This window comes from Nerophis lumbriciformis, linkage group LG20, assembly GCF_033978685.3.
Source record: "Nerophis lumbriciformis linkage group LG20, RoL_Nlum_v2.1, whole genome shotgun sequence".
Taxonomy (NCBI): domain Eukaryota; kingdom Metazoa; phylum Chordata; class Actinopteri; order Syngnathiformes; family Syngnathidae; genus Nerophis; species Nerophis lumbriciformis.
In genome coordinates this window covers 13645183-13789361 of record NC_084567.2, presented here as the reverse complement: position 1 = coordinate 13789361, position 144179 = coordinate 13645183, and the positions used below count along the sequence as shown (strand labels likewise).

Below are 144179 nucleotides of genomic sequence, written 5' to 3'. Positions count from 1 at the left end.
GTGCTGGTTTCTCTCAAATTCAATTCAATTCTCCTTCTCAACAAACTTCTCCATGATGTGATCCATTTTGCGATTCAGTTCAGAAATCGCCACAGCCTGTGTTCCCACAGCCCGGCCCAATCCTTCCATTGCGACGAACAGCCGTTGGGCTCCTTGAGTGGCTGCCATCGTCTTCCGAATTTGACGATACACCAGAGCAATGCCCAGCCCAATCAGCAGGTGCCCCGCGATCACGGTTCCAAATAAGTAGAAGTCTTTCACGTCCTCGATGGAAAGGACTGAGAGGCACATGATTCTCCATTTATCCCAGGAGTCTCTTACGTACCCCGCAGCAATGGTTCCGGCTGCCCCGAACCTCTTTTCCTTGTCGAAAAGACTTTGTCAATTGCGTCAAGAGTCCAGCTGATCATATCCATGTTTGATGTTTAGATTTGAGGACAGCGCAAAGAAGGAGGCTTCAAAAAAGTTCAGACAAGACAAAACAAAGAGAGCGAGCAGGGAAGGAGGGTGCGGAGAAAAATGCGACCGGCCTCATCAGAGGCAAGACAGAAAAGGAGTATTGCTTAAGACTTTACCCCACGGGTGCATCAGTTGGCACGAGTGGCAAGGAGATGATTGGAGCCAGACCAAAGTACTGCTGCGGGTCGTTGTGGAAAAAGTTGTGATGGACAAGTACTTACGATCACGACCGTATAAAACGAGAGGTCTTAGGTCACCTAAAATTTGTATCTGCTACAGGACGAGTGAAATCCTAAGCTCCTCCAGGAGGCCAGCTTTGGGGCCCAGCTATAACCAGCCCAGTGCACCGAAACAGTGGGGAATCACTCACAGGCTCAACCAAAACAGACAAACATCAATCATCAATCAAAGTTGACTTATATAGTCCTTAATCACTAGTGTCTCAAAGGGCTGCACAAGCCACAACCACATGCTTGGCTCAGATCCCACACCAGGGCAAGAAAAAAACTCAACTCAATGGGAACAACCAGAAACCTTAGAAGGAACCGCAGATGTGGGGACCTCCACCTCTGGGTGACCGGTGCAATGGATGCCGAGTGGATACAGTTAATAATGTGAGAGTCCAGTCCATTGAGAGACCAGCTGGGGATCATCTTGCATGTAGACACGTCGGGGCGCAGAGATGTCACGACTGATGCATAAGGAGTGGTTACCCGAGTGGTCCCGAAAAACAGGCTTGCATTCGGGCAACACCAGCATACAGAACCCATCGCTGTGGAGAGGTGGGCCATACCTCGTGGAATTGCAAGAACCACCGTCAGCCAACACCCACAGCGGAATCGACCGGTGGCCACATGTCTAATTTTGATGCCGTATCTGTCCCTTCGCTGTCAACAAGGCTAACAACGAACACCTACAGTACTTGACACTGGAAGTGCAAGAACCGTGGTGCAGGAGAACGTACTTAGGGTCCACTTTCAAGGATAGGTGGAAACTGTGCCTGTTATATTTGCGCATGGAAAGACTCTGCAGTGGCCTAGTGGTTAGAGTGTCCGCCCTGAGATCGGTAGGTTGTGAGTTCAAATCCCCGCAAAGTCATACCAAAGACTATAAAAATGGGACCCATTATCTCCCTGCTTGGCACTCAGCATCAAAGGTTGGAATTGGGGGTTAAATCACCAAAAATGATTCAAGAGGGTGGTCAAGGGTGATGGGTCAAATGCAGAGAATAATTTCGCCACACCTAGTGTGTGTGTGACTATCATTGGTACTTTAACTTTAGTATTCCACCACAGAGGTCCAAAGTAGGCGTGGTGAACACACTTCCTGTGCCTGTGCTAATAGACCGAGACCGTCCAGTTTTCTCGTTGCTGAGGAGAGAAAGCCAGGGACGGCCTCTTTGAGATTGCAAGTAAGGGGAAGCACAGTAGGTCTCCCACACCCACAGCTAATGTGTCTAAGCAGCAGAGGTGGGACCAAGTCATTGCTTTGCAAGTCACAAGTAAGTCTCAAGTCTTTGCCCTCAAGTCCGAGTCAAGTCCCGAGTCAAGACAGGCAAGCCCCGGGTCAAGTCCAAAGTCAAGACTGGAAAGTCTCAAGTCAAGTCCTAAGTCCTGCATTTTGAGTTTCGAGTCCTTTCAAGTCCTTTCAAGTCCTTTTAACCACAGACTAATATATTAACACAGATTGTGTATGCTTTTCAAACGCTGTATTTATTTATTAAAACAAGTGCATTTTAAATTGCAGGAAAGAAAATTGTGCTGACATTGCACTTTATAATAGCACTATTAACCAGTCATTTTAAACATTAACTCATTCCTTTACAGAACAAACACATTGAAAAATAAAGTGCAAATGTACTTATTTGTACAAAAGTGTTAACATTGAAAAAACATGACATATACGTGAACATAACAAAAAAGTTGTACTTTTTATATGTCAGGGCCCTGTGCTGCAATGCATTTGCAAAAGACCAAATTAGCCAAGAGTCTGTCAGTCATTTGTGCACGATGGGGGCGTAGTATGATGCCACCATGGCTGAAAACTCACTCCACTGGAGCACTGGAGGCAGGCACTGCCAAGACTCTCATGGCCACTCGGAACAGTGAAGGAAGAGTCTTCATGTTCAATGCCCAGAACAAAAGGGGGGGAGAGTTTTTTTTGGGTTGGTGCACTACTTGTAAGTGTATCTTGTGTTTTTTATGTTGATTTAATAAAAAAAAAATAAAAAAAATTATTTCTTGTGCGGCCCGATACCAATCGATCCACGGACCAGTACCGGGCCGCGGTCCGGTGGTTGGGGACCACTGAGGTAAACAACCAACAGTATGTCAGAAAGCTAGCTAAAACGGTACACATATTCATAATATAGTATACATTTTAACTGACCTTTATTTTACTATTTTTGTCTTTTTTTAGGTGGCTAAAATATGCGGTGCTGCTGACCGCCGTCTAACGTTACGTGTGATATATTGACTAACGTAACCCTGCTTAAAAAAATCACTGAACAAAAAGTATGAATAAGGTAGTGAACTGCAACAGATTCCCGTGTTTGCACTAACGTTATAACATTAGCAGTGAGTTTACAGCCTCACTGATTTAACTACACAGCAAATAAAAGTCACGTTACTTAGCCAATAAACGTTATCTTACATTCAAAACTTACCGTTCTTTGTGCAACTTCAAATGCCGGACGAAGTTGGAAGTTGTTGCCTCTCCATCAGTAATTTTCGAACCGCATGTGTTGCATACTGCAAACCATTTTGTGTTGACCACCTCGTAATTTTTATACCCAAACAAAATTATTTTAGGTATCATTTTTTGTTCACTGGCCTGTGGTTTGGACATGTCTTCTTCGTTGGTTGTCCTGCAATTTGATTGGATGAATGCTGTGTGATGAAAACAAAGTAGATCTAATTTGATTGGCTGTTGTACTGAGACCACACCAGCTGACACACGCAACGCTGATAGACAAGTACACAATGAAAAATACGGAGCGCTCCCGAATAACTTTTTCATCTTTGGGTTTTGGGGAAAGTAGCAAGTCATGTCAAGTCATGTCAATTCAAAAGGCTCAAGTCCAAGTGAAGTCACAAGTCATTGATGTTAAAGTCTAAGTCGAGTTGCAAGTCTTTTTACATTTTGTCAAGTCGAGTCTAAAGTCATCAAATTCATGACTCGAGTCTGACTCGAGTCCAAGTCATGTGACTCGAGTCCACACCTCTGCTAAGCAGTTTTCAAAACGTCGCTTTGAGGCACAAGCAGCGGCAAGTGCTGCAAGTGGCGACACCTCTCTCCCAGGGGACGCAGAGCCGGTACCAAACCCCCTGAAGGACTCTGAAGTTAAGGTGGTAGACCACCTCCTCTTAAAAGTCAGTACAGGGCGGCCCAGCTATGAGACCCGACTTTAGTTAATGCCTTAAAAAATGTCTAAGTGATGAAGAGAAGACTAGTGGGGTCCAGACTGAGGCTATTGTGTGCTCATGGTGCTGTTAGGAATGGCCAGCAGGATGGAGGCGAGGTAGAACTGTTGGTGTCGGCCTTACACTTTGCCTATTTATGTCAGGAACGCTTGTGTAAGACGGCAAAGGTTGTTGTGAGTACAAACTCCCAATGTGTGTGGAGCAGATGGCGTCCACAAAGTACGTTCGTACTTGACATCACCATGAAAATGGTCATGTCCTGACAAGGAATGGCATTTTAGACTCAACGTAAATAGTCTGAATTACCAACAGAAAACAAGAGAAGTGCGAAGGGAAACTCCAACAAAACAGGAAGAGCCATCAAAATAAAAGTACAGGACAGGAACCAAGGCACTAAAAACAGTAGAACACAAACTCAAACCAAGGCATGATCAGATGGGACAGACGGAGCCCATTTGGGGGTAGAAGAAGACGAGGAAAGGGGGCTCCTAAGTTTTCTCTGGCCTGGACTACATAAAAAAATAGAAAACGGCTGACTGCTCCAAAACCTTACGAGAAGAACCCGTTAATCCCACTTCCCATTATCCAGAAACCATTTGAAAGAAGTTCCAGGGGTGAATTTATGGTGGTTTTTACAGCATGGAAAATAGAAAATCAGTAGCGCAGTTTTTTTTACAGTAAAAAACTGGCAGCTGAGTTGCCAAAATTTTACTATTGTACGTATTGTGCCCAAACAGCTCAATTTTTGTTTCATCCGACCACAGAACTTTCCTCCAGAAGGTCTTATCTTTGTCCATGTGATGTCAGATTAAACAAAAATGGAGCTGTTTGGCCACAATACCCAGCAATATGTTTGGAGGAGAAAAGGTGAAGCCTTTAATCCCAGGAACACCACGCCCACCGTCAAGCATGGTGGTGGTAGGATTATGCTTGGGCCTGTTTTGCTGCCAATGGAACTGGTGCTTTAAATGGGACAATGAAAAAGGAGGATTACCTCCAAATTCTTCAGAACAACCTAAAATCATCAGCCCGGAGGTTGGGTCTTGGGCACAGTTGGGTGTTCCAACAAGACAATGACCCCAAACACTTGTCAAAAGTGGTAAAGGAATGGCTAAATCAGACTAGAATTAAGGTTTTAGAATGGCCATCCCAAAGTCCTGACTTAAACGTGTGGACAATGCTGAAGAAACAAGTCCATGTCAGAAAACCAACACATTTAGCTGAACTGCACCAATTTTGTCAAGAGGAGTGGTCAAAAATTCAACCAGAAGCTTGCCAGAAGCTTGTGGATGGCTACCAAAAGCGCCTTATTGCAGTGAAACTTGCCAAGGGACATGTAAGCAAATATTAACATTGCTGTATGTATACTTTTGACCCAGCAGATTTGCTCACATTTTCAGTAGACCCATAATAAATTCATAAAAGAACCAATCACTCTATCACAAAAAAATAAGAGTTGTAGAAATGATTGGAAACTCAAAACAGCCATGACATTATCTTCTTTACAAGTGTATGTAAACTTTTGATCGCGACTGTATATAGGTTGTGAAATTAGTTATTTACACAGAAATATTCTGTAAACGTTTATTTACATACCTTAATTGTTTCCAAACGGTGTCTGTAACACGGCAGTAAAACGGCTAATCAAACAAAACAGAAGTCATGGTCGTGGACTCACTAGCTGCGCAAGCTAGCTCTCCAATCAGCTAAACAGACTCAATAACTCTATGGTGACGTTTTGGGGAATTTACTGAGGAATTTGTGAAAGTGAAACAATACAAAAAGAACGCCATTGTAAGTTAATAATACTAACACAGACACTCGTGAACCTGTTAGCTTATTAGCTAATGCTAATGACGCTAGCTTGATTACAATACGATAGCACGTACTAATATGCACAAACACACTCCTACAGACGTCACACATAAGACGCTTTTGTAAGTAAGAATTGTTTTAGTCGTATTGTAAAACTTACAAACGTTGCTTGGAGTGATGAATATAGAATCCATACGAGTAGAATTGCTATGGACGGCTAGAAGACGGAACGGCACTTCTACTTCTGGTTAAAAGGATTAAATGGAAGGACACTGCAGACCAAGCGTATTTGCATGTTTTGGTTGGTTTTTGAAAACTGTTTATAGCCGTCAAAGAAGAAAAATCTATAAATTAGCCGCGCCGTTTTATTATCCACAGGCATCAAAGTGTATTAGCTCATTATTAGAGATGTCCGATAATATCGGACTGCCGATATTATGGGCCGATAAATGCTTTAAAATGTAATATCGGAAATTATCGGTATCAGTTTCAAAAAGTAAAATGTATGACTTTTTAAAACGCCGCTGTACGGAGTGGTACACGGACGTAGGGAGAAGTACAGAGCGCCAACAAACCTTAAAGGCACTGCCTTTGCATGCCGGCCCGATCACATAATATCTACGGCTTGGTCAACAGCCATACAGGTCACACTGAGGGTGGCCGTGTAAACAACTTTAACACTGTTACAAATATGCGCCACACTGTGAACCCACACCAAACAAGAACGACAAACACATTTCGGGAGAACATCCGCACTGTAACACAACATAAACACAACGGAACAAATACCCAGAACCCCTTGCAGCACTAACTCTTCCGGGACGCTACAATATACACCCCCCCACCCCCAACCCCGCCCACCTCAACCTCCTCATGCTCTCCCTGAGAGAGCATGTCCCAAATTCCAAGCTGCTGTTTTGAGGCATGTTAAAAAAAATAATGCACTTTGTGACTTCAATAATAAATATGGCAGTGCCATGTTGGCATTTTTTTTCCATAACTTGAGTTGATTTATTTTGGAAAACCTTGTTACATTGTTAAATGCATCCAGCGGGGCATCACAACAAAATTAGGCATAATAATGTGTTAATTCCACGACTGTACATATCGGTATCGGTTGATATTGGAATCGGTAATTAAGAGTTGGACAATATCGGAATATCGGCAAAAAAGCCATTATCGGACATCTCTACTCATTATTCATATCCAGGGACAAAGTGTGATGTTTTCCCGTCTACAGAAGAAAACGTATTCGTGACACAATCAGGATTTTACGCATGAGCACTCCAGCAAATCCAAACGTGACATGCTTGTGGTTGTGCCAGACAAAAGAGTGATTTTAATCCCCGTGATGTGGGTTAATGCACCAGCTGTCCGTCTCCATCCCCTGACCCACATGCTGGAGCACTTTGTGTCAGCGCTTTCTCGGCGTGACGAGGTGCTTTCCTTCCGCCGCCACTTTGTGTCCATCCGCACGTTTCTACATTCCACCAACGTTCACAACAGCCGACTCCGGCTGTAGCGTGCACTCCAAAAGAACATTTTTGGTCCAACTATCACAGATTCGACATTATTAATGTTTTGTGGTTCCATGCTAACTGTTAGCATGCTAGCATTATAACTTTGTTTTTTTGGTGGTTTTTTTTAGCAATTTTCGCAGGCGTACACCTGGCAAAACAACAAACGTGACATATGCTAACTGTTAACATGCTATCATTAGCAAGCTACATTTCTGATAGTTCCACAGGTGAACACCTTAAAGTCATTACACTTGGTATGTGACACATGCTAAATGCTGGCATGTCAGAGTTACATGAGTGACATGCAGGTAAGAGTAAGTCAGTTACATGAGTGCGGCTAAGAGTAAGTCAGAGATACATGAGTGACATGCAGGTAAGAGTAAGTCAGAGTTACATGAGTGACATGCAGGTAAGAGTAACTCAGAGATACCTGAGTGACATGCAGGTAAGAGTATGTCAGAGTTACCTGAGTGACATGCAGGTAAGAGTAAGTCAGAGTTACATGAGTGCAGGTAAGAGTAAGTCAGAGTTACATGAGTGACATGCAAGTAAGAGTAAGTCAGTTACATGAGTGCGGGTAAGAGTAAGTCAGTTACATGAGTGACATGCAGGTAAGAGTAAGTCAGAGTTACATGAGTGACATGCAGGTAAGAGTAAGTCAGAGTTACATGAGTGACATGCAGGTAAGAGTAAGTCAGTTACATGAGTGCAGGTAAGAGTAAGTCAGTTACATGAGTGACATGCAGGTAAGAGTAAGTCAGTTACATGAGTGACATGCAGGTAAGAGTAAGTCAGTTACATGAGTGACATGCAGGTAAGAGTATGTCAGTTACATGAGTGACATGCAGGTAAGAGCATGTCAGAGTTACCTGAGTGACATGCAGGTAAGAGTAAGTCAGAGTTACATGAGTGACATGCAGGTAAGAGAAAGTCAGAGTTACATGAGTGACATGCAGGTAAGAGTAAGTCAGTTACATAAGTGACATGCAGGTAAGAGTAAGTCAGTTACATGAGTGCGGGTAAGAGAAAGTCAGAGTTACATGAGTGACATGCAGGTAAGAGTAAGTCAGTTACATGAGTGACATGCAGGTGAGAGTAAGTCAGTTACATGAGTGACATGCTGGTAAGAGTAAGTCAGTTACATGAGTGACATGCAGGTAAGAGTAAGTCAGTAACATGAGTGCGGGTAAGAGTAAGTCAGAGTTACATGAGTGACATGCAGGTAAGAGTAAGTCTGAGTTACCTGAGTGACATGCAGGTAAGAGTAAGTCAATTACATGAGTGACATGCAGGTAAGGGTAAGTCAGAGTTACATGAGTGCGGGTAAGAGTAAGTCAGAGTTACATGAGTGACATGCAGGTAAGAGTAAGTCAGAGTTACATGAGTGACATGCAGGTAAGGGTAAGTCAGAGTTACATGAGTGCGGGTAAGAGTAAGTCAGAGTTACATGAGTGACATGCAGGTAAGAGTAAGTCAGAGTTACATGAGTGACATGCAGGTAAGGGTAAGTCAGAGTTACATGAGTGCGGGTAAGAGTAAGTCAGAGTTACATGAGTGACATGCAGGTAAGAGTACGTCAGAGTTACCTGAGTGACATGCAAGTAAGAGTAAGTCAGTTACATGAGTGACATGCAGGTAAGAGTAAGTCAGTTACATGAGTGACATGCAGGTAAGAGTAAGTCAGAGTTACATGAGTGACATGCAGGTAAGAGTAAGTCAGTTACATGAGTGACATACAGGTAAGAGTAAGTCAGAGTTACATGAGTGACATGCAGGTAAGAGTAAGTCAGAGTTACATGAGTGACATGCAGGTAAGAGTAAGTCAGTTACATGAGTGACATACAGGTAAGAGTAAGTCAGAGTTACATGAGTGACATGCAGGTAAGAGTAAGTCAGAGTTACATGAGTGACATGCAGGTAAGAGTAAGTCAGTTACATGAGTGACATGCAGGTAAGAGTAAGTCAGTTACATGAGTGACATGCAGGTAAGAGTAAGTCAGAGTTACCTGAGTGGAAAGTTTCCTGCAGAGAGTCAAGTCTTTCTCTTGTGTTGGTTGGCGATGACTTCTTGAGGGCAGGGTGGCGGTGCCTCCTCTCAGGCCGCCGTGAGGATGATGGCGGGCAGCTCCTGATGGACCCCAGTCGTCATGACGACCCACCACGTGCGTGCGCGCGAAGGCGAGCGTACTTTCCGCGCCCGGCTCCCCGCACTCACGCAGACACGCTGAGTCGGCGCCGTCTCTGTGGTGGCGGCTGCAGGGCGGGCGTGAAACCACACCCAACTTGCGCGTGCGTTTGCACGTCATGGGACTGTCGGCCCAGTCGCAGGAAGCCGGGCGCTGCGGCGGCTCGTCGCCAACTGGAACATCCGGGCGGCCATCGACGCCACGCGGAGGCGGGGGAGCTTTACGCTTGAATCGTCGCAGCAGGACAAGATAAATTTCACCTCCATTCCAGCACTGATCAGCCAGGTAACTGGAAAAAACACATTGAAAATACTAATACTACTTCAAAGTAGAAGTACTTGCTATATACAAACCCCGTTTCCATATGAGTTGGGAAATTGTGTTAGATGTAAATATAAACGGAATACAATGATTTGCAAATCATTTTCAACCCATATTCAGTTGAATATGCTTCAAAGACAACATATTTGATGTTCAAACTGATAAACTTTTTTTTTTGCAAATAATCATTAACTTTAGAATTTGATGCCAGCAACACGTGACAAAGAAGTTGGGAAAGGTGGCAATAAATACTGATAAAGTTGAGGAATGCTCATCAAACACTTATTTGGAACATCCCACAGGTGTGCAGGCTAATTGGGAACAGGTGGGTGCCATGATTGGGTATAAAAACAGCTTCCCAAAAAATGCTCAGTCTTTCACAAGAAAGGATGGGGCGAGGTACACCCCTTTGTCCACAACTGCATGAGCAAATAGTCAAACAGTTTAAGAACAACGTTTCTCAAAGTGCAATTGCAAGACATTTAGGGATTTCAACATCTACGGTCCATAATATCATCAAAAGGTTCAGAGAATCTGGAGAAATCACTGCATGTAAGCGGCATGGCCGGAAACCAACATTGAATGACCGTGACCTTCGATCCCTCAGACGGCACTGTATCAAAAACCGACATCAATCTCTAAAGGATATCACCACATGGGCTCAAGAACACTTCAGAAAACCACTGTCACTAAATACAGTTCGTCGCTACATCTGTAAGTGCAAGTTAAAGCTCTACTATGCAAAGCGAAAGCCATTTATCAACAACACCCAGAAACGCCGCCGGCTTCTCTGGGCCCGAGATCATCTAAGATGGACTGATGCAAAGTGGAAAAGTGTTCTGTGGTCTGACGAGTCCACATTTCAAATTGTTTTTGGAAATATTCGACATCGTGTCATCCGGACCAAAGGGGAAGCGAACCATCCAGACTGTTATCGACGCAAAGTTAAAAAGTCAGCATCTGTGATGGTATGGGGGTGCATTAGTGCCCAAGGTATGGGTAACTTACACATCTGTGAAGGCGCCATTAATGCTGAAAGTTACATACAGGTTTTGGAGCAACATATGCTGCCACCTAAGCGCCGTCTTTTTCATGGACGCCCCTGCTTATTTCAGCAAGACAATGCCAAGCCACATTCAGCACGTGTTACAACAGCGTGGCTTCGTAAAAAAAAGAGTGCGGGTACTTTCCTGGCCTGCCTGCAGTCCAGACCTGTCTCCCGTCGAAAATGTGTGGCGCATTATGAAGCGTAAAATTCGACAGCGGACACCCCGCACTGTTGAACAACTGAAGCTCTACATAAAACAAGAATGGGAAAGAATTCCACTTTCAAAGCTTCAACAATTAGTTTCCTCAGTTCCCAATCGTTTATTGAGTGTTGTTAAAAGAAAAGGTGATGTAACACAGTGGTGAACATGCCCTTTCCCAACTACTTTGGCACGTATTGCAGCCATGAAATTCTAAGTTAATTATTATTTGAAAAAAAAAATAAAGTTTATGAGTTTGAACATCAAATATCTTGTCTTTGTAGTGCATTCAATTGAATATGTGTTGAAAAGGATTTGCAAATCATTGTATTCCGTTTATATTTACATCTAGCACAATTTCGCAACTCATATGGAAACGGGGTTTGTACTACTTTCCCAACTTCAAAGTAGAAGTTCTTGCTATATACTACTTTCCCAACTTCAAAGTAGAAGTACTTGCTATATACTACTTTCCCAACTTCAAATTAGAAGTACTTGCCCAACTTCAACATGCTAATGTTGGCATGCTAGTTAAAATGCTTACTTGCTAACATTAGTATGCTTACAAGCTAATGTTGGCATGCTTACATGCTAATGTTAGCATGCTTACATGCTAATGTTGGCATGCTTACGTGCTTATGTTGGCATGCTTACATGCTGATGTTGGCATGCTTACGTGCTAATGTTGGCATGCTTACGTGCTAATGTTGGCATGCTTACGTGCTAATGTTGGCATGCTTACATGCTGATGTTGGCATGCTTACGTGCTAATGTTGGCATGCTTACATGCTAATGTTGGCATGCTTACATGCTAATATTAGCATGCTTACATGCTAATGTTGGCATGCTAATGTTAGCATGCTGATACGCTGATGTTCAATCAATCAATCAATCTTTATTTATATAGCCCTAAATCACAAGTGTCTCAAAGGGCTGCACAAGCCACAACGACATCCTCGGTACATGTTGACATGCTTATATGCTAATGTCGGCACGCTTACATGATTTCCCAACTTCAAAGTAGAAGTACTTGCCATATTCTACTTTCCCAACTTCAACATGCTAATGTTGGCATGCTTACGTTCTAATGTTGGAATGCTCGTTAAAATGCTTACTTGCTAACATTAGCATGCTTACAAGCTAATGCTAGCATGCTTACATGTCAATGTTATCATGCTTACATGCTAATGTTAGCGTGCAGGTTAGCATGCTTACATTGGCATGCTAGTTAAATGTTTACAAGCTAATGTTGGCATGCTTACATGCTAATGTTAGCATGCTAGTTAAATGTTTACATGCAAATTTTAGCATGCTTAAATGCTAATGTTGGCATGCTTACATGCTAATCTTGGCACCCTTACATTCTGATGTTGGTATGCTAATGTTAGCGTGCTTATATGCTGATGTCGACATGCTTACATGCTAATGTTGGCATACTTACATGCTGATGTTGGCATGCCTATTTTAGCATGCTTATATGCAAACTTAACGTGCTTACATGCTAATGTAGGTAGGCATGCTTACATTCTAAAGTTAGCATTTTAGCTTTTTTATTAACATTTTTGGATTGGATTTTTTTCTTTTTTTTTTAAAATCGTACCTATAAAAGATTATTGCCAGTATCCTTGTTTCAATTTAGCGGCATATTTCACAAGAGCGTGCCGACATCTCCGACCCGTCTGCGACAGCAGAATATACCCTGTCAGCCCTTTGCCCCTACTAGCTTAGACATGCTGTGGGCTTGTGGCTAATAGGGAGCGGAAGACATCTACCTACTAAGATAGTTAAGTTAAAGTACCAATGATTGTCACACACACCCTCGGTGTGGTGAAATTTGTCCTCTGCATTTGACCCACCCCCTTGTTCACCACCTGGGAGGTGAGGGGAGCAGTGAGCAGCAGCGGTGGCCGCGCCTGGGAATCATTTTTGGTGATTTAACCCCCAATTCCAACCCTTGATGCAGAGTGCCAAGCAGGGAGGTAATGGGTCCCATTTTTAGAGTCTTTGGTATGACTCGGCCGGGGTTTGAACTCACAACCTACCGATCTCAGCATAGCATAAGTTATTGAAAAGTAAACTATTACCGTATTTTTCGGAGTATAAGTCGCACCGGAGTATAAGTCGCACCTGCCGAAAATGCATAATAAAAAAGGAAAAAAACATATATAAGTCGCACTGGAGCACGGCCAAACTATGAAAAAAACTGCGACTTATAGTCCGAAAAATACGGTACATAGCACTCCATATTTATATATTTAGAATCGTAATTCAGAGATAAACGCATTTCTGTTTTTTGCTTTGGTTTCATTTTAAAATCGTCAAAGCAGTTTGCACACTTTTATGATTTGCATTTTGTTGATGTACTCAAAACAAACTATAGCCTTACTACCGAAGTACGGAACCATGACTGTGGCGTACAGCGACACCCCTGCTGTGGATAAATACTAATAATAGGCCATTAGCCATACCGTACCTGGCTCCGCTAACGTCCACTCCCACCATCAGTTGTCCATTCAGGGACAGCAACTCATCCCTCAGTTTGATTGTTCCACAGCAGGCGGCCGGGCTGCCCTTCCTCACCTCCGTCACCCAGATGCAGCCCACATGCATGATGGGACTTTGATCCCGTCTCCGCCTCGGCCCTCCCTTTTTTCTCCCGTCCGGGTCGCCGAAAATGGGGATGTTCCCAAAGCTGAGGCCGAAATCCGACGCCTCGCCTTGCTTTTTCCTGACGGAAATGGCATGAACTTCCACGTCCGATCCGTCATGGCAGGACGGCGAGTCGGCCGACGGAGCGCCGTCATCCTCCGTGAAATTGAAGTGGATGTACTCTACCAACTTGCGGATGGCGGAAAGACACGAGGAGACGCCCTCCGCCTGGACGCTACCGACATTGCTGCGAGTGTCCTCATCCTGCCAGCAGTCCTGCAAAAACAACAAGATAATCGCCATGTTTCCATGCACACAATATTCTTCTACCACAAGTAGGGGTGTAACGGTACACAAAAATTTCGGTTCGGTACGTACCTCGGTTTAGAGGTCACGGTTCGGTTAATTTTCGGTACAGTAAGAAAACAAAATATACATTTTTTGGTAATTTATTTGCCAAATTTGTAAACAATGGCTTTATCCTTTGAACATTGGGAACACTATAATAATTCTGCCCATGTTAATCAACATTAAACTGCCTCAAGTTGTTGCTCAGATACAATGACAAAACTTTTCTTCTACATATAAAAAGTGCAACATTAAACAGTTTCAAGTCAACTCATCATGCTTAATTTATTACAGCATTTGGGAAGCCTGTAGTTGATTTATTATGTAAATGTTATATTTGTATCAACATGTGATAGCAGGGACCCTGCCATTCAAAACGAGGCTGCTGCATTACTAATGATTAATGTAACTATATGTGCCATTTCTGTTTGTCATGTATAATTTTGTCTATTTTGTGTTTGTCCTTGAATAAACAGGTCAGTTTCTTGTTACCAACCATTGTGTATTATTCAAACTCCCCTAATTCAGCTGGCTAGTTGTTATCAAGAGTACTAAAACCCTTTTCAACATGATTGTGACAACTAAGTAGGCTAAATAACTTTAAACTTTAATACATGCTCGGATAGGCCAGTATCGGTATCGGTCAGTATCGGTATCGGATCGGAAATGCAAAAACAATATCGGTATCGGATCGGAAGTGCAAAAACCTGGATCGGGACATCCCTAATATATATATATATATATATATATATATATATATATATATATATATATATATATATATATACATATATATATATATATATATAAAATAATCTTCTATCCTTAAGTACAACTGTATATATTTTTCTGACAAGTATTAGGGTTTCTACAATGTTTTTATGCCTTTTACTGCCACTTGCACAAAATATAATGCTCAAAAAATATACATGTATATTTCAATATATCTACATATTAGAGATGCGCGGATAGGCAATTATTTCATCCGCAACCGCATCACAAAAGTCGTCATCCATCCGCCCGAACCAACATTTTATCAAAACCACACCCGCCCGCCACCCGCCCGTTGTTATACATCTAATATAGACGATGCAAGGCATTAGTGAGGTTAGAAAGTTTTTGCCTGTTAAAGAAAGGAGACTGATCCAATGCAGCAGAGACATTCAATGCTTGCCACGCATTAATATCTCTTGGCCACGCATTAGTGGCTAAGAGATATTAATGCGTGATAATATTATTTATCATTATTATAATATTATTGTCATTTCCATTAAGAAAGTGTTGACTATTGTTGCCAATGCCCTCAGATCAGGAGTGCGTTCCTCACACTTTGTGTGCGCAGTTGCAGAAAGCAGAACAAGGCTTTTAAGAAGTTAAAAAAATGTTTTAGAAAGACGAGGCCTATATCTTCGTTAGGTAAAAAAAAATGTTCTGAATTTATTTCAATGAATATTAACTTGTTAACGTTATAATGCTCAAATAGGGACGAGGGCGGGGTGCACAGTGAAGCAGTGAACAATTTCGCGACAAAGATGAACCTTTATTGATTGATCTGCAGCCATGACAAAATATCAGACAATCTCCATTGTCAACGACAGGCAGGAAAATAAAGATAAACACATAGCCTATGTTGTAGGCATAGGCATATAGGCTCATACGTTTTTAAGTTTAAATAAAAAAATAAATGACAAAATATCAGACAATCTCCATTGTCAACGACAGGCAGGAAAATAAAGATAAACACATAGCCTATGTTGTAGGCATAGGCATATAGGCTCATATGTTTTTAAGTTTAAATAAAAAAATAAATAAAAAATGTGCCTCATAAGCCTTAGGCTGTCAATCACGTGCACAAACTTAAATTATACAATAACATATGTATGTCATCTCTATCCATCCATTTTCTACCGCTTATTCCCTTTAGGGTCGCGGGGGGCGCTGGAGCCTATCTCAGCTACAATCGGGCAGAAGGCGGGGTACACCCTGGACAAGTCGCCACTTCATCGCAGGGCCAACACAGATAGACAGACAACATTCACACTCACATCCACACACTAGGGCCAATTTTTTTAGTGTTGCCAATCAACCTATCCCCAGGTGCATGTCTTTGGAGGTGGGAGGAAGCCGGAGTACCCGGAGGGAACCCACGCAGCCACGGGGAGAACATGCAAACTCCACACAGAAAGATCCCGAGGCAGGGATTGAACTCACGACTACTCAGGACCTTCGTATTGTGAGGCAGACGCACTAACCCTTCTGCCACCGTGCTGCCCTATGTCATCTCTATTTAAACAAAAATAAATTAAATAAATAATAATAATAAATGACCTGCAACTTATTGGCCAAGGCAAATAGCTGAAGGGGGGAAATCAAACCCATCAGACTGCACTTTATCATCAAACTTGAATTATAATGAAAATAGACGGTCGCGACAAACAAAGCAGGCTAAATATCCTTACATTGTCGCCAATCGGAGATGCACTTCACTTGAAAGCGAGGCCAAATAATTATTCACACATAGTAGTATATCTCCAATAGAAAAAAACACAATAAACAACGCAATTGCCTTAATTCCTTTGCATTGTAGTGCGCCCAAACAACACGTAACCATCAAAATTATTTAGCTGACCGAACTCAATATAGGTTAGACATGGGCTTATTTGGTATAGCCTAGGTAACGTAGACTAATTCGTTTAACATATCCAACCGTATGTCTACTTACTTTTTTTTTGTTAGCACTATGCAGGAATAACATGGCATCTACAGTGCCAGGATTCAGAAGAGAGCGCCTTGGCCTCTAAAATGCGCCCTGCTGCGCTGAAGGAGCGCTCACTTGCACCACTTGTTGCTGGGACGCGGTGCCATCTTTTTCTTTTTTTCTTCTTCTTCTGTTGTGTTGTGTTGTGTTGTGCTGCAGTGCCTGATGAATAATTGACTGTTTCAAAGAGTACTGCTCGTTTTTCGTATGTGGGTAACATTTAACTATGTATATATATTTCCGAATTGGTTCAACCGCAACCCGCCCGCATCTATTTAAAATCTATTTTTACCCGCCCGACCCGCGGTTTATCCGCGGACTCCGCGGTTGTGTCCACAAACCGCGCATCTCTACTACATATACATCTAAAAAATAACATACATTAAAAAAATATAAGTATATATATTTATATTACAAAAACATATATTTAGATCTGAACACGAGTACAGTCTCCAATAACACCAGAAACAGATGCTATAGATTTGTGATTAAAAGGAAAATCTCTACAAAAATTAAATTCTCAACATTGTACAATAAGCAGCAACAATTGAAAATAGAGCCAAACGATATCATGTAAAAAATATATGTTAATACTATAATTAATAACATATTTGTTTTAAATATATAGTCACATTTTTTTGCCTTTTTAGAGAAAATATACGCAATGCATCGTGGAGAAAATAATGTGATGACGTTATACTGACCACGCCCCCACCGACACAGGTATCTTTAATATTATCTAACATTGCAACAAATATTATTGTATCATACATTCCAAACAATAAGTTTTTGTGTTAAAATAAACCCCAAAAAATTACAGTACATTTACAAAACTCTACTCCTATTTCTTTTTGTAAAAGTCTGTCGACTGAGCTGCCAGTTTGGCGTAAAATGTGTGTTTTTTCGGTGTATTACTGTAAATGGCCAACACAGATAGACAGACAACATTCACACTCACATCCACACACTAGGGCCAATTTTTTTAGTGTTGCCAATCAACCTATCCCCAGGTGCATGTCTTTGGAGGTGGGAGGAAGCCGGAGTACCCGGAGGGAACCCACGCAGCCACGGGGAGAACATGCAAACTCCACACAGAAAGATCCCGAGGCAGGGATTGAACTCACGACTACTCAGGACCTTCGTATTGTGAGGCAGACGCACTAACCCTTCTGCCACCGTGCTGCCCTATGTCATCTCTATTTAAACAAAAATAAATTAAATAAATAATAATAATAAATGACCTGCAACTTATTGGCCAAGGCAAATAGCTGAAGGGGGGAAATCAAACCCATCAGACTGCACTTTATCATCAAACTTGAATTATAATGAAAATAGACGGTCGCGACAAACAAAGCAGGCTAAATATCCTTACATTGTCGCCAATCGGAGATGCACTTCACTTGAAAGCGAGGCCAAATAATTATTCACACATAGTAGTATATCTCCAATAGAAAAAAACACAATAAACAACGCAATTGCCTTAATTCCTTTGCATTGTAGTGCGCCCAAACAACACGTAACCATCAAAATTATTTAGCTGACCGAACTCAATATAGGTTAGACATGGGCTTATTTGGTATAGCCTAGGTAACGTAGACTAATTCGTTTAACATATCCAACCGTATGTCTACTTACTTTTTTTTTGTTAGCACTATGCAGGAATAACATGGCATCTACAGTGCCAGGATTCAGAAGAGAGCGCCTTGGCCTCTAAAATGCGCCCTGCTGCGCTGAAGGAGCGCTCACTTGCACCACTTGTTGCTGGGACGCGGTGCCATCTTTTTCTTTTTTTCTTCTTCTTCTGTTGTGTTGTGTTGTGTTGTGCTGCAGTGCCTGATGAATAATTGACTGTTTCAAAGAGTACTGCTCGTTTTTCGTATGTGGGTAACATTTAACTATGTATATATATTTCCGAATTGGTTCAACCGCAACCCGCCCGCATCTATTTAAAATCTATTTTTACCCGCCCGACCCGCGGTTTATCCGCGGACTCCGCGGTTGTGTCCACAAACCGCGCATCTCTACTACATATACATCTAAAAAATAACATACATTAAAAAAATATAAGTATATATATTTATATTACAAAAACATATATTTAGATCTGAACACGAGTACAGTCTCCAATAACACCAGAAACAGATGCTATAGATTTGTGATTAAAAGGAAAATCTCTACAAAAATTAAATTCTCAACATTGTACAATAAGCAGCAACAATTGAAAATAGAGCCAAACGATATCATGTAAAAAATATATGTTAATACTATAATTAATAACATATTTGTTTTAAATATATAGTCACATTTTTTTGCCTTTTTAGAGAAAATATACGCAATGCATCGTGGAGAAAATAATGTGATGACGTTATACTGACCACGCCCCCACCGACACAGGTATCTTTAATATTATCTAACATTGCAACAAATATTATTGTATCATACATTCCAAACAATAAGTTTTTGTGTTAAAATAAACCCCAAAAAATTACAGTACATTTACAAAACTCTACTCCTATTTCTTTTTGTAAAAGTCTGTCGACTGAGCTGCCAGTTTGGCGTAAAATGTGTGTTTTTTCGGTGTATTACTGTAAATGGCAAAACTGTACCACTTTTTTTACAGTAAATAAAACCGGTACTTTTTTTCCATTTACAGTAAGATTATACATTTTGCAGTAAAATTCAGGTTACTAAGATGCCAGTTGTTGTTTTACTGTGAAAGCTACAGATGTCTTTTAGAGAGTTCATAGACAATATATATCAAATGCTTGAAGAAGATGCCTCAATAGAGGAGGAGAAGTACCTTGCCGTGCTGTGACGTGTGGGCCTGAGCTCCAAGCCACCGCTCCAGGAGTGGAAGGATGCTGAGGGCGTTGTCCTGGGAGACGGGCATCCTGGCATCCTGGGCACACGGGGGCTCCCTCAGCAACAACAACGCTGCCAAATGTTCACACGGGCCATCAGAAAGACGTCACGTTGGCCAGGTAGATCCCAATGGAAGCCCCATTCAGAAGTTCCAAGTGCTTGTTGACCACGCTTGAAATCCCGTCAGGAAACTGCTCGGCTGGCGGCACCGTCAGATTAGTCGCTGACAAGGACGGAACGACGTTCACACTATGAACGCACAAAGACGAAGCAATTAGGATCAAGATCGGAACTTGTGAAACAGAGTTAATAACGTTTATTAACGCTCACATCCTGTCATTTGTAAAACATTTTTTGTGCATTTGATCACCTATCAGTTTAGTATCCGTCTCTGATCAGCTAAAGTGCAGAAATGACAGATTTTGCTCGGCTCCGCCCACTACGAGTAGACATGCAGTACACACACAAACACATACAGTATATACACACATACATATAGTATATACACACCAGTGACGTGCGGTCACTGGAGGCAGGTGAGGCGGGGCCTCACCTGCCATCATGGAAAGAAAACAAATGTAAAAAAAAAATAAAAATAAATTAAATTGTTATATGTATTCAGTGATTATACTATAAAGTTATTTTCCATTTAACTTCACCAGTTTTATATTTTTTTTATTCAAAATCGCTGAATTTTCATATTTGCCGTTCAAATACTGAGAAGAGACGGTGCGGTGATGTTGTGCCTCAACATGGATTGCGGACTCGGCTAACTGCTGGCCTGCTGTACAGTGAGACCGTATTGCTATATGAATTATATTATACATTTCCATAGTTTAGTTAGCTAAGGTATATAATGTACAGTGTATTTATGTCAACAACTCTATGTGTGTAACGTATTTCTTGTGCTGAGCAATCATAAAACTGCTGCAAAGACGCACTGGCTGAGGCTCGCAGTAATCCCGCCTCCTGGTGCCGGTTAATGCATCCCCGCCGCAGAATGCACCCCCCGACGGGAGCGCCACACCAACCAAAGCCCACACCCAAACCCTCCACGTGCAAGACCGAATCCACCCAAAAAAAGTCACTTAACAAGAAGCCAAAAAGTGTAAAAACAACAATGCTCGCGCCGGAGGAGCCGTGAACGACTGCAGGGACACAACATTAGGTACACCTGTAGACTGCAGCACGGATTTCATATGTCATTCATTCACAACTCCTTCAACACAAACACCACTGTTCCCGCACTTACCGGGTATAAGTAAAGGTAAGACCATAATAACGTTTTTTTAATTAAATGTGCTTTTTTGTGTGCTACAGTTTGTATGTGTAAAGTTAAAGTTTAGTTAAAGTACCAATGATTGTCACACACACACTAGGTGTGGTGAAATTTGTCCTCTGCATTTGACCCATCCCCTTGTTCACCCCCTGGGAGGTGAGGGGAGCAGTGGGCAGCAGCGGCGCCGCGCCCGGGAATAATTTTTGGTGATTTAACCCCCAATTCCAACCCTTGATGCCGAGTGCCATGCAGGGAAGAATGCTGGTATGAGCTTTTAAACATAACCCGTTAACTGCTGCCAAGCAAATGGTGAATAAGATACTCTTTAGGGTTCATCTGTTTGTAAATCTCACTGTGATGAAGTCAATGCCTCACCAGCCATCAACCTCACCGCACGTCACTGATACACACAGACATGTACATAAACATAAACATTCAGTACACACACATACATAGAGTATATAAACACATATACATACAGTATATAAACACATACATACAGTATAAGCACACACACATGAACATGCAGTATACACACTAGAGATGTGCGGTTTGCGGACACAACCGCGGAGTCCGCGGATTATCCGCGGGTCGGGCGGTTGAAATAAAAAAAAATTAGATTTTATCCGCGGGTCGGGTCTGGCGGTTGAAATTAAAAAAAATTTGATTTTAAATAGATTCAGGCGGGTGGCAGTTAAACCAATTCGGAAATATATATACATAGTTAAATGTTGTTACCCACATACGAAAAACGAGCAGGCACCTGCAGCATATGCCACAACAGAAGAAGAAAAAAAAAAGAGATGGACACTTTTACGGAGCGGAGAAGGGACGCCTCGCCGGTGTCCGGAACCGAGGCCCCTTCCCCCGAGAGGGCCCCACCGGGAGCCGTAGCTGAGGTGATCCGCGAGAAGGGCCCGACGCACGTCCAGGGTCACCACCGCGTCCACCGCACCGACACCCCGCCTCGTCTGCCTTCGCCGCGGCCGGCGTCACGCGCAGCAGGTAAACAGCTTACCTGCCCGACACCCCCGTGGCCGGGGGCTCGTAACAGGGGTCACTCCGCGCGCTCCGCCCGCGCAGCTTACCTGCCCGCCACCCCCGTTGCCGGGGGCGCGTAACAGGTGTCACTCCGCGCGCAGTGCGCTCACGAAAGGGGTGGGGCTCACCCTGGTGAGCCGAGTGGGCCACTTTTGGTAAGCAGAACTCGCACTGCAGGATGAACCGAACGCCGGGTTAAGGCGCCCGATGCCGACGCTCATCAAACCCCAGAAAAGGTGTTGGTTGATATAGACAGCAGGACGGTGGCCATGGAAGTCGGAACCCGCTAAGGAGTGTGTAACAACCCACCTGCCGAATCAACTAGCCCTGAAAATGGATGGCGCTGGAGCGTCGGGCCCATACCCGGCCGTCGCCGGCAGCGAGAGCCGCGAGGGCTAGGCCGTGACGAGTAGGATGGCCGCCGCGGTGCGTGCTGAAGCCTCGGGCGCGAGCCCGGGTGGAGCCGCCGCGGGTGCGAGGGACATCGCACGTCCATGCGCTTGGAGGTGCGCTCAGCGCGGCTCTCAGATGATTGCGCACTGGTGTGCGTCTGGGCCGTGACAGCGTGACACGCATTGAATGTCTCTGCTGCATTGGATCAGTCTCCTTTCTTTAACAGGCAAAAGCTTTATAACCTCACTAATGCCTTGCATCGTCTATATTAGATATATAACAACGGGCGGGTGCGGTTTTGATTAAATGTTAGTTCGGGTGGATGCGGATGGTTGACGACTTTTGTGATGCGGTTGCGGATGAAATAATTGCCTATCCGCGCATCTCTAATACACCCACACTGCATATGCTCCATGTTCAGTTTTCTGTGCTTACGATGCGGCGGTCCTTGAAGCCCAAACTCCGCCATCACTCCACACACACACACACACACACACACACACACACACACACACACACACACACACACACACACACACACACACACACACACAGTATATGCTCCATGTTCAGTTTTCTGTGCTTACGATGCTGCGGTCCTTGAAGCCCAAATGCCGCCATCACTCCACACACACACACACACACACACACATACATACCACACGCACACACACACACACACCACACCAGCAGGGACACGGCCGATAAAAGTTCCTTTTGCTTGTCAAAAGTTCCCCGAGCTTGCTCGCCACGAGTTTGGTGTTGCAAAGAAAGCTAAAGTCCGTGGTCAGTTTGCAAAATGGAGTGGTCCTAGCAAATCCCCGGTTCAGATGTCTTTCAGAGCGCTTTGTTGCAGCTCTGGTGCAGACACAATGACCATGTGGGCGTGTGCAGGACATTCAGCTGACAATTCAACTTTGCGTACGGCCAAAGAAAAGTGCTCCGTCGCTCAAATCGACACAGAGGATTCAACGAGGTGTTGAAGTGAAACATCACCTTCCAGCTACAAGACCCAAAAGCAGCGAAGTTGTCACGTTGTGTAAATGGTAAATAAAAAGAGAATACAATGATTTGCAAATCCTTTTCAACTTATATTCAATTGAATAGACTGCAAAGACAAGATATTTAATGTTCGAACTGGAAAACGTTGTTATTATTTGCAAATGTTAGCTCATTTGGAATTAGATGCCTGCAACATGTTTAAAAAAAGCTGGCACAAGTGGCAAAAAAGTCTGAGAAAGTTGAGGCATGCTCGTCAAACACTTATTTGGAACATCCCACAGGTGAACAGGCTAATGGGGAACAGGTGGGTGCCATGATTGAGCATTTCATGGAAGCTGCTTTTATACCCAGATTATTCACAAACAAGGATGGGGCGAGGGTCACCACTTTGTGAACAAATGCGTGAGTAAGTCGTCAAACAGTTTAAGGACAACATTTCTCAACGAGCTATTGCAAGGAATTGAGGTATTTCACCATCTACGCGTCGTAATATCATCAAAAGGTTCAGAGAATATGGAGAAATCACTGCACGTAAGCGATGATATTACGGACCTTCGATCCCTCAGGCGGCACTGCATCAAAAAACGACATCAGTGTGTAAAGGATATCACCACATGGGCTCAGGAACACTTCAGAAAACCACTGTCAGTAACTACAGTTGGTCGCTACATCTGTAAGTGCAAGTTAAAACTCTACTATGCAAAGCTAAAGCCATTTACCAACAACACCCAGAAACGCCGCTGGCTTAGCTGGGCCTGAGCTCATCTAGGATGGACTGATGCAAAGTGGAAAAGTGTTCTGTTGTCTGACGAGTCCACATTTCAAATTGTTTTTGGAAACTGTGGACGTCGTGTCCTCCGGAACAAAGAGGAAAAGAACCATCCGCATTGTTATAGGCGCAAAGTTGAAAAGCCAGCATCTGTGATGGTATGGGGGTGTATTAGTGCTCAAGGCATGGATAACTTACACATCTGTGAAGGCACCATTAATGCTGAAAGGTACATACAGGTTTTGGAGCAACATATGTTGCCATCCAAGCAACGTAATCATGGCCCCTGCTTATTTCAGCAAGGCAATGTCAAGCCACATGTTACAACAGCGTGGCTCCTTTAATAAAAGAGTGCAGGTACTCGACTGGCCTGCCTGTAGTCCAGACCTGTCTCCTATTGAAAATGTGTGGCGCAATATGAATCCTAAAATACCACAATGGAGACTGTTGAACAACTTGAGCTGTACATCAAGCGAGAATGGGAAAGAATTCCACCTGAAAAGCTTAAAAAATGTGTCTCCTCAGTTCCCAAACGTTTACTGAGTGTTGTTAAAAGGAAAGGCCATGTAACACAGTGGTGAACATGCCCCTGTTACAACTTGTTTGCAATGTGTTGCTGCCATTAAATTCTAAGTTAATGAATATTTGCAAAAATAAATTAAGTTTCTCAGTGTGAACATGAAATATCTTGTCTTTGCAGTCTATTCAATTGAATATAAGTTGAAAAGGATTTGCAAATCATTGTATTCTGTTTTTATTTACCATTTACACAGTGACGTGCAGTCAGGGGAGGCAGGTGAGGCAGGGCCTCACGTGCCATCATGGAAAGAAAAAAAATGTAAAAATAAAATAAAAAAAATTAATTGTTATATGTATCCAGTGATTATACTATAAAGTTATTTTCCATTTAACTTCACCAGTTTTAGATTATTTTTATTCAAAATCGCTGAATTTTCACATTTGCCGTTCAAATACTGAGAAGAGACTTGCGGTGAGTCAGCAGCCAGTTGAGCCTCACTATGGATTGCGCAATGACTCGGCTAACTGCTGGCCTGCTGTGCAGTGAGACCGTATTGCTATACAAATTATATTATACATTTCCATAGTTTAGTTAGCGGAGGTATATAATGTACAGTGTATTTTGTCAACAACTGTATGTGTGCAACGTATTTCTTGTGCTGAGCAATCATAAAACGGCTGCGAAGACGCACTGGGTGAGGCTCGCAGTAATCCCGCCTCATGGTGGTAGAGGGCGGTAGTGATCCCAGGGATCATTCTTGCGACTACTCGGCTGCAGAATAAGTGACAACAAGCTACAATTAGCAGCGATCGTTTATTTTTTCCTTTCGCCTGGACTTTTAACATGGAGGATTACATATCTAAAATAAAAGTTTTCTAAACTGGACTTTCAATCTAAGCAGGAGGTAATAATTAAAGGAAGATCTCCATCGAGACAGAGAGACCTTTAAAACTGAAGAAAGGAAGACTTCTATAAACAAGTTATCGATGCTTTTATTGAGAAGGAGCGGCGCATGGACTTCATTTATAAGTAAAGGTAAGACCATAATAAAGTTTTTTTTTTTTTATTAAATGTGCTTTTTTGTGTGCTACAGTTTGTATGTGTAAAGAATGCTGGTATGAGCTTTTAAACATAACCCGTTAACTGCTGCCAATCAAATGGTGAATAAGATACTCTTTAGGGTTCATATGTTTGTAAATCTGACTGTGATGAAGTCAGTGCCTCACCAGCCATCAACCTCACCGCACGTCACTGCATTTACACAACGTGTCAACTTCACTGGCTTTGGTTTTGTATATTTCTTTGATATTGTAATCACCATTATTAATTCATTTAATTTCCATTATTCTACCACCAAAACTCAACTTTAAATATAGTTCAACAACATATATAAATTAGTAACAAATAAGTAAAGTATTGATTTTCAAGGCAATAATGAAGAACTAATTCTACTCAGTCATATCGTTTCATCATGATGATTTTCACTTTTTCTTTTTTAATACAGAAGGAGATTTACATTGTTTTATTCCACTGTCAAGTTTGTTCCATAAACCAAACCTCTGATAGGAATACTTATTTCCATTGTCACCGTTCTAAATCTAGATTCATCAAATATCTCACTTCTTTTCACATTATAAATACTTTTTCTTTTTACAAATCTGTTTTGAATGTTGTATGGTAGAATTGTTTTGAACATATTATACTCTACTAGTTCTTTACATTGGTAAACTGTTTCAATAATACTGCATGCATTTCCAGCAATGATTCTCACGGCTCTTTTCTGCAGAAGGATTGTGTTTAAATCTGTTTTACTGGCACGAGCCCACACTTCAATACAGTATGTTAGACATGGAACAATCAGTGAGTTATACTAAATATACAAGGCTTTTTCATTGAGCCATTCCTTCACTTTGTAGATACTTTAGCCTTTGTATCATTTATAAATGTGATTTTCATGACAAGTGTTCGTTCATCAATCAAAACACCCAAAACTCTCAAGACTTGGTCCTTGGGTTTTGTTTTTCCGGAAAGCAACGGAAAGTTGGTTCGGGCGAGACGGGAATGTGAGTACATGATTTATTAAACACTATCAAAACAGAACAAACGAAAGGCGCACACAAGGGCGGAGGTAAAACACTTGGCTAATGAAAACAAAAGACTTGCACAAAGGCAAAAGACTATGAACAAAAAACAAAAACTTACTTGGCATGGAACTGTGAACATGGCATGAAGAAGAGTGATCATAAAGTGTGATGTCGCCAGGGAGACTTCCTGGCAACAATGGGTTTAAATAATAGTGACAGGAATAAAGACAGGTGCGTGAGTCGTGAGGGCAGGTGAAAACTAATGGGTTGCTATGGTAACAAACAAGAGTGCACAATGAGTCCAAACGTGGAACAGGTGAAACTAATGGGTAACCATGGAAACAAGACAAGGGAGTGAAAAGCAGGAACTAAAAAGAGTCCAAAACCAAGCAGAACATAACTTAAACAAAACATGATCACACAGACATGACAAAAACGTGTGTTCTTTGAATCTCAACTCCTTCCACATATAATGAGCCATCCACTTTTCCCACTACTGCAAAACATCATAAATGTAGTTTTACTAGTATCAGAATCAGAAATACTTTATTAATCCCCGGGGGAAATTAAAAATTCAAGGATAATCTATTTACATCAAACCATCTTTTAGTTTTGATGTTTTAGTTCCAACGCCTCCTTTATATTTTGCCCTGAATAAAATAAGGTTGTGTCGTCAGCAAATAAAATACGCTTAAACAGTTTGGTAACCGTGGTGGTATCATTGACATACATGAGAAACAGTATTGGTCCAAGGACTGACCCTTGTGGTACTCCACAACTAATATAATGTAAGGCAGACTTCCGGAAACTGTTTTCTGTCCTTCAGGTAACAATGTGACGTCATGTCCCTAAAAAGACGCAGTCTAGTACCTATTATAATTCATTAGTGTGTGTGTGTGTGTGTGTGTGTGTGTGTGTGTGTGTGTGTGTGTGTGTGTGTGTGTGTGTGTGTGTGTGTGTGTGTGTGGATGGATGGATGAATATATATATATATATATATATATATATATATATATATATATATATATATATATATATATATATATATATATATATATACATATATATATACATATATATATATATATATATACATATATATATATTTATATTTTATATATCTCAAGCGGTAGAAAATGGATGGATGGATATATATATATATATATATATATATACACACACACACACACACACATATACATATATATATATATATATATATATATCCATCCATCCATTTTCTACCGCTTGAGATATATAAAATATAAATATATATATATGTATATCCATCCATCCATTTTCTACCGCTTGAGATATATAAAATATAAATATATATATATGTATATATATATATATATATATATATATATATATATATATATATACATACAGTATATATATACACACACACTATATTGCCAAAAGTATTTGTCCACCCAATCAAATGATGAGAATCAGGTGTCCTAATCAGTTGGCCCGGCCACAGGTGTATAAAATCAAGCACTTAGGCATGGAGACTGTTTCTACAAACATTTGTGAAAGAATGGGCCGTTCTCAGTGACTTCCAGCGTGGAACTGTCATAGGATGCCACCTGTGCAACAAATCCAGGCGTGAAATTTCCTCGCTTCTAAATATTCCAAAGTCAACTGTCGGCTTTATTATAAGAAAATGGAAGAGTTAGGGAACAACAGCAATATATATATATATTTATATTTTATATATCTCAAGCGGTAGAAAATGGATGGATGGATATACATATATATATATTTATATTTTATATATCTCAAGCGGTAGAAAATGGATGGATGGATATATATATATATATATATATATATATATATATATATATATATATATATACACACACACACACACACACACATATACATATATATATATATATATATATATCCATCCATCCATTTTCTACCGCTTGAGATATATAAAATATAAATATATATATATGTATATCCATCCATCCATTTTCTACCGCTTGAGATATATATATATATATATATATATATATACATACAGTATATATATACACACACACTATATTGCCAAAAGTATTTGTCCACCCAATCAAATGATGAGAATCAGGTGTCCTAATCAGTTGGCCCGGCCACAGGTGTATAAAATCAAGCACTTAGGCATGGAGACTGTTTCTACAAACATTTGTGAAAGAATGGGCCGTTCTCAGTGACTTCCAGCGTGGAACTGTCATAGGATGCCACCTGTGCAACAAATCCAGGCGTGAAATTTCCTCGCTTCTAAATATTCCAAAGTCAACTGTCGGCTTTATTATAAGAAAATGGAAGAGTTAGGGAACAACAGCAATATATATATATATTTATATTTTATATATCTCAAGCGGTAGAAAATGGATGGATGGATATACATATATATATATTTATATTTTATATATCTCAAGCGGTAGAAAATGGATGGATGGATATATATATATATATATATATATATATATATATATATATATATATATATATATATATATATACATACACACACACACACACACACACATATACATATATATATATATATATATATATATATATATATCCATCCATCCATTTTCTACCGCTTGAGATATATAAAATATAAATATATATATATGTATATCCATCCATCCATTTTCTACCGCTTGAGATATATAAAATATAAATATATATATATATATATATATATATATATATATATATATATATATATATATATATATATATATATACATACAGTATATATATATACACACACACTATATTGCCAAAAGTATTTGTCCACCCAATCAAATGATGAGAATCAGGTGTCCTAATCAGTTGGCCCGGCCACAGGTGTATAAAATCAAGCACTTAGGCATGGAGACTGTTTCTACAAACATTTGTGAAAGAATGGGCCGTTCTCAGTGACTTCCAGCGTGGAACTGTCATAGGATGCCACCTGTGCAACAAATCCAGGCGTGAAATTTCCTCGCTTCTAAATATTCCAAAGTCAACTGTCGGCTTTATTATAAGAAAATGGAAGAGTTAGGGAACAACAGCAACTCAGCCACCAAGTGGTAGGCCCCATAAACTGACAAAGAGGTCAGCGGATGCTGAAGCGCATAGTGCAAAGACTTTCTGCACAGTCAGTTACTACAGAGCTCCAAACTTCATGTGACCTTCCAATTAGCCCACGTACAGTACGCAGAGAGCTTCATGGAATGGATTTCCATGGCCGAGCAGCTGCATCTAAGCCAGGGGTAGGGAACTCATGGCTCTCGAGCCAGATGTGGCTCTTTTGATGACTGCATCTGGCTCTCAGATAAATCTTAGCTGACATTGCTTAAAACAATAAGTAATGAATAACTCCCCTGGTAATCACAGTGTTGAAAATAACGTTCAAAATACAAAACATTCTCATGCATTTTAATCCATCCATCCGTTTTTCTACCGCACCTGTTCACGAAGTCGCATTAATGGTAAGAAGTATTTGATTTAATATCGGTTAGCTTCAGAATAACAATGTTATTAAAACGAATAAGAGACTTATTATACTCAAAAAATGTTGGTCTTACTTAGAAATGCACGCATTTAGTCGTATTCAGTGTTAAATAAATATTACATGGCTCTCACGGAAATACTTTTTTTTTTAAATTTGGCTTTCATGGCTCTCTCAGCCAAAAAGGTTCCCGACCCCTGATCTAAGCCATACATCACCAAGTCCAATGCAAAGCGTGGGATGCAGTGGTGTAAAGCATGTCCCCACTGGACTCTAGAGCAGTGGAGACGCCTTCTCTAGAGTGATGAATCACGCTTTTCCATCTGGCAATCTGATGGACGAGTCTGGGTTTGGAGGTTGCCAGGAGAACGCTACATTACAAACTGCATTGTGCCGAGTGTGAAATTTGGTGGAGGAGGAATTATGATGTGGGGTTGTTTTTCCAGGAGTTGGGCTTGGCCCCTTAGTTCCAGTGAAAGAAACTTTGAATGCTCCAAGATACCCAAACATTTTGGACAATTCCATGCTCCCAACCTTGTGGGAACAGTTTGGAGCGGGCCCCTTCCTCTTCCAACATGACTGTCCACCAGTGCACAAAGCAAGGTCCATAAAGACATGGATGACAGAGTCTGGTGTGGATTCACTTGACTGGCCTGCACAGAGTCCTGAACTGAACCCGATAGAACAACTTTGGGATGAATTAGAACGTAGACTGAGAGCCAGGCCTTCTCGACCATCATCAGTGAGTGACCTCACCAATGCGCTTTTGGAAGAATGGTGGAAAATTCCTATAAACACACTCCGCAACCTTGTGGACAGCCTTCCCAAAAGAGTTGAAGCTGTAATAGCTGCAAAAGGTGGACCCACATCGTATTGAACCCTATGGGTTAGGAATGGGATGGCACTTCAAGTTCATATGTGATTCAAGGCAGGTGGCCAAATACTTTTGGCAATATAGTGTAAACACATTCATCCAAATGAATCACTATGTCTGTTTCAGTCACTACAGTAATTACCACTTGTGTTCACATCCACAGGAACAACATGGGTGAGCCTACTCTATATAGTATTTACAGCATTACTAGTGTTCACTTCACAGCCACAGATGGTTCATCTAGTGATTGACATTATTTACACATTACATTCAAAAGGATTCAACTATTCAATGTCAAAACATAAACAGTAGAAATAATGAACAAGATGTCAGCTACTGTCTTTTGCCCTAGTCTTAACCAATCGTGACTCATCATAGTAAACAACCAACCAATCATGGATGTTCTTATACGTAAACCAACCAATCATCATTGATGTTTCCCGTATATGTAGTCCCCTGCCCGTGGAGTTGCTTCGCTACGTAGCTTCCATTTCTAAGTTAATCATTTTTAATGGGAAAACCGCAGTTTTTACCACTGGATTATCAAAAATCCGTACTCATTACGGGAAAACCGTAGTTGTTGGCAGGTATGGCAAAGAGACGGATCATTAAAGGCCTACTGAAACCCACTACTACCGACCACGCAGTCTGATAGTTTATATTTCAATGATGAAATCTTAACATTGCAACACATGCCAATACGGCCGGGTTAGCTTACTAAAGTGCAATTTTAAATTTTGCGCGAAATATCCTGCTGAAAACGTCTCGGTATGATGACGTCAGCGCGTGACGTCACGGATTGTAGAGGACATTTTGGGACAGCATGGTGGCCAGCTGTTAAGTCGTCTGTTTTCATCGCAAAATTCCACAGTATTCTGGACATCTGTGTTGGTGAATCTTTTGCAGTTTGTTCAATGAACAATGGAGACAGCAAAGAAGAAAGCTGTAGGTGGGAAGCGGTGTATTGCGGCAGGTGTTGTGCCGGATAACGCAACCCCCGCCGTAGAATGCACCCCTTGACTGTTGTGCCGGATAACACAGCCGGTGTTTCATTGTTTACATTACCGGAAGATGACAGTCAAGCTTTACCATTGGCCTGTGGAGAACTGGGACAACAGAGACTCTTACCAAGAGGACTTTGAGTTGGATGCGCAGACGCGGTGCTGTGAGTACGCACGCAGCTGCGGCTTCCAAACATTTGATCGCTTGCCCGTACGTGCGTGCCGCTATGTGCATGTCACGTACGTAAATTTGGGGACTTTGGGGAAATATATGTGCTGTATGAACTTTGGGGAGGTGAACGGTACTTTGGGCTGTGGGATTCAGTGTGTTGTGCAGGTGTTTGAGTTGTATTGGCGGGTTATATGGACGGGAGGGGGGAGGTGTTTGTTATGCGGGATTAATTTTTGGCATATTAAATCTAAGCCTGGTTGTGTTGTGGCTAATAGAGTATATATATGTCTTGTGTTTATTTACTGTTTTAGTCATTCCCAGCTGAATATCTGGTCCCACCCGCCTCTCACAGCATCTTCCCTATCTGAATCGCTCCCACTGCCCTCTAGTCCTTCACTCTCACTTTCCTCATCCACAAATCTTTCATCCTCGCTCAAATTAATGGGGAAATCGTCGCTTTCTCGGTCCGAATCGCTCTCGCTGCAGGTGGTCATGATTGTAAACAATGTGCAGATGTGAGGAGCTCCACAACCTGTGACGTCACGTGCATATCGTCTGCTACTTCCGGTACAGGCAAGGCTTTTTTATCAGCGACCAAAAGTTGCGAACTTTATCGTCGATGTTCTTTACTAAATCCTTTCAGCAAAAATATGGCAATATCGCAAAATGATCAAGTATGACACATAGAATGGACCTGCTATCCCCGTTTAAATAAGAAAATCGCATTTCAGTAGGCCTTTAAACACACATTGTAGGTTGGAAAAAAAATTTTTTTTTATTTTCACAGCGATAAAAAAGGCGGATGTCCGACTGTAGACGGAAAAATCACACGCCTGATCATAACAAACAGATAGTGTGAGTGGTTCTAAAATGGATATTGTTGTGTTCCACGCCTTGACAGAATGATATTGTACATTAGAATGGGACAAGGCTATTTACTGGGTGTGTTTCCAGAACACTCTTCAGTCTTCTGTGTCATGTTCCGGATTACATCCTCAATACACTCCCCTCCCCCGCTCTCCTGAGCACATGGCCAGAGATTAGGAATTAGGATTAGGAAATGTGTATGTGCGAAATGTAAAATCCAGAACAAGCAAATTGTCCTTTGTTGTCTGCTCACATATGTCAGCTCATGCATTCCTATGAGGGTTGTACCGGTTCTAGTATAGTATTGCGGTACTAATGAATAAAAAACGGTACTATACTCTGTTTGAAAAGTACCGGTTCCCCATTTTAGGGGCGGTATAGCTCGGTTGGTAGAGTGGTCGTGCCAGCAACTTGAGAGTTCCAGGTTCGATCCCCGCTACCGCCATCCTAGTCCCTGCCGTTGTGTCCTTGGGCAAGACACTTTACCCACCTGCTCCCAGTGTCACCCACACTGGATTAAATGTAATTTAGATATTGGGTTTCACTATGTAAAAGCGCTTTGAGTCACTAGAGAAAAGCGCTATATAAATATAATTCACTTCACTTTTCTTTTTTTTTACTCAGTGGCCTAGTGGTTAGAGTGTCCGTCCTGAGATCGGTAGGTTGGGAGTTCAAATCCCGGCCGAGTCATACCAAAGACTATAAAAATGGGACCCATTACCTCCCTGCTTGGCACTCAGCATCAAGGGTTGGAATTGGGGGTTAAATCACCAAAATGATTCCCGGGCGCAGCCACCGCTGCTGCCCACTGCTCCCCTCACCTCCCAGGGGGTGATCAAGGGTGATGGGTCAAATGCAGAGAATAATTTCGCCACACCTAGTGTGTGTGTGTGACAATCATTGGTACTTTAACTTTAACTTTTTTAACTTTTTTTTAACAAGCAGAACAGCGCGTTGTCACATCATGACATTGGTGTTTTTTTACGAGCAGAGGAGCATGTTCGGCAGCGCACACACACACACACACACACACAGAGTACTTACAAGCAGACAAGGTGTGCAGACAGAAAAGGGAGAACGGACGCATTTTAGCTTAAAAACTAAAGATAAAGGTGAAGTTGTAACACTAAAACGCCCTGATTGAGAAGTTTATTGACATCGTAAAGAATTGAATCCATCTAATGCTTAAAAAAGGCAAATGGATGGTACAAAAAGCCGAAAGGCTTGTTTCCATTGTGGTCCATTGAATATTCATCACATTTGATACATTCAATAATAAAATATATATAACCTGTAACATGTATATAAAAAGTTACGTTAAAAAATGGATAAATTATGTGCATATACACAGAATACATGTCAGGTGATTTGAAAAACAATATATACAAAATGATTAATCCTGGCCTCCATGGCGACAAATAAAGTATGTTTCTTACAAGTATCATTATCACTGCAGGACGAGGAATAGCTAAACATGCTTCACTACACACGGTAGGAGAATATGATAGCTAACTGCTAACAGCAAGATAGCAATATTGAATGTAAACAAAAGGGTGGATCTACACCTGACATCCACTGTAATGATACCAAGTACGAGAGCGTATCTAGTCGATACTACTATGATTACATCCATATTTTTTATCATCACAAAATCTTTTTTCCTTTTTTTAAAATTCATATTATGTTTATAAACTCAGGAAATACGTCCCCGGACACATGAGGACTTTGAATATGACCAATGTATGATACTGTAACTAATTTGTGGTATCATCCAAAACTAATGTAAAGTATCAAACAACAGAAGAATAAGTGATTATAACATTTTAACAGAAGTGTAAATAGAACATGTTGAAATGGAAAATAAGCAGATATTAACAGTAAATGAACAAGTACAGTAGATTAATAATCAATTTTTACAGTTTGTCCCTCATAATGTTGACATCATAATAGAATGATAAATGACACAATATGTTACTGCATACGTCAGCAGACTAATTAGCAGCCTTTGTTTGTTTACTTACTACTAAAAGACAAGTTGTCTGGTATGTTCACTATTTTATTTAAGTACACAATTGTTCTTGGATTGCAATAATAAACATATGTTTAATGTACCCTTAGAATTTTTGTTAAAATAAAGCCAATAATACAATTTTTTGTGGTCCCCTTTATTTAGAAAAGTATCTGTGGAGGGGGGCGTGGCCTGCGGGCCTGCAGCGGAACGGGGTGTGCCAGGACCGGCCTCGAAGTCAGCGACAGGTGTGTGGATGGCCCAGGTGGGCCTTGTTATCTAATCACCTGTCGCCCTGTATAAGCAGCAGACGGGAGGAGAGGGGTTGTTGGAGCTGGACGGGAGATGGCGTGAGAGCAAGAGCGAGACTAAAAGACAATTGCTGGGAAGCAACCTGGGGAAATCACTACCAAATAAAACTGTATTGTAACCCTGAACCGGGCTCTCATGTCGGTGCTTGGTGGTCCGAAGAACCCCGTGGAGGGTAACCTTCACAGTATCGAAATACATTTTGGTACCGGTACCAAAATACTGGTATCGGGATAGGAAATAGGAAATACCCAACGGGAGCAATACTGACCCCAGATTTCCACTCAATCTTGAACGCCGTTCTCTCGCGGCTCCGTCGAGATCTGGCGAATCGGCGCGTAATCACACCCATTAGGACATTTCAAGGTGTAAAATACTGCCCTGCCTTGAAGACGGAGCATTTTATTTTGAAAGTCAACCGGATACTTGTCCAACACTGGCAGAATTTAGCGAAAGATGACGGACTTGTTGCGGCGTCCGGCAAAAATAGACTTACATGATGTATAATTAGTGCTGGAATGCGGAACGTCAGTGGCGTGTCTGTGACGTTCCGCGGCCGTTTCGGATTCAGTGGAAATCCGGGGTGATTTACATTAAAGATTAGAGGTGGGAGTCTTTTGGCACCTCACCATTCGATTACGATCAGGAGCTACAATTTGATTGTTAATGTATATTTCATTGATGCAGTTGGACATTTATTTTCCTTTCTCACTTGCAACTTTTCAAACCAGTGCATTTGTAATAAGAAACAGTTCCAGTCATTAAATGAATGGAAATGTGTGCAAAAGTGGACGACTAAAACAAAGGAGCTGGTGGGATCTCTCGGCTCGCTGCGGTCAGACAACTTTTTACAAGTGTTTGCATGACTTGACTTACAATAAATAAATCCATGTTTACTCATTGGTTTGATACTGAAGATGGATCATTTCCTCCCACCTCTACTAATAAGTGCGGTGGGAACTCCAAAATTCGGTCGTCCAATTTGGACCACGACCAGAGGCTTCTGGAAAATAGGCCTTAAAAGTCCAACAACAACTTTGATGTCAAAGCGACATCATCCATGTGACAACTTTGCAAGACTTGTAAAGTGTGCTAACCATCTCCATCATCATCATCATCATCATCATCATCTAATAGCAACCACGTTACCAAACACACAATACTGCAATATCCAATGTTGATTTATGATATATTGGTCGGTATTGTCTTTGAATCCATAAGCAATGGGAATATTATTGTTGACATGTTCATGAGCATGTTGTAAATGATAAATAACATGATTAGCAGACTTATTAGAAACCATTGTACGCTCCATGGAGTTCTTGCAGTGAGCGACATCTGTATGAACTTCAGATAAATAGAGCCAGACTTTGTCCAAATATCGTAGAAACCCTGTTTCCATATGAGTTGGGAAATTGTGTTAGATGTAAATATAAACGGAATACAATGATTTGCAAATCATTTTCAACCCATATTCAGTTGAATATGCTACAAAGACAACATATTTGATGTTCAAACTGATAAAAAAAATTTTATTTTTGCAAATAATCATTAACTTTAGAATTTGATGCCAGCAACACGTGACAAAGAAGTTGAGAAAGGTGGCAATAAATACTGATAAAGTTGAGGAATGCTCATCAAACACTTATTTGGAACATCCCACAGGTGAACAGGCAAATTGGGAACAGGTGGGTGCCATGATTGGGTATAAAAGTAGATTCCATGAAATGCTCAGTCATTCACAAACAAGGATGGGGCGAGGGTCACCACTTTGTCAACAAATGCGTGAGCAAATTGTTGAACAGTTTAAGAAAAACCTTTCTTAACCAGCTATTGCAAGGAATTTAGGGATCCCACCATCTACGGTCCGTAATATCATCAAAGGGTTCAGAAAATCTGAAGAAATCACTGCACGTAAGCAGCTAAGCCCGTGACCTTCGATCCCTCAGGCTGTACTGCATCAACAAGCGACATCAGTGTGTAAAGGATATCACCACATGGGCTCAGGAACACTTCAGAAACCCACTGTCAGTAACTACAATTGGTCGCTACATCTGTAAGTGCAAGTTAAAACTCTCCTATGCAAGGCGAAAACCGTTTATCAACAACACTCAGAAACGCCGTCGGCTTCGCTGGGCCTGAGCTCATCTCAGATGGACTGATACAAAGTGGAAAAGTGTTCTGTGGTCTGACGAGTCCACATTTCAAATTGTTTTTGGAAACTGTGGACGTCGTGTCCTCCGGACCAAAGAGGAAAAGAACCATCCGGATTATTATATGCGCAAAGTGTAAAAGCCAGCATGTGTGATGGTATGGGGGTGTATTAGTGCCCAAGACATGGGTAACTTACACATCTGTGAAGGCGCCATTAATGCTGAAAGGAACATACAGGTTTTGGAGCAACATACTGTATGTTGCCATCCAAGCAACGTTACCATGGACGCCACTGCTTATTTCAGCAAGACAATGCCAAGCCACGTGTTACAACAACGTGGCTTCATAGTAAAAGAGTGCGGGTACTAGACTGGCCTGCCTGTAGTCCAGACCTGTCTCCCATTGAAAATGTGTGGCGCATTATGAAGCCTAAAATACCACAACGGAGACCCCCGGACTGTTGAACAACTTAAGCTGTACATCAAGCAAGAATGGGAAAGAATTCCACCTGAGAAGCTTAAAAAATGTGTCTCCTCAGTTCCCAAACGTTTACTGAGTGTTGTTAAAAGAAAAGGTGATGTAACACAGTGGTGAACATGCCCTTTCCCAACTACTTTGGCACGTGTTGCAGCCATGAAATTCTAAGTTAATTATTATTTGTAAAAAAAATAAATAAAGTTTATGAGTTTGAACATCAAATATCTTGTCTTTGTAGTGCATTCAACTGAATATGGGTTGAAAAGGATTTGTAAATCATTGTATTCCGTTTATATTTACATCTAACACAATTTCCCAACTCATATGGAAACGGGGTTCGTATATAAAGACAGCATCACTGAATACATCTTCTTTGTGAGGAAGCCAAATAGATGCAATGTTGTTTTGTTTTCATAACTGCTGCAACTGTGGCTCTCATAAAACTGATGCTTTGTGTTTATCAGCACTGTCCTTGCTTGTAAATGGACTGTTTCCAAATAGTTTTTGAAATGACCGACATATTTCCAGGACAAATATTTCTGAACTAAGTTGTCGTCTTCATTGTTCGTTAACAAAAATATCTCACGCTGAATTTTAAATTAGAGCCACTGACGAGGTGTACGCCACCTTTGCCGCGCTCACCCTTTAGAGCACAGCTGTAACTTCCTGGCACTGAACCTGCAGAAAACAGTTCTCAGGTTTCTCTATATTTACATTTTCACACTTTGCTCACTTTATGAAACATTTCTGACATGTTCCTTATTTATAAGAGATTATTGTTAAGTGTTTTAGAGATGTTACTATTTTGTTTACGTCTTCCATGCTTGTGTTTACTTTTTCTTCCTGCCTTGATAGTTGAGGGCATTATAATCAGAGGAAGGTTACATTTGAAATATTTCACATTTCTGTTCAACTTTTTAAGGTTATAGATCATCATTTGTCCCAAAGTAGTCTTGGTTGTCTCTCATCAAGTCTGCCATGATTAGTAGTCTTGTTGTTGAAGGAAAAGGGAACGTTGTGATGCGTCTGTGAAATTAATTTGCTGCTGTATCCTTAAAATGATCATGATATGTAAATATTACTTATTATTATGAAAGTTACTACATTACATATATACAAAACCCAAAACAAGTGAAGTTGGCATGTTGTGTAAATGGTAAATAAAAACAGAATACAATGATTTGCAAATCCTTTTCAACTTATATTCAATTGAATAGACTGCAAAAACAAGATATTTAATGTTCGAACTGAGAAACGTAATTTTTGCAAATAATCATTAACTTACAATTTAATGGCAGCAACACATTGCAAAAAAGTTGTCACAGGGGCATTTTTACCACAGTGTTACATGGCCTTTCCTTTAAACAACACTCAGTAAACGTTTGGGAACTGAGGAGACACATTTTTTAAGCTTTTCAGGTGGAATTATTTCCCATTCTTGCTTGATGTACAGCTTAAGTTGTTCAACAGTCGGGGGGTCTCCGTTGTGGTATTTTAGGCTTCATAATGCGCCACACATTTTCAATGGGAGACAGGTCTGGACTACAGGCAGGCCAGTCTAGTACCCACACTCTTTTGCTATGAAGCCACGCTGGTGTAACTCGTGGCTTGGCATTGTCTTGCTGAAATAAGCAGGGGCGTCCATGGTAACGTTGCTTGGATGGCAACATATGTTGCTCCAAAACCTGTATGTACATTTCAGCATTAATTGTGCCTTCACAGATGTGTAAGTTACCCATGTCTTGGGCACTAATACACCGCCATACCATCACAGATGCTGACTTTTCAACTTTGCGCCTAGAACAATCCGGATGGTTCTTTTACTCTCTAGTCCGGAGGACACAACGTCCACAGTTTCCAAAAACAATTTGAAATGTGGACTCGTCAGACCACAGAACACTTTTCCACTTTGCATCAGTCCATTTTAGATGAGCTCGGGCCAAGCGAAGCTGGCGGCGTTTCTGGGTGTTGTTGATAAATGGCTTTGGCTTTGCCTAGTAGAGTATTAACTTGCACTTACAGATATAGCGATAAACTGTAGTTACTGACAGTGGGTTTCTGAAGTGTTCCTGAGCCCATGTGGTGATATCCTTTACACACTGATGTCGCTTTTTGATGCAGTACCGCCTGAGGGATCGAAAGTCCGTAATATAATCCCTTACGTGCAGTGATTTCTCCAGATTCTCTGAACCTTTTGATGATATTACGGAGCGTAGATGGTGAAATCCCTAAATTCCTTGCAATAGCTGGTTGAGAAATGTTGTTCTTAAACAATTTGCTTAGGCATTGGTTGACAAAGTGGTGACCCTCGCCCCGTCCTTGTTTGTGAATGACTGAGCATTTCATGGAAGCTGCTTTTATACCCAATCATGGCACCCACCTGTTCCCAATTAGCCTGTTCACCTGTGGGATGTTCCAAATAAGTGTTTGATGAGAATTCCTCAACTTTCTCAGTCTTGTTTGCCACTTGTGCCAGCTTTTTTGAAACATGTTGCATGCATCAAATTCCAAATGAGCTAATATTTGCCAAAAGTTTTCCAGTTCGAACACTAAATAGCTTGTCTTTGCAGTCTATTCAATTGAATATAAGTTGAAAAGGATTTGCAAATCACTGTATTCTGTTTTTATTTACCATTTACAACTTCACTGCTTACAGCTTGTATATAAAACATTTTTGGGATGTTTTTAGAGTGCTCTATAGGCGGGATACATCGACCCTCATTAGCTCCATTGTTAGCTGACTCCTGCTAGTGTTTATTTAGGAGTTAGAAAGAAAGAAAAACATAAGTGTTCTCGTTTAACATAAAGATTGCGAATGATGGGCAAAATTCTCAAAAAAGTGCAGTTCCCTTGAATCTTACATGCTGTTCAACATTCAGTAGTTTTATCACAACATTAAACATGTATTTTAGTCCTATAACATTTATTTTTATTCTGGCCCATTGTGCAGGGATTAGATGTTTATTTTTTGTTGGGCTTTGTTGGTACAAAATGCGGCTGCTAGACTTTTGACAAGAACAAGAAAGTTTGATAATATTACGCCTATACTGTATATAACTTTATATACATATACCTATACTGTATATACCTTTATATACATATACTGTTTATACCTTTATATACATATATACATATAGTGTTTATACCTGTATATACATATACCTATACTGTATATACATATATACATATACCTATACTGGCTCACCTGCACTGGCTTCCTGTGCACTTAAGTTGTGACTTTAAGGTTTTGCTACTTACATATAAAATACTACACGGTCTAGCTCCATCCTATCTTGTTGATTGTATTGTACCATATGTCCCGGCAAGAAATCTGCTTTATTAGTGATTACCAGAGCCAAAAAAAAGTCTGCAGGCTATAGAGCATTTTCTATTCGGGCTCCAGTACTCTGGAATGCCCTCCCGGTAACAGTTAGAGATGCTACCTCAGTAGAAGCATTTAAGTCCCATCTTAAAACTCATTTGTATACTCTAGCCATTAAATAGACCCCCCTTTTAGACCAGTTGATCTGCCCTTTCTTCTTCTGCTCTGCCCCCCTCTCCTCCGTGGGCACAGATTCGGTGACCACAGATGAGGCGCTAGCTGTCCAAAGTGGGGACCCAGGGTGGACCACTCATCTGTGCATCAGTTGGGGACGTCTCTGCGCTGCTGACCTGTCTCCACTCAAGATGATCTCCTGCTGGCCCCACTATGGACTGGACTCACACTATTATGTTAGATCCACTATGGACTGGACTCTCACAATATTGTGCTAGATCCACTATGGACTGAACTCTCACTATTATGTTAGATCCACTATGGACTGGACACTCACAATATTGTGCTAGATCCACTATGGACTGGACTCTGACTATTATGTTAGATCCACTATGGACTGGACACTCACAATATTGTACTAGATCCACTATGGACTGGACTCTCACACTATTATGCTAGATCCACTATGGACTAGACACACACTATTATGTTAGATCCACTATGGACTGGACTCTCACACTATTATGCTAGATCCACTATGGACTGGACTCTCACAGTATTATGTTAGATCCACTATGGACTGGACTCTCACACTATTATGCTATATCCACCATGGACTGGACTCTCAACACTATTATGTTGGATCCACTATGGACTGGACTCTCACACTATTATGTTAGATCCATTATCGACTGGACTCTCACACTATTATGCTAGATCCACTATAGACTGGACTTTCACACTATTATGTTAGATCCACTATGGACTTGACTCTCACACTATTATGATAGATCCACTATGGACTGGACTCTCACTATTATGTTAGATCCACTATGGACTGGACTCTCACAATATTGTGCTAGATCCACTATGGACTGGACTTTCACAATATTATGTTATATCCACTATGGACTGGACTCTCACACTATTATGTTAGATCCACTATGGACTGGACTTTCACACTATTATGTTAGATCCACTATGGACTTGACTCTCACACTATTATGATAGATCCACTATGGACTGGACTCTCACTATTATGTTAGATCCACTATGGACTGGACACTCACAATATTGTACTAGATCCACTATGGACTGGACTCTCACACTATTATGCTAGATCCACTATGGACTAGACACACACTATTATGTTAGATCCACTATGGACTGGACTCTCACACTATTATGCTAGATCCACTATGGACTGGACTCTCACAGTATTATGTTAGATCCACTATGGACTGGACTCTCACACTATTATGCTATATCCACCATGGACTGGACTCTCAACACTATTATGTTGGATCCACTATGGACTGGACTCTCACACTATTATGTTAGATCCATTATCGACTGGACTCTCACACTATTATGCTAGATCCACTATAGACTGGACTTTCACACTATTATGTTAGATCCACTATGGACTTGACTCTCACACTATTATGATAGATCCACTATGGACTGGACTCTCACTATTATGTTAGATCCACTATGGACTGGACTCTCACAATATTGTGCTAGATCCACTATGGACTGGACTTTCACAATATTATGTTATATCCACTATGGACTGGACTCTCACACTATTATGTTAGATCCACTATGGACTGGACTTTCACACTATTATGTTAGATCCACTATGGACTTGACTCTCACACTATTATGATAGATCCACTATGGACTGGACTCTCACTATTATGTTAGATCCACTATGGACTGGACTCTCACAATATTGTGCTCGATCCACTATGGACTGGACTTTCACAATATTATGTTATATCCACTATGGACTGGACTCTCACACTATTATGTTAGATCCACTATGGACTGGACTCTCACAATATTATGTTAGATCCACTATGGACTTGACTCTCACACTATTATGATAGATCCACTATGGACTGGACTCTCACTATTATGTTAGATCCACTATGGACTGGACTCTCACAATATTGTGCTCGATCCACTATGGACTGGACTTTCACAATATTATGTTATATCCACTATGGACTGGACTCTCACACTATTATGTTAGATCCACTATGGACTGGACTTTCACACTATTATGTTAGATCCGCTATGGACTTGACTCTCACACTATTATGATAGATCCACTATGGACTGGACTCTCACTATTATGTTAGATCCACTATGGACTGGACTCTCACAATATTGTGCTCGATCCACTATGGACTGGACTTTCACAATATTATGTTATATCCACTATGGACTGGACTCTCACACTATTATGTTAGATCCACTATGGACTGGACTCTCACAATATTATGTTAGATCCACTATGGACTTGACTCTCACACTATTATGATAGATCCACTATGGACTGGACTCTCACTATTATGTTAGATCCACTATGGACTGGACTCTCACAATATTGTGCTCGATCCACTATGGACTGGACTTTCACAATATTATGTTATATCCACTATGGACTGGACTCTCACAATATTATGTTAGATCCACTATGGACTTGACTCTCACACTATTATGATAGATCCACTATGGACTGGACTCTCACTATTATGTTAGATCCACTATGGACTGGACTCTCACAATATTGTGCTCGATCCACTATGGACTGGACTTTCACAATATTATGTTATATCCACTATGGACTGGACTCTCACACTATTATGCTAGATCCACTATGGACTGGACTCTCACACTATTATGTTAGATCCACTAAGGACTGGACTCTCACACGATTATGTTAGATCCACTATGGACTGGACTCTCACAATATTACGTTGTGGCTTGTGCAGCCCTTTGAGACACTCGTGATTCAGGGCTATACAAGTAAAAATTGATTGATTGATTGATTGATTGGGCTTCAAATGGCCCCCAAGCCTGAATTTGGTCACCGGTGTTCAGAACTAATCAAGTCAGGCAAGATTTAAGATGCATGAGAAAACCCAGTCATGATCTGAGATCAGCGTGTGTGCATGTATGTATTTATGTATGTTCCAAAGACAATAATAAATAATACATCTCGACTTACTTTAGTCTGCATGGCGCTCGATCCTGGCGCTGGCTCTCCGTCCCACTTTAAAAAGGCGAGTGAAGAAGGTCCATGTTGCGATAGAAAAAAAAAAAAACATTTCAAATCACACCAATGGCTTTTATAACGTCGTGTTTGTTGGCGTCGACTGCATTTGTTTGAAGAAGAATATTGGATAGAAAAGGGCGACATTTGTCAGCCGCGGCAGGCGGAGCCAAAACATCCACGACGACGACTCCGCCTCCATTCTCCTCTCCCGACCCAGAAATACGTCGGACATTCACACTTTTTTTTTTTATTCAACTTGTACGTTTGTATACTTTTCATTCGTCGTCCTACTTTGTTACCTTTGCTCTTTCACCGTGTCGTGTTGTTGTAGAAATGTTGACTTCTTCATGGCAAATCTACGGTAGCCGAGAATGGGGGGGGGGGAACACACCACAACATTGGACAAAGAAACGCACAAAATACTGTCAAATAAACTTTTACAAGTCGGAAACAGCTTTTCATGTTTTAGTGGTTAGAGTATGTTTTGCTCATTAAATGTTCTTTTCTTTTCATACTACACTTTTCCCCCCCTATCAGTCAGCCCGCGGTCTTGTCTTTAAATAGCAACTTCCGCTTCCGGTGTGGGAATATTAAAAACATCTGTTCTGCTGATTTATGGTCGCAGGGGCTTATTATATAACATATAAAATGATTTAAAAATTACATATATTATAACATGTAAATCTAACCATTACATATTATGGCTCTTCGACACCGAAAAAGATTTAATATTTTGTATTTTAAAATTAAATTAAAAATGGATGGAATAAACGGTCTTTTGATTTTCGTATATGGAAATTAATATGGGGGAAAACTTTTCTTTTATTTCATATAAAAAAAATTCAAATAATATATTTTTTTAAACAAAGCGTTGTTTGGTGTCGAAAAGCAATAACAACAACTAAAAACGTTTTTCATTTTCATGTTATATTTCATATAACAAAATTAAAATACCCAGCAACAGAAAAATAAAAAATAAACGACCAAAACGGATGTTGTTTCACATTTTGACACTGGAAAGTTTTATTTTCAAAGTAAAAGCGGGGATACTCTTGTATCTTGAACTCTAGTATGTACTTATAGAAGAGGTGTCAAAGTAATTTTCACTGAGGGCCACATTGCAGTTATGTTTGGCCCCAGAGGGCCGCTTCTAGCAGTGAATACTATTAGTACAAAATTCGTTAATGCATTTTATTAGTGGTTTATCGTGTGTTGTTGTAGAAATGTTGACTTCTTCATGGCAAATCTACGGTAGCCGAGAGGGACGGGGGGGGGGGGGGGGTTGGGGGGGGGGGGGGGGGGGGTCAAATAAAACTATTACAAGTCGGCAACAGCTTCTCATGTTTCAGTGGTTAGAGTATGTTTTGCTCATTAAATGTTCTTTTCTTTTCATACTATACTTTTCCCCCCTATAAGTCAGTATAAGTCTTGTCTTCAAATAGCAACTTCCGCTTCCGGTGTGGGAATATAAAAAACATCTGTTCTGCTGATTTATGGTCGCAGGAGCTTATTTTATAAAATATAAAATGATACATTTTTGGAATATGTTTTATAACATGTATATCTAACCATTTTTACATATTATTGCTCTTCGACACCGAAAAAGAACATTTAACATTTTGTATTTAAAAATCAAATTCAAAATGGATGAATAAACGATCATTTAATTTTTATTATTATTTTTTATATACCTTTATGAAGTTCAACATTTACAAACAAACATATGAACATTGTTTTAATTTTTAGTTGTTTTAATTTTTAGTTTTTTTTGAGACGTCCGCAAAGGTAATGATTTTATTTTATTTATTTATTTTTTTTATTGAACAACAAACATACATTTATAATGCACACAAAAGTCAAGGCACTTTCAACAACAAGGAAAGAAAACAAAAGCAAATACAGATAGAGTAATAATACTAAAAAAATTTAAATTAAAATAAAAAATTAAAATAAAATTAAAATAAAAAAGGCTACCTAAATCACTTTAAATGTCTTTAATACGGATATCAATTTAAGGGCTTTTGTACTCTTAATCATTCTCCAAGATGTGACTGATTATTGTAACCCATTAAGCCAATTAGAAAATATAGGCCTTACTTTCCATAAATCGACATTTATGTAGAAAACATTTTGCCTGGAGCATAATAATGTTGACAAACATTTCTATGTTACAGCCGTTAATAAAAATACCAAATTTGATCTCTTCTATAGAGAAATGGTCATTTAATTTTCGTATATGAGGAAAAACGTTTCTTTTATTTCATGTAAAAAAAATCTAAATAATATATTTTTTGAAGCAAAGTGGTTGTATTTGTTTGGTGTGGAAGAGCAATTACAACAACCTAAAACGTTTTGATTTCCATGTTATATTTCATACCACAAAATTAAATTACCCAGCAACAGAAAAAAAAACCCGACCAAAACGGATGTTGTTTCACATTTTGACACCGGAAAGTTTTATTTTTTAAAGTAAAAACGGGGATACTCTTGTATCTTAAAGTCTATTATGCTTTTATAGCAGAGGTGTCAAAGTCATTTTCACTGAGGGCCACGTCACAGTTATGCTTGGCCGCAGAGGGCAGCTTATAGTGAATACTATTTTTACAACATTTGTTAATGGAATTTTTTTTTTAAATTAAAATAAATTAAACAAATATGGTAATTTGCGCCCTGCGATGAGGTGGCGACTTGTCCAGAGTGTACACCGCCTTCCGCCCGATTGTAGCTGAGATAGGCTCCAGCGCCCCCCGCGACCCCGAAGGGAATAAGCGGTAGAAGATGGATGGATGGATGATAATTTGCAATTATTTTACCTCTAAATGTAGTGTATATTACTGTAAATGGACAAACAGTACTGCTGTATTTATGGTGGAAAAAAAGGCAGCTCAGTTGCCAGAATTTTACTGTAAAATGTACATTTGTTTTTTTTTACTGTAAATAAAAAAAAACTTGCAATTTTACAGTAACATTTTGGCACCTGAGCTGCCAGTTTTGTTGTTGTTGTTGTTTTTTTAACCGCAAATCAACAAATATAGATTTTTTTTGGTGTATTACTGAAAATGCCAAAACGGCACCACAGTGTATTATAGTAAAATATATATTTTTTTTCATTTAGAGAAAAATGCTGTAAAAACCACAGTAAATTTCACAATTTTAACATGAAATCTGTTGCTATTTTTACATTGCACAATTTGATGGATAACTTGCTTTGAAATCATCATTATTAGTATTTATTTCTATTTAAAAAATGTTTTGAATGTTTGATAATATATTTTTGCGTAGTTAGACAATATTTCAGTTAACATCATTTGCAATTACATGGAGTACATTTTTTCCCCCCTCCCAAAATAGAAAGAAATAATACATTTAGTAAGAAAAGTTACAGTACTTTATCGATACATATTATTTCCAGGCTTTCGAGGGCCAAATCAAATGAAGTGGTCCCAGGGCCTTGAGTTTGACACCTGTGTCCTAGAGCATTGGTTCTCAAACGGGGGTACACGTACCCCTGGGGGTACTTGACGGTATGCCAAGGGGTACGTGAGATTTTTTTAAATATTCTAAAAATAGCAACAACTAAAAAATCCTTTATAAATATATTTATTGAGCTGAGATAGGCTCCAGCGCCCCCCGCGACCCCAAAGGGAATAAGCGGTAGAAAATGGATGGATGGATGGAATAATACTTCAACAAAATATGAATGTAAGTTCATAAACTGAACATCAAATCAAGTAGGCTATTCCATTCATAACAATGCAATATTCAGTGTTGACAGCTAGATTTTTTGTGGACATGTTCCATAAATATTGATGTTAAATATTTATTTTTTTGTGAAGAAATGTTTAGAATGAAGTTCATGAATCCAGATGGATCTCTATTACAATCACCAAAGAGGGCACTTTAAGTTGATGATTACTTCTATGTGTAGAAATCTTTATTTATAATTGAATAACTTGTTTATTTTTCAACAAGTTTTTAGTTATTTTTATATCTTTTTTTCCAAATAGTTCAAGAAAGACCACTACAAATGAGCAATATTTTGTACTGTTATACAATTTAATAAATCAGAAACTAATGACATAGTGCTGTATTTTACTTCTTTATCTCTTTTTTTCAACCAAAAATGCCTTGCTCTGATTAGGGGTTACTTGAATTAAAAAAAATGTTCACAGGGGGTACATCACTGAAAAAAGGTTGAGAACCACTGCCCTAGAGCAACACCGTGACTTTATATTACAAATACGCGCGGAGACACCTCGACCGCTAACTCTCACGATCTCCTGACCCCTAGTGGCGGCCGTCGGCATTACAACAACAATCCTAATCCCATAGAGCAGGGGTTTCCAACCACCGGGCCGCGGCCCGGTATCGGTCCGTGAATCGATTGGTACCGGGCCACACAAGAAATAAAAATAAAAAATAAAAATAAAATGAATAAAAAAATAAATATATTTTTTATTAAATCAACATAAAAAACACAAGATACACTTACAATTAGTGCACCAACCCAAAAAACCTCCCTCCCCCACTCATTCGCACAAAAGGCTTGTTTCTTTCTGTTATTAATATTCTGGTTCCTACATTATATATCAATATATATCAATACAGTCTGCAGGGATACAGTCCGTAAGCACACATGATTGTATTTTTTTATGACAAATTTTTATTTATTTATTATTATTAAAAAAGCCCCCCCTCCCCCCGTATTTTTTTATGACAATTTTTTTTTTTTTTTTAATTAAAAAAAGCCCCCCCAGTTTCCCTTTGTGAAACATAAACAAATCCATGAGCAAAACAAACACTGACCAGGTCGAGCGGTCCGCGTGATGACAATAAAGCGTTCTATTCTAGTCTGGTTTGAATGCTGTCTGGCGCCATCTAGTGGTGTATGGTGGTCATTACACATCTTTTTGTTGCGTGTGGAAAAACATCCAAAACACTGCAATATAATCTGGTGAAATCTGTCAACAGAAGAAAAAATATTTATGAAACGTATCAATTTCTTGGAAATATTTTCTCAATTTACATTTTTCATTTGAGGCCATGAGGGAAAAATGTGTATTTGTTTTTTAAATTTACAATTATTTATGACTTTGATTCATGAATTGTATTTTTTTTTTTTTTTTAAACATACACTTGGTAAAGGTTTATTTTCAACTTGCCTTAAAAATTGATAGAATATTTTAATAACTTCCAGCTTTAAGAATGAGCAAAATGTGTAAAGGTACACTTTTGTAAAGTTTTTAAAAAAATAATATATACATGAATATGTTAATAAATGAAACAATTAGTGGAAGAAAATAATAGCAATATTTTTGTATGTAAAAATCATGATGATATATGATGAATATGGCATATTTATAATTAAATAATAAAATAATATAATATGAATATGATATTTGAGCCTGAACATTTTTAGGGCTTTAATCAAACGTTGTCAGCATAAATGTGCATATATTTGGTGTAGGAAATTTTTAGGCGTTATAAAGTATTGTGGTCAATATCTGGCGCACAGGTGTCAAACTCAAGGCCCGGGGGCCAAATCTGGCCCGCCACATTATTTTATCTGGCCCGCAAACACCTGCAAATAAAGTACTTCATATTTTCTCACTAAATGTCATTAATTTTTTTCATTTTGACAGAAAAAAAAAAAGTACTGTCTGAAATTGCATACCTTTTAAACTTTAATAGTATCCATTATTGTAACAAATATTAAAGAATATTATCATACTTATGTTTTTGTCTAAAAAAACAAAAACCAAAAACCTTAACTTTACAGCAAACTACCCATCAAATGAATAAAAATGGCAATACATTTTATGTTGTTCTTTACAGCATATTACTGTAAATTGAAAAAAAACTACTACCGTACTGTTTTTTTTTGCGTTAAAATTCTGTTGACTGAGCTGCCAGTTTTTGACTGTAAAATCTACGGTTGTTGTTTTTAACGGTGTATTACTGTAAATGGAAAGACGGTACATTTGTTTTTACGGTAGAAAAACTGTCAGCTAAGTTGCCAGAATAAAAAAAATAACGTGTACAGTTTTTCCACGAATGTTGTAAAAACTATGTCAATTTAATAATACAATTCTGGCAACTAAGCTGCCAGCTTTTTCTCTAAATCCCCAAAAAACAGTGGTAGTTTTTCCATTTACTGTAAAATGTTGTAAAAAAACAAACAAAAAACACTATATATTACAGTAACATTTTGTAAATGTAAAGGTTTTACTGTAAAATGGACAGTCTACTTAAAACAATTTATATCATTAATAATGAAATCCAGAGGCAAATTCGTACATTATTCACTGTTACAAGCGGCCCTCTGATGGCATCCATAACTGCCATGTGGCCCTCAATGAAAACCACTTTGACATCCCAGGTCTACAGAGACTATGACATGTGGCAGTTGCAGCTGCGACCATATATGGTCATTTCCTGCTCTCCCCCGCCTCAGGTGCCTGCCTTCACGGCAAGTAAGGCGCCCAAATATGGACCTATGGACTCAATTTATGGAACCAAATTTGTTGCGTTTTGAGTTTTGTGAACTCCATTTTTATGCTTAAAACTGCATTGAAAAACTTTGTTAACAAATTTTAAAAAATGTCTTAAAAGTATGTGTAATAAAAAAAATGGGAGTGTCCTAAAATCCGGTCTATAAAAATGTAGGCCTTGTTCATATTGCATTGATTTTTTTTTTTTTTGCCTACATGCAACCTGTATCAAACTTTTTCATGTCCGTGTGAACGGTGCAATTCCGAATTTTTCATATCCGACCCGAGCTTTTTTGGTATGTGGAAATAAATCGGATATATCAAATGTTGACTCGGGGGCCACATTGGGAGAAAAAATGTGTCTGGGGGGGGCCAATGTGTATGTGTGTATAAATTATACATACACTTTTAGCTGTAAAAATCTGCTGTACAGTGTGCTTGTTTGGGTCCCTTTTTTTCCAGGAACACTAATAACAAAAGTCACAATGACCGATAGAGTTATAAAAAAAAGTTATGACAGACCACCTAAAAAAAAAACGGAATGGAATTTTAAAATTTTTTACTGAATGGGACACCCAAAATGTACATAAAAATACAGAAAGTGTGATTTACAATATTAACTATGAACAATAAAACACTGAATATTAACAACATATGAACATCTTTTACTTCTCAGACCAGCAAAGAATGAATGCAAAGGGTAATAAACACCTACAATTAGGGATGATGTTTGATAAGAAATTATCGAGTTCGAGCCCATTATCAAATCCTCTTATCGAACCGATTCCTTATCGATTCTCTTATCGATTCCAGGTTATATAGGTTATTGTATATGGAAAAAAACACAATATTTGGTTTAACAAAAGCTCACTTTTAATTTATAAGAAAATAAATAAATAAATACAAATTAATAAACATTGACTGTTACCCCCCTAAAAAAAAATAATAAAAATAAAATATTGACTGTTGTTACCCAAAGTATATTAAGTGGGATTTTTCAGAAAAACAAATATATACAGTAACACAAAAACAACCTGTCTCTGTGATCACTATAGGTGTATAAATAATAATATAGTGTTAAATAAAATCAGTCCCTTGGGCACAAAACTGAAAATAATACAGCTCTCCAAAAAGTGCACTTCTGCTGCTATTGGAACTTACTAACTACACACACTATGACACTAAGAACACCACAGTCATCAATCAACAATTCTTCTTCCCTTACATGAGAGCGAAGCCTGGCAATAATTGCATATTGCCTGTTCTGCCCTCACTATACGTGTTGAGGTTATACAGCTTGGCAGACAGCTAACAAACAATCCAAAGCAGATTAATCCAGTTAGGCTCTTTATTGTTGTTGATCTTGCTTTGTCTTTTCCTATCTTTACTTTTGTCTCGCACTGGACTGTTATTTTATTTTTATTTTTTAACTGAAATACACACAATGACAAATGTATAAGCTATGCGATTCAATTAACATACTGAAATGTAATACACAATATGTAAATATTAGCTTCACACAAATACTTCTGAGTGTTGAAACTATTTCGATGGTGGAATTACACGACTGGCAGCCATTTTAAGTCCTCAAAACATCCATTGAAAAAGTGCACAAAAATCGTTTTTCAATACACATCTTACTATCAAATTGAACCATTTTCCACCTTAATATTGAGTTATATAAACAAGTTACAGACTTATCTTTTCCAAGGCTTGTAGGAGCTAACACAACTTGTCTACTTCTCAATTGTCTCATGAACTCAACTGACTCGCCAACCCGGAAGTGCCCAAACTAATGACGCGTAGTATTTTCATATCGCCACAAGGTGTCAGTAAGAGTCTACAATCAAATGGGCATAACATTGCGTCTCACAGGGCAATTCCTGTGGGATTCGAATAAAGAACCAACTCTTTTTCTTTACTATAGTGGTCTCGATAACGGGTACCGGTTCTCAAAAAGGGATTCGAGTCCGAGGACTAGGTTCTTTTCTTATCGAACAACCGGGAAAACCGGTTTCGAGCATCATCCCTACCAACAATATGATAAATGATCACTTTTACGCAGAACTTTGTTGTAAAAATCTGCTTCCACATCTGTTTTTGACACACGCATTTGGGGGCGGGCTGCTCTGAAAACAAACCCCGCCCACTCTGCTTTGTTCCACGTCTGAGGTGCTGTGACGTAGATTACCGTAATAACGCCTACAACACTCAAAAGCGCAGATTTCAACCATTGAAATACTTTTCTATAGTTCAAGATTTACGGTCATCCTGGTTCGATTCCCAGCTTCTACCAACCTAGTCACGTCCATTGTGTCCTTGAGCAAGACACTTCACCCTTGCTCCTGATGGTGGTTAGGGCCTTGCATGGCAGCTCCCGCCATCAGTGTGTGAATGGGTGAATGTGGAAATAGTGTCAAAGCGCTTCGAGTACTTTGAAGGTATAAAAGCGCTATACAAGTATAATCCATTTACCATTTATCATAATGGCAAATACACTTTTGATGCTAAAGGTCTAAAAAAAAAAAATATGTGGTCCGTATTTTGCCCAAGTCTGGGATACATAAATGACGCACCCGCGCTCGAGTCGCACTCATTCCGCCAGAACGTCATCAGAAAGTAAATGGGTTATATTTGTATAGACCAGGGGTCGGCAACCCGCGGCTCTAGAGCCGCATGCGGCTTTTTAGCGCCGCCCTAGTGGCTCTGTGGAGCTTTTTCAAAAAATGTATGAAAAATGGAAAAAGATGAGGGGAAAAAAAAATTTTTTTGTTTTAATATGGTTTCTGTAGGAGGACAAACATGACACAAACCTCCTTAATTGTTGCAAAGCACACTGTTTAAATTAAACATGCTTCACTGATTCGAGTATTTGGCGAGCGCCGTTTTGTCCTACTAATTTTGGCGGTCTTTGAACTCACCGTAGTTTGTTTCCATGTATAACTTTCTCCGACTTTCTAGGACGTGTTTTATGCCACTTCTTTTTCTGTCTCATTTTGTCCACCAAACTTTTAAGGTTGTGCATAAAAGGTGAGTTTTGTTGATGTTATTGACTTGTGTGGAGTGCTAATCAGACATATTTGGTCACTGTGTGACTGCAAGCTAATCGATGCTAACAGGCTATTTAGGCTAGCTACATGTACATATTGCATCATTATGCCTCATTTGTAGCTATATTTGAGGTCATTTAGTTTCCTTTAAGTCCTCTTAATGACACACTATCTGTATGTAATATGGCTTTTAATTTTTTGCGGCTCCAGACAGATTTGTTTTTGTATTTTTGGTCCAATATGGCTCTTTCTACATTTTGGGTTGCCGACCCCTGGTATAGACACACAAACAGATTACAGAAGAGAAATTCTTATTATCCCGCGGGGGGAATACATAATGTCAAAGCGTATGTTTAAGAAAGTGGGGACTGCTGAGGTAGCCCCGAATCGTTCAAATAAATATTCGTCATTTCAGGCAATTAGGTCTACATGGTCGTGAAATATGTGCTCCCTCCCCAGGCAAAAGCATTGCCATTGTGTGAGTTGAGTTTTAAAGAGTCATCAATCACTAAATCAATGTCTGTGCACTGTAAGTGAACGGGGAAATAGAGTTGATAGACAATTGTGATAGCCAATCAGATCACGTTGTTGTCAGTAAGGCCTTCTAGCTGGCCTCACGTTGAACGTGACATTTACGCATCCTGTGATTGGATACTCACCGGCGGATGAAGTTGAGAACACATAGAGTTGAGAGACAGTTGCGATAGCCAATCAGATCACAAGTTGTTGACAGTAGCCTATCTAGGCAGCCTGATGTTCACGAGACTGTGATTTGATATTCATCGGGGCCTTTAGCGGATTAATTTGAGAACACATAGAGTTGAGAGACAGTTGCAATGGCCAATCAGATCATAAGCGTAGGTCTAAGAAAGGGCGGACTGCTGAGGTAGCCCCGAAGCGTTCAAAGAAATATTCGTCACTTCAGGCAAATAGGTCTGCATGGTCGTGAAATATGCGCTTCCTTCCCAGGGCATGATCTGCGGCATCTTGCAGTAGCAGCAAAAGCATTGCCATTGTGTGAGTTGAGTTGTAAAGAGTCACCAATCACTAAATCAACACCCCGGTAATTGATGATCGTGTGTGTGTGTCTGTGTGTGTGTGTGTGTGTGTGTGTGTGTGTGTCTGTGTGTGTGTGTGTGTGTGTGTGTGTGTGTGTGTGTGTGTGTGTGTGTGCATGTCTATATATTGCTCATTTTGCTATATTTCTGTCTGTCTGTCTGTCTTATTAATATCTATCTATAGATCGATCTATCTATCTATCTATCTATCTACAAACCCCGTTTCCATATGAGTTGGGAAATTGTGTTAGATGTAAATATAGAATACAATGATTTGCAAATCCTTTTCAACCCATATTCAATTGAATGCACTACAAAGACAAGATATTTGATGTTCAAACTCATAAACTTTATTTTATTTTTTGCAAATGATAATTAACTTAGAATTTCATGGCTGCAACACGTGCCAAAGTAGTTGGGAAAGGGCATGTTCACCACTGTGTTACATGGCCTTTCCTTTTAACAACACTCAGTAAACGTTTGGGAACTGAGGAGACACATTTTTTAAGCTTCTCAGGTGGAATTCTTTCCCATTCTTGCTTGATGTACAGCTTAAGTTGTTCAACAGTCCGGGGGTCTCCGTTGTGGTATTTTAGGCTTCATAATGCGCCACACATTTTCAATGGGAGACTAGTACCCGCACTCTTTTACTATGAAGCCACATTGATGTAACACGTGGCTTGGCATTGTCTTGCTGAAATAAGCAGGGGCGTCCATGGTAACGTTGCTTGGATGGCAACATATGTTGCTCCGAAACCTGTATGTACCTTTCAGCATTAATGGCGCCTTCACAGATGTGTAAGTTACCCATGTCTTGGGTACTAATACACCCTCATACCATCACAGATGCTGGCTTTTCCACTTTGCGCCTATAACAATCCGGATGGTTCTTTTCCTCTTTGGTCCGGAGGACACGACGTCCACAGTTTCCAAAAACAATTTGAAATGTGGACTCGTCAGACCACAGAACACTTTTACACTTTGTATCAGTCCATCTTAGATGAGCTCAGGCCCAGCGAAGCCGACGGCGTTTCTGGGTGTTGTTGATAAACGGTTTTTGCCTTGCATAGGAGAGTTTTAACTTGCACTTACAGATGTAGCGACCAAGTGTAGTTACTGACAGTGGGTTTCTGAAGTGTTCCTGAGCCCATGTGGCTATATCCTTTACACACTGATGTCGCTTGTTGATGCAGCACAGCCTGAGGGATCGAAGGTCACGGGCTTAGCTGCTTACGTGCAGTGATTTCTCCAGATTCTCTGAACCCTTTGATGATATTACGGACCGTAGATGGTGAAATCCCTAAATTCCTTGCAATAGCTGGTTGAGAAATGTTTTTCTTAAACTGTTCAACAATTTGCTCACGCATTTGTTGACAAAGTGGTGACCCTCGCCCCATCCTTGTTTGTGAATGACTGAGCATTTCATGGAATCTACTTTTATACCCAATCATGGCACCCACCTGTTCCCAATTTGCCTGTTCACCTGTGGGATGTTCCAAATAAGTGTTTGATGAGCATTCCTCAACTTTATCAGTATTTATTGCCACCTTTCCCAAATTCTTTGTCACGTGTTGCTGGCATCAAATTCTAAAGTTAATGATTATTTGCAAAAAAAAAAAGTTTATCAGTTTGAACATCAAATATCTTGTTTTTTGTAGTGCATTAAATTGAATATGAGTTGAAAAGGATTTGCAAATCATTGTATTCTGTTTATATTTACATCTAACACAATTTCCCAACTCATATGGAAACGGGGTTTGTATCTTTCACTCCCATTAAAGTACATTATGAGCTCGTTTTTCTCCAACAAATGTATTTTATTGCGTAAGCAAATAATTGTGGAGCATGTGACTTTTATAAGCAGAGAACATTTTGAATTCAAGTAAGATACAAAATGCAACCATTTTTTAAAAATTTGTATGAATTATTATAACAACCTAAGAGTGTAAAAGCAGCACATGAATTCAAGATCCAAGTCAATAAAGTCGGCAGAAGAACATTTAAACAACTTTTCACTCACCACTTTCAGCCACACAGTGAAGACACATTTGTGAAAACAATCATTGTATCCGGTATTCTTCAAAATAAAACACTTTGGACAGACTGATTCTCCAGTAAAATAAACCAAACGTCACTACCTATAACTTTTACTCAATTGTAAAACACGCAAATAAACCATCACACATACAACATTAGTTATTTTGCTCTCGTAGAAATAACATTCGTTTTCGTAATTGCGTGATTTTGAAGGCATATTCGCTCCAAAATATAGTGCATTGACGGCTACGTTGCCACAATCGCTGATTGTGATTGGTCGGCACTGTTCGCTCTCGTCCAATAGACACACAGATTGTTGGACAGTCGGACATTTGCGTTTTCCGGAACGTGTTCGGATTCAGAGCTTCAAGGTGAGACTTTGTCGTAATTATTCCAAAATTCACATCAAATGTCAACATTCACTTTTAAACGCCATCGTTGTTATGTCGTATAGTTAACACGTCGGCTCGCTAACCGCATTGTTTGACTTGTACGTCTATTTTAGTGCAATAGTCGCTAACGTTGAACCAAGACTCAACATTTTGTCAGTGACGTCCACATCTAAACTTGCACACTCGCAGTTTTTATACGTTACACTATGTTTTACTCCACTTGAAACAACGGTGACGATTATCCTTCAGTCAGACGTTAGTAATTCCAATAAAGTCTTTCTTTGGTGATTCAGATTATTTTGTGTAACTTGTCGCTGTCCTGTGACGTCACTGTCATGCGCCGATGTCAATATTGCCCTTAATTAAAGTGCTGCCCTTCCTGTTAGAAAAATAATATTTTCCAAAGACAAAATATCCATAAAGAGTTCAGAAAAGTAGAAATAGGGAAAATCAGGACTATATATACATACTAGATGAAGCAATTCCTGAAGGAGTGAATGCTCCAATGTTGAAGTTGAAGTGAAATGCTGACAGAATGTAGTATGAATGCAAGAATAGTTTGAATGTTGGGAAGAGTTAGAATTTCCAGGAAAACCAGAATTTGGTTTGGAACTTGGGAAAGTGTTAGTTTGAATGTCCAGGATGAGCGGAATGTGTTGAAGGTGGAGTGGTTTGAATAGGTTGATGAATGTGGGAATTGTGGAAGTTTGGGCAATTGACAATTCATTTTGAATTGGGAAATTGAAAAAAAAAAGGGAATTATGGGAAATCCGGGAATTTATTTTAGAAGTGTTGAAGTAGAGCACACAATTCCTAAATAGGCTGAATATTTTGAAGTTGGAACGGTTTGAACCAGATGAAAAATGTGGAACTTTGAAGAATGTCCCATTGATTTCAATGGAAATTTCCCAAAATTTGGGAATTTGAGGGAGGCGTGATTTTTTTTGAAAATGCTAAAAAAACCAAAAAAAAAACTTGAATGAGTTGAAACGGTTGGTGTTAAAAATGTTCAAATCGGTCAAGAAATGTTGAAGTAGTAACATGGTATTACGGAATTTCGGGAAAACCGGGAATTTTTCCAGTTAAAAAAAAAACCTTCATTTTTTTTTGTCCTAATTAAAAGGAATGTTTTGATAGTTGAAAAATGTGGGAGAAGTAGTTGCCAGAAAGAGTGGAAATAGGGCTTTGGAAAACCAGGAATTCTGGAAAATCCTGGAATTTTTTTTGAACTTGGAAAAAGGGTAGTTTGGATTTCCAGGTAGGTGGAATGTGTTGAAGGTGGAATGGTTTGAATAGGTTGATGAATGTGGGAATTGTGGAAGTTTGAGCAATTGACAGTTCATTTTGAATTGGGAAATTGAAAAAAAAAAGGGAATTATGGGAGATCCGGGAATTTATTTTAGAAGTGTTAACGTAGAGCACACAATTCCTAAATAGGCTGAATATTTTGAAGTTGGAACGGTTTGAATCAGAAGAAAAATGTGGAACTTTGAAGAATGTCCCATTGATTTCAATGGAAATTTCCCAAAATTTGGGAATTTGAGGAAGGCGTGAATTTTTTTGAAAATGCTAAAAAAAAAAAAAAAATTGAATGAGTTGAAATGGTTGGTGTTAAAAATGTTCAAATCGGTCGAGAAATGTTGAAGTAGTAACATGTTGAATTGAGAAATGGTATTACGGAATTTCGGGAAAACCGGGAATTTTTCCAGTTTAAAAAAAAACCTTCATTTTTTTTGTCCTAATTAAAAGGAATGTTTTGATGGTTGAAAAATGTGGGAGAAGTAGTCGCCAGAAAAAAAGAGTGGAAATAGGGCTTTGGAAAACCAGAAATTCTGGAAAATCCTGGAATTTTTTTTGAACTTGGAAAAAGGGTACCGGTAGTTCGGATTTCCAGGATGGTGAAATATGTTGAAGGTGGAATGGTTTGAATAGGTTGAAAAATGTGGAAATGGTGGAAGTTTGAAAAATGGCCAACTCATTTTGAATTGGAAAAATGTCCTGGAAAACAGGGAATTCTGGGAAATATGGGATTGTTTGGAATATGTCAAGGGAAAGCCCCAATTCTCGAATAGGCTGAACAGTTTGAAGTTGGAATGGTTTGAATTTTGAATATTTAGAATTTCCAGAAAAAACAGAATTTGGTTTGCAACTTGGGAAAGTTTTAGTTTGAATGTCCAGGATGAGTGGAATGTGTTACAGGTGCAATGGTTTGAATAGGTTGACAAATGTGGGAATTGTGGAAGTTTGAAAAATGTACAATTAATTTTGAATTGGGAAAATGCAAAAAAAAAAAAAAAAGGGAATTACCGTATTTTCCGCACTATAAGGCGCACCTAAAAACCACAAATGTTCTCAAAAGCTGACAGTGCGCCTTATAACCCGGTGCGCTTTATTACGATTCATTTTCATAAAGTTTCGATCTCGCAACTTCGGTAAACAGCCGCCATCTTTTTTCCCGGTAGAACAGGAAGCGCTTCTTCTTCTACGCAAGCAACCGCCAAGGAAAGCACCCGCCCCCATAGAACAGGAAGCGCTTCTTCTTCTACCCGCCCCCGGAAGAAGAAGAAAAAACGCGCGGATATCACCGTACGTTTCATTTCCTGTTTACATCTGTAAAGACCACAAAATGGCTCCTACTAAGCGATCCGGTTCATAAAAAGACGCAATCTCTCCATCCGCACACGGATTACTACCGTATTTCACAGCAACTGATATTCCTGTGAACCGCACTGTGGAACGGGAGCACGTACGGTGAATATTCGCACCACAGGGAATGAGAAGTCATCCTTCAATGTGGTTCTAGCTTGCCATGCTAACTTCCACCCATGGTGATATTCAAAAGGAAGACCTTGCCAAAAGAGACCTTTCCAGCCGGCGTCATCATAAAAGCTAACTCGAAGGGATGGATGGATGAAGAAAAGATGAGCGAGTGGTTAAGGGAAGTTTACGCGAAGAGGCCGGGTGGCTTTTTTCACACAGCTCCGAAGGCGAACACACCTTCACTAAGACGGGCAGACAGCGCCGGACGACATACGCCAAAATTTGCCAGTGGATCGTAAATGCCTGGGCAGATATTTCGGTCACAACTGTGGTCCGAGCTTTCCGGAAGGCAGGATTCACAGAACAACAGCGACACTGACTCCCGATGACTTCGACGAGACGGAACCGGCCATTTTGGATACCACGCTTGCGCAACTTTTCAATTCGGACACCGAAGACGAAGAATTCGAAGGATTTACGAATGAAGAATAACTTCAGAAGGTGAGCGCTATGTTTATTTTGTGTGTTGTGACATTAACGTTCGAGCAACATTATGTTACTATTGCTCTACACCATTTTGAATTTTACTATGTTTGTGATTGCACATTTGCGTACATTTTGGGACAGAGTTGTTAGAACGCTGGTTTTCAATATATTATTAAAGTTTGACTGAACTATCTGACTGTTTTTTTGACATTCACTTTAGCGCAGCGTTTTTTTGACATTCACTTTAGCGCAGCGTAGGCGCGGCTTATAGTCCGGGGCGGCTTATTGGTGGACAAAATTATGAAATATGTAATTCATAGAAGGTGCGGCTAATAATCCGGTGCGCCTTATAGTGCGGAAAATACGGTATGGGAAATTCCCCAAATTTGGGAATTTTGAGAAAGGCGGGATTTTTTTTGGAAAATGCTAAAAAAAAAACTTGAATGGTCTGAATGAGTTGGTGTTAAAAATGTTCAAATCGGTGGAGAAATGTTGAAGTAGTAACATGTTGAATTGAGAAATGGTATTACGGAATTTCGGGAAAACTGGGAATTTTTCCAGTTCAAAAAACAACCTGATTTTTTGTCCTAATTAAGAGGAATTTTTTGACGGTGGAACGGTTGAAGTGGGTTGAAAAATGTGGAAGGAGTAGTCGCCAGAAAAAAAGAGTGGAAATAGGGCTTTGGAAAACCAGGAATTCTGGAAAATCCTGGAATTTTTTTTGTACTTGGAAAAAGGGTAGTTTGGATTTCCAGGATGGTGGAATGTGTTGAAGGTGGAATGGTTAAAAAAATGTGGAAATGGTGGAAGTTTGAATGGGAAAAATGTCCTGGAAAACCTGGAATTCTGGGAAATATGGGATTTTTTGTGAATTTGTCAAGGAAAAGCCCGCGATTCCCGAATAGGCTGAACAGTTTGAAGTTGGAACGGTTTGAATGGGATGAAAAATGTGGAAGGTAGAGCGCGCCAAAATCTGGAGAAGAAGAAGTAGAGGAATAATAATAAATAGATGAATTTGTGTTGGCCCTGCGATGAGGTGGCAACTTGTCCAGGGTGTACCCCGCCTTCCGCCCGATTGTAGCTGAGATAAACTCCAGCGCCCCCCGCAACCCCGAAGGAAACAAGTGGTAGAAAATGGATGGATTAATTTTGGTGTAGAAAAACATATGTGTGAATGTTTGGAGCGGGCCCATAATAACATATATATATATATATATCACCTTTTCTGATGAGGTTGTTGGGTGTTTGCAGATGGGCGTCTTGTCCACCCTGCTCAGGGGTTTTATCCGAGGAGCGGACAGGATGTCGGAGTTCACCAGCAAGCGAGGGTCCAGGACTCACAACAAAGGCCGAGGGTCGAGACCGTCTGGAGTGAATCTTCCCAGCAGGAAGTTTGTGTCCATCAGAGCCATGATTCCAGACCTGGTGGTTCCTCAGCTGGAGGGCTTCCCGCTCAAAGCCTACGTCTCGTATCGCTGCCCCCCAGGAAGCGAGTCGGCGCTGACCCCGCAAAGTCTTTTTGCTGACGTGGCGGCTCCTCAGATCCAGCGGGACTGGAATGAAGGAACTTTTGACAAAGAGAAGCTGGATAAATACGGATTTGAAGCCACGCAAGAAGGGAAGCTGTTCAAACTGTATCCCAAGAACTATGTGCGTTAAATCAACTGTACCCCAAGAACTACGTGTTAAATCAACTTTACCCCAATAAATACATGTGTTAAATCAACTGTACCCCTAGAAACTACATGTGTTAAATAAACTGAACCCCAAGAACTACAAACCCCAAAAGCAGTGAAGTTGTCACATTGTGTAAATGGTAAATAAAAAGAGAATACAATGATTTGCAAATCCTTTTCAACTTATATTCAATTGAATAGACTGCAAAGACAAGATATTTAACGTTGGAACTGGAAAACTTAGTTTGCAAATATTAGCTCATTTGGAATTTGATGCCTGCAACATGTTTCAAAAAAGCTGGCACAAGTGGCAAAAAAACGGAGAAAAGTTGCGGAATGCTCATCAAACACTTATTTGGAACATGCCACAGGTGAACAGGCTAATTGGGAACAGGTGGGTGCCATGATTGGGTATAAAAGCAGCTTCCATGAAATGCTCAGTCATTCACAAACGAGGATGGGGCGAGGGTCACCACTTTGTCAACAAATGCGTGAGCAAATTGTTGAACAGTTTAAGAACAACATTTCTCAACCAACTATTGCAAGGAATTTAGGGATTTCACCATCTACGGTCCCTAATATCATCAAAAGGTTCAGAGAATCTGGAGAAACCACTACACGTAAGCGATGATATTACGGACATTCGATCCCGCAGGCGGTACTGCATCAAAAAGCGACATCAGTGTGTAAATGATATCACCACATGGGCTCAGGAACACTTCAGAAAACCACTGTCAGTAACTACAGTTGGTCGTGACATCTGTAAGTGCAAGTTAAAACTCTACTATGCAAAGTGAAAGACATTCATCAACAACACCCAGTAACACCTCCGGCTTCGAAAGCAACTACGCTCCCCTGGTTTAAATGTTGATGATGATAGTTTAGATAGTTGATTGTGATAGTTTAAATAGTGAATGATAGATGGTTGATGATGATGATAGTTGATGATAGTTTAGATAGTTAATGATTGTTTAGATAATTGATGATAGTTGATGGTGATAGTTTAGATGGTTGATGATGATAGTTTAGATAGTTGATTGTTTAGATAATTGATGATAGTTGATGGTGATAAGTTTAGATAGCAGATGATGAAAGTTTCGATAGTGGATGATAGTTTAGAAAATGGATGATAGTTTAAATGGTTGATGGTGATAGTTTAGAAGGTTGATGATGATAGTTTAGATAGTGGATGATAGTTTAGAAGGTTGATGGTGATAGTTTAGATAGTGGATGATGATAGTTTAGATAGTGGATGATAGTTTAGAAAATGGATGACAGTTTAGATGGTTGATGGTAAAAGTTTAGATAGTGGATGATAGTTTAGGAAATGGATGATAATTTAGATGGTTGATGATGATAGTTTGGATAGTGGATGATAGTTTAGATGGTTGATGATGATAGTTGAGATTGTGTCAGGTAACTTTATTTTGAAATCCAGCTACTCTTGGACATGTCACAGCAGGAAGTAAGGACAATTTGGAACCAGGCTGATAAAAAGGATATTTATTTGACAAAGACAGGAAAGTGTGGACCATGTGAGAAGAAGGTGAGGTCAACACGTACCGTCTGCCAGGTAGTCCCACCTCCACAGGTGGAGAACGTGGTCGTAGAAGGAGCAGCTGGCGAGCAGAAAAGAAGATGTGTCGCCATGGCGACCGACACCCTCTCCTGCACTGGCAGCTGCTCCAAGGTCTTCTGGGACGTAACGTCCACTGTGGTCCTCCAGGCAGGTGTCCAGGCTGCCGGTGGGAGACTCGTACTGGATCTTCAGGTGACCGTCTGCCGGCTTCGACGGCGTGGGGGAAGGGGCGGGAGGAGCAGGTTCCCCCACAGGAAGCTGAGACCAGTCGGCTCCGTAAGCCAAGGAGTTGTGCAGGACGTACGACGCCACCACTGGACACGCTCCCCCAGCCGCCTCTGCATGGCAACACATTCTTAGCATTTATCATTAGTAGTATTACTCACAGTAACACTAATAGTATTTACATTCTTAGTATTAGTAGTATTACTCACAGTAACATTAATAGTATTTACATTGTTAGTATTAGTAGTATTACTCACAGTAACACTAGTAGTATTTACATTGTTAGCATTAGTAGTATTACTGACAGTAACATTAGTAGTATTTGCATTGTTAGCATTAGTAGTATTGCTCACAGTAACACTAGTAGTATTTACATTGTTAGCATTAGTAGTATTACTGACAGTAACATTAGTAGTATTTACATTGTTAGCATTAGTAGTATTACTCACAGTAACATTAGTAGTATTTACATTGTTAGCATTAATATTATTACTGACAGTAATATTAGTAGTATTTACATTAGTATTAGTAGTATTACTGACAGTAATGTTACTATTACTACTGACAGTGATATTAGTAGTATTACTGACAGTAATATTAGTAGCATTACTGACAGTAATATTAGTAGTATTACTGACAGTAATATTTGTAGTATTTATATTGTTAACATTGGTAGTATTACTGACAGTAATATTTGTAGTATTTATATTGTTAACATTGGTATTATTACTGACAATAATATTAGTGGTATTACTGACAATATTAGTAGTATTTACATTGTTAGCAATATTAGCAGTATTACTGAAAGCAATATTAGTAGTATTTACATTGTTAGCATTAGTAGTATTACTCACAGTAACACAAGTAGTATTTACATTCTTAGCATTAGTAGTATTACTCACAGTAACACAAGTAGTATTTACATTGTTAGCATTAGTAGTATTACTCACAGTAACACTAGTAGTATTTACATTGTTAGCATTAGTAGTATTACTCACAGTAATATTAGTATTATTTACATTGTTAGCATTAATATTAGTAGTATTACTGACAGTAATATTAGTAATATTTACATCGTTAGCATTAATGTTAGTAGTATTACTGACAGTAATATTAGTATTATTTACATTGTTAGCATTAATATTAGTAGTATTACTGACAGTAATATTAGTAGTATTCACATTGTTAGCATTACTATTAGTAGTATTACTGACAGTAATATTGGTATTATTTACACTGTTAGTATTAATATTAGTAGTATTACTAACAGTAATATTAGTATTATTTACATTGTTAGCATTAATATTAGTAGTATTACTGACAGTAATATTAGTAATATTTACATTGTTAGCATTAATGTAAGTAGTATTACTGACAGTAATAGTATTATTTACATTGTTAGCATTAATATTAGTAGTATTGCTGACAGTAATATTTATATTGTTAGCATTAGTAGTATTACTGACAGTAATATTAGTAGTATTTACATTGTTAGCATTAATATTAGTAGTATTACTGACAGTAATATTAGTAGTATTTACATTGTTAGCATTAATATTAGTAGTATTACTGACAGTAATATTAATATTTACATTCTTAGCATTAGTAGTATTACTGACAGTAATATTAGTAGTATTCACATTGTTAGCATTACTATTAGTAGTATTACGGACAGTAATATTAGTAGTATTACTAACAGTAATATTAGTAGTATTACTAATAGTAATACTAGTAGTATTAATATGATGTGTTCACCTGTATTAATATGTGTTCACCTGTATGACTATGATGATGATGATGTGCTCACCTGTGCTATGTTGAGTATTGAGAACATGTATATGATTGTGCATGCAGGCTGCCAGGAGAAGATGGTGGTGAGAAGGATGCCACTTCAACCTCCACACTCCTCCTCCCAAAGTGCTCTCACTCACAGGAGCTCGCATATTTCGACCGTCCCACAGCAGTACTTTCTCATCGTAGCTGAAATACACACACAAATACTTTAATACGTTCACATTGTTGCAGTACTTTCTCATCGTAGCTGAAATACACACACAAATACTTCAATACTTTCACATTGTTGCAGTACTTTCTCATCGTAGCTGAAATACATACACAAATACGTACTTCAATACTTTCACATTGTTGTTGTTCATCGTAGCTGAAATACATACACAAATACTTCAATACTTTCTTATCATAGCTGAAATACACACAGAAATACTTCCAATACGTTCACATTGTTGCAGTACTTTCTCATGGTAGCTGAAATACACACACAAATACTTCAATATTTTCACATTGCTGCAGTACTTTCTCATCGTAGCTGAAATACACACACAAATACTTCAATATTTTCACATTGTTGCAGTACTTTCTCATCGTAACTGAAATACACACACAAATACTTCAATACTTTACATAGTTTATATTTGATGTAATAATCATAGTTTATATTTGATATAGTTAATTACAGTTTACATACTTTATATTTGATATAATAATTATACTTATACTGAGAGTTAAGATCGTTGATAATGATGGTTATGATGGTTGATGACGGTAGTTTAGATAGTTAATTCAGCTGATGATAGTTCAGTTGATAGTTTTTATTGTTGAAATAGTTAATTATAGTTTATATAGATGGTGATAGTTAAGATAGTTGACAGTTTAGATAGTTGATGATAGTTTAGATAGATGGTGATAGTTTAGATAGTTGATGATGATAGTTTAGATAGATGGTGATAGTTAAGATAGTTGATGATAGTTTAGATAGTTGATGATGATAGTTTAGATAGATGGTGATAGTTTAGATAGTTGATGATGATAGTTTAGATAGATGGTGATAGTTAAGATCGTTGATGATAGTTTAGATAGTTGATGATGATAGTTTAGATGGATGGTGATAGTTTAGATAGTTGATGATGATAGTTTAGATGGATGGTGATAGTTTAGATGGTTGATGATGATAGTTTAGATAGATGGTGATAGTTTAGATAGTTGATGATGATAGTTTAGATAGATGGTGATAGTTAAGACAGCTGATGATAGTTCAGTTGATAGTTTGTATTGTTGAGATAGTTAATGCTAGTTTAGATAGATGGTGATAGTTAAGATAGTTGATGATAGTTTAGATGGTTGATTATGATAGTTTAGATGGATGGTGATAGTTAAGATAGTTGATGATAGTTTAGATAGTTGATGATGATAGTTTAGATAGTTGATGATATTTACCTGCCAGTAGCAAGGATGTGTTCTCGATGGGGGTTGCTGTGAATGCTGCACACGCCCATAGAATGCCTTTGGAACAATAGAAATTAAAACTTATATCAAATATATATAATATACCGGTATATATAATATACATATATATATAATATATATAAAATATCAACATTCCTCTATGTTGATAGTTATATGTATGATTATGCGCCATGAATAGTTATAGTCATAGTTCATGCTATGAACTATGACTATAACTAGGGATGTCCGATAATGGCTTTTTGGCGATATCCGATATTCCGATATTGTCCAACTCTTTAATTACCGATACCGATATCAACCGATACCGATGTCAACCGATACCGATATATACAGTCGTGGAATTAACAAATTATTATGCCTAATTTGGACAACCAGGGATGGTGAAGATAAGGTCCTTTTAAAGAAATAAAAATAAAATAAGATAAGATAAATAAATTAAAAACATTTTCTTGAATAAAAAAGAAAGTAAAACGATATAAAAACAATTACATAGAAACTAGTAATTAATGAAAATTAGTAAAATTAACTGTTAAAGGTTAGTCCTATTAGTGGACCAGCTGCACGCACAATCATGTGTGCTTACGGACTGTATCCCTTGCAGACTGTATTGATATATATTGATATATAATGTAGGAACCAGAATATTAATAACAGAAAGAAAAAACCCTTTTGTGTGAATGAGTGTAAATGGGGGAGGGAGGTTTTTTGGGTTGGTGCACTAATTGTAAGTGTATCTTGTGTTTTTTATGTTGATTTAATAAATAAATTTAAAAAATAATAAAATAAAAAATATTAAAAAAACAAAACCGATAATAAAAAAAAACAATAATTTGCGATATTACATTTTAAAGCATTTATCGGCCGATAATATTGGCAGGCCGATATTATCGGACATCTCTAACTATAACTAAAACTATAAATATGAATGGTCATAGGTATAGCTCATGCTATGAACTCGGAGTAAAACTATAACTATGAATGGTCATAGTTATAGTTCATACTATGAACTAGGACTAAAACTATAGCTATGAATGGTTATAGTCATAATTCATGCTATGAACGATGACTATAACTATAACTAAAACTATAACTATGAATGGTCATAGTTATAGTTCATACTATGAACTAGGACTAAAACTATAGGTATGAATGGTTATAGTCATAGTTCATGCTATGAACTATGACTATAACTATAGCTAAAACTATAACTATGAATGGTCATAGTTATAGTTCATTCTATGAACTATGACTAAAACTCTAACTATGAATGGTTATAGTCATAGTTCATGTTATGAACTATGACTATAACTAAAACTATGAATGGTCATAGTTATAGTTCATATTATGGCAAGTATGTTCATGGCGCATAACCATAACTCTAATTAGGAATATTCTAGACTTATATGGCCAGATAATAGGAACGTTGCTGTATTGTATTGGAGATTCCAGCACTACTCACAGTGGCAAGAGTACCTTTTCAAAGTACCACAATAAATATTAACATTAAGAGTACTACAAGGTACCACACCATTTATTTACATAGATAGTAAATAATTCCACTTTATTTACTAAGATAGAAACTTCAAAGTCACACAATATTCACTAATATAGATACTTCAAAGTACCACAATATTTACTGACATAGATACTTTACTAACATAGAACCACAACATTTACCAACATAGATACTTTAAAATACCACATTTACTAACATAGTTACGTCAAAGTACCACAACATTTACTAACAGAGATACTTCAAAGTACCACAGCATTTATTAACAGATACCTCAAAGAACCACAACATTTACTAACATAGATACTTCAAAGTATCTAAAGTTCACGAGTGAGGGAAGAGTGGATCGTGAGATCGACAGGCGGATCGGTGCGGCATCTTCAGTAATGCGGACGCTGTATCGATCCGTTGTGGTGAAGAAGGAGCTGAGCCAGAAGGCAAAGCTCTCGATTTACCAGTCGATCTACGTTCCCATCCTCACCTATGGTCATGAGCTTTGGGTGTTGACCGAAAGGACAAGATCACGGGTACAAGCGGCCGAAATGAGTTTCCTCCGCCGGGTGGCGGGGCTCTCCCTTAGAGATAGGGTGAGAAGCTCTGCCATCCGGGGGGAGCTCAAAGTAAAGCCGCTGCTCCTCCATATCGAGAGGAGCCAGATGAGGTGGTTCGGGCATCTGGTCAGGATGCCACCCGAACGCCTCCCTCGGGAGGTGTTTCGGGCACGTCCGACCGGTAGGAGGCCACGGGGAAGACCCAGGACACGTTGGGAAGACTATGTCTCCCGGCTGGCCTGGGAACGCCTCGGGATCCACCGGGAGGAGCTGGACGAAGTGGCTGGGGAGAGGGAAGTCTGGGCTTCCCTGCTTAGGCTGCTGCCCCCGCGACCCGACCTCGGATAAGCGGAAGAAGATGGATGGATGGATGGATGGATGGATGGATGGATACTTCAAAGTACCACAGTATTTATTAACAGATACTTCAAAGTACCACAATATTTATCAAAATAGATACTTCAAAGAACAACAACATTTACTAAGATAGATAGTAAATAATCACACAATATTTACTATCAGATACTTCAAAATACCACAATATTTACAAACATAGATCCTTTAAAGCAGTGTTTTTCAACCACTGTGCCGCGGTGCCGCGTCTGGTGTGCTGTGGGAGATCATCTAGTTTCACCTATTTGGGTTAAAAATATTTTTTGCAAACCAGTAAATATAGTCTGCACATTATGTGCTGTTGTTGAGTGTTGGTGCTGTCTAGAGCTCGGCAGAGTAACCGTGTAATACTCTTCTATATCAGTAGGTGGCAGCCGGTAGGTAATTGCTTTGTAGATGTCAGAAACAGCGGGAGGCAGGGTGAAGGTAAAAATGTGTCTAATGTTTGAACCAAAATTAAACAAAAGGTGAGTGCCCCTAAGAAAAGGCATTGAAGCTTAGAGAATGCTATGCAGAACAAAACTAAAACTGAACTGGCTACAAAGTAAACAAAAACAGAATGCTGGACGACAGCAAAGACTTACTGTGGAGCAAAAAGGGCATCCACAATGTACATCCGAACATGACATGACAATCAACAATGTCCCTAAAAAGAAGGATTATAAACAACTGAAATATTCTAGATTGCTAAAACAAAGTAGATGCGGGAAATATCGCTCAAAGGAAGACATGAAACTGCTCCAGGAAAATACCAAAAAAAGAGAAAAAGCCACCAAAATGGGAGAGCAAGACAAGAACTAAAACACAACGCACATGAAAACAGCAAAAAACTCAAAATAAGTCACGGCGTGATGTGACAGGTGGTGACAGTGCACCTACTTTGAGACAAGAGCTATATTGATGCATGCTTGGTTATGGTTTAAAGTCATACCCAACAATTGCGACAACGACTTTAACTTTTTACTGTCAACTGTGTTTCGTTTTTTAATGATTTGTGCTGGTGGTGTGCCTCCGAATTTTTTCAACGCTAAAAATGTGCCTTGGCTCAAAAAAGGTTGAAAAACACCGATTTAAAGTACCACAATAGTTACTAGAATAGATAGTAAAATAACCCCACAATATTTACTAAGATAGATACTTCAAAGTACCACAACATTTAAGTTTAAAGTACCAATGATTGTCACACACACACTAGGTGTGGTGAAATGTGTCCTCTGCATAAGACCCATCCCCTTGATCACCCCCTGGGAGGTGAGCAGTGGGCAGCAGCGGTGCCGCGCCCGGGAATCATATTTTTGGTGATTTAACCCCCAATTCCAACCCTTGATGCTGAGCGCTAAGCAGGGTGGTAATGGGTCCCATTTTTATAGTCTTTGGTATGACTCGGCCGGGGTTTGAACTCACAACCTACCGATCTCAGGACGGACACTCTAACCACTAGGCCACTGAACTAACATAAATAACTAAATGTATCACAATATTTACTAACATAGATACTACAAAGTACCACAACATGTACTAAGATAGAGGGTAAATAGTACCACAACATGTACTAAGATAGTTGGTAAATAGTACCACAATATGTACTAAGATAGTTGATAAATAGTACCACAACATGTACTAAGATAGATAGTAAATAGTACCTTTTACTGGTGAATGTGGGTGTGGAAGAATCCATTCTGAGATCCCAGCCTTTAAGTTTACAATCATCACCGCCTGAGAAGACAACAATATTTATTTTATACATAGTCAATATTTATTTGATGCAGATTTAATATTTCTTTTACACAGATTCAATATTTATTATATACATATTCAATATATATTTTATACATATTCAATATTTATTTTGAACATATTCAATATTTATTTTATTCATAATCAATATTTATTTGATACATATTCAATATATATGTTATACATATTTAATACATGTTTTAAACATATTAAATATTTGTATTATATATATATATTTATTGTAATACATATTCAATATTTATTTGATACATATTCAATAGTTTATATTATATATATATATACTGTGTATATATATATATATATATATATATATATATTCAATATTTATTTTAAACATATTCAATATTTTCATTATATATTTCATATTTATTTTATACATATTCAATATTTATCTTATACATATTCAATATTTATTTTAAACATTCAATATTGTTATTATATATTTCATATTTATTTTATACATATTCGATATTTATTTTAAACAGTCAATATTTATTTTATACATATTCAATATTTATTTTGAACATATTTAATATTTATTTTATACATATTCAATATTTATTTTATACATATTCAATATTTATTTTAGACATATTTAATATTTATTTAATTTACATAGATACATCAAAGTACATTTACTAAACATAGATACTTCAAAGTGCCACAACATTTACTAACATAGATACTTCAAAGTACTACAACATTTACTAACATAGATACTTCGAAGTACTACAACATTTACTAACATAGATACTTCAAAGTATCACAATATTTACAAACAAATACTTCAAAGTACCACAATATTTACTAACATATATATTTCAATGTACCACATTTACTAAAATAGACACTTCAAAGTACCACAACATTTACTAGCATAGATACTTCAAAGTACCACAACATTTACTAGCATAGAAACTTCATAGTACCACAACATTTACTAAAATTAAGTATTTATTTTCGACATATTCAATATTTATTTTAAACATATTCAATATTTGTTTTAAATTATATTCAATATTTATTTTAAACATATTTAATATTTATTTTTAAACATATTCAATAATTATTTTATACATAGTCAATATTTATTTTATACACAGTCAATATTTATTTTATACATACTCAATATTTATTTTGTACATGGTCAATATTTTGTGTCAATTGATGGTGTGGTAGATATTGTAGTACTTTGTAGAAGTAGTAGTAGTAGTAGTACCTGAGTACACCAGGTGTGTGTCCCAGTAGGAGAAGGCTGAGATCTAGTAGTAAATAATGCAGTCCTTTGAAGTAGTAGTAGTAGTAGTAGTAGTACCTGAGTACACCAAGTGTGTGTCCCAGTAGGAGAAGGCGGAGATCTAGTAGTATATATTGAAGTCCTTTGAAGTAGTAGTAGTAGTAGTAGTAGTCGTCCCTGAGTACACCAAGTGTGTTTCCCAAGGCTGAGATCTAGTAGTAAATATTGTAGTACTTTGAAGTAGTAGTAGTAGTTGTAGTACCACCTGAGTACACCAGGTGTGTGTCCCAGTAGGAGAAGGCGGAGATCTAGTAGTATATATTGAAGTACTTTGTAGTAGTAGTAGTAGTAGTAGTCGTCCCTGAGTACACCAAGTGTGTTTCCCAAGGCTGAGATCTAGTAGTAAATATTGTAGTACTTTGAAGTAGTAGTAGTAGTTGTAGTACCACCTGAGTACACCAGGTGTGTGTCCCAGTAGGAGAAGGCGGAGATCTAGTAGTATATATTGAAGTACTTTGAAGTAGTAGTAGTAGTAGTAGTAGTCGTACCTGAGTACACCAAGTGTGTTTCCCAAGGCTGAGATCTAGTAGTAAATATTGTAGTACTTTGAAGTAGTAGTAGTAGTACCACCTGAGTACACCAGGTGTGTGTCCCAGTAGGAGAAGGCTGAGATCTAGTAGTAAATTTTGAAGTACTTTGAAGTGGTAGTAGTAGTAGTACCTCAGCACACCATATGTGTTTCCCAGTAGGAGAAGGCTAAAATCTAGTAGTAAATATTGTAGTACTTTGAAGTAGTAGTAGTACCTGAGTACACCAGGTGTGTGTCCCAGTAGGAGAAGGCGGAGATCTAGTAGTATATATTGAAGTACTCAGGTACACTAGTCGTACCTGAGTACACCAGGTGTGTGTGTCCCAATGCTGAGATCTGGTAGTAAATATTGTAGTACTTTGAAGTAGTAGTAGTAATAGTAGTAGTACCTGAGTACACCAGGTGTGTGTCCCAGTAGGAGAAGGCTGAGATCTAGTAGTAAATATTGTAGTACTTTGAAGTAGTAGTAGTAGTAGTAGTGGTAGTAGTAGTAGTAGTAGTAGTAGTAGTAGTAGTAGTAGTAGTACCTGAGTACACCAGGTGTGTGTCCCAGTAGGAGAAGGTGGAGATCTAGTAGTATATATTGAAGTACTTTGAAGTAGTAGTAGTAGTAGTAGTAGTAGTCGTACCTGAGTACACCAGGTGTGTGTCCCAATGCTGAGATCTAGTAGTAAATATTGTAGTACTTTGAAGTAGTAGTAGTAGTATCTGAGTACACCAGGTGTGTGTCCCAGTAGGAGAAGGCTGAGATCTAGCAGTAAATATTGTAGTACTTTGAAGTAGTAGTAGTAGTAGTACCTGAGTACACCAGGAGTGTGTCCCAGTAGGAGAAGGCGGAGATCTAGTAGTATATATTGAAGTACTTTGAAGTAGTAGTAGTAGTAGTAGTAGTAGTAGTCATACCTGAGTACACCAGGTTTGTGTCCCAATGTTGAGATCTAGTAGTAAATATTGTAGTACTTTGAAGTAGTAGTAGTAGTAGTAGTATCTGAGTGCACCAGGTGTGTGTCCCAGTAGGAGAAGGCTGAGATCTAGTAGTAAATATTGTAGTACTTTGAAGTAGTAGTAGTAGTAGTACCTGAGTACACCAGGTGTGTGTCCCAGTAGGAGAAGGCGGAGATCTAGTAGTACATATTGAAGTACTTTGAAGTAGTAGTAGTAGTAGTAGTAGTAGTAGTAGTCGTACCTGAGTACACCAGGTGTGTGTCCCAATGCTGAGATCTAGTAGTAAATATTGTAGTACTTTGAAGTAGTAGTAGTAGTAGTAGTAGTAGTAGTAGTATCTGAGTACACCAGGTGTGTGTCCCAGTAGGATAAGGCTGAGATCGAGCAGTAAATATTGTAGTACTTTGAAGTAGTAGTAGTAGTAGTAGTAGTAGTAGTAGTAGTAGTACCTGAGTACACCAAGTGTGTGTCCCAGTAGGAGAAGGCGGAGATCTAGTAGTATATATTGAAGTATTTTGAAGTAGTAGTAGTAGTAGTAGTAGTACCTGAGTACACCAGGTGTGTGTCCCAGTAGGAGAAGGCGGAGATCTAGTAGTATATATTGAAGTACTTTGAAGTAGTAGTAGTAGTAGTAGTAGTACCTGAGTACACCAGGTGTGTGTCCCAGTAGGAGAAGGCGGAGATCCAAGCTTCATAGTCGTGAGCTCTCAGGTGAGTCACGGGTGAAAGGTGAGTTTGGTGCAAAGAAAAGACGCTGACACTTCCTGTTGAGTCGCTGCACACAACCTTCACGTCACTGCTGCTCACCAAAACACAACACACACACACACACACACACACACACACACACACACACACACACACACACACACACACACACACACACACACAATATTTGTGTAGAATACTATTAGGACATACATTTATTATTGTCATATTGTGAGAGAGACGTCACCTGTCCATCCTTCCAGTGGACCAATCTAACGACAAAACAAGTCCTTCTGACACCTTCTTGTTGTTGATCACCTGTAGACTCACACTGCCTTCCTACTGACACACACAACAATCACTGTGTCACTACACAACAACTACACTGCCTTCCTACTGACACACACAACAATCACTGTGTCACTACACAACAACTACACTGCCTTCCTACTGACACACACAACAATCACTGTGTCACTACACAACAACTACACTGCCTTCCTACTGACACACACAACAATCACTGTGTCACTAAACAACTACACTGCCTTCCTACTGACACACACAACAATCACTATGTCACTACACAACAACTACACTGCCTTCCTACTGACACACACAACAATCACTGTGTCACTACACAACAACTACACTGCCTTCCTACTGACACACACAACAATCACTGTGTCACTACACAACAACTACACTGCCTTCCTACTGACACACACAGCAATCACTATGTCACTACACAACAACTACACTGCCTTCCTACTGACACACACAACAATCACTGATCACTGTGTCACTACACAACAACTACGCTGCCTTCCTACTGACACGCACAACAATCACTGTGTCACTACACAACAACTACACTGCCTTCCTACTGACACACACAACAATCACTGTGTCACTACAAAACTACACTGCTTTCCTACTGACACACACACAACAATCACTGTGTCACTACACAACAACTACACTGCCTTCCTACTGACACACACAACAATCACTGTGTCACTACACAACAACTACACTGCCTTCCTACTGACACACACAACAATCACTGTGTCACTACACAACAACTACACTGCCTTCCTACTGACACACACAACAATCACTATGTCACTACACAACAACTACACTGCCTTCCTACTGACACACACAACAATCACTGTGTCACTACACAACAACTACACTGCCTTCCTACTGACACACACAACAATCACTATGTCACTACAAAACAACTACATTGCCTTCCTACTGATACAAACAACAATCACTGTCACTACACAATGACTACACTGCCTTCCTACTGACACACACAATCACTGTGTAACTACACAATAACTACACTGCCTTCCTACTGATACAAACAACAATCACTGTCACTACACAATGACTACACTGCCTTCCTACTGACACACACAATCACTGTGTCACTACACAACAACTACACTGCCTTCCTACTGACACACACAACAATCACTGTGTCACTACACAACAACTACACTGCCTTCCTACTGACACACACAACAATCACTGTGTCACTACACAACAACTACACTGCCTTCCTACTGACACACACAACAATCACTGTGTCACTACACAACAACTACACTGCCTTCCTACTGACACGCACAACAATCACTGTGTCACTACACAACAACTACACTGCCTTCCTACTGACACACACAACAATCACTGTGTCACTACACAACAACTACACTGCCTTCCTACTGACACACACAACAATCACTGTGTCACTACACAACAACTACACTGCCTTCCTACTGACACGCACAACAATCACTGTGTCACTACACAACAACTACACTGCCTTCCTACTGACACACACAACAATCACTGTGTCACTACAAAACTACACTGCTTTCCTACTGACACACACACAACAATCACTGTGTCACTACACAACAACTACACTGCCTTCCTACTGACACACACAACAATCACTGTGTCACTACACAACAACTACACTGCCTTCCTACTGACACACACAACAATCACTGTGTCACTACAAAACTACACTGCTTTCCTACTGACACACACACAACAATCACTGTGTCACTACACAACAACTACACTGCCTTCCTACTGACACACACAACAATCACTGTGTCACTACACAACAACTACACTGCCTTCCTACTGACACACACACAACAATCACTGTGTCACTACACAACAACTACACTGCCTTCCTACTGACACACACAACAATCACTGTGTCACTACACAACAACTACACTGCCTTCCTACTGACACACACAACAATCACTGTGTCACTACACAACAACTACACTGCCTTCCTACTGACACACACAACAATCACTATGTCACTACACAACAAATACACTACCTTCCTACTGACACACACAACAATCACTGTGTCACTACACAACAACTACACTGCCTTCCTACTGACACACACAACAATCACTGTGTCACTACAAAACTACACTGCTTTCCTACTGACACACACACAACAATCACTGTGTCACTACACAACAACTACACTGCCTTCCTACTGACACACACAACAATCACTGTGTCACTACACAACAACTACACTGCCTTCCTACTGAAACACACACAACAATCACTGTGTCACTACACAACAACTACACTGCCTTCCTACTGACACACACAACAATCACTGTGTCACTACACAACAACTACACTGCCTTCCTACTGACACACACAACAATCACTGTGTCACTACACAACAACTACACTGCCTTCCTACTGACACACACAACAATCACTATGTCACTACACAACAACTACACTGCCTTCCTACTGACACACACAACAATCACTGTGTCACTACACAACAACTACACTGCCTTCCTACTGACACACACACAATCACTATGTCACTACACAACAACTACATTGCCTTCCTACTGATACAAACAACAATCACTGTGTCACTACACAATGACTACACTGCCTTCCTACTGACACACACAATCACTGTGTAACTACACAACAACTACACTGCCTTCCTACTGACACACACACAACAATCACTGTGTCGCTACACAACAACTACGCTGCCTTCCTACTGATACACACAACAATCACTGTGTCACTACACAACAACTACACTGCCTTCCTACTGACACACACAACAATCACTGTGTCACTACACAACAACTACACTGCCTTCCTACTGACACACACAACAATCACTATGTCACTACACAACAACTACATTGCCTTCCTACTGATACAAACAACAATCACTGTGTCACTACACAATGACTACACTGCCTTCCTACTGACACACACAATCACTGTGTAACTACACAACAACTACACTGCCTTCCTACTGACACACACACAACAATCACTGTGTCACTACACAACAACTACGCTGTCTTCCTACTGACACACACAACAATCACTGTGTCACTACACAACAACTACACTGCCTTCCTACTGACACACACAATCACTGTGTCACTACACAACTACACTGCCTTCCTAGTGACACACACAACAATCACTGTGTCACTACACAACAACTACACTGCCTTCCTACTGACACACACAACAATCACTGTGTCACTACACAACTACACTGTCTTCCTACTGACACACACAACAATCATGTGTCACTACACAACTATACTGTCTTCCTACTGACACACACAACAATCGCTATGTCAGTACACAACAACTACACTGCCTTCCTACTGACACACACAACAATCACTGTCACTACACAACTACACTGGCTTTCTTCTGACACACACAACAATCACTGTTTCATTACACAACAACTACAATGCCTTTCTTACTGACACACAACAATCAGTGTCACTACACAACAACTACACTTCCTTCCTACTGACACACACAACAATCACTGTGTCACTACACAACTACACTTCCTTCCTACTGACTCTACAACAATAACTGTGTCACTAAACAACACACAACCACCACTGTGTCACTACAGAACAACTACACTGCCTTCCTACTGACACACACAACAATCACTGTGTCACTACACAACTACACTTCCTTCTTACTGACTCTACAACAATAACTGTGTCACTACACAACACACAACCACCACTGTGTCACTACACAACAACTACACTGCCTTCCTACTGAGGCACACAACAATCACTGTGTCACTACAGAACAACTACACTTCTTTCCTACTGACACACAACAATCACTGTCACTACACAACAACTACACACTACACTATGGTCCTACTCACACACAACCATCAGTGTATCACTACACAACAACTACACAGAATGCACAATGGTCCTACTTAACACACAACTATCAGTGTATCACTACAGAAAAACTACATAATGTGCACAATCGTCCTACTTAACACACAACTATCAGTGTATCACTACAAAACAACTACACAATGGTCCTACTCACACACAACCATCAGTGTATCACTACACAACAATTACACAATGATCCTACTCACACACAACCATCAGTGTATCACTACACAACAATGACACAACAACTACATAATGGTCGTACATAACACAACAATACAATACTTAGTGTGGTGACAAAAAACATGCACAATGGTCCTATACAACACACTAACACAACACAAGACAACATGAACAATGAAAAGTAGAGTAGAATGTGTCACATATGATAAGTGTAGTACTACACAACACAACACAACATGACAAGTAGAGTAGGATGTGTCACATATGATAAGTGTAACACAACACAACAAGTAGAGTAGGATACGTTACATATGATAAGTGTAACACTACAGAACACAACACAACATGACAAGTAGAGTAGGATGTGTCACATATGATAAGTGTAATACTACACAACACAACATGACAAGTAGAGTAGGATGTGTCACATCTGATAAGTGTAATACTACACAACACAACACGACATGACAAGTAGAGTAGAATGTGTCACATATGATAAATGTAACACAACACAACATGACGAGTAGGATGTATCACAGGTGATAAATGTAACACAACATAACACAACAAGACAAGTAGAGTAGGATGTGTTACACATATGATAAGTGTAATTCTACGCAACACAACATGACAAGTAGAGTAAGATGTGTCACATATGATAAGTGTAATACTACACAACACAACACAACACGACAAGTAGAGTAGGATGTCACATATGATAAGTGTAACACTACACAACACAACACGACAAGTAGAGTATGATTTGTCACATCTAATAAGTGTAACACTACACAACACAACATGACGAGTAGGATGTGTCACATATGATAAGTGTAACACTACACAACACAACACGACATGAAAAGTAGAGTCACATATGATAAGTGTAACACTACACAACACAACAAGTAGAGTAAAATGTGTTACACATATGATAAGTGTAACACTACACAACACGACATGATAAGTAAAATAGGATGTGTCACATATAAGTGTAACACTACACAACACAACACAACACAACATGACAAGTAGAGTAGGATGTGTCACATATGATAAGTGTAACAACACAACACAACATGACAAGTAGAGTAGGATGTGCCACATATGATAAATGTAACAACACAACACAACCACAACATGACAAGTAGAGTAGATATGCAAATACTACACAAAGCATGTGGAGTGTGTACCTGTTCAGGTGACAGTGTGTGTACTTGTAGTTCTCCATTAGAAGCTGCCAGACCCATCAGCACCTTTCCTGACACCGCCACATGACACCTGGCCACACACACACACACACACACACACACACACACACACACACACACACACACACACACACACACACACACACACACACACACACACACACACACATACACACACACACACACACAGACACACACACATAAACATTTAACAAATATATCATTTTGATAACTAATAACTTTGAATAACTCTTCTGCTATCATTTATTCACATGCACCTGCAACTATCACTAGTGTATGTGTGTACATACGTGTGTGTGTGTGTGTGTGTCTGTGTGTGTGTGTGTGTGTGTGTGTGTACCATTTGATATCAAGAATAGCAGACATGTCGATGGTCTGGATCTCAGTGAGGTGAGAAGTCTTTGCTTCTTGTTGATATCTCCAAAGATACAAACGACCTTTTCTACTTGGAGGAACATCTTCTTCTTCCTGCAACAACAAATACACATATACATTACTCTATGTACACACATACATACATACATACATACATACATATCCAGTGTATATATTTGATATACACTCTACATGCCCCTGAAGCTGACCAACACACCAGATTGTAGTCACCTGGAGGTGTGTCTTAAAGAAATTAAACAAAGGATGTCCAGCAACTTTTTGCCACTTAACGCTAAGAAAACGGAAATGTTGATCATCGGACACAGACACCTATTTAATAATACCACCATAACATTTGACAAGACAATTAGACATTGAATTAATAATACCACCTGAACATTTGACAAGACAAATAGACATTTAATTAATAATACCACATTAACATTTGACAAGACAATTAGACATTGAATTAATAATACCACCTGAACATTTGACAAGACAAATAGACATTTAATTAATAATACCACCTTAACATTTCACAAGACAATTAGACACTTAATTAATAATACCACCTTATCATTTGACAACAAAACAATTACACACCTATTTAATAATACCACCTTATCATTTGACAACAAAGCAATTACAAAACCTATTTAATAATACCACCTTAACATTTGACAACAAATCAATTACAAACATTTAATAATACCACATTAACATTTGACAACAAAACAATGATACACGTATTTAATAATACCACCTTAACATTTGACAACAAAACAATTACCGGTACACACCTATTCAATAATACCACCTTAACATTTGACAACAAAACAATTATACACTTATTTGACAATACCACCTTAACATTTGACAACAAAACAATTCTACACCTATTTAATAATACCACCTTAACATTTGACAACAAATAAGCGGTAGAAAATGGATGAATGAATGGACAATTACAGTATACACCTATTTAATAATACCACCTTAACATTTGGCAACAAAACAATTATACACCTATTTAATAATACTACCTTAACATTTTACAACAAAACAATCATACACTTATTTGATAATACCACCTTAACATTTGACAACAAAACAATTATACACTTATTTGACAATACCACCATAACATTTGACAACAAAACAATTATACACCTATTTAATAATACCACCTTAACATTCGACAACAAAACAATTATGCACCTATTTAATAATACCACCTTAACACTTGACAACAATACAATTATACACTTATTTGATAATAGCACCTTAACATTTGACAACAAAACAATTCTACACCTATTAATTAATACCACCTTAACATTTGACAACAAAACAATTATACACTTATTTGATAATACCACCTTAACATTTGACAACAAAACAATTCTACACCCATTTAATAATACCACCTTAACATTTTACAACAAAACAATTATACACTTATTTGATAATACCACCTTAACATTTGACACCAAAACAATTCTACACCTATTTAATAATACCACCTTAACATTTGACAACAAATAAACGGTAGAAAATGGATAGATGGATGGACAATTATACACCTATTTAATAAAACCACCTTAACATTTGACAACAAAACAATTATACACCTATTTAATAATGCGGTAGAAGGTGGTAGGTGCCACATTAGTAGTAGTAGTAGTATTTTAAGTATTACTTGCAGTACAAGGTGGTAGGTGCCACATAAGTAGTAGCAGTAGTAGTAGTAGTATTTGAAGTATCTTGTGGTAGAAGGTGATAGGTACCACATAAGTAGTAGTATTTGAAGTATTACTTGTGGTAGAAGGTGGTAGGTGCCACATAAGTAGTAGTATTTGAAGTATTACTTGCTGTAGAAGGTGGTAGGTGCCACATTAGTAGTAGTAGTAGTAGTATTTAGAATATTTATTGTGGTAAAAGGTGGTAGGTACCACATAAGTAGTAGTATTTCAAGTATTACTTGCGGTAGAAGGTGGTAGGTGCCACATTAGTAGTAGTAGTAGTAGTAGTAGTATTTGAAGTATTACTTGCGGTAGAAGGTGGTAGGTGCTACATTAGTAGTAGTAGTAGTAGTATTGGAAGTATTAATTGCGGTAGAAGGTGGTAGGTGCTACATTAGTAGTAGTAGTAGTATTTGAAGTATTACTTGCGGTAGAAGGTGGTAGGTACCACAAGCCAGGATGTGGTGGTAGGAGTACACAGGACACCATTCTACTGTGTCAGCGTTGAACTCCGTGTCCAAAACTTGCAAAGTACGAATTCCTGATCCTCTCTGCATCCTCTCTCTCTCACCTGCTACAAAACATGACAACAACATGTACTGCAACATGTAATACAACATGCACTACAACATGTACTGCAACATGTACTTCAACATGAACTGCAACATGTAATACAACATGTACTGCAACATGTAATACAACATGTACTTCAACATGTACTACAACATGTACTTCAACATGTACTGCAACATGTACTCCAACATGTACTTCAACATGAACTGCAACATGTAATACAACATGTACTGCAACATGTAATACAACATGTACTGGAACATGTACTGCAGCATGTAATACAACATGTACTACAACATTTAATACAACATGTACTGCGACATGTAATACAACATGTACTGCAACATGTAATAAAACATGTAATACAACATGTACTGCAACATGTAATACAACATGTAATACAACATGTACTGCAACATGTACTACAACATGTACTGCAACATGAACTACAACATGTACTGCAACATGTACATGCATCATGATGCATGATTACACGTGTCCTACTATGATACACGTGTGTTACTATGATACATGATTACACGTGTACTTCCATGATACACAAATACTTCTATGATACACTAGTATTATTATGATACATGATTACACGTGTACTACTATGATACTCGAATACTACTATGATACACGAGTACTACTATGATACATGATTACACGTGTACTACTATGATACTCGAATACTACTATGATACACAAGTATTATTATGATACATGATTACACGTGTACTACTATGATACTCCAATACTACTATGATACACGTGTACTACTACGATAAACGAGTAGTACTATGATACATGCTTACACGTGTACTACTATGATTACACGTGTACTACTATGATACACGAGTACTACTATGATACATGAATACTACTATGATACAAGACTACTACTAGGATATACGAGTACTAAGTGCTCGTGTATCATAGTAGTACACGTGTATCATAGTAGTACTGATACAAAGTGGAAAAGTGTTCTGTGGTCTGACGAGTCCACATTTCAAATTGTTTTTGGAAACTGTGGACGTCGTGTCCTCCGGACCAAAGAGGAAAAGATCCATCCGGATTGTTATAGGCGCAAAGTTGAAAAGCCACCATCTGTGATGGTATGGGGGTGTATTAGTGCCCAAGACATGGGTAACTTACACATCTGTGAAGGCACCATTAATGCTGAAAGGTACATACAGGTTTTGGAGCAACATATGTTGCCATCCAAGCAACGTTACCATGGACGCCCCTGCTTATTTCAGCAAGACAATGCCAAGCCACGTGTTACAACAGCATGGCTTCATAGTAAAAGAGTGCGTCCAGACCTGTCTCCCATTGAAAATGTGTGGCGCATTATGAAGCCTAAAATACCACAACGGAGACCCCCGGACTGTTGAACAACTTAAGCTGTACATCAAGCAAGAATGGGAAAGAATTCCACATGAGAAGCTTAAAAAAATGTGTCTCCTCAGTTCCCAAACGTTTACTGAGTGTTGTTAAAAGAAAAGGCCATGTAACACAGTGGTGAACATGCCCTTTCCCAACTACTTTGGCACGTGTTGCAGCCATGAAATTCTAAGTTAATTATTATTTGCAAAAAAAAAAAAAGTTTATGAGTTTGAACATCAAATATCTTGTCTTTGTAGTGCATTCAATTGAATATGGGTTGAAAAGGATTTGCAAATCATTGTATTCCGTTTATATTTACATCGAACACTATTTCCCAACTCATATGGAAACGGGGTTTGTATGATACACGAGTAGTACTATGATACATGATTACATGATATTTGTTTAGTTATTAAATGACTTTGGGCTAACTCTTTAGGCAGCACTGCTGGCTTGAAGGCTACAGTTAGCTTCGTCTTGTAGTTACTACTTGTGTACTAAAGACCGCACAGATACACGCAGGAGCTATAAAGTAATACAGGAGTTATAAAGTACACGTTTACACAAAAGTGGGTTTTTTTAATCCAAACACGTGACGAAGAGTAAAATGAGCGACAATAAGCGTGTATAACGCGATAAACAAACTCACGTTGGATTTGCAGACCTTCTTGTTTTATAGCTGCTGTGCTGAAATCCCACGTGTTTGCAACAATACCGCCACCTGCTGCTCGGAGGCGGATATTACAACTAACATGGTTTTCACAAACACCTTAACTACCGCCACCTGCTGCTCGGATGTGTACACTGCAACTAATATGAAGAGACGCTAATATAAAGGGTTCTTCATGATCAAATTCATACATTTATATAGAATTGTTGCGTTCACGTTCAAACCGGAAAATAATTTAAAAAAAATAAAATAAAAAAATAAAAAAAGATATAAATATATATATATATATATATATATATACATATATATATATATATATATATATATATATATATATATATATATATATAAAGCTTCATCAACACATTTCCCACTTGGAAGCAGAGCGTTTAATATAATTTAGAGTAGTCAGTGTGCAGCATTTGCAGAGTCATTTCTATAGTTGAATTGCGTTGAATCGTGAGAAGTTGTTTTAATATTCATCTTATTGCGACAACCAGGCCCGAATGGAATTGATTAGCATGCATGCTAAGTATTTAGCGAGATAATCAGCACATGACGAATAGTTCTTTTTACGCTCACAATTGTTTAGTCGTGTCGCTGTAAGAGTCGAATATTTACGAGCAAAAGTTTTCTTTCTTCAAGTTCAGCCGTGTGACTCCGGAGAAGACTAGGCAGGTGAGCTCTGATCATTGCACTTTGAGTGACAGCTCCCTCTGGTGGCAGGAGTGATATTTCACTCTGATATTATTGCCTTCGATGATTATTGTTAGGGACCGCAATGTCCCTTTATAGGGACCGCAATGTCCCTTTGGGACAGAGGACCCTATTGTATTTCGTGCGTTTTATTCTTTCTTTCTTTATTATTATATCGCCGCGTCTTTCAGCTGTAATTTGACCCCCTTAACATGCTTCAAAACTCACCATATTTGACACACACATCAGGACTCGCGAAAATTGCGATCTAATCAAAAAACCAAACCCTAAAACTCAAAATTGCGCTCTAGCGCCCCCTAGGAAAAAACACAGACAAAACTGCTTGTAACTTCCGGTAGGAATGTCGTAGAGACATGAAACGAAAACCTCTATGTAGGTCTGACTTAGACCTAGATTTCATACACTGACATGCTTCAGCAAAAATCTACAGGAAGTTTGCAATTCCCCCTTCTAAATAACATTTTAGTAAAAACAGTCACTTTTGCCTCTTTGAGCTGTAATTAACATGCTTCAAAACTCACCAAACTGGACACACACATCAGGACTGGCAAAAATTGCGATCTAATAAAAAAAAACCAACCCCAAAACTCAAAATTGCGCTCTAGCGCCCCCTAGGAAGAAAACACAGACACAACTGCTCCTAGGAAGAAAACTCAGACAAAACTGCCTGTAACTTCCAACAGGAAGTTTGCAATTCCCCCTTCAAAACAAAAGTTTTGTAAAAACCGGTCACCTTTATTCAAAACTTATCTCCCCTGAGCACGTTTGTCGTGTCGGCTTCAAACTAGCACAGGGGAGAGATTGAACCCTTCTGATTAAAAGTTGACGAAAGAGTTTTAATTACTGCTCCGGTTTGGATTTTATGTGCCGTCAAAGTCGGTCCCGTCCATCGCTGCTTGCAGCTTTAATTTGTGTTTGTATTTGTTTCATATAGAAAACACCAATCAAACATTGCTCTTTGAAGAGTACATATTGTAGTACAAACCCCGTTTCCATATGAGTTGGGAAATTGTGTTAGATGTAAATATAAACGGAATACAATGATTTGCAAATCATTTTCAACCCATATTCAGTTGAATATGCTACAAAGACAACATATTTGATGTTCAAACTGATAAACATTTTTTTTTTGCAAATAATCATTAACTTTAGAATTTGATGCCAGCAACACGTGACAACAAAGTTGGGAAAGGTGGCAATAAATACTGATAAAATTGAGGAATGCTCATCAAACACTTATTTGAAACATCCCACAGGTGAACAGGCTAATTGGGAACAGGTGGGTGCCATGATTGAGTATAAAGTAGATTCCATGAAATGCTCAGTCATTCACAAACAAGGTTGGGGCGAGGGTCACCACTTTGTCAACAAATGCGTGAGCAAATTGTTGAACAGTGTAAGAAAAACCTTTCTCAACCAGCTATTGCAAGGAATTTAGGGATTTCACCATTTACGGTCCGTAATATCATCAAAGGGTTCAGAGAATCTGGAGAAATCACTGCACGTAAGCAGCTAAGCCCGTGACCTTCGATCCCTCAGGCTGTACTGCATCAACAAGTGACATCAATGTGTAAAGGATATCACCACATGGGCTCAGGAACACTTCAAAAACCCACTGTCAGTAACTACAGTTGGTCGCTACATCTGTAAGTGCAAGTTAAAACTCTCCTTGCAAGGCAAAAACCGTTTATCAACAACACCCAGAAACGCCGTCGGCTTCGCTGGGCCTGAGCTCATTTAAGATGGACTGATGCAAAGTGGAAAAGTGTTCTGTGGTCTGACGAGTCCACATTTCAAATTGTTTTTGGAAACTGTGGACGTCGTGTCCTCCGGACCAAAGAGGAAAAGAACCATCCGGATTGTTATAGGCGTAAAGTTGAAAAGCCAGCATCTGTGATGGTATGGGGGTGTATTAGTGCCCAAGACATGGGTAACTTACACATCTGTGAAGGCACCATTAATGCTGAAAGGTACATACAGGTTTTGGAGCAACATATGTTGCCATCCAAGCAACGTTACCATGGACGCCCCTGCTTATTTCAGCAAGAAAATACCAAGCCACGTGTTACATCAACGTGGCTTCATAGGAAAAGAGTGCAGGTACTAGACTGGCCTGCCTGTAGTCCAGACCTGTCCCCCATTGAAAATGTGTGGCGCATTATGAGGCCTAAAATACCACAACGGAGACCCCCGGACTGTTGAACAACTTAAGCTGTACATCAAGCAAGAATGGGAAAGAATTCCACCTGAGAAGCTTAAAAAATGTGTCTCCTCAGTTCCCAAACGTTTACTGAGTGTTGTTAAAAGGAAAGGCCATGTAATACAGTGGTGAACATGCCCTTTCCCAACTACTTTGGCACGTGTTGCAGCCATGAAATTCTAAGTTAATTATTATTTTCAAAAAAATAAATAAAGTTTATGAGTTTGAACATCAAATATATCTTGTCTTTGTAGTGCATTCAATTGAATATGGGTTGAAAAAGATTTGCAAATCATTGTATTCCGTTTATATTTACATCTAACACAATTTCCCAACTCATATGGAAACGGGGTTTGTACATGTTGTAGTATTGATACTCATCAAAGCCAAATATCACATCCATATTTGGAACAAAAAAACCAAACAAGTATTGTGAAAATATTTTAGAATGCATGAATCCAAAGTCCTTTATTCAAGTAAATATTCTTACAGAGAAATGCAAACAGGCACAAAAACAAAACATTTTTCGTCTTAAGACACATTTTCTTAACATTTCACTTACATTCAGAATGCTGGGAAGACTCAGCAGCGACAGAGCAGTAATAAAGCAGTAATAGAGCAGTAATAAAGCGGTAATAGAGCAGTCGTAAAGCAGTAATTAGGCTGTAACAGAGCAGTAGAAAAGCAGCAATACAGCAGCGATAGAGCAGTGGTCAGGGTGTAATAAAGCAGTAATAGCGCAGTAATAGAGCAGTAATTAGGGTGTAATAGAGCAGTAACAGCACAATATCTGTTTTCTTGCTGTCACATGAGCAAATATAAGACAACTTGTATGATCAACGTTGTGTTTATAATACATTTATTACAGAGGAATAGTTATATAACAACCCAAACACACAACAGCCAATAGAATACATCTTCTCTACATATACTGTATACTGTAAATGTACTGTACTATGTATGGTAAATCTACTGAACTGTATACTGTAAATGTACTGTACTCTGTACTGTAAATGTACTGTATACAGTATATGTACTGGACTGTGTTCTGCAAATGTAATGTACTGTATACAGTATATGTACTCTACTGTATACTGTAAACATACTGTACTGTATACTGTAAATGTACTCTATACAGTATATGTACTGTACAGTATACTGTAAATGTACTGTCCTATATACTGTAAATGTACTTAACTGTATATTGTAAATGTTCTGTACTGTATACCAGTGGTCCCCAACCTTTTTGTAACTGCGGACCGGTCAACGCTTGAAAATTTGTCCCACGGACCGAGGGGTGGGGGATGGGGGTTGGGGGGGGGGGGGGGGGAGTAGCCGTAACAACTGTTTTGTAACCAAAGGTGATGGCTGTTTACGACCTCCCTCCCTTAGAAACAGCTGTTGCCATGTAATCAGGGAAAGTCCAAATAAAAGAGGAGGCGTACAATCTTTTGTCAGAGCGTGGGACGACACTGTGCAAGGGTACAGTGTCTACGCGTTTCTCCTCAATTGAGCTAAATTGAATTCTGTCTCTGTTTAATTCCTTGCTTCTTGTCTTGTTTGAATTTTTTTTTTTTTTGTCATAAAAAAATACAATCATGCGTGCTTACGGACTTTATCCCTGCAGACTGTATTGATCTATATTGATATATAATGTAGGAACCAGAAATATTAATAACAGAAAGAAACAATGAGTGTGAATGGGGAATGGAGGTTTTGGGTTGGTGCACTAATTGTAAGTGTATCTTCTGTTTTTTATGTTGATTTAATTAAAAAAAATTAAAAACAATATTTTTTAAATTTTTTAAATTTCTTGTGCGGCCCAGTACCAATCGATCCACGGACCGGTACCGGGCCGCGGCCCGGTGGTTGGGGACCACTGCTGTATACAATATATGTACTAGACAGTATACTGTAAACATACTGTCCTGTATACTGTAAATGTACTTAACTGTATACTGTAAATGTACTGTCCTGCATACTGTAAATATACTTAACTGTATACTGTAAATGTAGTGTACTGTATACTATACTGTATACTGTACTAAATAAATAGTTTATATTGCCAGAGTCATAGATACACGTACTTTCTTTCTGTTATTTGTTGTAAACACACACACACACACACACACACACACACACACACACACACACACACACACACACACACACACACACACACACACACACACACACACACACACACACACACACACACACACACACACACTAAAAGCAGTTCTGGTGCAGCATCATCACATGGCTAAAGAAGACAATGCCATCATGATATATCATCATCACATGGCTAAAGAAGACAATGCCATCATGATATATCATCATCACATGGCTAAAGAAGCTAATACCATCATATGGCGAAAGAAGCTAATGCCATTGTGATATATCATCATCACAGGGCTAAAGAAGATAATGCCATCATGATATGGCTAAAGAAGATAATGCCATCATGATACATCATCATCACAGGGCTAAAGAAGATAATGCCATCATGATATATCATCATCACATGGCTAAAGAAGATAATGTCATCATGATATATCATCATGACATGGCTAAAGAAGATAATGCCATCATGATATATCATCATCACATGACTTAAGAAGATAATGTCATCATGATACACCATCATCACATGGCTAAATAAGCTAATACCATCATCACATGGCTAAAGAAGATAATGTCATCATGATATATCATCATGACATGGCTAAAGAAGATAATGCCAGCATGATATATCATCATCACATGACTTAAGAAGATAATGTCATCATGATACACCATTATCACATGGCTAAATAAGCTAATACCATCATGATATATCATCATCACATGGCTAAAGAAGATAATGTCATCATGATATATCATCATGACATGGCTAAAGAAGATAATGCCAGCATGATATATCATCATCACATGGCTAAAGAAGATAATGTCATCATGATATATCATTATGACATGGCTAAAGAAGATAATGCCAGCATGATATATCATCATCACAGGGCTAAAGAAGATAATGCCATCATGATATATCATCATCACATGGCTAAAGAAGCTAATGCTATTATGATATATCATCATCACATGGCTAAATAAGCTAATGCCATCTTGATATATCATCATCACATGACTTAAGAAGATAATGTCATCATGATACACCATCATCACATGGCTAAATAAGCTAATACCATCATGATATATCATCATCACATGGCTAAAGAACATAATGTCATCATGATATATCATCATCACATGGCTAAAGAAGATAATGCCATCATGATATACCATCATCACATGGCTAAAGAAGACAATGCCATCATGATATATCATCATCACATGGCTAAAAAAGCTAATGCCATCATGGTATATCATCAACACATGGCTAAAAAAGCTAATGCCATCATGATATATCATTATCACATGGCTAAAGAAGATAATGTCATCATGATACATCATCATCATGTGGTTAAATAAGCTAATGCCATCATGATACATCATCACATGGCTAAAGAAGCTAATGCCATCATGATATATCATCATCACATGGCTAAAGAAGATAATACCATCATGATACATCATCATCATATGGCTAAATAAGCTAATGCCATTATGATATATCATCATAACATTGCTAATGAATCTATTGCATCATGATATATCATCATCACATGGCTAAATAAGCTAATGCCATCATGATATATCATCACATGGCTAAAGAAGCTAATGACACCATGATATATCACCATCCCATGGCTAAAGAAGATATTGCCATCATTATGTATCATCATCACACGGCTAAAGAAGATAATGCCATCATGATACATCATCACATGGCTAAAGAAGATAATGCCATCATGATAAATCATCACATGGATAAAAATAATGCCATCATGATACATCATCACATGGCTAAAGAAGATAATGCCATCATTAACTATATCATCAACACATGGCTAAAGAAAAAAATGCCATCAATAACTTTTTTGGAAAACGTTTAACATATGAGTAAAGTTTTATTTAAAACAAGAGTGGAGAAAAAAGAATCAATAAAATTGAGTAATTGTGATTGAATTGTGATGAATTTCTTTTTATCCGTATGAGCTCTGTGATTGGCTGGCATGGTGACCAAGGTGGACCTCACCTGTCAGCCCAACTCAGCTGGGAGAGACTCCAGCTCACCTGCAAGCAGAAGAAAAGAAGCAACATAAAGATGTAATAAAAACATGTTTATGAATAATTATAGTTTGTATTAAACCATGTTTATGAATAATTATAGTTTGTATTAAAACATGTTTATGAGTAATTATAATTTGTATTAAACCATGTTTATGAATAATTATAGTTTGTATTAAAAACATGTTTATGAATAATTATAGTTTGTATTGAAACATGTTTATGAATAATTAGTTTGTATTAAAACATGTTTATGAATAATTATAGTTTGTATTTAAAACATCCATCCATCCATTTTCTACCGCTTGTCCCTTTCTGGGTCACGGGGGGTCTGGAGCATGTTTATGAATAATGATAGTTTGTATTAAAACATGTTAATGAATAATTATAGTTTGTATTAAAACATGTTTATGAATAGTGGTAGTTTGTATTAAAATATGTTTATTAATAATTATAGTTTGTATTTAAAATATATTTATGAATAATTATAGTTTGTATTAAACCATGTTTATGAATAATTATAGTTTGTATTAAACCATGTTTATGAATAATTATAGTTTGTATTAAAACATGTTTATGAGTAATTATAATTTGTATTAAACCATGTTTATGAATAATTATAGTTTGTATTAAAAACATGTTTATGAATAATTATAGTTTGTATTGAAACATGTTTATGAATAATTAGTTTGTATTAAAACATGTTTATGAATAATTATAGTTTGTATTTAAAACATCCATCCATCCATCCATCCATCCATCCATTTTCTACCGCTTGTCCCTTTCTGGGTCACGGGGGGTCTGGAGCATGTTTATGAATAATGGTAGTTTGTATTAAAACATGTTAATGAATAATTATAGTTTGTATTAAAACATGTTTATGAATAGTGGTAGTTTGTATTAAAATATGTTTATTAATAATTATAGTTTGTATTTAAAATATATTTATGAATAATTATAGTTTGTATTAAACCATGTTTATGAATAATTATAGTTTGTATTAAACCATGTTTATGAATAATTATAGTTTGTATTAAAACATGTTTATGAGTAATTATAATTTGTATTAAACCATGTTTATGAATAATTATAGTTTGTATTAAAAACATGTTTATGAATAATTATAGTTTGTATTGAAACATGTTTATGAATAATTAGTTTGTATTAAAACATGTTTATGAATAATTATAGTTTGTATTTAAAACATCCATCCATCCATCCATTTTCTACCGCTTGTCCCTTTCTGGGTCACGGGGGGTCTGGAGCATGTTTATGAATAATGATAGTTTGTATTAAAACATGTTAATGAATAATTATAGTTTGTATTAAAACATGTTTATGAATAGTGGTAGTTTGTATTAAAATATGTTTATTAATAATTATAGTTTGTATTTAAAATATATTTATGAATAATTATAGTTTGTATTGAAACATGTTTATGAATAATTATAGTTTGTATTAAACCATGTTTATGAATAATTATAGTTTGTATTGAAACATGTTTATGAATAATGATAATTTGTATTGAAACATGTTAATGAATAATTATAGTTTGTATTAAAACATGTTTATTAATAATTATAGTTTGTATTAAAACATGTTAATGAATAATGGTAGTTTGTATTAAAACATGTATATTAATAATTATAGTTTGTATTGAAAACATAGTTATGAATAATTATAGTTTGTATTAAACCATGTTTATGAATAATTATAGTTTGTATTGAAACATGTTTATGAATAATGATAGTTTGTATTAAAACATGTTTATGAATAATGATAGTTTGTATTAAAACATGTTAATGAATACTTATAGTTTGTATTAAAACATGTTTATTAATAATAATAGTTTGTATTTAAAACATATTTATGAATAATTATAGTTTGTATAGAAACATGTTTATGAATAATTATAGTTTGTATTGAAACATGTTTATGAATAATTATAGTTTGTATTAAACCATGTTTATGAATAATTATAGTTTGTATTTAAAACATCCATCCATCCATCCATTTTCTACCGCTTGTCCCTTTCTGGGTCGCGGGGGGTCTGGAGCATGTTTATGAATAATTATAGTTTGTATTAAAACATGTTTATGAATAATGATAGTTTGTATTAAAACATGTTAATGAATAATTATAGTTTGAATTAAAACATATTTATGAATAATGGTAGTTTGTATTAAAACATGTTCATGAATAATGATAGTTTGTATTAAAACATGTTAATGAATAATTATAGTTTGTATTAAAACATGTTTATTAATAATAATAGTTTGTATTTAAAACATATTTATAAATAATTATAATTTGTATAAAAACATGTTTATGAATAATTATAGTTTGTATTAAACCCTGTTTATGAATAATTATAGTTTGTATTTAAAACATCCATCCATCCATCCATTTTCTACCGCTTGTCCCTTTCTGGGTCGCGGGGGGTTAGATAATGTATAATGTTCATAACTCACTTAGGTCCATCACCAGACAATAGAAGCTTTGAAACGTGCGGCAGTTAAATGTAAACTGGCTGCTCCTGGGCCGTGAGCAGGCGATACATGGCTGCTGGCATCGTCTTCATGTGGATCTGAAACATGACAACATATTCATATTTATATTTAATATTCATGTGGATCTGAAACATGACATTCGTCTATCTTCTTCCGCTTATCCGAGGCAAGGTTGCGGGGGCAGCAGCCTAAGCAGAGAAGTCCAGACTTCCCTCTCCCAAGCCACTTCATGCAGCTCCCCCGGTGTATCACAAGGCGTTCCCAGGCCAGCTGGGAGACATAGTCTCTCCACCGTGTCCTGGGTCTTCCTCGTGGCCTCTTACCGGTCTGATTTACCTTAAACACCATCCTGACCAGATGCTTGAACCACCTCATCTGGCTCCTCTCGATGTGGAGGAGCAGTGGCTTGACTCTGAGCTCCTCCCGAATGACAAAGCTTCTCACCCTATCAGTCACCCGAAGAACTAAACTCATTTCGGCCACTTGTACCCGTGATCTTGTCCTTTCGGTCATAACGCAAAGCTCATGACCATAGGTTAGGATATGGACCTGGATCGACCAATAAATTGAGAGCTTAGCCTTCCGACTCAGCTCCTTCTTAACCACAACGGACCGATACAGGGTCCGCATTACTGCAGACGCTGCACCGATCCGCCTGTCGATCTCACAATCCACTCTTCCCTCACTCGTGAACAAGACATCCGAGGTACTTGAACTCCTCCTCTTGGGGCAGGATATCGTCCTGCCCCAAGAGAACCGTGGACTCGGACATGGAAGTGCTGGTTTTCATCCCAGTTTGCTTCACATTCGGCTGCGAACCGATCCAGTGAGAGCTGAAGATCATGGTCAGATGGAGCCATCAGGACCACATCATCTGCAAAAAGCATAGACCTGATCCTGCAGCCACCAAACCAGATGCCTTCAAGGCCCTGACTGCGCATAAAAATTATATCCATAAAAGTTATGAACAGAACCGGTGACAAAGGGCAGCCTTGGCAGAGTCCAACCCTCACTGGAAACGGGTCCGACTTACTGCCGGCAATGCAGACCAAGCTCTGACACTGATCATACAGGGAGCGGCTGATACCCCATAATGACTGAGCACTTTCCACAGGACTTCCCAAAGAACACGGTAGAAAGCCTTATCAAAGTCGACAAAGCACATGTAGACGGGTTGGTCCAACTCCCATGACCCCTTAAACATCCTGCCGGAGAGTATAGAGTTGGTCCACAGTTCCAAGACCAGGACCAAAACCACACTGGCGTACCCTCCTTCCCAGTACACCTGAATAGATCTTAACAGGAAGGCTGAGGTGTGTGATCCAACGATAGTAGGAACACACCCTCCGGTTTCCCTTCTTAAAGAAAGAAACCACCACCCCGGTCTGCCACTGACTGCGATGTACATGCAATGATGCAGAGTCTTTGGTTAGATCAGGGGTCGGCAACCCGCGTTTCGGAGCCGCATGCGGCTCTTTGATCACTCTGATGCGGCTCAGCTGCATACTTGCCGACCCCCCCCCCCCCCCCGATTTTCCCGGGAGACTTCCGGATTTCAGTGCCTCTCGCAGAAAACTCCCGGGATAAATATTCCCCGATTTTCACCCTTACAATAATAATAAGGGCGTGCCATGATGATACAGCATTTAGCGCCCTCTACGGCCTCCTGTTTTATGCATCTTCTACCTGCACACGTAAGTGACAGCAAGGCATACTTGGTCAACAGCCACACAGGTTACACTGACGGTGGCCATATAAAACAACTTTAACACTCTTACTAATAATGCGCCACACTTTGAACCAAAACCAAACAAGAATGACAAACACATTTTGGGAGAACATCTGTACCTTAACACAACATAAACACAACAGAACAAATACCCAGAATCCCATGCAGCCCTGACTCTTCCGGGCTACATTATACAACCCTGCTACCACCAAATCCCCCCCCCTCCTTCTGTGCGTCGGTTGAGGTGGGCGGGGTTTGGTAGCGGGGGTGTATAATGTAGCCCGGAAGAGTTAGGGCTGCATGGGATTCTGGGTCGCCCGGAAAAGGGTGGAATGCCATCTTCGGGTTGGGGAGGAGACCCTGCCCCAAGTGGAGGAGTTCAAGTACCTCGGAGTCTTGTTCACGAGTGAGGGAAGAGTGGATCGTGACATCGACAGGCGGATCGGTGCGGCATCTTCAGTAATGCGGACGCTGTATCGATCTGTTGTGGTGAAGAAGGAGCTGAGCCGGAAGGCAAAGCTCTCAATTTACCGGTCGATCTACGTTCCCATCCTCACCTATGGTCATGAGCTTTGGGTTATGACCGAAAGGACAAGATCACGGGTACAAGCGGCCGAAATGAGTTTCCTCCGCCGGGTGGCAGGGCTCTCCCTTAGAGATAGGGTGAGAAGCTCTGTCATCCGGGGGGAGCTCAAAGTAAAGCCGCTGCTCCTCCACATCGAGAGGAGCCAGATGAGGTGGTTCGGGCATCTGGTCAGGATGTCACCCGATCGCCTCCCTCGGGAGGTGTTTAGGGCACGTCCGACCGGTAAGAGGCCACGAGGAAGACCCAGGACACGTTGGGAAGACTATGTCTCCCGGCTGGCCTGGGAACGCCTCGGGATCCCCCGGGAGGAGCTGGACGAAGTGGCTGGGGAGAGGGAAGTCTGGGCTTCCCTGCTTAGGCTGCTGCCCCCGCGACCTGACCTCAGATAAGCGGAAGAAGATGGATGGATGGATGGATGGGATTCTGGGTATTTGTTCTGTTGTGTTTATGTTGTGTTACGGTGCAGATGTTCTCCCGAAATGTGTTTGTCATTCTTGTTTGGTGTGGGTTCACAGTGTGGCGCATTATTAGTAAGAGTGTTAAAGTTTTTTATACCGCCACCGTCAGTGTAACCTGTGTGGTTATTGACCAAGTATGCCTTGCTGTCACTTACGAGAGTAAGCAGAAGCCCCACACAACGTGTGGCTGGGCCGGCACATTGGTTGTAGTGGGCGCTAAATGCTGGGCGCTAAATGCTGTACCATCACGGCATGTTTGAGAGGACAGTTGCCCTGAAATTCGTAGTCTGCCAGAAATATCGGGAGGGTTGGCAAGTATGACACCGTCAAGCGCCATTCATATAAAACCCGCGGGTCGCACTAACATACAATTTTCATATTAAGGTGTGGGCCGCGTGTCTGAGACCCCTGGTTTATACATAGCACAAAGCAAAAAAATAACTTTGTATGCAGTGTTATTTCATTTTAAATTTCAAAAGATTTTTGTGGCTCCCAATGTTTTCTTTAATTTGTGAAACTGGTCAAAATGGCTCTTTGACTGGTAAAGGTTGCCGACCCCTGTGTTAGATGGATCATTTGATGTGTCTGCCTATATGAGGTGGGTGTGTCCAAGGTCTGGATGGTAGAAAATAATTAAGAGAAACGTGCGTAACTTCAATTAAAAAAAAAAATGAGGTTCAAAGGAAAGAATATGTGATTGTCCACAAGTGTCCCAGATGAGGTTGTGGTCTACATCAGTGTTTTTCAACCACTGTGCCGCGGCACACTAGTGTGCCGTGAGATAGAGTCTGGTGTGCTGTGGGAGAATATGTAATTTCGCCTATTTGGGTTAAAAATATTTTTTGCAAACCAGTAATAATAATCTGCAAATGTGCAGGTGCTGTCGAGAGCTCGGCAGAGTAACCATGTTGTACTCTTCCATATCAGTAGGTGGCAGCCGGTAGCTAATTGCTTTGTAGATGTCGGGAACATGGTTTGTTGTGATCACAATATGCAGACGACGGCGTGCAGGTAAAAAGGCGTCCGTCTAATGCTTAAACCAGGGGTCGGCAAGCCAAAATGTTGAAAGAGCCATATTGGACCAAAAATACAAAAACAAATCTGTCCGGAGCCGCAAAAAATTAAAAGCCATATTACATACAAATAGTGTGTCATGAGATATACATTGAATTAAGATGACTTAAAGGAAACCAAATGACCTCAAATATACTTTCAGATGAGGCATAATGATGCAATATGTACATATAGCTAGCCTAAATAGCATGTTAGCATCGATTAGCTTGCAGTCATGCAGTGACCAAATATGTCTGATTAGCACTCCACACAAGTCAATAACATCAACAAAACTCACCTTTGTGCATTCATGCACAACGTTAAAAGTTTGATGGACAAAATGAGACAGAAAAAGAAGTGGCATAAAACATGTCCTAGAAAGTCGGAGAAAGTTATACATGTAAACAAACTACGGTGAGTTAATGGACCGCCAAAATTAGTAGGACAAAACGGCGCTCTCCAAATACTCGAATCAGTGAAGCATGTTTAATATAAACATTGTGCTTTATAACAATTAGGGAGGTTTGTGTCATGTTTGTCCTCCTACAGAAACCATATTAAAACAAAAAATATATTTTTTCCCCCTCATCTTCTTCCATTTTTCATACATTTTTGAAAAAGCTCCAGAGAGCCACTAGGGCGGCGCTAAAGAGCCGCGGGTTGCCGACCCCTGGCTTAAACCAAAAATAAACAAAAGGCGAGTGCCGCTAAGAAAAGGCATTGAAGCTTAGGGAAGGCTATGCAAAACAAAACTAAAACTGAACTGGTTGCAAAGTAAACAAAAACAGAATGCTGGAAGACAGCAAAGACTTACAGCGTGTGGCGCAGACGGCGTCCACAAATTACATCCGAACACGGCATGACAATCAACAATGTACAGAAGACATGAAACTTCTACAGGAAAATACCAACAAAACAGGAAAAGCCACCAAAATAAGAGCGCAAGACAAGAACTAAAACACTACACACAGGAAGACACCAAAAAACCCCAAATAAGTCACAGCGTGATGTGACGGTACTTTGAGACAAGAGCTATAGTCATGCATGGTTGGTTATGGTTTGAATTCTTATACAAAACTTGCGAGAACAACTTTTTATTGTCAATATCAGCTACTGAGTTTAATGTTTTTATGTTTTCTGCTGGTGGTGTGCCTCCGCATTTTTTCAATGACAAAAATGTGCCTTGGCTCAAAAAAGGTTGAAAAACACTGGTCTACATGACAGCATTCAACATGTAATACTTGTGAGCTCACCTCTCCCACTGCGTTGGACAGGACCTGGACAATTTTTTCATGGGGTGTGGCGACCACACTCTGGCTGTTGATCTCAATGATGCGGTGACCCACTCTGACTCCGCCCCTTTCAGCAATCCCACCACGCATCAGACTGCAGATCTGTGGACGGGGGAACGCCCCTTGTAGCCAATGCAATACTTTGCAATTGAGAAAGTATGGTGATTACCCACAATGCCGTTCTGGACACTGAAGCCCAGCTGGTAGCGGAGGTCTGGTCGCCTGATGAGCACCGTGGTCACTGGAGGACATCTCACCAAGTTCATCCTGATGCGGGACTGGTTTTTAAGACCCTAAGAAAGAAGAACTGTGATCTTTACATCAATACTTCAAGCACGTGAACTCCTGGACAACTCCATTACTCCCATACCTTGATGATACTCTGACAGGTGGACAGTGGCAGACCCACCAAACTGGTACCGTTAATGGACATGATCTGATCCCCGATGTTCAGTCTGCCAGACCTCTCTGCTGGCCCGCCGTGCATCATGTTGGCGATGATGACGGTGGGCAGGATGGAACCCCAGCCGCTCTCCACGATGACCACACCCAATATCTCGCCTTTCGCTTTCTCCAGTAACACCTGGCAAACACAAACACACCCAATATTTATACAAAGTAAATACCGAATAAAGTAAATGTCAAGTACATGTCAGGTAAACAAAAAGTAAAGGTCAAGTACTTGTTAAGTAAAGGTCACATAAATACAAAGTAAATACCAAGTAGATGGAAAGTCCATGTCAAGTAAATACAAAGTATATACACAGTAAATGTCAAGTACCTGTCATGTACACTATATAGCCAAAAGTATTTGGCCACCCATCCAAATGATGAGAATCAGGTGTCCTAATCAGTTGGTCCGGCCACAGGTGTATAAAATCAAGCACTTAGGCATGGAGACTGTTTCTACAAACATTTGTGAAAGAATGGGCCGCTCTCAGTGATTTCCAGCGTGGAACTGTCAAAGGATGCCACCTGTGCAACAAATCCAGTCGTGAAATTTCCTCGCTCCTAAATATTCCAAAGTCAACTGTCGGCTTTATTACAAGAAAATGGAAGCGTTTGGGAACAACAGCAACTCAGCCACCAAGTGGTAGGCCACGTAAACTGACAGAGAGGGGTCAGCGGATGCTGAAGCGAATAGTGCAAAGACTTTCTGCACAGTCAGTTGCTACAGAGCTCCAAACTTCATGTGACCTTCCAATTAGCCCACGTACAATACGCAGAGAGCTTCATGGAAAGGGTTTCCATGGCCGAGCAGCTGCATCTAAGCCATACATCACCAAGTCCAATGCAAAGCGTGGGATGCAGTAATGTAAAGCATGTCCTCACTGGACTCTAGAGCAGTGAAGACGACTTCTCTAGAGTGATGAATCACGCTTTTCCATCTGGCAATCTGATGGACGAGTCTGGGTTTGGAGGTTGCCAGGAGAACGCTACATTTCGGACTGCATTGTGCCGAGTGTGAAATTTGGTGGAGGAGGAATTATGGTGTGGGGTTGTTTTTCAGGAGTTGGGCTTGGCCCCTTAGTTCCAGTGGAAAAACATTTTGGACAACTCCATGCTCCCAATCTTGTGGGAACAGTTTGGAGCGGGCCCCTTCCTCTTCCAACATGACTGTGCACCAGTGCACAAAGCAAGGTCCATAAAGACATGGATGACAGAGTGATCCCTAGAGGGGGGGGGTTACCCACATATGCGGTCCTCTCCAAGGTTTCTCATAGTCATTCACATCGACGTCCCACTGTGGTGAGTTTTTCCTTGCCCTTATGTGGGCTCTGTACCAAGGATGTCGTTGTGGCTTGTGCAGCCCTTTGAGACACTTGTGATTTAGGGCTATATAAATAAACATTGATTGATGATTGATTGATTGATGGTGTGGATGAACTTTACTGGCCTGCACAGAGTCCTGACCTGAACACCTTAGAACAACTTTGGGATTAAATACAAAGGAGACTGAAGGCCAGGCCTTCTCGATCAACGTCAGTATTTGACCTCACCAATGCGCTTTTGGAAGAATGGTGGAAAATTCCTATAAGCACACTCCGCAACCTTGTGGACAGCCTTCCCAGAAGAGTTGAAGCTGTAATAGCTGCAAAAGGTGGACCCACATCATATTGAACCCTATGGGTTAGGAATGGGATGGCTCTTCAAGTTCATATGTGAGTCAAGACAGGTGGCCAAATACTTTTGGCAATATAATGTATATGTAAAGTACAAAGTAAATGTCAAGTACATGTCAAGTAGATGACGTCACGTCCGGAAAAGTCTGCTGCTGCCACGAAAAAGCTAAGTACTATCATTCTATCTGTGTGCTTTAATTGTTTAACAGCTTTCTTTATTCCTTCTCAAACATTTTAAGTAGTCTTATTAAACGTACAAAGCACCCACTCTCTGTCTCACCGCCCCTCTCTCAGCTAGCTTGCTGCTAAGCTAACGAAGCTAAGCTAGTCGTGGTTCAAAGCAGCTACGCTCCGAAGGCGTCTACTACTCTTCGCCTTTTGCGCCGAAGACAGCAAGAACTGGACTCGGTGAAAGAAACAAGGTGAGCATGACTCCCTGCTCTTCGTGCACCGTTCTCATGGATAGGTTGGCCGTACTAGAGCACCGTGTCCGCCAACTAGAGCAGAGTCATTTCGTAACTTTAGATGCCCCTTTGCTTGCGTTAGTTGTAGCGAGCTGACTAGCCCAGCTTGTAGCAGCTCTAAGCGGCCTCTAAGCCACAACGAACCGGTTGAGACGCATAATTGATTTAACCCTTTAGCTTGTCCTACTGTCAAGTAAGTCAAGTAAATACCAAATAAATACAGAGTAAATGTCGAGTAAATATCAAGTAAATGTCAAGTAAGTGTCAAGTAAGTGTCAAGTAAATATCAAGTAAATATCAAGTGAATACCAAGTAAATGTCCAGGTGAATCTCAAGTAAATACCAAGTAAATACAACTACGGACGAAGAATGACAGTTTGCCATGATTTCTTCTGCACCTAAGGAGTGAAACAAGACTCTTTCGGACTGCAACAAAGTCCCTCTTGTTCCTCAGAGGAGCAAGGACTTCAACATGGAGCCACTCTCAATCGAGGATCGGAAGGACAGAATCGCAGCAAAGCGAGGACAGTTCCTCTTCCAAGCCGTGGGAGCAACTTAGAGCTTTGAGAAGTTCCGGCGGTACGACGCGGTACGACCCGGATTAGGGATTTTCCTTGAGCAGAAGCATCTGGACTCAGTCACCGGTCTCTCAGTCATTCTGGTAGGAGGAGAAGTAATGCCTTCTTTCATTTTCTACTGTATGCCAACAAAGCTCCTTTACCAACTATATTTTGGATGTATTACCTACCTTGCTACTGTTTTGACTACTCCCCTCTTTATCTTCATTGTTAAAGGCCTACTGAAATGCGATTTTCTTATTTAAACGGGGATAGCAGGTCCATTCTATGTGTCATACTTGATAATTTCGCGATATTACCATATTTTTGCTGAAAGGATTTAGTAGAGAACATCGATGATAAAGTTCGCAACTTTTGGTCGCTGATAAAAAAGCCTTGCCTCTACCGGAAGTAGCAGACGATATGCGCGTGACGTCACAGGTTGTGGAGCTCCTCACATCTGCAAATTGTTTAAAATCATGGCCACTAGCAGCGAGAGCGATTCGGACCGAGAAAGCGACGATTTCCCCATTAATTTGAGCGAGGATGAAAGATTCGTGGATGAGGAAAGTGAGAGTGAAGGACTAGAGGGCAGTGGGAGCGATTCAGATAGGGAAGATGCTGTGAGAGGCGGGTGGGACCTGATATTCACTAAAACAGTAAATAAACACAAGACATATATATACTCTATTAGCCACAAAACAACCAGGCTTATATTTAATATGCCACAAATGAATCCCGCATAACAAATACCTCCCCCCTCCCGTCCATATAACCCGCCAATACAACTCAAACACCTGCACAACACACTCAATCCCACAGCCCAAAGTACCGTTCACCTCCCCAAAGTTCATACAACACATATATTTCCCCAAAGTCCCCAAAGTTACGTACGTGACATGCACATAGTGGCACGCACGTACGGGCAAGCGATCAAATGTTTGGAAGCCGCAGCTGCATGTGTACTCACGGTACCGCGTCTGAGCATCCAACTCAAAGTCCTCCTGGTAAGAGTCTCTGTTGTCCCAGTTCTCCACAGGCCAATGGTAAAGCTTGACTGTCATCTTTCGGGAATGTAAACAATGAAACACCGGCTGTGTTTGTGTTGCTGCAGCCGCCCGCAACACACCGCTTCCCACCTACAGCTTTCTTCTTTGCTGTCTCAATTGTTCATTGAACAAATTCCAAAAGATTCACCAACACAGATGTTCAGAATACTGTGGAATTTTGCGATGAAAACAGACGACTTAATAGCTGGCCACCATGCTGTCCCAAAATGTCCTCTACAATCCGTGACGTCACGTGCCGGCGTCATCATACCGAGATGTTTTCAGCAGGATATTTCGCGCAAAATTTAAAATTGCACTTTAGTAAGCTAACCCGGCCGTATTAGCATGTGTTGCAATGTTAAGATTTCATCATTGATGTATAAACTATCAGACTGCGTGGTCGGTAGTAGTGGGTTTCAGTAGACCTTTAACATTCATAACTAAGTTGTCACCTCGACTTCTAGTCTGATATATAGCTTACAGAGTAGTTGTGTGATATAGAATATACTTTATAGTATTGTAGTAGTATTAGAAGTAGTATAGTGGCGGTCAGACGGTCTTACATCTTTGCAGTTTTCCGACTTGGAGAAGTGAACGAGGTCATCGTTGTACATGTCCTGCGTGTTGAGCAGGTCGCTGTATTCCTTCTGGCTCAGATCCTCGGGGTTGATGCCGTTGGCCCTCAAGAACTCCTGGTAAGCCACACTGAAGGCCTGCCCAATAGACTGAGCAATGAGCTGGGCCTGCAATGAGCACCACAATGATTATTATCTTTGATAAGACCAATGATGCTAATGTATTGAAGACATCAACGCTTAGAATGTTCACATCACGTATGAGCAATAGGTCGCTTTTATGAAGAGCACTCAAAAGTTACTTTACGGACTCAAAGTTCAGGGATTTATTCAAGTTTCAACACAAGATAAGAAATCACATCGTGTACTACTTGTACTTAAACAACAGTACCATTCTACAGTTTACATTACAGTACACATTATACAGTAAGGGTGATGTTAATGAGAGTGTAAACAATATCGCTTGTTAGTGATGTTAATAAGAGTGTAAACAATATCTCATAAATCTTACATACTACATATTTACTAAGTCTTCAGTGTTTACTATTTATTAAGTCCAACATATTTACTATTTACTAAGTCTTACATATTTACAGTTTACTAAGTCAACTTATTTACTATTTACTAAGTCTTACATATTTACTATTTACAAAGTCTAACTTATTTACTATTTACAAAGTCGTCAATTTTTACTAAGTCTTACATATTTACTATTAACAAAGTCTTACATTTTTACTAAGTCTTACATATTTACTGTGTTAGATATTTACTATTTATTAAGTCTTACATATTTACTATTTACTAAGTCTTACATATTCACTAAGTGTAACATATTTACTATTTACTAAGTCTTACATATTTACTATTTACGAAGTCTTACATATTTACTATTTATTAAGTGTAACATATTTACTAAGTCTTACATATTTACTATTTACTAAATCGTATATATTTACTATTTATTAAGTCTAACATATTTACTAAGTCTTACATATTTACAAAGTTTAACATATTTACTTACTCTCTATGAATGTTGTCCTTCATCCAGGTCATTGAAGTCTCAGAACATTCAATCAATCATAACTGGGCTGTTTGGTTTGTTTTGGAAGACGTTTTGCCTCTCATCCTAGTAAACTTCATCAGGTCATGATCGTAGACTTTCATTGGTCAGATCTAGTCTCAGACTTAGATTGGTCACATCTAGTCTTAGACTTAAATTGGTCAGATCTAGTCTTAGACTTCGATTGGTCAGATCTAGTCTCAGACTTCGATTGGTCAGATCTAGTCTTGGACTTCGATTGGTCAGATCTAGCCTTGGACTTCAATTGGTCAGATGTAGCCTTGGACTTAGATTTGTCAGATGTATTTTTAGACTTAGATTGGTTACATCTAGTCTTAGATTTAGATTGGCCAGATCTAGTTTTGGACTTAGATTGGTCAGATCTAGTCTTGGACTTCGATTGGTCAAATCTAGTCTTAGACTTAGATTGGTCAGATCTAGTTTTAGACTTTGATTGGTCAGATCTAGCCTTGGACCTAGATTGGTCAGATCTAGTTTTACTAATTGTACTTTGAAGTGATTACTTACGTCGTCGGATTCAAAGACGTGACAGATCATCTTGTACTGGCGCTTGCTGTCCACTTCTGGCTCTGAGGCCTCCATGTTGTCCTGAGAGTCCTGGCGGACCAAACGCCGGCGGGCCATCAGAACCACCAGGTTGCCGATGTCAGCGATGTAAGAGATGGTGCGCAGAGGATGGTCCATCATGGTCTCCTGTGGCTACACCACCATCATTATGTCACACACGTAAAACATGCATGCTGCCCAGTCCGATACCGCTCATCCATAGGTGATATCGGCCGATACCGCTCACATGTACAAACTGTAAATATTGCAATGAGTGCTATCGACAGTGTAGCACTATGAACTAGTTCCTAATTTGATCAAAACAAAGTCAATAGTACACATTCAACAAACAGAAAAACTACTATCTACCAGTGGTGTGCCTAAATATAGATTGTTAAATTTAGCTAACATTCAAAGATTAGCATCAATACGAATGGCCCATCGAATCCTAAATAATACTGCATCAGCGCCACTTAAGCACTTTGTCCAGTTTACATCTGCTGTGACAACTAGAAACACACGAGCCTCCATCAGGGGGCAGTGTAGCGTACCCAGATGTAAAACCTCTTTTGCACAATCAGCCTTTTCATATAAAGCCATAAAGGAATGGAACGACCTCACAACAAACTTGAAAAGTCTAACAGATTACTCTTCATTCACAAATGAAGTTAAAAAGTGGCTTTGGAGCAATCAAAGCTGCTCACACGGTCACTAAGGTGGGCATTATGTTTGACACATCAACTTAATGTGTATTATATTTATCCATGAGAGCATTTTTGTTGTAAATTGTGAGGTGTGTCTGTTAAAATCATGGTTGTTTTTACAAATGATGACAGATGTGAAAAAAGCATGTATTGTCTTTGTGTGATGATGTAAATGAGGTGTGGTTGTATTGTATATTAAGTATGTGTCCATGAAAGGGCATTTTATGACTTTTCTTAATTTGATTGCTATAATTTTATTGCATGATTTTTGTATCCCTTTAATTTAGGTAGCCAGGGACTGTAAATGGAAATGAGCTATTTCAGGGACTGTAGATGGAAATGAGCTATTTAGCTATAATCTGGTACAGAACATATCTGTCTTTGAGATTAATGTTTCTGTGCATTGTCCCTTCAAATAAAGACTAAACTCAAACATAACCAGAAATCATGATCACAATTAAAGATAAAAGTATTTTTTCATTTACTTTCCCTAAATATCTAAAAGTATTCATATTCTCTCCATGTCATAATATGCTCCTTCCAGTGCTGTTGTTTTTAGTTTTAGTTTGTATCCAATCAGAATTCAGCAAGCTTATGTTGCCATGCTGTACGAAATCTGCCCGGAGCCTTCAGAATCAACAATGCGGGCGTCTGTGCACTGTAAGTGAAAGGACACATAGAGTTGATAGACAATTGCGATAGCCAATCAGATCACGAGTTGTTGTCAGTAAAGCCTTCTAGCTGGCCTAACGCTGTGATTGGATACTCACTTGAGAGTCCCAAGTGAGTATCCAATGACAAGTTGCGAAAACAGGAAGTGGCACCGGAAAGCCATAGAAGACTCACCGGTACAATAACCACGAAGATAAAGTGTTTGTCTTACACCGAGTAATCCGCTGTGGACAGACGAAGCCAAGCAATGCAGGTTTAGCGAGCGGTGCGCGCTCCCGCGAAGGAAATAATTTTTTGGCAGGCAATCACATTTGTGCAAAACACCGGCGGCGAAATGGTTTGCCCGCCACATTCACACAAATCAACCGACTACTACGATGGTACCACTGGCTTATACGGCGTCGGATGGGTTCTACAAATTGTGAGTTCATATATTTTATTTCTTAATTTTTTTCATGTTTCATTTGTTTTATACAATTCTTTTCATTTTGACAGTACCGCGTAAGATGTTTTAATTGCCGAAGTGGGTTTATTGATTTTTAAATGCGCCAAAAAATAGACCCTTTTGTACACTGTTGAGGTGATTCAATGCGCAGTAGCGTGCAAGTGGGTTTCTGTATAGTATATCCAGCCGTGTCCATGTGGTGACATCAATTACGGTATTTTGAGAGGTGAAGTCGGCCTAAGTCGGACATCACTGAAGGCCTAGGTGAGAAACGCACGGCTTGCCACTGCTATCTATTAACTACTATTTGCAACAGACTTAGTAAATATTCAAGACTTAGTAATTGATAAGTATGTAAGACTTTGTACATATGTAAAACTTAGTAATAATTAATATGTAAGACTTAGTAAATAGTATATATGTAAGATTTAGTAAATAGTAAATATGTAGGACTTAGGGAATAGTAAATATGTAAGACTTAATAAATATGTAGTATGTAAGACTTAATAATAATTAATACGTAAGACTTAGTAAATAGTAAATATTTAAGAAGTAAATAGTACATATGTAGGACTTAGTGAATAGTAAATAAGTAAAACTTAGTAACTAATAATATGTAAGCCTTACTAAATATGTAATATGTAGGACTTAGTAAATAGTAAATATTTAAGACTTAGTAAATATGTAAAACTTAGTAAATAATGATATGTAAGCCTTAGTGAATACCGTATGTAAGACTTAGTAAATGATAAATATGTAAGACTGAGTAAACATGTAAGACTTAGTAAATAATAATGTTAGCCGTAGTAATGTGTAAGATTTAGTATATAATAAATATGTAAGACTTTGTAAATAATAATGTTAGCCTTAGTAAATGTGCAAGATTTAGTAAATAATAAATATGTAAGACTTAGTAAATATGTAAGCCTTAGTAATATGTTAAACTTATTCAAAGTGTAAGACTTAGAAAATAGTAAACATGTAAGACTTAGTAAATAGTAAACATGTAAGACTTAGTAAATAATAAATATGTAGGACCTAGTAAATATGTAAGACTTAGTAAATAATACATATCAGAGGTGGGTAGTAACGCGCTACATTTACTCCGTTACATCTACTTGAGTAACTTTTGGGATAAATTGTACTTCTAAGAGTAGTTTTAATGCAACATACTTTTACTTTTACTTGAGTATATTTATAGAGAAGAAACGCTACTTTTACTCCGCTACTTTTATCTACATTCAGGTAGCTACTCGCTACTAATTTTTATCGATCTGTTAATGCACGCTTTGTTTGTTTTGGTCTGTCATAGTGCCTGCGTTTCAACAAATACAGTCACTGGTGACGTTCACTCCGTTCCACCAATCAGATGCAGTCACTGGTGACGTTGGACCAATCAAACAGAGCCAGGCGGTCACATGACCTGACTTAAACAAGTTGAAAAACTTATTGGGGTGTTACCATTTAGTGGTCAATTGTACGGAATATATACTGTACTGTGCAATCTACTAATAAAAGTTTCAATCAATCAATCAAAAGTGTGAAGGAAAAAAGACCCTTTTTTATTTCAACCGTACATCCCGTCAAAAGCCTAAAGACTGACTGCACAGTTCCTGTCTTCACAATAAAAGTGCCGCTCCATCGCGCCTGCGCTTTCAAAACAAGAGTCTCCGAAAGCCAGCGCAAACAAGCTAGCAAGCTACGGAGTTTGCCGCCAATGTATTTCTTGTAAAGTGTATAAAAACGAATATGGAAGCTGGACAAATAAGATGCCAAAAACCAACCACTTTCATGTGGTATTAGACAGAAAGGAGGAACTTTTTTTCTCCTCCATTTGAAAACGTGGACGCTATCAGCACTACTGTCTGATTACAATCAATGCAAGTCATCAGAATCAGGTAATACACCAACTTATATTCTTGTCTTCATGAAAGAAAGGAATCTATATGTGTTAAACATGCATGTATATTCATTAAAACACCTTTAACATGTAAACAAAAACGACAAAATAAATAAATATAAATTATATACTGTATATATATGTGTATATATATATATATATATATATATATATATATATATATATATGTATATGTATATATATATAAATGTGTGTGTATATATATATATATATATATATATATATGTGTGTGTATATATATATATATGTGTGTGTATATATATATATATATATAGTAATAAATCTCTAAAGTAACAGTACTCTTACTTGAGTACAATTTCTGGCTACTCTACCCACCTCTGATAAATATGTAGGACCTAGTAAACATGTAAGACTTAGTAAATAATATGTAAGACTTAGTAAATAATACGTTACACTTAGTCAATGTGTAAGACTTAGTAAATAATAAATATGTAAGACTTAGTAAATATGTAATATGTAAAACTTAGTAAATATGTAAGACTTAGTAAATATGTAAGACTTAGTAAATAGTAAATATGTAAGACTTAGTAAATATGTAAGACTTAGTAAATAATAAATACGTAAGACTTAGTAAATATGTAAATATGTAAGACTTAGTAAATTGTAAATATGTAAGTCTTAGTAAATATGTAAGACTTACTAAATATGGAAGACTTAGTAAATAATAAACATGTAAGACTTAGTAGATAGTAAATATGTAAGACTTAGTAAATAATAAATATGTTAGACTTAGTAAATATGTAAGACTTAGTAAATAATAAATATGTACGACATAGTAAATATGTGAATATGTAAGACTTAGTAAACATGTACAACTTAGTAAATAATAAACATGTAAGACTTAGTAAATAGTAAATACGTAAGCCTTCGTAAAGAGTAAATATGCAAGACTTAGTAAATATGTAAGACTTCGTAAATAATAAATATGTAAAACTTAGTAAATATGTAAGCCTTAGTAAATATGTAATATGTAAGACTTATTATACATAAACATTAATATAATTAATTATATGTATTTAGGAGTTTAAGAGTACCTTTGAGTATGCATTAGGTACTATAATTATACTTTAAGTGTGTCAAAGTACCTGGGAGTCAGCATCAAGTACTTGGATTATACTTTAAGAGTGTAAAAGTAACTGTGAGTCAGCATTAAGTACTTTAATTATATTTTAAGAGTGTAAAAGTACCTGGGAGTCTGCATTAGGTATTTTAATTATACTTTGAGTGTGTAAAAGTAACTGAGAGTCAGCATTAAGTACTTTAATTATACTTTAAGTGTGTACAAATACCCGGGAGTTAGCATTAAGTACTTTAATTATATTTTAAGAGTGTAAAAGTACCTGGGAGTCAGCATTAAGTACTTTAATTCTCTGGGTGGAGATGAAGAGATCAACCTCCGTCATTGGCTGGCCTTCATCCTCAGGGACCTAAACACACACATGTACACATTAGTACTACACACGTGTACACATTAGTACTACACGCGTACACATTAGTACTACACACAGATACAAAAAAGTACTACACTCGTACACTTTAATACTACACACAGATACATAATAGTACTACACACGTACACTTCAATACTACACACGTACACATTAGTACCACACACACTTACACATTAGTACTACACCCCCACACATACGTACACATTAGCACTAAACAAACATGTATAAACTAGTAATACACACATGTACACATTAAACATTAGTGCTACACAAACATACATATTAATACTACACACGGTTACACTTTAATAGTACACATACACGTTTGTACTACACACACATGTACACTCTAGTACTACACACATGTACACATTAAACATTAGTGCTACACACACATACACATTAATACTACACACACGTACACATTAGTTCTACACACATGTACACGTTAAACATTAGTGCTACACACACATACACATTAATACTACACACACATACACATTAGTTCTACACACATGTACACTTTAATAGTACACGTACACGTACACCTTTGTACTACACACACGCAAACAATATTACTAAACAGTAAACACACATATGTACACTTAAGTACTAAACACAAGTACACAGTAGTACTAAACACGCATAAACATGAGTACTACACAGACACATATGTACACATTAGTACTAAACAAACATGTATAAACTAGTGATACACTAAACATGATACACTAAACATTAGTACTACACACACACACACACACACACACCTAAAAATTAGTACTACACACATGTAAACATGAGTACTACACACACACGTACACATTAGTACTAAACAAACATATGAACACACTAGTACTACACACATGTACATATTAAACATGAGTACTACACACAGGTACACATGTACACATTAGTAAGTCAAAGTACTGCACCTTCTTTCTGTTCTGAGATCCTTTGTGAGCCGTCTGGCAGACATGCAATAAAATAAAACACACAATCATTGCTTACAACACTAAAATACATTTTCCACACACTATCTTGGCCGGGGGAACATACTGAATGTTAATGTGTGTGTATGTGTATCGTGACTCGTATGTGTACACTAGGGTTGTCCCAATACCAATAATTTGGTACCGGCACCAAAATGTATATTGATACTTTTCGATACTTTTCCAAATAAAGGGAACTACAAAATGTTTTAATATTGGCTTTATTCTAGCAGAAAATCTTACAATACAATAAACATATGTTTCCTATTGCACTCTAAGAACAATTTTAGAAGGTTAAAATATAAATTAAAAGGCATTAAACACGTTGTGTTTTTCTTGTTGCACTCAAAGAACAATGTACAATTTCCCATATTACATATAGTACGCCATAATCAAGGATAGGATTAAAATATAATAAAAAGATTAATTTACATTATATTAAATGCTTCATGATTTATGGTTGCCACTCCTGGTATGTGCTTTAAGAAAAATACAATTATTATTAAGTACTAAAAACAAAACTATGGATAATTCATCAGGACTCCTCTTCCTCCTATTCATCAGGACTCTTCTTCCTCCTATTCATCAGGACTCTTCTTCCTCCTATTCATCAGGACTCCTCTTCCTCCTATTCAGGAGATCGCAAAAAGCTGCTGCCTGACCAGGGCTCAGAAAATCTGCAGAGACTCCTCCCACCCCCACCAAGGACTGTTTTCACTGCTGGACTCTAGAAAGAGGTTCCGCAGCCTCCGTAGCAGAACCTCCAGGTTCTGTAACAGCTTCTTCCCTAAGGCCGTAAGACTCTTGAACGCATCATAATAATCCCCTTAATTCCCCCCAAAAATGGATTAACTCGCTGGAATATAAAGACAATATAACATACATCCTTAAACGTGGATGCATATGCAAAAGTGCAATATATTTATCTGTACAGTAATCTATTTATTTTATTTTATTTTTTTTTTTATCCTGCACTACCATGAGCTAATGCAACGAAATTTCGTTCTTATCTGTACTGTAAAGTTCAAATTTGAATGACAATAAAAAGGAAGTCTAAGTCTAAATGTACACAGATAAGCCATGTAGCAGGTAAAACACACATTGTTAAATGATTCTCATTTGCTGTGACATGCACTGTGAGCTGGAAGGTCTTCTATGGACAGGTGTGTGTCTTTCCTAATCAAGTCCGATCAGTTGAATGTAAAGGGGCCTGAATACTTTCCGAAGGTACATATATCTGTATACATATACATATACATAAGTACCGTACTAGTGTGTACTTACCTTGATGCGGGTGACCGCCTCTTGGGCTTGCATCATGCGGACGTTCTTGGACGGGGTCTTGTCTGACAGCAGCTGAGTAGATCCCAGGTAGTTGGCGGCAAAGATGATCCCATCAATCAGGTCTTCTGGGTCACATGGGCCTGGTACTGATGATGGTAACACAGTGAAAGCGTAAGGTCACATGACCTGCAGCACGGCAAAACTGGACAAAGCTTCTTTACCTCGTATTTGAAGACACACGGACCATGTAAAGAACCATGTGGCTCAAAGTCATGTAGGAATGCAGACTCATCAGAAAATGCATTTTTAGTATACATGCTCCTTTACCTTAACTGTGGATGGTTACCGGAAAGCTGAGGGTTGTCATATGTCACTGATCAGATCGATAATACGTCATTGATCAGGTCAATAATACGTCACTGATCAGGTCAATAATACGTCATTGATCAGGTCAATAATACGTCATTGATCAGGTCAATAATACGTCATTGATCAGATCAATAATAAGTAATTGATCAGGTCAATAATACGTAACTGATCAGGTCAATAATACGTCATTGATCAGGCCAATAATACGTCATTGATCATGTCAATAATTGCCTAAGTGGGAATGTGGAGTGAATAAATGATGGGTTCTTACTTCTCTGTGAGTGCTTAGTGAGTATGTAGTCGATAGAAAAGCACTATATAAATGTAATTCATTATCATTATGTCATTGATCAGATCAAAATTACCTCATTGATCAGATCAATAATACATCACTGCTCAAGTCAATAATACGTCATTAATTAGATCAATAACATGTCACTGATCAGATCAATAACACGTAATTGATCAGGTCAATAATACGTCATTAATTAAATCAATAACCCGTCATTAATCAGATCAATAACCTGTCATTGATTACATCAATACTACATCATTGATCAGATCAATAATACGTCATTGCTCAAATGAATAATACGTCATTGCTCAAGTCAATATTACGTCATTAATAGATCAATAACCCGTCAATAATCAGATCAATAACCCGTCGTTGATCAGATCAATAATCCGTCATTGATCAGATCAATAATACGACATTGATCGGATAAATAATACGACATTGACCAGATCAATAATACGACATTGATCAGATCAATAATGACATTGATTAGATCAATAATACATCACTGATCAGATCAATAATACGTCATTGATTATATCAAGAATACCTCAATAATTAGATCAATAACGCGTCGTTAATCAGGTCAATAATACTCAATTCATCAGATCAATAATACGTCATTAACCATGTCAATAATACGTCATTGATCAGATCAATATTACGACATTGAGCAGATCAATATTACGGCATTGATCAGAACGATAATACGTCATTGATCAGGTCAATAACCCGTCATTGATCAAATCAATAACCCGTCATTGATCAGATCAATAACCCGTCTTTGATCAAATCAATAACCCATCATTAATTAGATCAATAACCCGTCATTGATCAGATTAATAAGTCCGCCCTGAGATCGGTAGGTTGTGAGTTCAAACCCCGGCCGAGTCATACCAAAGACTATAATAATGGGACCCATTACCTCCCTGCTTGGCACTCAGCATCAAGGGTTGGGATTGGGGGTTAAATCACCAAAAATGATTCCCGGGAGCGGTCACCGCTGCTGCTCACTGCTCCCTCACCTCCCAGGGGGTGATCAAGAGTGATGGGTCAAATGCAGAGAATAATTTCGCCACACCTAGTGTGCGTGTGACAATCATTGGTACTTTAACTTTAATCAATAATACGACATTGATCAGATCAATAACACATCACTGATCAGTCAATAATACGTCATTGATTAGATCAATAATACATCAATAATTAGATCAATAACGCGTCATTAATCAGATCAATAATGGGTTTGGAATGGCTTTCCCAAAACAGACACTTTTGCAGAAACTGTAAATAGTTATGAATAATTATAATTCAAAAGTGTGATTAATCAGATTTTTTTTTTTTTTTTTAAATATATGTATGTGGCACTGATTATAATTGATTATATTGATTACAGATCGATATCGTTGAATGGCCTCACAGGGCATGATATCAGTCAGAAAGAGCAGAGAGGTTTGGATTCCTCAATGAAGTCAGTCTAAGCATGAAAGCATAACTTGAAAACTAGATGTGCTGCACTAAAGTACGACTTTGTAACTTGCTGTCACACACACACACACACACACACACACACACACACACACACACACACACACACACACACACACACACACACACACACACACACACGCACGCACGCACGCACGCACACACACACACTTTGAAGACACACTCAAAGATCAACGTTCTAAAGCAAAACCTCTCATTACAAAATGACATGCAGCATTCCACATAGATCTGACAAAAATCTGTGGGATCTTTGACCACACTCACCTTCAACATACGTGGGGAACGATGCAAGACTTCTTCTGCACTACAAACAAACATGAAAGTATAAGCACTGACTCCAGCAAGTACTTAAAAGGTCAAATGTGACCAAGAGAGTGAGGCCACCTCTTTACTGGACGCAGACGCTTCCAAGCTGTCATCGGCCAGCAAAAGTCTGCTGGATGATTCTGCTCCACAAGGAGAAGGAGACCCAGAACCAGGAGACTGAAGAGGAAGAACTATGTGTTAAAAACACTTTACAGTAGAACATGTGTGGGGTTAGTATGTTTTCCCTGAGACCGCGTGGGTTCTCACCTGGTAGGATAGGATGATTGACAACACTACATTAAAGTGAAATAAATTGTTACATAAAGACTTACATTTGGTACGAGGATAGGCTGATTGACAACGCTACATTAAAGTGAAATAAAGTGTTACATAAAGACTTATGTTTGGTACTAGGATAGTCTGATTGACAACACTACATTAAAGGCCTACTGAAACTCACTACTACCGACCACGCAGTCTGATAGTTTATACATCAATGATGAAATCTTAACATTGCAACACATGCCAATACGGCCGGGTTAGCTTACTAAAGTGCAATTTTAAATTTCGCAAAAATATCCTGCTGAAAACGTCTCGGTATGATGACGCCTGCGTGTGACGTCACGGGTTGTAGAGGACATTTTGGGACAGCATGGTGGCCAGCTCTTAAGTCGTCTGTTTTCATCGCAAAATTCCACAGTATTCTGTACATCTGTGTTGGTGAATCTTTTGCAATTTGTTCAATGAACAATGGAGACAGCAAAGAAGAAAGCTGTAGGTGGGAAGCGGTGTATTGCGGCAGGTGTTGTGCCGGATAACGCACCCCCGCCGTAGAATGCACCCCTTGGCTGGTGTGCCGGATAACACAGCCGGTGTTTCATTGTTTACAATCCCGGAAGATGACAGTCAAGCTTTACCATTGGCCTGTGGAGAACTGGGACAACAGAGACTCTTACCAGGAGGACTCTGAGTTGGATGCGCAGACGCGGTACCGTGAGTACGCATGCAGCTGCGGCTTCCAAACATTTGATCGCTTGCCCGTACATGCATGCCGCTATGTGCATGTCACGTACGTAACTTTGGGGAAATATATGTGTTGTATGAACTTTGGGGAGGTGATCGGTACTTTGGGCTGTGGGGTTGAGTGTGTTGTGCAGGTGTTTGAGTTGTATTGGCGGGTTATATGGACGGGAGGGGGGAGGTGTTTGTTATGCGGGATTCATTTGTGGCATATTAAATACAAGCCTGGTTGTGTTGAGGCTAATAGAGTATATATATGTCTTGTGTTTATTTACTGTTTTAGTCATTCCCAGCTGAATATCAGGTCCCACCCGCCTCTCACAGCATCTTCCCTATCTGAATCGCTCCCACTGCCCTCTAGTCCTTCACTCTCACTTTCCTCATCCACAAATCTTTCATCCCCGCTCAAATTAATGGGGAAATCGTCGCTTTCTCGGTCCGAATCGCTCTCGCAGCTGGTGGCCATGATTGTAAACAATGTGCAGATGTGAGGAGCTCCACAACCTGTGACGTCACGCGCATAACGTCTGCTACTTCTGGTACAGGCAAGGCTTTTTTATCAGCGACCAAAAGTTGTGAACTTTATCGTCAATGTTCTCTACTAAATCCTTTCAGCAAAAATATGGCAATATCGCGAAATGATCAAGTATGACACATAGAATGGACCTGCTATCCCCGTTTAAATAAGAAAATCGCATTTCAGTAGGCCTTTAAAGTGAAATAAATTGTTACATAAAGACTTATGTTTGGTACTAGGATAGGCTGATTGACAACACAACATTAAAGTAAAATATATTGTTACATAAAGACTTACATTTGGTACTAGGATAGTCTGATTGGCAACACTACATTAAAGTAAAATAAATTGTTACATAAAGACTTACATTTGGTACTAGGATAGTCTGATTGAAAACACTAAATTAAAGTGAAATAAATTGTTACACAAAGACTTACATTTGGTACTAGGATAGGCTGATTGACAACACTGCATTAAAGTAAAATAAATTGTTAAATAAAGACATTTGGTACTAGGACATAATTGCCAACCTTGAGACCTCCGAATTCGGGAGATTTGGGGCGTGGTTAAGAGGGGAGGAGTATATTTACAGCTAGAACTCACCAAAAGCCAAGTATTTCAGTGAATTGTAGCTATATACAGGTAAAAGCCAGTAAATTAGAATATTTTGAAAAACTTGATTTATTTCAGTAATTGCATTCAAAAGGTGTAACTTGTACATTATATTTATTCATTGCACACAGACTGATGCATTCAAATGTTTATTTCATTTAATTTTGATGATTTGAAGTGGCAACAAATGAAAATCCAAAATTCCGTGTGTCACAAAATTAGAATATTACTTAAGGCTAATACAAAAAAGGGATTTTTAGAAATGTTGGCCAACTGAAAAGTATGAAAATGAAAAATATGAGCATGTACAATACTCAATACTTGGTTGGAGCTCCTTTTGCCTCAATTACTGCGTTAATGCGGCGTGGCATGGAGTCGATGAGTTTCTGGCACTGCTCAGGTGTTATGAGAGCCCAGGTTGCTCTGATAGTGGCCTTCAACTCTTCTGCGTTTTTGGGTCTGGCATTCTGCATCTTCCTTTTCACAATACCCCACAGATTTTCTATGGGGCTAAGGTCAGGGGAGTTGGCGGGCCAATTTAGAACAGAAATACCATGGTCCGTAAACCAGGCACGGGTAGATTTTGCGCTGTGTGCAGGCGCCAAGTCCTGTTGGAACTTGAAATCTCCATCTCCATAGAGCAGGTCAGCAGCAGGAAGCATGAAGTGCTCTAAAACTTGCTGGTAGACGGCTGCGTTGACCCTGGATCTCAGCAAACAGAGTGGACCGACACCAGCAGATGACATGGCACCCCAAACCATCACCCAACCATGCAAATTTTGCATTTCCTTTGGAAATCGAGGTCCCAGAGTCTGGAGGAAGACAGGAGAGGCACAGGATCCACGTTGCCTGAAGTCTTGTGTAAAGTTTCCACCATCAGTGATGGTTTGGGGTGCCATGTCATCTGCTGGTGTCGGTCCAGTATTGTACATGCTCATATTTTTCATTTTCATACTTTTCAGTTGGCCAACATTTCTAAAAATCCCTTTTTTGTATTAGCCTTAAGTAATATTCTAATTTTGTGACACACGGAATTTTGGATTTTCATTTGTTGCCACTTCAAATCATCAAAATTAAATGAAATAAACATTTGAATGCATCAGTCTGTGTGCAATGAATAAATATAATGTACAAGTTACACCTTTTGAATGCAATTACTGAAATAAATCAAGTTTTTCAAAATATTCTAATTTACTGGCTTTTACCTGTATATATATATATATATATATATATATATTTATTTATTTTATTATATATATATATATATATATATATATATATATATATATATATATATATATATATATATAAATAAAAGAAATACTTGAATTTCAGTGTTCATTTATTTACACATATACACACACATAACACTCATTGTTGTATTTGAAAGTGCAATGCTTTGCAGCCAGAAGCACAGCTTGCTGCTTACTAAAAAAAAACAACAACACTTACCCTTCACTATTTGAGTAGCCTTTGTTCTGCCATTTGCGTACTGGCGAGCGATCTCTGAATCCGGGAACATATCCTTCACGGATTTGTTGAAGACATCCGCAAATGAGAACGGGATGTTGCTTCCAGCTATCAGCATAGCCATCTTTGTCTCGGCATAAGTTACACCCTCGGGTCTCCATTTAGCGAGGTGGCCCATAATACTGGGCTGTGCTGCGCTGCCGCCACCTTGTGCTTCGCTGACCGTTCATGACTGAGTATATCCGTTCGGCCACCGTGTTCAATGGAGAAGTCTGTTCTACAAAATTTACAGGCAACATACCCCTCACCCTTCGAACTGTCCTGGATAAACTGAAATTCTTGTTTCCATTCGTTTTGGAACTTACAAGCGTATTTCTTTATCTTACTCGTCGTCGACATCGCCATGGCTGTATTTTCCTCGTTCTTCTGCTTCGTCTCCTTGTTGTGTGCGCAGTTGTGCACACTCTAAAAGCCGTAGATGTTATAACGTGATTGGGCAGGCACGCTGTTTATATCGTGGGAAAGCGAACGTGAAAACAGGCTGTCGACACGTCACTCAGGTCCGAATGCAGCTGGAGGGGGCGTGGCCTCCAGCTACGGCTGGAAATCGGGAGTTTTTCGGGAGAGGCGCTGAAATTCGGGAGTCTCCCGGAAAATTCGGGAGGGTTGGCAAGTATGTACTAGGATAGGCTGATTGATAACACTACATTAAAGTGAAATAAATTGTTAAATAAAGACTTATGTTTGGTACTAGGATAGTCTGATTGACAACACTACATTAAAGTGAAATACATTGTTAAATAAAGACATTTGGTACTAGGATAGGCTGATTGACAACACTACATTAAAGTGAAATATATTGTTAAATAAAGACCTACATTTGGAACTCGGATAGGCTGATTGACAACACTACAATATGGCGACACTAGTGTGTGAAAACTTGTCTATCTGTGTTGGTCCTGCCATGAGGTAGCAGGACCCCGAGAGGGACAAGTGGTAGAAAATGGATGGATGGCAAACAGCTCATATGACGGCAGAGAATAGGTTTGCATTGAAAAATACTCTTCAAGACTTGCAGCATTTTGGACCACCTGTAATCAAGGTGCAGTTGACGCCAACAATGCAAGGTGACACCAAAACTACGCAAGCAATCATTTTAAAGGTTTAACAAACTCTCCAACCTCTTCTTCGTCATGTTGCTCGGTCTCTCTGGCTTGGCCTTCTTCAAGCTTCTCCACCTGATAAATCCAAAAGTTCTCCATGACTGTCAATAATGCTACACACGCTGCGGAGAGTCCAGCTTTTATAAGCCAGAACCAGGACGACGCAGCGAGTCTGCTCTCAGGTGACACTCAGGTATCATGTCCCCCAGGATCACATGTCAGTCTTTCTTTGTATTTTACCTTCCCCAGCTTGACTTTTAGCTTGATGTCCGTGTGTCCAAAATGTGAACTTATGTGCGCCATGACAACACAACACACTTTGTTCAAAGTATAAAGTGATAGATGATGATGTTTATCTTCTCAACTATCTGTCATCCTGTTATTAGATCCTCAATCAATTATTCAGCGTGTATACCCGCGTTAACCTTTCCATCCCTCACTCCGACAATGTGGGCGTGCGTGTGTCAGGCAGTGTGTGTGTGTGTGAGTGTGTGTGTGTGTGAGTGTGCAGATTAATTTCCACATACTTGAGTAGTATTGTGAACATGTAACGTAGTTTAGTAAAAAAGACACAAAGTCATACTTTTACATGTAAGTGTAACAGCTTATTTACCAAGGAGTTGTTTGTAATATTAGGATCATCAGTGCTAAATATTATTAACTTATCACTTTCCTTTCAAAAAAGCAGTTCTTCATCCTTTGCTTAAAAGAAGTTACCTGCTGCCCACTGCTCCCCTCACCTCCCAGGGGGTGAACAAGGGGATGGGTCAAATGCAGATGACAAATTTCACCCCACCTAGTGTGTGTGTGACCATCATTGGTACTTTAACTTAATGGCAAAGACTACTTCCTGCATACTTATTCTACACACTATTGGGGCGGTATAGCTCGGTTGGTAGAGTGGCCGCGCCAGCAACTTGAGGGTTCCAGGTTCGATCCCCGCTTCCGTCATCCTAGTCACTACCGTTGTGTCCTTGGGCAAGACGCTTTACCCACCTGTTCCCAGTTAAATTGGACTTAGATATTGGGTTTCACTATGTAAAGCGCTTTGAGTCACTAGAAAAAAAGCGCTATATAAATATAATTCACTTCACTTCACTTCACTCCATCCTGACCTCATGGTAAACTACCTGCCGATGTTGCACCTCTCATTTATCTCTAAAATCCTAGGAAAGTTGTCGCACAGCAGCTAAATGAATCGTCGTCGGCATCCTTCCGTCTCGGGAGACGATGGGGTAGATCCAAAAGGGGGGGGGGGGGTGTCTCAACGGCAACGACCTCTTTAGTGGACCTCTCCAGTGGATCTACATGGCCTGGGCATGGTACTATGGAGGGCAAGCAGTTGTCAAGGCAGCAAGCCCCCTCTCTCCGCGTGGCTGGTGGATCTAAGGGAGTGACGAGTGTCGATAGAGCTTGGCACCAGCGACGCCGCTGGATTTGCCCAAATGACGCTACAACGTCAAAACGCCTTCAGGACTCGGGCTCCTGATTTGCTGTCGGGGTTTACTCCCTTTGCCTTAGCCTCGAGTGGGTTGACCGCAAGGCAGCGGTGGTTTTGAGATTGGAGATTTCCTTCTCCTAGATGGTCTGCCATACCAGGTTTACGAACCCCTACTGCCCGAATGCGACAGATAGATGGCTAGTTGAGCAACAATCGTGTTCCCATGTTTAGTTTTTACTCATTTTTACTAATTGGTTTTTATCTAGTCTGCACTTTGTCTGTGTTATTATTATTATTGGCTTTTATCTAGTTTGCACTTTGTCTATATTATTACCAATATCATTATTATCGATTCATTCTAATTTTTATTTTCCTATTTTAATGATGTTGGATCTGTGTTGTTGTTGTTGTTGGGGACAAGTGTTGTAAATTAGCTTTGGCTACAAACACTATGATGCATACATTGGATAACTGTTTCAGATGTCTATGTTTTTGTATCTGTCCCTATTTCAAATAAACCTCTATAATAATAATAGCACGGGGGTACATTATACCCGTGGCGGTATAAGCCCAACCTGACTTAGCAGCTAAATGAATACTTAGCGTGTAACTGTCTTTGTGAAGCCTTCCAGTCAGAGTTCAGGGCAAATCACTCTACTGATTTGTTGCTAACTATGGATGCTGATGCGCCATCCATGTTGCTGCTACTTGACCTTAGCGCTGCTTTCCATACCGTCGATCATAACATTTAATAATAACGTATCAAAAAACGTATTGGTATATCAGACTTAGGCTTTTCTTGATTTAAATATGGGAGTATTAAAATAATTCTGAGCACTAAGTTACTGCTAAAACATTAACCTTTATTTACAGCGAGTGATGAAAAGTCCATTATTCTTAGCATCAACACCAACACGAGTGTGAGTGGCTGCAAGGTACCGTCACATTGTATAATTCTGCTCACTAAAAACCGATCAAAGTGAATCAGATTATCAGTACTTTCAGTGTGCTTGTCTTTGCAAGTCTTTGTTCTGAATAGGGACAGGCGGTAGTAAATGGATGGATGGATGTTGTGAGAGGGTCAAAGAGCTCTGAGGAGGGCGAAGAAAACGACCAAGTAAAGTTGTACTCACATCCCCCCCAAGCGACAATTGCAGGTCACACTCTGCAGTGGGGCTGAGGTCTTGCCTCATGACCCAAATAGGCTCCTTTGGTTCATCGGGAGTGTAAGGAGACCTCACTGCTCGGGTCTTCACCTCCTCTATGGCCTCCTTGATGTCCTTGATGGCCAGAGATATAGCATCCCGCTTCTCTTGGCTATTTCGGACTGCGGCCATCTCCTCTGATGGACTAAAAGTCTGCGTTTTGCTCCGCTTGGCATCTTGGACACTTTTATCAGAATCAGTTTGGTCATCAGATCGGAGTAGTTCACACTCTACGTCTTCATGGACAAAGTCTTCAGTAATACACTGAAGACTCGTCAAGCTTTGGCTGTCTTTCACCTGCGCCACGAGGCTGTCAAAGTCTTCCTCCTGCTCACAGCTGTCAGCACGAGGGTACGGGGCGAATTCCGCCTCTTTCTCTGGACTGTCAGACTCTCCGTCTGAGCGTTCGTCATAATGTCGCAGACGGGATCCCACAGTCTCTTGCTGCTGCTGGTAGTCCCCAGATGCCGCCTGGCCGTCCAACAGACGGAAGTTAGCTCTTCTCTGCTGGAGAGAATCTCTGTCTTCAGCTCCTTCTGCTGCTGAAGAAACCAACGTAGCGTCACAGATTTCCTCGTACACGTGCTCAGAAAGGGAGTAAATGTCGTAAGGTTCCGAGTATGCTTCTTCTGCTGCTTCGGCATCTATACGCTCCACGTCTGTCATGTCCACATGTCCTCCAGAGATGCTGGCAGATGGAGTACAGATGTAGTTGGGGTGTCCTGGGGTGGATGTAGCCTTGGACTCGTCCTGTCTCTGTGGGTTAGACTGTTGATGGCACGGTAGAGGTGGGTAGTTTGATTGCTGTTCAGATTCAGCTCTCTCAGTGTAGCCCTCTGCTTCCGGACGTAGCTGAAGTCCATAGTTGGTGGTGTCGTCCTCCAGCCCAGGCTCCAGTGACACCATTACCAGGCTATCATCGCCCTCCGCCCGGTCTGTATGGGTATGAAAGCCGCTCTCAGTGCTGGCAGAGCGGGCCAACACTGAATCATCCCTCTCTCCATCGTCTTCCTGGGCCGTATCTTGTTGTGCTAGCAGCTGTGCTCTCTCCGTCTCTCTCTGCTGTCTCTGCCGGTGCCTTTGCTGCTGGGCTCTGATGTGGGCCTCACTGTCCCCCTGTCTGCGGTAACGTGTCACAGCAGGGCGGGGAATGGGCTGCTTGGCTCCATGTTGCGTCTCCATGTCGTGCTCTTGGGGGCTGTGGGGCTGAGACCCACTGGCTCTGCAGCCGGCGCCTCCTTGGGTCGCTGTGTCACAGCGCTTGGATCGTTCTTGGTTGGAGCCAGATCTGCTGTTGTGGTACTGGCGAGGTGCTGCACCGGACTCAAGTGTAAGAACCTTGCCCTGCTCTGTGTCCTGGGGGTTCATGGCTGTCTGGCCTTGGTTGGACCAGTCATTTTTTTCACAGGTCCATGACCGGCATCAGCGACCTACACAAACAGTAGAAAGAAAGTCAACATTTCATGGTTACCACAGAACAAGAGTCAAAATTCAGTATTGTGAAATAATTGGTGCAATTCTTGGGATGCGTGTCCTAATTGTTTATTCATTTAAAGGGTCAAAGGTGAGTTGAGGAGGAGAAACGTTATAATACACTGGAAGTTTGGATGCAGAGTACACCACACGCAACAAATTGAGCGAAGAAACTTCAGAAAACTGTCAAATCTATTCCGGTGGCTTCCATTGAGACACGTGCAAACAAACATCCATCAAAATGAGGATCAAAGTACCACAATGCTATTCTGTATTAACTATCAAACATCCGTTGAGAAGACAAAAGTACCATAGTAATACTTTGTATTAACTATCAAACATCCATTGAGAATATAAAACTACCATAGTGATACTCTGTATTAACTAGGGTTGCATAGGGGTGGAAAGTTTCCGGTAAATTTACCACGGGAAGTTAAGCTCGGGAAGTTTGGAAATATTGACATGATATTTTTTGATTATTCAAAGTTGGACACCGACCATGGTAATTAATGGGAATATATGGGAATTAATGGGGAATTACAATAATGATATATTATTGGGCACTTGTCTATATGCTGCTGCATCTTTGTGGCATTTTTGACGTAGCTCTTTGCACAGTATTTGCAAATGTACACAGCCTTTCCGCCTACATTGGTTGGGGTGAAATGTCTCCACACATCAGATGGTGTACGTGGCATTATTCTGTTTGTATTTATTTATTCTTGTAAAACACTAATGCAATGCCACACACAGATATAAATAGTCAACTAAACAATTGGAGTAGTCTTTAAACATATTTTACTGATGGACAAATGAATAGAAATAGGCTAGATGAAAAAATGAACACTCAATCAGCATGCTAAATCAAACTATAACCTACTCCTCTCTGAGCTGCCACCTTATCGTGGTAGAGGAGTTTGCGTGTCCCAATGATCCTAGGAGCTATGTTGTCCAGGGGCTTCTATGCCCCCTGGTAGGGTCTCCCAAGACAAACAGGTCCTAGGTGAGGGATCAGACAAAGAGCAGCTCGAAGACTTCTATGGAAATGCAAAAACCAAGACTCCGATTTTTCTCGCACGGACGCGGGTCACCGCGGCCCCCCTCTGGAGCCAGGCCCAGAGTTGGGGCACGATGGCGAGCGCCTGGTGGCCGGGCTTGTCCCCATGGGACCAGGCCGAGCACAGCCCGAAGAAGCAACGTGGGTCCCCCCTCCAATGGGTTCACCACTCATGGGAGTGGCCATAGAGGTCGGGTGTGTTGTGAGCTGGGCGTAAGCCGAAGGCAGGGCACTTGGCGGTCCGATCCTTGGCTACATACTGTAAGCTAGCTCTTGGGACGTAGAATGTCACCTCGCTGGGGGGGAAGGCGCTTGAGATAGTGCGCGAGGTGGAGAAGTTCCGGCTGGAAATAGTCGGACTCACTTCGACGCACAGCAAGGGCTCTGGAACCAGTTCTCTAGAGAAGGACTGAACTCTCTTCCACACTGGCATTGCACGCAGTGAGAGGCGACGGACTAGGGTAGAAATTCTTGTTGACCCCCGGCTCAAAGCTTGCACGTTGGAGTTCAACCCAGTGGACGAGAGGGTAGATTCCCTCCGCCTTCGGGTGGGGGGACGGGTCCTGACTGTTGTTTGTGCTTACGCATTAAACAGCAGTGCAGAGTACCCACCCTTTTTGGATACACTCGAGGGACTACTGGAAAGTGCTACCCCTGGTGATTCCCTTGTCCTACTGGGGGACTTCAACGCTCATGTTGGCAACGACAGTGAATCCTGGAGAGGCGTGATTGGGAAGAATGGCCGCCCGGATCTGAACCCAAGTGGTGTTTTGTTATTGGACTTTTGTGCTCGTCACAGATTGTCCATAACAAACACCGTGTTCAAACATAAGGGTGTCCATATGTCAGTGACGTGCAGTCACTAGAGAAAGAAAAAAAATTTAAAAAGAAAAAAATATATACTAAATTGTTAAATGTATCCAGTGATTATACTATAAAGTTATTTTCCATTTAACTTCACCAGTTTTAGATTATTTGTATTCAAAATCGCTGAATTTTCACATTTGCCGTTCAAATACTGAGAAGAGACGGTGCGGTGAACAGCAGCCAGTCGAGGCACGTCACTCAGTGCCTCAACATGGACGGACTCGGCTAACTGCTGGTCTGCTGTGCAGTGAGACCGTATTGCTATATGAACTATATTATACATTTCCATAGTTTAGTTAGCTGAGGTATATAATGTACAGTGTATTTTGTCAACAACTGTATGTGTGTAAAGTATTTCTTGTGCTGAGCGATCATAAAACGGCTGCAAAAGACGCACTGGCTGAGGCTCGCCTCCTGCACCCCCGCCGTAGAATGCCCGGCAACCCCTGATGGGAGTGTTGTATCAACTAAAGCCCACAATTAAACTTTCCAAGTGCAAGATTGAATCTATTTAAAAAAGTTATTTCATAAGAAGCCAAAAAGTGCAAAAACAATAATGTTCGTGTTGGAGGAGTTGTGAATGACTGCTGGGCCACAACATTAGGTACACCTGCAGACTGCAGGTGTATCTAATTCACAACTCCTCCAACACGAACATTATTGTTTTTGCACTTTTTGGCTTCTTATTAAATAACTTTTGTAACCTATTTTTATGGGCTTTCCTCTTTGTGATGTTAAGTTCCTGTTATGCGCTGTTATACAGTATATGCCTTGAGCTCTTATTTTGAAGGCGCTAAGAGCGGAATTTTGACACGTTGGAGTGGAGCGGAAGTTTTTGAAAGAAGGTAAATAAAGTGGTCCTCGTGTAAACTGGAGCCTCCGTGTTTGTTATTTTGTAGTTTCATACAGTATAGACGACATTTATAAACCCTCGGTTACACTTTTTTAAATAGATTCAATCTTGCACGTGGAAAGTTGAAGTGAGGGCTTTAGTTGATATAACACTCCCATCAGGGGGTTCATTAATCCAGCACAACAGCGGCGCATTTATAAGTAAAGGTAAGACCATAATAACGTTTTTTTATTAAATGTGCTTTTTTGTGTGCTACAGTTTGTATGTGTAAAGTTAAAGTTAAGTTAAAGTACCAATGATTGTCACACACACACTAGGTGTGGTGAAATGTGTCCTCTGCATTTGACCCATCCCCTTGTTCACCCCCTGGGAGGTGAGGGGAGCAGTGGGCAGCAGCGGCGCCGCGCCCGGGAATCATTTTTGGTGATTTAACCCCCAATTCCAACCCTTGATGCTGAGTGCCAAGCAGGGAAGAATGCTGGTATGAGCTTTTAAACATAACCCGTTAACTGCTGCCAATCAAATGGTGAATAAGATACTCTGTAGGGTTCCTATGTTTGTAAATCTGACTGTGATGAAGTCAGTGCCTCACCAGCCATCAACCTCACCGCACGTCACTGCCATATGTGCACTTGGCACCAGGACACCCTAGGCCGCAGTTCCATGATCGACCTTCTAGTTGTGTCATCGGATTTGCGGCCTCATGTTTTGGACACTCAGGTGAAGACAGGGGCGGAGCTTTCTACTGATCACCACCTGGTGGTGAGTTGGCTGCGATGGTGGGGGAGGATGCCGGACAGACCTGGCAGGCCCAAACGCATTGTGAGGGTCTGCTGGGAACGTCTAGCAGAGTCTCCTGTCAGAGAGAGTTTCAATTCCCACCTCCGGAAGAACTTTGAACATGTCACGAGGGAGGTGCTGGACATTGAGTCCGAGTGGACCATGTTCCGCACCTCTATTGTCAAAGCGGCTGATTGGAGCTGTGGCCGCAAGGTAGTTGGTGCCTGTCGTGGCGGTAATCCTAGAACCCGTTGGTGGACACCGGCGGTCAGGGATGCCGTCAAGCTGAAGAAAGAGTCCTATCGGGTTATTTTGGCTCATAGGGCTCCGGAGGCAGCGGACAGGTACCGACAGGCCAAGCGGTGTGCGGCTTCAGCGGTCGGGGAGGCAAAAACTCGGACATGGGAGGAGTTCGGGGAAGCCATGGAAAACGTTGTGTTCCAACTATCGTGGGATCACACTCCTCAGCCTTCCCGGTAAGGTCTATTCAGGTGTACTGGAGAGGAGGCTACGCCGGATAGTCGAACCTCGGATTCAGGAGGAACAGTGTGGTTTTTGTCCTGGTCGTGGAACTGTGGACCAGCTCTATACTCTCGGCAGGGTGCTTGAGGATGCATGGGAGTTTGCCAACCAGTCTACATGTGCTTTGTGGACTTGGAGAAGGCATTCGACCGTGTCCCTCGGGAAGTCCTGTGGGGAGTGCTCAGAGAGTATGGAGTATCGGACTGTCTGATTGTGGCGGTCCGCTCCCTGCATGATCAGTGTCAGAGCTTAGTCCGCATTGCTGGCAGTAAGTCGGACACGTTTCCAGTGAGGGTTGGACTCCGCCAAGGCTGCCCTTTGTCACCGATTCTGTTCATAACTTTTATGGGCGCAGTCAAGGCGTTGAGGGGATCCGGTTTGGTGGCTGCAGGATTAGGTCTCTGCTTTTTGCAGATGATGTGGTCCTGATGGCTTCATCTGGCCAGGATCTTCAGCTCTCATTGGATCGGTTCGCAGCCGAGTGTGAAGCGACTGGGATGAGAATCAGCACCTCCAAGTCCGAGTCCATGGTTCTCGCCCGGAAAAGGGTGGAGTGCCATCTCCGGGTTGCGGAGGAGACCCTGCCCCAAGTGGAGGAGTTCAAGTACCTCGGAGTCTTGTTCACGAGTGAGGGAAGAGTGGATCGTGAGATCGACAGGCGGATCGGTGCGGCGTCTTCAGTAATGCAGACGCTGTATCGATCCCTTGTGGTGAAGAAGGAGCTGAGCCGGAAGGCAACGCTCTCAATTTACCGGTCGATCTACGTTCCCATCCTCACCTATGGTCATGAGCTTTGGGTTATGACCGTAAGGACAAGATCACGTGCACAAGTGGCCGAAATTAGTTTCCTCCGCCGGGTGGCGGGGCTCTCCCTTAGATATAGTGTGAGAAGCTCTGCCATCCGGGGGGATCTCAAAGTAAAGCCGCTGCTCCTCCACATCGAGAGGAGCCAGATGAGGTGGTTCGGGCATCTGGTCAGGATGCCACCCGAACGCCTCCTTAGGGAGGTGTTTAGGGCACGTGCAACCAGTAGGAGGCCACGGGAAAGACACAGGACACGTTGGGAAGACTATGTCTCCCGGCTGGCCTGGGAACACCTCGGGATCCCCCGGGAAGACCTGGATGAAGTGGCTGGGGAGAGGAAAGTCTGGGCTTCCCTGCTTAGGCTGCTTGCCCCGTGACCCGACCTCGGATAAGTGGAAGAAGATGGATGGATGGAACCTACATTCTTGTATGACAACAGAATGGCTAGCAGAACAGAAGGCAAAGGAAACTACAAGTTTCGATTTAGTATTTGCTAGTTGAACTTTACAGATCACAAAAAAGGTAAATTCGGATTGTTAGCATAAATTAATGGGATTTAACATGGAGAAAATTAGCATCACGGCTAACAGAGAAATATTTTCGGTTCATTATGAGACTGTGGTGGTACATAAACCTAGCTAGCTACAGATATTGGCCCCAAAATCATCTAACAAGTACAGGAACAGCTAGCTAGCTTGAGTGGAAGTCTGCTGGAGTAGTCTACAGTCATACAGTAACAAGCAATTACACCTCTATTAAACTTAAATACCATAGATGAAATATATTTACCCCAGTAATATCATCAAAACTTACCTGACTGGATGAAGTCCTTGGGCTCAAATACTAGTGTGGCCTCAATAGCCCTGGCCGGGTTTCACAATTGTCTTTACTCGAAGATGTCAAGAAATGCTGACACGTTTTATGATCTTTTAACTGGTTTAATAATAACGCAAGGCAGACTTGGTCAACAGCCATACAGGTCAAACTGACGGTGGCCGTATAAACAACTTTAACACTGTTACTAATATGCGCCACACTGGGAACCCACACCAAACAAGACAAACACATTTCGGGAGAACATCAGCACCGTAACACAACATAAACACAACAAAACAAATACCCAGAATCCCCTGCAGCACTAACTCTTCCGGAACGCTACAATAACATCTACAGCTTTTGGAGCTCAGAGCACAACTGCACACACAACAAGAAGGAGACGAAGCAGAAGAACGAAGAAGAGACATGGCGACGACGAGTAGGAAGAAGAAATACGCTTGCAAGTTCCAAAATGATTGGAAAAAATAATTTTATTTCATCCAGAAAAGCTCGAAGGGGAAGGGGTATGCTGCCTGCACCTCAACCCCGCCCCCGCAACCATGCCCCCCCCCCGCAACCACACACCCAACAACCCCCCTGCCTCCTCCCATCTCCCGAATTCGGAGATCTCAAGGTTGGCAAGTATGAACATCCATCGAGAAGATAAAAGTACCATAGCAATACGCTGTATTAACTATCAAACATCTATCGAGAAGATAAAAGTACCATAGCAATACACTGTATTAACTATCAAACATCCATCGAGAAGATAAAAGTACCATAATAATACTATGTATTAACTATCAAACATCCATCGAGAAGATAAAAGTACCATAATAATGCTCTGTATTAACTATTTCTTTCTTACTTTTTCCAAGATGGCGCCGCTGTAGTGGCTACTGGTGGCAGGAGCTCTGTTTTTTTTTTTTTTTTGCCTTTTGGTTCGGGACCCTTTGGGACTGTGCCACAAGGGGTGGCACTTTTGCAACTTCTGCGGTGCTTTTTTGTGAACTTCTGGATCTGCCTCCCGGGAGCATTTTGGCCATGGGGACCAGCTGTTGGGTCTCTGCCACACCAGAGTCCATTTGGAGAGACTGGAGGAGATGCGGATGAAGAGACAGGGCTGCGGAGCTGGCGCTGAGCGCCGGGACGGGCAGGCTTCACAGTGTCTTGGCTGAATGAGCAGATATCGGACACCTCGGTCTCCTTGGACGCATCCTCGCTCATCCATGCGGACTGGACACTGGCCGAGAGTTAGCGGGCGGCCGAGGGTGGAGTCGGCTCTCTTGGTTGCTTTGTTGGGTCTGCTCCTGTCCCTGGCCATGCTCCCCACACCCCAGCAGACGATGGCGTGGAACACCGCAGAGGCCACCACGGTGTATATGGGTGTTGAAAGGATGTTTTTGTTTGGTTGCTTGTCTATGCATGGTGCAATCGTGTGTGCGCAATATACAGGTAAAAGCCAGTAAATTAGAATATTTTGAAAAACTTGATTTATTTCAGTAATTGCATTCAAAATGTGTAACTTGTACATTATATTTATTCATTGCACACAGACTGATGCATTCAAATGTTTATTTCATTTAATTTTGATGATTTGAAGTGGCAACAAATGAAAATCCAAAATTCCGTGTGTCACAAAATTAGAATATTGTGTAAGGGTTAAATTTTGAAGACACCTGGTGCCACAAACTAATCAGCTGATTAACTCAAAACACCTGCAAAGGGCTTTAAATGGTCTCTCAGTCCAGTTCTGAAGCCTACACAAACATGGGGAAGACTTCAGAATTGACAGCTGTCCAAAAGGCAACCATCGACACATTGCACAAGGAGGGAAAGACACAAAAGGTTATTGCTGAAGAGGCTGGCTGTTCTCAGAGCTCTGTGTCCAAACACATTAATGGAGAGGCAAAGGGAAGGAAAAACTGTGGTCAGAAAAAGTGTACAAGCGATAGGGATCACCACGCCCTGGTCAAGATTGTGAAAAAAAACCCATTAAAAAATGTGGGGGAGATTCAGAAGGAGTGGACAGCTGCTGGAGTCAGTGCTTCAAGATCCACCACCAAGAGACGCTTGAAAGACATGGGTTTCAACTGCCGCATACCTCGTGTCAAGCCACTGTTGACCAAGAAACAGCGCGCAAAGCGTCTCACCTGGGCTAAGGAAAAAAAGAGCTGGACTGCTGCTGAGTGGTCCAAAGTCATGTTTTCTGACGAAAGCAAATTTTGCATTTCCTTTGGAAATCGAGGTCCCAGAGTCTGGAGGAAGACAGGAGAGGCACAGGATCCACGTTGCCTGAAGTCTAGTGTAAAGTATCCACCATCAGTGATGGTTTGGGGTGCCATGTCATCTGCTGGTGTCGGTCCACTCTGTTTCCTGAGATCCAGGGTCAACGCAGCCGTCTACCAGCAAGTTTTAGAGCACTTCATGCTTTCTGCTGCTGACCTGCTCTATGGAGATGGAGATTTCAAGTTCCAACAGGACTTGGCGCCTGCACACAGCGCAAAATCTACCCGTGCCTGGTTTACGGACCATGGTATTTCTGTTCTAAATTGGCCCGCCAACTCCCCTGACCTTAGCCCCATAGAAAATCTGTGGGGTATTGTGAAAAGGAAGATGCAGAATGCCAGACCCAAAAACGCAGAAGAGTTGAAGGCCACTATCAGAGCAACCTGGGCTCTCATAACACCTGAGCAGTGCCAGAAACTCATCGACTCCATGCCACGCCGCATTAACGCAGTAATTGAGGCAAAAGGAGCTCCAACCAAGTATTGAGTATTGTACATGCTCATATTTTTCATTTTCATACTTTTCAGTTGGCCAACATTTCTAAAAATCCCTTTTTTGTATTAGCCTTAAGTAATATTCTAATTTTGTGACACACGGAATTTTGGATTTTCATTTGTTGCCACTTCAAATCATCAAAATTAAATGAAATAAACATTTGAATGCATCAGCCTGTGTGCAATGAATAAATATAATGTACAAGTTACACCTTTTGAATGCAATTACTGAAATAAATCAAGTTTTTCAAAATATTCTAATTTACTGGCTTTTACCTATATATTATTGGTAAATTATTATTTCGTTTTTTTTTGTTTTACTTTTGGAGCTGTATGTAGAAATGGCACTGCTGGAGTGGCAGCTGGTTGCATCCGCTCTGCTCTTTTAATGTCCTTAGTGTTCTTTGTGTTCTTTGATGTTTCCCTCTTACACACATGTTTATGTGTGCAATGGCTATGAGTTTTTTTTTACTTTCTTGGCCTCAGTCTGGACCCCCTCTCCAGGGGCCCAGGCTTAGACTGCATTTTTTTTTAATAAAGTACTTCTGATTCTGATCAAACATCCATTGAGATGAGGATCAAAGTACCACAACAATGCTCTGTATTACCTATCAAAAATCCATCGAGAAGATAAAAATACCATAATAATACTTTGTAATAACTATCAAACATCCATAGAGAAGATACAAGTACCACAATAATACTCTGTATTAACTATCAAACATCCATCCACCTTCCTTCAACAACAACAACACTACTAATCATGGCAGACTTGATGAGAGACAACAAAGACTACTTTGGGACAAATGATGATCTAGAAACTTCTAGTTTTGAGCCTGAATATAAGGAGGATGATCTACACCAGTGGTTCTTAACCTTGTTGGAGGTACCGAACCCCACCAGTTTCATATGCGCATTCACCGAACCCTTCTTTAGTGGAAAAATAAAATGTTTTTTTCAATTCAAGAAAAAGTTATATGTTTTTTTTACCGGTGCACAAAATGAACCGTGCATGAACATTACCTTGCTGAAAGAACAAAACCAACACAGTGCATGAACTCAACAACAAATTACACACGTTACACACATTAACATGAATTGGGGGCGGAGCTTTCTACTGATCACCACCTGGTGGTGAGTTGGCTGCGATGGTGGGGGAGGATGCCGGACAGACCTGGCAGGCCCAAACGCATTGTGAGGGTCTGCTGGGAACGTCTAGCAGAGTCTCCTGTCAGAGAGAGTTTCAATTCCCACCTCCGGAAGAACTTTGAACATGTCACGAGGGAGGTGCTGGACATTGAGTCCGAGTGGACCATGTTCCGCACCTCTATTGTCAAAGCGGCTGATTGGAGCTGTGGCCGCAAGGTAGTTGGTGCCTGTCGTGGCGGTAATCCTAGAACCCGTTGGTGGACACCGGCGGTCAGGGATGCCGTCAAGCTGAAGAAAGAGTCCTATCGGGTTATTTTGGCTCATAGGGCTCCGGAGGCAGCGGACAGGTACCGACAGGCCAAGCGGTGTGCGGCTTCAGCGGTCGGGGAGGCAAAAACTCGGACATGGGAGGAGTTCGGGGAAGCCATGGAAAACGTTGTGTTCCAACTATCGTGGGATCACACTCCTCAGCCTTCCCGGTAAGGTCTATTCAGGTGTACTGGAGAGGAGGCTACGCCGGATAGTCGAACCTCGGATTCAGGAGGAACAGTGTGGTTTTTGTCCTGGTCGTGGAACTGTGGACCAGCTCTATACTCTCGGCAGGGTGCTTGAGGATGCATGGGAGTTTGCCAACCAGTCTACATGTGCTTTGTGGACTTGGAGAAGGCATTCGACCGTGTCCCTCGGGAAGTCCTGTGGGGAGTGCTCAGAGAGTATGGAGTATCGGACTGTCTGATTGTGGCGGTCCGCTCCCTGCATGATCAGTGTCAGAGCTTAGTCCGCATTGCTGGCAGTAAGTCGGACACGTTTCCAGTGAGGGTTGGACTCCGCCAAGGCTGCCCTTTGTCACCGATTCTGTTCATAACTTTTATGGGCGCAGTCAAGGCGTTGAGGGGATCCGGTTTGGTGGCTGCAGGATTAGGTCTCTGCTTTTTGCAGATGATGTGGTCCTGATGGCTTCATCTGGCCAGGATCTTCAGCTCTCATTGGATCGGTTCGCAGCCGAGTGTGAAGCGACTGGGATGAGAATCAGCACCTCCAAGTCCGAGTCCATGGTTCTCGCCCGGAAAAGGGTGGAGTGCCATCTCCGGGTTGCGGAGGAGACCCTGCCCCAAGTGGAGGAGTTCAAGTACCTCGGAGTCTTGTTCACGAGTGAGGGAAGAGTGGATCGTGAGATCGACAGGCGGATCGGTGCGGCGTCTTCAGTAATGCAGACGCTGTATCGATCCCTTGTGGTGAAGAAGGAGCTGAGCCGGAAGGCAACGCTCTCAATTTACCGGTCGATCTACGTTCCCATCCTCACCTATGGTCATGAGCTTTGGGTTATGACCGTAAGGACAAGATCACGTGCACAAGTGGCCGAAATTAGTTTCCTCCGCCGGGTGGCGGGGCTCTCCCTTAGATATAGTGTGAGAAGCTCTGCCATCCGGGGGGATCTCAAAGTAAAGCCGCTGCTCCTCCACATCGAGAGGAGCCAGATGAGGTGGTTCGGGCATCTGGTCAGGATGCCACCCGAACGCCTCCTTAGGGAGGTGTTTAGGGCACGTGCAACCAGTAGGAGGCCACGGGAAAGACACAGGACACGTTGGGAAGACTATGTCTCCCGGCTGGCCTGGGAACACCTCGGGATCCCCCGGGAAGACCTGGATGAAGTGGCTGGGGAGAGGAAAGTCTGGGCTTCCCTGCTTAGGCTGCTTGCCCCGTGACCCGACCTCGGATAAGTGGAAGAAGATGGATGGATGGAACCTACATTCTTGTATGACAACAGAATGGCTAGCAGAACAGAAGGCAAAGGAAACTACAAGTTTCGATTTAGTATTTGCTAGTTGAACTTTACAGATCACAAAAAAGGTAAATTCGGATTGTTAGCATAAATTAATGGGATTTAACATGGAGAAAATTAGCATCACGGCTAACAGAGAAATATTTTCGGTTCATTATGAGACTGTGGTGGTACATAAACCTAGCTAGCTACAGATATTGGCCCCAAAATCATCTAACAAGTACAGGAACAGCTAGCTAGCTTGAGTGGAAGTCTGCTGGAGTAGTCTACAGTCATACAGTAACAAGCAATTACACCTCTATTAAACTTAAATACCATAGATGAAATATATTTACCCCAGTAATATCATCAAAACTTACCTGACTGGATGAAGTCCTTGGGCTCAAATACTAGTGTGGCCTCAATAGCCCTGGCCGGGTTTCACAATTGTCTTTACTCGAAGATGTCAAGAAATGCTGACACGTTTTATGATCTTTTAACTGGTTTAATAATAACGCAAGGCAGACTTGGTCAACAGCCATACAGGTCAAACTGACGGTGGCCGTATAAACAACTTTAACACTGTTACTAATATGCGCCACACTGGGAACCCACACCAAACAAGACAAACACATTTCGGGAGAACATCAGCACCGTAACACAACATAAACACAACAAAACAAATACCCAGAATCCCCTGCAGCACTAACTCTTCCGGAACGCTACAATAACATCTACAGCTTTTGGAGCTCAGAGCACAACTGCACACACAACAAGAAGGAGACGAAGCAGAAGAACGAAGAAGAGACATGGCGACGACGAGTAGGAAGAAGAAATACGCTTGCAAGTTCCAAAATGATTGGAAAAAATAATTTTATTTCATCCAGAAAAGCTCGAAGGGGAAGGGGTATGCTGCCTGCACCTCAACCCCGCCCCCGCAACCATGCCCCCCCCCCGCAACCACACACCCAACAACCCCCCTGCCTCCTCCCATCTCCCGAATTCGGAGATCTCAAGGTTGGCAAGTATGAACATCCATCGAGAAGATAAAAGTACCATAGCAATACGCTGTATTAACTATCAAACATCTATCGAGAAGATAAAAGTACCATAGCAATACACTGTATTAACTATCAAACATCCATCGAGAAGATAAAAGTACCATAATAATACTATGTATTAACTATCAAACATCCATCGAGAAGATAAAAGTACCATAATAATGCTCTGTATTAACTATTTCTTTCTTACTTTTTCCAAGATGGCGCCGCTGTAGTGGCTACTGGTGGCAGGAGCTCTGTTTTTTTTTTTTTTTTGCCTTTTGGTTCGGGACCCTTTGGGACTGTGCCACAAGGGGTGGCACTTTTGCAACTTCTGCGGTGCTTTTTTGTGAACTTCTGGATCTGCCTCCCGGGAGCATTTTGGCCATGGGGACCAGCTGTTGGGTCTCTGCCACACCAGAGTCCATTTGGAGAGACTGGAGGAGATGCGGATGAAGAGACAGGGCTGCGGAGCTGGCGCTGAGCGCCGGGACGGGCAGGCTTCACAGTGTCTTGGCTGAATGAGCAGATATCGGACACCTCGGTCTCCTTGGACGCATCCTCGCTCATCCATGCGGACTGGACACTGGCCGAGAGTTAGCGGGCGGCCGAGGGTGGAGTCGGCTCTCTTGGTTGCTTTGTTGGGTCTGCTCCTGTCCCTGGCCATGCTCCCCACACCCCAGCAGACGATGGCGTGGAACACCGCAGAGGCCACCACGGTGTATATGGGTGTTGAAAGGATGTTTTTGTTTGGTTGCTTGTCTATGCATGGTGCAATCGTGTGTGCGCAATATACAGGTAAAAGCCAGTAAATTAGAATATTTTGAAAAACTTGATTTATTTCAGTAATTGCATTCAAAATGTGTAACTTGTACATTATATTTATTCATTGCACACAGACTGATGCATTCAAATGTTTATTTCATTTAATTTTGATGATTTGAAGTGGCAACAAATGAAAATCCAAAATTCCGTGTGTCACAAAATTAGAATATTGTGTAAGGGTTAAATTTTGAAGACACCTGGTGCCACAAACTAATCAGCTGATTAACTCAAAACACCTGCAAAGGGCTTTAAATGGTCTCTCAGTCCAGTTCTGAAGCCTACACAAACATGGGGAAGACTTCAGAATTGACAGCTGTCCAAAAGGCAACCATCGACACATTGCACAAGGAGGGAAAGACACAAAAGGTTATTGCTGAAGAGGCTGGCTGTTCTCAGAGCTCTGTGTCCAAACACATTAATGGAGAGGCAAAGGGAAGGAAAAACTGTGGTCAGAAAAAGTGTACAAGCGATAGGGATCACCACGCCCTGGTCAAGATTGTGAAAAAAAACCCATTAAAAAATGTGGGGGAGATTCAGAAGGAGTGGACAGCTGCTGGAGTCAGTGCTTCAAGATCCACCACCAAGAGACGCTTGAAAGACATGGGTTTCAACTGCCGCATACCTCGTGTCAAGCCACTGTTGACCAAGAAACAGCGCGCAAAGCGTCTCACCTGGGCTAAGGAAAAAAAGAGCTGGACTGCTGCTGAGTGGTCCAAAGTCATGTTTTCTGACGAAAGCAAATTTTGCATTTCCTTTGGAAATCGAGGTCCCAGAGTCTGGAGGAAGACAGGAGAGGCACAGGATCCACGTTGCCTGAAGTCTAGTGTAAAGTATCCACCATCAGTGATGGTTTGGGGTGCCATGTCATCTGCTGGTGTCGGTCCACTCTGTTTCCTGAGATCCAGGGTCAACGCAGCCGTCTACCAGCAAGTTTTAGAGCACTTCATGCTTTCTGCTGCTGACCTGCTCTATGGAGATGGAGATTTCAAGTTCCAACAGGACTTGGCGCCTGCACACAGCGCAAAATCTACCCGTGCCTGGTTTACGGACCATGGTATTTCTGTTCTAAATTGGCCCGCCAACTCCCCTGACCTTAGCCCCATAGAAAATCTGTGGGGTATTGTGAAAAGGAAGATGCAGAATGCCAGACCCAAAAACGCAGAAGAGTTGAAGGCCACTATCAGAGCAACCTGGGCTCTCATAACACCTGAGCAGTGCCAGAAACTCATCGACTCCATGCCACGCCGCATTAACGCAGTAATTGAGGCAAAAGGAGCTCCAACCAAGTATTGAGTATTGTACATGCTCATATTTTTCATTTTCATACTTTTCAGTTGGCCAACATTTCTAAAAATCCCTTTTTTGTATTAGCCTTAAGTAATATTCTAATTTTGTGACACACGGAATTTTGGATTTTCATTTGTTGCCACTTCAAATCATCAAAATTAAATGAAATAAACATTTGAATGCATCAGCCTGTGTGCAATGAATAAATATAATGTACAAGTTACACCTTTTGAATGCAATTACTGAAATAAATCAAGTTTTTCAAAATATTCTAATTTACTGGCTTTTACCTATATATTATTGGTAAATTATTATTTCGTTTTTTTTTGTTTTACTTTTGGAGCTGTATGTAGAAATGGCACTGCTGGAGTGGCAGCTGGTTGCATCCGCTCTGCTCTTTTAATGTCCTTAGTGTTCTTTGTGTTCTTTGATGTTTCCCTCTTACACACATGTTTATGTGTGCAATGGCTATGAGTTTTTTTTTACTTTCTTGGCCTCAGTCTGGACCCCCTCTCCAGGGGCCCAGGCTTAGACTGCATTTTTTTTTAATAAAGTACTTCTGATTCTGATCAAACATCCATTGAGATGAGGATCAAAGTACCACAACAATGCTCTGTATTACCTATCAAAAATCCATCGAGAAGATAAAAATACCATAATAATACTTTGTAATAACTATCAAACATCCATAGAGAAGATACAAGTACCACAATAATACTCTGTATTAACTATCAAACATCCATCCACCTTCCTTCAACAACAACAACACTACTAATCATGGCAGACTTGATGAGAGACAACAAAGACTACTTTGGGACAAATGATGATCTAGAAACTTCTAGTTTTGAGCCTGAATATAAGGAGGATGATCTACACCAGTGGTTCTTAACCTTGTTGGAGGTACCGAACCCCACCAGTTTCATATGCGCATTCACCGAACCCTTCTTTAGTGGAAAAATTAAATGTTTTTTTCAATTCAAGAAAAAGTTATATGTTTTTTTTACCGGTGCACAAAATGAACCGTGCATGAACATTACCTTGCTGAAAGAACAAAACCAACACAGTGCATGAACTCAACAACAAATTACACACGTTACACACATTAACATGAATTGATTAACGTGCACCCCGACTTAAACAAGTTGAAAAACTTATTCGGGTGTTACCATTTAGTGGTCAGTTGTACGGAATATGTACTGTACTGTGTAAACTGTACTGTTTCATATAATGTATTCTCTTACTTTGCAATCTGCTAGTAAAAGTTTCAATCAATCAATCAAACAACATGCAAATCAGATGGAAAATTAGAGGGAACATTGTTTGGGGGTATTCATAATAAGCCAATAGGGAGAAGTTTTTATTTACACGATAAGTCGGATGTGTCTTTACCTCCGTGGCGGAGGCTCCGCCGAACCCCTGAGGCCGACTCACCGAACCCCTAGGGTTCGATTGAACCCAGGTTAAGAACTACTGGTCTACACGTTTTAGAAGCTGTGTGCTAAACAGATGCAGCTTTAGTCAAACACAAAGCATCATGCAGCAGTATTGAAAAGTGCTAATCAAGATATACAAACAAAATAAAACAATCACTTACAATGTCTGCTCTTCCCCTTTACATCAACAATTCATCATAAAGGGTTAAAAAAAATGAGCGTCTTTTCGTGTCTTTCTCACCATCGCCGGGTCTAAGTTGGATGTCAAAGTTGACCAACCTGTGGGTTTATGTTCACAACCTTCTACTATCCAGGTGAAAGGCATGATTTATCATCTGCAATTAACTTTTACCAAGTCAGAGGCGGTGTGGCAGCTCAACATGTCAATATAGCAGCGTAAGCTAGGACTAATCATTAGGGCTGCGAATCTTTGGGTGTCCCACGATTCGATTCAATATCGATTCTTGGGGTCATGATTCGATTCAAAATCGATTTTTTTTCTCCGATTCAACGCGATTCTCGATTCAAAAACGTTTTTTTCCCGATTCAAAACGATTCTCTATTCATTAAATACATAGAATTTCAGCAGGATCTACCCCAGTCTGCTGACATGCAAGCAGAGTAGTAGATTTTTGTAAAAAGCTTTTATTATTGTAAAGGACAATGTTTTATCAACTGATTGCAATAATGTACATTTGTTTTAACTATTAAATGAACCAAAAATATGACTTATTTTATCTTTGTGAAAATATTGGACACAGTGTGTTGTCAAGCTTATGAGATGCGATGCAAGTGTAAGCCACTGTGACACTATTGTTCTTTTTTTTAATTTTTTTTAATAAATTTCTAATGATAATGTCAATGAGGGATTTTTAATCACTGCTATGTTGAAATTGTAACTAATATTGATACTGTTGTTGATAATATTCATTTTTGTTTCACTACCTTTGGTTTGTTCTGTGTCGTGTTTGCGTCTCCTCTCAATTGCTCTGTTTATTGCAGTTCTGAGTGTTGCTGGGTCGGTTTTGGTTTTGGAATTGGATTGCATTGTTATGGTATTGCTGTGTATTGTTTTGTTGGATTGATTAATTAAAAAATAATAATAAATAAAAATGAAAAAAAATAAATTAAAAAAATATCGATTTTTTTAAAATGAGAATCGATTCAAATCGCACAACGTGAGAATCGCGATTCGAATTCGAATCGATTTTTTCCCACACCTCTACTAATCATGTTAGCGATAACATTACAGATAGTAATGATAATTATTATATTACAAATGGTAATATTACAGAAAAATAACAAACTAATGTTGCAGCTAAATGTTTTATTATTATATTACGGATAAAATTACAGATAATAATAATAATTATATTACAAATAATACTAATTATTATACTCAAGATAATAATAATAATAATTATAAAACAGTTATAATAATCATGTTACAGATATTAATAAAAAATAACTTTATTATAGTGGTAATCTTGACTTTGTTGGATAATAATAATAATATTAGATGATAATTTTAATATTTGATATTGTTAAAGATGTTACAAATAATGTTACATATAATAATAATAATAATGTCATACATAAAATATGAATATTGTTTCAGATAACAACGTTAGTTGTATATTTTCATTCATCAAACATATTAAACAACCTTCCATCATATTTTCTCACACAACAACAAAACCTTTTTTTTGCCCAGAAGAAACCAACCATTTTTCAATCATCCCACGGAAGCAGTTGGAGGTGAAAGAAAAGATTGACTCACCTTTTAGCTGCTGTTAGCTTCTGCTAGCTGCTGTTAGCTCCTATTTCTTCCTGCTAGCTCGTGCTAGCTGCCCTTAGCTTGTTCGGGCAGCAGTTAGCATGTTAGCAGCTGCCACCGGAGGCTAATGGAAGCTAATGGAAGCTAATAGAAGCTAAGTGGTGATGCTGCGGTCAAGTGCTGACATCACATCGTCGTCCTCCATCTTCACTGGGGGGTGCGCACGCACACGCACTTGCGCCACTCCCCCCCTCCCTTTCGAAGTGATGTGGCGAACACAAACATCAACATGATCATATCAACATTGTTGTCACGGAGTCGATGGAAATAATCAATAATGAATTCGTCATCCATCCATCCATTTTCAACCGCTTGTCCCTTTTGGGGGGTTCGCCGGCTTCCTCCCACCTCCAAAGACATGCACCTGGGGATAGGTTGATTGGCAACACTAGATGGTCCCGAGTGTGTGAATGTGAGTGTGAATGTTGTCTGTCTATCTGTGTTGGCCCTAGCGATAAGGTGGCGACTTGTCCAGGGTGTACGCCGCCTTCCGCCCGAATGCAGCTGAGATAGGCTCCAGCACCCCCCCTGCCCCCCCTGCGACCCCAAAAGGGACAAGCGGTAGAAAATGGATGGATAATATACACATGTGTGTTTATATATATATTATT

At 39.8% G+C, this 144179-nt stretch overlaps 4 protein-coding genes across 10 annotated transcripts in view; 1 reads left to right on the top strand and 3 right to left on the bottom strand.

Moving 5' to 3' along the window:
* Positions 1 to 44932, bottom strand: part of pdzd2 (PDZ domain containing 2) — a 117751-nt gene extending 72819 nt beyond the window's left edge. The window contains exons 1-4 of one of the 2 annotated variants that reach the window (XM_061980477.1): positions 44552 to 44932; positions 19526 to 19836; positions 13444 to 13895; positions 9223 to 9691 (exon numbers count right to left, since the gene is read on the bottom strand). In XM_061980477.1, the coding sequence (XP_061836461.1) occupies positions 9223 to 9691; positions 13444 to 13895; positions 19526 to 19615 (1011 nt within the window). In that variant the 5' untranslated portion in view covers positions 19616 to 19836; positions 44552 to 44932. The remainder of the gene's footprint in view (positions 1 to 9222; positions 9692 to 13443; positions 13896 to 19525; positions 19837 to 44551) is intronic. The other variant, XM_061980478.1, reaches the window with a different exon arrangement.
* A 12563-nt stretch (positions 44933 to 57495) lies between these two features.
* On the top strand, positions 57496 to 62710 carry mrpl41 (mitochondrial ribosomal protein L41). Of its 2 annotated transcripts, none has more exons than XM_061980475.1 (2): positions 57496 to 57606; positions 62125 to 62710. In XM_061980475.1, the coding sequence occupies exon 2, from the start codon at positions 62125 to 62127 to the stop codon at positions 62530 to 62532; it is 408 nt and encodes a 135-aa protein (XP_061836459.1). In that variant the 5' UTR covers positions 57496 to 57606; the 3' UTR covers positions 62533 to 62710. The 2 variants fall into 2 exon arrangements, with proteins under 2 accessions (XP_061836459.1, XP_061836460.1); XM_061980476.1 differs by having other exon boundaries at positions 57517 to 57606; positions 62107 to 62710.
* Positions 62711 to 64037: 1327 nt separating this feature from the next.
* dph7 (diphthamide biosynthesis 7) lies at positions 64038 to 85805 on the bottom strand. Of its 4 annotated transcripts, XM_061981034.1 has the most exons (10): positions 85735 to 85805; positions 83549 to 83697; positions 81347 to 81474; positions 80968 to 81055; positions 75559 to 75650; positions 75245 to 75402; positions 71718 to 71790; positions 67588 to 67653; positions 66161 to 66333; positions 64038 to 64466 (listed from the first exon to the last, which is right to left on the bottom strand). In XM_061981034.1, exons 2-10 carry the CDS (start codon positions 83678 to 83680, stop codon positions 64102 to 64104), a joined length of 1275 nt encoding a protein of 424 aa, XP_061837018.1. In that variant the 5' UTR covers positions 83681 to 83697; positions 85735 to 85805; the 3' UTR covers positions 64038 to 64101. The 4 variants fall into 4 exon arrangements, with proteins under 4 accessions (XP_061837018.1, XP_061837019.1, XP_061837020.1 ...); XM_061981035.1 differs by lacking the exon at positions 67588 to 67653; XM_061981036.1 differs by lacking the exon at positions 83549 to 83697 and having other exon boundaries at positions 85735 to 85741.
* Positions 85806 to 91433: 5628 nt separating this feature from the next.
* On the bottom strand, positions 91434 to 143753 carry apba1a (amyloid beta (A4) precursor protein-binding, family A, member 1a). 2 transcript variants are annotated; one of them, XM_061980479.2, is made up of 15 exons: positions 143512 to 143753; positions 124209 to 125710; positions 121653 to 121709; positions 116931 to 117029; positions 116811 to 116850; positions 114374 to 114519; positions 113033 to 113065; positions 111987 to 112073; positions 106845 to 107036; positions 105245 to 105424; positions 100859 to 101071; positions 100662 to 100781; positions 100450 to 100590; positions 95332 to 95447; positions 91434 to 92866 (listed from the first exon to the last, which is right to left on the bottom strand). In XM_061980479.2, exons 2-14 carry the CDS (start codon positions 125646 to 125648, stop codon positions 95376 to 95378), a joined length of 2820 nt encoding a protein of 939 aa, XP_061836463.1. In that variant the 5' UTR covers positions 125649 to 125710; positions 143512 to 143753; the 3' UTR covers positions 91434 to 92866; positions 95332 to 95375. The 2 variants fall into 2 exon arrangements, with proteins under 2 accessions (XP_061836463.1, XP_061836465.1); XM_061980481.2 differs by lacking the exon at positions 121653 to 121709.
* Positions 143754 to 144179: the final 426 nt, after the last annotated feature.

What these genes read in the sequence shown, in the direction of transcription:
- dph7 (XM_061981034.1), bottom strand. Translation starts at nt 83,680, where the DNA reads ATGCAGAGAGGATCAGGAATTCGTACTTTGCAAGTTTTGGACACGGAG. An exon ending in GCTATTCTTGATATCAAATG is followed by an intron (nt 81,056 to 81,346) that starts GTACACACACAC and finishes GTGTGTGGCCAG; the next exon opens with GTGTCATGTGGCGGTGTCAG. An exon ending in CACACACCTGGTGTACTCAG is followed by an intron (nt 71,791 to 75,244) that starts GTACTACTACTA and finishes TTGTCTTCTCAG; the next exon opens with GCGGTGATGATTGTAAACTT.
- mrpl41 (XM_061980475.1), top strand. Translation starts at nt 62,125, where the DNA reads ATGGGCGTCTTGTCCACCCTGCTCAGGGGTTTTATCCGAGGAGCGGAC.
- apba1a (XM_061980479.2), bottom strand. Translation starts at nt 125,648, where the DNA reads ATGAACCCCCAGGACACAGAGCAGGGCAAGGTTCTTACACTTGAGTCC. An exon ending in AGTCGGAAAACTGCAAAGAT is followed by an intron (nt 101,072 to 105,244) that starts GTAAGACCGTCT and finishes TGTGTTTGCCAG; the next exon opens with GTGTTACTGGAGAAAGCGAA. An exon ending in TCAGTGTCCAGAACGGCATT is followed by an intron (nt 100,591 to 100,661) that starts GTGGGTAATCAC and finishes CCCCGTCCACAG; the next exon opens with ATCTGCAGTCTGATGCGTGG.